The sequence below is a fragment of the Centruroides sculpturatus genome, unplaced genomic scaffold (genome assembly GCF_000671375.1).
Source record: "Centruroides sculpturatus isolate CEXI.00-Female unplaced genomic scaffold, Cexi_2.0 scaffold56, whole genome shotgun sequence".
NCBI lineage: Eukaryota > Metazoa > Arthropoda > Arachnida > Scorpiones > Buthidae > Centruroides > Centruroides sculpturatus.
In genome coordinates this window covers 923,657-1,067,835 of record NW_019384586.1, presented here as the reverse complement: position 1 = coordinate 1,067,835, position 144,179 = coordinate 923,657, and the positions used below count along the sequence as shown (strand labels likewise).

The window sequence follows — 144,179 nt, the reverse complement described above, 5'->3', positions numbered from 1 at the left end:
ACTGTACTTCAAAAATCTTGTTCTAACAACGACCTACGTATCAAATACGACAAATACACTTAGTTTATAGATTTTAAACGATTTTAAATAATTATCGTAATTTATCATTTTTAAGAAGTAATTTATTTGCTGTATTTACAAACAAATTTTGAAAATTTATTTGCTCACCATCCATCTTCGGATAATTTCAGTCTCAGAAAAATCTTATTTATATTCTAGTTATTCGTGATAAAAAAAAGAACAGATATTTATCAAGAATACATAATATATAAAACGTAATTTTACATAAAGAATAATTAACGCGTAAACACTAAATTTTTACCTCCACTTTAATGACCTATTATAATTCTTATTAATTAAAGAGTTCCGAATTTATAACACTAAAAAGTATGTATAATTTTTAAAATAATTTTTAAGGATTTCACTAAACATCTTCAAGAGACAGTGATAGGTTAATCTTATCATAAGAGAAGGATAACAAAAGTCCTTTTATATTGACTGAACGTAAAAAAGTAATATCAACTCTTGACTCACCCCTGCTATGACGTAAACGATTCTAACTAGTAACAGCAAACAGGAACACCATAAATAGAGTACTAACCCCAATTGCACTAAACGGAAAACTAAACTTGTGTTTAAAAATTAAAAATTTTGAACTAAAGGTAAGGAATTAAATATGTAATTAATATTTTTAAATTTCTAATAGAATTAAGTTACTTTCGTGATTAATTTGTCATTTAACGTACGATACATAAATTAAATAATGTATTATCAGTTATAATGAATGCAAAGTTTAGAATGTATTTTGAAGTTAAGTTGATATATAAGTTTTGTAGAATAATAAACAAAAGATAAAACAAATGCCACGTATAAAACAAATTTTATTTACCATTTTTATATTTTTTAAATATATAATATTTAATATTGGTTAATCTGAATAAATATTTTTAAAGTTATATAAAACCAAATATGTAATGTTAAATTTCTTCTTACGATTTAAAAATTTGTTGTGTTATATAATGTTTACGTAAACATTCAATTAATAGTTAAATAAAAGATAAATATTTTCTAGTAACATTCTTCCGTTTACGATAGTTTTTTCCGGCACATATAACTACTAATTGGATAAAACTTTATCATTTCAAACCATTTGCAATGACCTCAATATTATTATTATCCATGCTGNTAGCGAACATAACTGGCGCCCGGGGCACGACACTTTATTGGCGCCCCTCCCCTCCCCCTCCCCTCCCCCTCCCCTCGATGTCTCTACACACGATACTGAATATTTTTGATAATTATTTACTAATTTTTATGGACGATCTACGTACACAAAAATTCAACAACGAGTTGCGTAACTTTTCCAGCTGTTAAGAGATTTTATTTAAAAATAACTTTTATATTATTAACCATAATATTAATAAACTAGCAGATAAGCCCGGCGTTGCTCGGGCAAAAAGTAACGATAGCGAAGATTAAGATTATTACATTATAGCTAATCTTATCCGTTTTCACAGAATGCAAGAATTATGTCCCCCTGTTTCCAGACTAATTAGAAAATTTTTAGATAGGTCTAAAAATACAGTATGTTCAATTTCTCGCAAAAACGCAAAAAACCGCATCTGCGATTGTAAATCTTGCACGTCGCTTTCACTTAACACTTCCATTCTTAACACTTCCATTGTTAACAACCTTCCCCGCGGGGGAAGAATTTCGAAAAATTCCTTCTTAGTGTATATGCTCGTGACGTACTATATCCTAACCGTGTACCAAATTTCAACCTTCAACTCCTAACCGTTTGGGCTTTGCGTTTATTATTATTATCAACCCATCTCTATTATATATACCCGTGTTTCCGAACGTGGGGCCTACACCCCACAGGGGGGCAATTGGATTGTTAAGGGGCAATTCGAAAATGGACTCGTCCAGAGTTTAAGTTAACAGTATAGGGGGCATAAGAATTTCAGAAAGGCTTAGGTGGAGGCATAGCATAAAAAAGGTTGGAAAACACTGATATATACTGTATAAATTGTGTGTAGCGCTATCTATTACGAGATTTTATCATAAATAGTTATTAAGTATTTTTTTAAAAGTTATTAATTATTATAAAATGGCAAAATGCCTAATTTTGAAATTAGAAATGAGCTTTGTAGAAAAAGTGGACATGCTAACAAGTAAAATCTTCATTAATTAAGTCCGACCCCACCCGAGATATGACAAGTGACCGTCAACCTTCAAAATTTAATAGCATCGAAATCGAACATACTGTATTTTTAGACATATCTAAAAATTTTCTAATGCCCTTTATATAAAAGATGTCACACCAAATTTCGTTTTTTAATCTTTATCCCATCCTGAGATATTAAACTAAATAAATGCCAAAACACACAAACACACATATACACATATTCACAGAAATTTTTTTGCTTGTTTTTTACTTTTTGGATTCAGGACGTGTCAAAAAGTGGAAATTTGAAAAACGTGTAGGGTCAAATTTGATAGAACTCGAATCCTTTTCCTCGTTAGAATGGAAATGTTACAAACCTCAAAAAGAAAATTACCTCCTGCTCAAATTGGTGATACCGTACTAATACAAGTCTCTGATGTCGACTGTGGCCATACAGATGCCCAAAATGTGTTGACAGTTCTTGTTGGAATAGAAGACTCTGACTTTTATAAATTAACAAACAAAAATGGTACCCTCAAGCAGCTTTATACCCGCAAGCAGTTCGTAATTTGTAAAGAAAAGTTACTTTCCATAGATGAGATTTCTTCTCAAGAAATATCGCTGAGAGAAGCAGCTGCAGATAATTCGAAAAGTGGAGGGCAAGGCTATACATTATACATGCCTTCATTGCAAAATAAAGTGTTCCACGAATAAATGCAGTTGTAAAAGCAAGGAACTCTTGTGAAATTCAAAGTGTCATAACAGTTTAAGTTGTTGCAATAAATAAGATTTTATAACGTTAATCACATAATATATGTATAAGTTTACTATTGCATATTATTTTTCTTTTCTGATTAAGAATGTACTGTTTATTTTAGGTTCAACAGCTTATTTACATGCGCTGTTACTTAAGTTTTCTCCTATTTTCACATATTAAAATGTTTCGTTTTTGTCTTAACGTAATAAAAACATTTTTATTCAATATTCACCATCAGTGCATGCTGAATGTCGACATTTGCCGGTGTAAGTGAGAAATATTTAGCAAATATTTCGTACATACAGGAAACGAATGTGTGAATGCTAACATTCACCGGAGAATCTCGACATTTGCCAGATATCGGTCTTTCACAGTAACATATCCACCACACATTTTATTTCACCAAGTAAGTTTTTATAATTTTATTTTTAATTTTAGCCCTTATATAGTGGCTAGCGATTCAGAATGTAATTGCGATATTGAAAATTTATTTTAAAAAAGTTTTGGCTCAAGATCATATAATGAAAAAGAAAACATTATTAAAAGAGAAAAGCCAATGCCTAAGTTAAATATAAACACTTCAATAAAAAATTTGTTCGACATTTTCACGATAAAATGGTTCTGTAAATGCATAAAAATGCAAAAATTGTTTTGTTGGCTTGCCTACTATTTTCAAATGAAATTAGTATGTGGAATAAGAATGGCTTTGACAATTTAGCTAGCAAAAGACACGAAAAATCGTCGATTCTTTCGTATTTGATGCAATTTGGAAATCGAAACAGAATAGAATTTAACATTAGTAAATAATATAAAATAAATATTGAAAATTATAACGAGGTACTTACGGCTAATAGATATATTTTATCTAAATTAATAGATGTTATATGTTTTTATCAAAGCAAGAATTGGCATTTAGAGGGCATAGGAAATCTATTGTATCTAATAACAGAGGTAATTATATTGAACTTGTTTATTTATTAAGTATGTCAGATAAATAATCTATTAAAAATACATTTAGAGAAGTAACTGACCCCTGGAAGTCGGCTTCTTACAGAAATATAGCTTCCCTATCATAAAATGTCACGGCACGCCACTGACTTTAATCCATTACAAAGAATAGATTTCCAATAGATTCGATTTTTATTTCTTGTGCCTTAAATTTTTCCCGTTAACTGACATAAATTATGAAAAATCTACTTGTGTTTCTGATAAACTAAATTAAACAAATTAGGGATCGATGCTATTAAATTTTGGTGATAAAGGTAGAGGGGTGGAGAGATAAAGGAGTATTGTGTGTCTCCAGTTGGGTCTGACTTAATGACGATTTTACTCGTTATTAACATTTAAATTTTTTTTTTTTTTTTTTATAAAATCCATCCCTACCCTCAAAATTAAGCTTTTCGCCATTTTATGATACTTAAAAATATAAAAAGTTTTTAAATAAAATATGATAACAGATGGCATTACCAAAATGTATCCGAAAAACTTAAACAAATCGTTGCTGTATTTTTTATTTTTATTTTATTTATTTTTTTACTTTTTGGAAAAGAAGGGACGGACTGGTTTTTCAAACTGCTTCACCGAGATTTTATTTTGGTTCTAGCAATATTTTAATCCTACGGGCTATGCACCTGTCGCCGCGGTTGTGGATACAAAAACGGGATAATATATGCGTTATCGGTATTTAAATAGTATTTAAATGCGACGAAATAAGGAATTCGTTTACGTTAATCTAAACTGTTTTGTTATAATTATTTCAGAATTAAAATTTTCCTTTTCGACGCCATAGTTTTGAAATGAAATTTTTATTCCGTGTACTTATAATCGTCACCTCCGTCTTCCAATTAAGTAAGCAATTTTTTATTAAGCGTATATTTTTAACAAACTCATTATAAAACGTAAATTCTACGTCTTTCAGATCTGGCCAATTATCGATGCTACAAATGCCTGTGGACCAGTCACTTCAATATCGACCAAAATTGTATCCCCTCTTACTTCAATAATAGTATTATTGAAATCGTTTCGTGTGATTCCGGATGCTTAAATTCATACGTATATCTAAATGGTAATTCATCTTAATTCTATCCTAATATAATTTTATATAAAATCTAAATACTAACGATACGAGAATTTTTAAAATTCGACGAAATAGTAAAAAAAATCTTTTATTGGGTTTAATTATTAATTTCGTACAAATTATTGGGCTGCAATCGTGAAAAACTGTAAACCTATAAATTCTCACAGGCTCTGTCCTTCCTTAATCTCTAGAACGTTGTTAGATAGATGAAAGTCAGGACCAAATATGGAAACCTTAGGATGGGGTCCGGTTAAGACCGGAAGTAACTTGATTTCAATTCAAAAATTTTCTCCCGAACGGAGTTAGATATACGACCCGTTGTAAACAGGAAACGCATAATTTACAGGGGAAAGACATTACTAAACTTAAATGTATTGTGACGAAAAATTGCAGCCCGGCATTATGACGATGTCACAATAAATAATTGCTCGTTAGAGAATAGAAAATTCTAAGCTACAGTAAATATTATTACTTAGTCTGATGTTATCTATACTAATATTATAAAGAGGTAATGTTTGTATGTATGCAAGTTTGTATGCAGCAGGTAATCTCCGAAACTACTCATCCGATTTCAAAAATTCTTTCACCAATATTTAGAATGGAACTTCAGGGTGGACATAGGCTGTATATTATTCCGTTAAACATTCATATAAATTAAATTAAAAGATATAATCTAGGTTAAGGCTTTTATGTCCAACAGATGGCGCTACGAGTATGACGCCCTAAGTTTGCTTTTCTGTGAGGCATTATGCTTTTCTGTGAAAATGAACTAAAGCATATCATCATCTATCTATCTATAAATAAAAATGTAATGTTCGTTTGTTCCTACCGATTCCTTTGAAATTTTGACACAACGCTGCATTCGAATACGCACGTGTTTTTATATAATATACATGTCGAAATTCAACCCCACTGAAGGGAGATGGTTAGGTTTAAGGCTTACCGTGAAGAACTTGGCTTCTATGATACTATTTTAGATGCGGGTTTTTGCGCCTTTGATTGCGTTTTAATAGGGTACGTCAAGAGAATGTACACTAAGAAGAAATTTTTCGAAAAATTTCCTCCCCACGGGGGAAGTGTTATAAATTTGTTAATAAAAATAGATAAAAATAGTGTTAAAAATAGATACATTTTGAGCCACAACAACGCGTGACGGGGGGGTCTGCTAGTTTGTCATAAAATTGGTTCTTAAAAAAAATATCAAATTTATTATTTCTCGAGACGACTTTATTTTCATAAATAAATTTATTAAGCGAGAGGAAATAAGAATATTAAAATCCTAATAATGTCAGCCTGAAATTTTTCGTCCTAACGTCTTTCCTCCGGCGTTTCAGTAAACCGATTAAATAAAGTTTTCTTCGACGTCTACAAAATGTAAAGAAAATTACGTTTTGGTTTTAACCCGGTGTTACGCGCGGAGCGTTACTCACGCACGGTTAGGCGCGCGGGTGCTATAGCATTCCTGTTTCAAAATTCAATTTTTCAAAACTCATAGTTTTTTTCGCGATTTTTTCATTTTGGATGTTTGTGGGCATGTGTTTTTGATGTATTAGTGAAGAAAACTACTTCAAATACATCGTTTTTATTTATTCGTAACGAAAAACAGAAAGTCTCCAGTTTTTAGAAATTTTTCAAAAAAAATTGTCAACTTCAATAGTGTATTTTACAAACTGTAAACAAGTGTGATGCTATCTAAGCTGTCAATCGTCTTCCTGTATGTATTTTTTAACTGTCACAACAAATAAATTCTTTGTACCAAACCCCGGGCCAAAAATATCTCAATATTTCCAAAAATACACCATCTAAAATCATACAGCAAGTAGAGGTAAAAATGGAGATTATTGGCAGATAACATCGATAGTAAACTTCTTTTACACTGTAATTGGTTAATTTATATGTCTGTTATTAAATCGACCTATAAAAACAATTGCTGGAAATATTCCCGCGAAATGCCACGCCCCCGAAGGCTACCACATCGAAGTATGTAAGCAATCGCTATAAAATCGCGTGTTTTAATTTTTTTTTCCACTTCTAATTTGCTAATGATAAGTCGCTTGACAGTATTTAGACGAATAAACATGTTTTCAACACCACTTAGCAATAAATATCGCCAAAAAACACCACCTTTCAAACTTTCAATGTTAAGTCTATGGGAAACTTTTTTGCCTTTTATTGGCTTTAAAAATCCTGATTTTACGCCTTTTATGCTCTAATTGGTCATTTCTATCATGATTGACTCGATATTAACCAATAAGCGTTTTATCGAAACTGTAAGTCAGATCCGCCCACCTCGGTTAGTCGCGCTAATAAAACTTACTCCGTTAGGCGCGAGGGAGAATATAGTACCCCACTGATTTCCATTGTGGCTCTATGTAAAAAATTGTTTTCGTGCAATTTTGAACTTTTTTATGTGCGATCTTCACACCATCGAAGACGGTACTGAGGACATCATTTTTCGGCACTAAAAACATCAAAAAATACACGCGTTTAAACACACAGGGGGTTTTATATCACCCCGCGCGCCTAACCGTGTTAAAGATCTATAAACTACAACAACTTCAATCCTTCGTAATGCCTGTATTTATCCTAATTTTAGAGCCGTAGAGAATTTTGTTTACGCGTTTCGAAATAACAATGCCGTAGCCGGTAAAAATACATTTTCGTTTTTGTAAAACGAAACGAACGTTTGCAAAACGGACGAAAACATACTGCAACTTTGTTTTCGTCGACAATAAGAATCGATAACTTCTTACGTATAACGGTAAATAAACGGATTAATCATACTCGCTATTATTCGGTGATGTCCTTTACATAAAATTTAAATTTATATACCAGGTGACCGAAAAGTCCGTTAATCGAAAATTATTATAATCGTTCGTTGAATAATTTTAAAAAATTGCCTGGGTCAATCAACTTTCGGGTCAATTCGTACACGTAATATGCGTAAATGAAAAAAAATACAGGAATATTTGTTATTCACGCGCATTTTCTTTAAAATAGCTTTAATGGTAAATTAAAATATTAATATATTTTATAAAATAACGATTTCAGGTACGATGGTTTCTTACACTCGCGCTTGCGCCCTTCGCCAGGCAGAAGACGGAGTTTGTCAAGAAAAAATGGACGGCCACAGCAAATTAGTGAACTGTTTTTGCAAAAAGGACTTTTGTAACGGCTGCGGCCACTGGAAAAGTGGCGCCGGGTGGAACTTGGCCTATTTAATATTTATTCACATTTTATATAAGGTTATCCGAACGTCGTTGTAAGTGAGTCACGTTTTATAACGGTGTGTATTAATCCAGCGCTTGTTATTTCCCAGAGTATCCCACGTGGCAACGTTTACGCGTTTCTTTCAATTTGTGCTAATTTCCATTTTAGGTTAAAAATGACAGTATTCGAACGCGGCTTCAGCGTAAGCCGTAACGTGGAAGCTTTGGCCCCTCGGGCCGATAACAAATGTGATACGGCTCGGGCCCTAAGTCGTAGCCCGTTTAACTATTCCGTTCGTAAATGTGACCCCATTGCCCATATATAAGAAAAACCCAGACTTCATTAAGGATACTCCTCGATATTTTTCGTCGTAGAACGTAAGTTTTTCAATTTGGAATGTTTGCAACGTAGTCGAAATGTATTATTGGTCCAGCGTATTCGGTATTTTATTTTAAACCGTGTTAAAATCTCGACAAATACGCCATTCGCCCTACGGTCCCAAGACTTACTCATCTTATTACGCGCCTAGCACCCGGATACACGAAAAAAAAGTCGTGCTGTAACGTTTAAAAACTTTCCGAAATTGCTGATAAAATTTCAAATTATTACAGACAAAAAATTAAAGTTTTCTAATTAAAATATTCGATCGGCCGTAGATTTGCATTACAGTTATCCCTCGCTTAACGTTGGATTTGATTAATTGTGGCCATCCCTTTATATACCAACAGAAATTTTAATTAACTCGCGGCTTTACCGGCCTTCTTTACTTAACGTAGAAACCGTATTCGATTAACGCGATTTTGATGCTCGCGATAGCTCCGAGGGATTAGTTAACCGCGTTGATCAAGGGGTATCTGCATTTCTTTTTTGTAAAATATGCGTTGCGTAATAAAATGGTGTGCGTATTTTAAAAGTCTTTTAACATCTTTTCTAGAAGGATTTCTATTTATTTCCTATAAGGATCAACAGATGGCAGTAAAACGAAAATTAACACGCAGGAAGCAAAGATTTTTAAATGTATTATAAATTTTATGAAGATGTGAACCGTGCACAAAATATATTCTATATACTGTATTTACCACGAAAAACTTATAATTTTATTATTATTTATTATAGGCAAATTATGTAAGTTTAACAACAATTTATATTTTGCAATGTAAGGCTAATATAAACTTAAAATTTCAATTAAAGTAATAAAATTTTATAATTTCAATTTTTAACTACACGTATATAATTATAAAATTTCGTCTATGACTATTTATAATTGCCTTCCTTAGTCCTAAAACGGTACCGAAAGTTTTACCGGATATTTTATCGTTTCTGCCAATTCTGTTATTGTATTACTCATGGGTTTACGCGTTATTCCATAAAACGAAACGGCGGATAGAAGCCGGGAAGAAACAATTTTAAAAAATGACTGACGATTTTTACACATTAAAAAATATGTAGAAGAGACTAAAATGTCTTCGTTTTTTGCCGTAACCGGTCACCGGGAATCACGGTCTTTCACTGCAGAGACGACCTTTTATTAGGGGCTACGTCTCTGCAAAAATATGCAAAACGGTTTAAAAAGTTTACTGGTGAAAAGTCAATACTTAGAAATACATAGTTACTTTTAAAAATCGTCAGCCATTTTTAAAAATAAAGTATGTATTTTTATTTTCTCAGCTCTGTTACATACTCTATAACACAGAAAGTATGGCCATTGGTCAAAAATTTTTACATTTTTGGATTCGGGAGACCTTGAAACGTCGAAATGAAAAAAAATATTCGGGGTTTTTTCTATATGTATGGATGTTAGTATGCGTTGCTGACCAACGCGCACCGACCGAATGCGCTGCTAACCCAATGCGTTCGATATTTATTTCGGTCGGCACCCACCGACGCTCTCGATACGCCGTTTAGAAAATTCGTAATAAAAAGTTTTAATTGGCCTAAATTTGAGCTTTTGTAATTCCGAGTAACATTTTGAATAAAATTCGTTTGTTTTCATGCTATTTTATCTTTATGAACGTAAAATGAAGCCGTAAAAGTGAATTAGGAAGTGAATTAGCTCTATGGGAAACCCGTGATCTTTGACTTATCGATCCGGAAGTTTGGCCAGTACTTCACTGATAACCAGAAAGGCTTAAGTTTAAAATTTGAGCTTTCTAGACCCTGTAGTTTTTTCTTTACCAGCGTCTGCAATGTCAGATGAAGAAAAAAAATAGAGAAGGTGGTATTATGGAACCCCATTTTCATTACAGTGAATTGTAAACAAGGTATCATAATTACACCCACATTTTTGTGCGAAAAGTACTGGTAACTATTAAACTAAATGTTCCCAATTGAATTTTTCGCTACCATAACTATAAGTATGGTTTTTGAAAGCTTCTGTAAAAAAGTCAGAAAGTAGTTTTAGGGAAAACAGGATGGTAATAAGGAACCCCATTGTATGTTTTCAAAAAAATGTTTAATATATTCAAAAACAAATTGAAAAGTACAAAAAAGTTAATNCGCTACCATAACTATAAGTATGGTTTTTGAAAGCTTCTGTAAAAAAGTCAGAAAGTAGTTTTAGGGAAAACAGGATGGTAATAAGGAACCCCATTGTATGTTTTCAAAAAAATGTTTAATATATTCAAAAACAAATTGAAAAGTACAAAAAAGTTAATTAATTACAAAAGCATTTACTCCAATGTATTTTATATACAAAAAAAATACTTTAATAATAGAAAAATATGACCTCCATCAACAATATATATTCCACCAGCTCTTTTTCAATATTCTCAGGAAGAATTGGCTTTCTACCTAGTGTCTCTTTCACAAATTGCTCCGGACGAATATCTGCTTGAAAATGTCTGAATGTCTGTTCGCAAAGTAGTTTTTGGCACCTCATAAAATTTTGCAGTTTTCTTCAACCCCATTTTCTCGTTCCTTATAATACTCACTGCCTCTTCCATTTTTTCCTGGCTTCGTGTCTCTTTGGGTTTTTCTTTGGATTCTAGGCATCTGAAAATTAAAAAAGAAAAATCAATTTGAAAAAAATCAGTTTAAAGAACACTTATCTATCCAGAACATTTTTTTAAACCAAAATAACTTCAGAATTTAGCTAGATCTACTTATTTACTATATAGTTTTAGGTATCTATTTCTTATTTTTTCATTTTTTTCTATTTTTTTCATTCATCCACCACATACTTTTACAGAAATTATTCCATGGTTTGAGTTTGTAGGTAATACGGAAACCAGAGGAGTCGGGTTCCATATTAAAAGTACCAATGGGGTCCGTATTTCACGCGTTGCCAACTTGGGTTAACTTACTTTCTGTCGACACCAAACTTTAAAACTTTAAAAACGTGAACATTAGACATACAGTACTAACATGTACAGGTACTCCTAGGCCTCTAGAACGGGACACACTCACCAGTTAAGCTACAACTACGTGATTTATATTTTAGAAATAATTAAATTCACTTACCATTCAAAAATTTGGAATTGCGAAAAACAGAAACGTCTTGTTTCTGAGTGCAACCGCATAACTGAAGTGGGAGGCGTCTTCCCTTCGCTATGGATGTCTGTCAAGTGCAGTTCAGCCACAATTTGCTAGAGTTCGCCTCTATTATCAGTCTGAAATGGAGGTTCCATAATACCTGTATGTTCCATAATGCCACCTTCTCTACAGCTCATTTGGCGATTTTTTCACTTTTCAATCGCTTATATTTTGATAACCGCATTATAGTAAATCTTGAAATTTTGTACACTACCTAAGAAAATACTTTTCTTTCGAACGAGATATTCGGAGTTACTTCGGGTGATTAGGGGGCGGAGAAATCGTTCCCGAAAATCGTCAACTACGATTTTGGTATAAGTAGTCGGTCGGTGACTTTTTTTACTTGGAGGGGAGTCATTGCCATGACTTTCGATGGAGTATATGCTATTTAATTTGTAGAAACATTAGCTACTCTTCTCGAATTTCTTGAAAGCCGTACTCTTCTCAATTCTTCAATCTGTACTTTCTCATAGAATGTATCATTTCACACTTGGCGGGGAAATTTCTAGTTGTAAAAAATTGATGGCAACCGAAGCGTCAAGAACTGATGCCGTTGGGTGACACGAATGTTTCCGTTAGTCGATATTATTTTCCGAGACATCCGGTTAAATAAAGTTTTCTTAATTCAACAAAATAGGAATTAACATTGTACCTACAGTTTCTAAGAATCATTACCTGTCTCAATTAAGAATCGATGGCATTTTTTTTTGTTGAAAATTTAGAAAAATCCCCTTAATTTTGTCAATTTGGAAGGCGACGCCTCATAGATATTGGAAGTACTGTGACAAAATATTCACTCTTAAAAAAGATATTGGAAAAAAGTGTTTGAAAACGCGGCTACATCGATATAAACTTCGTCATTCGGTGACGTTCGACCTGGAGAAGAAACGCTAATACTGTATCGGTAAAACAGTACAGAACAGAAAACATAAAATAACCACTCGATTTCGACCAATAAATATTCTTTACAATAAAATTGTCAGCAAACAATTGCAAATTTAATAACAGTCGGAATGACATGTAACTGTGATAAAGCACACATACTGATTTTAAAAAGTAAGTCAATTTTTAGATGGAGCCTCTTATGGGCAATTTAAACGGACTGTAAAAATATTGAGCTGTGATTAGTTGGGTATATTTTTATTTTATTATTATTGTCTCTCTTTTCTCTGTTCTTTTTTTTGTTGATTGTATATATTATATATGTCTGTATCTTTAGTTTTTTTTTTACCCTTGAAAAAGGCAATGGTCATAGGGTCGTTTGGTTAAATAAATAAATAAATTAATTAATTAAATAAAAATAAATAGTATATTGCAATTAGTTTATAATATAGGCGATTATGGCGAATGGAAGTTTGGCATAGGAGCGGAGCGAGTGGGCCAATTTCCAAGAATACCATAATCGCTAATTATAAACGAATTGTCATACTGTATTTTGTGATTCGTCGCCTTGCGATCTATCTCCTGTCTCTTCTTCCTTTCGGAGTACAAGCGAATAGCAATACACTCCTCTGTACCCAGGAAAGGAAAGAAAGGAAAGTATTTTGTGATTAGATTACTCCTATAACACTATAGTTATGGAACTCAAAATCATGTATAAACAGTGTTTGTGGCATCCGTGCCATAAAAATTTTTTGAGCATGGCTTTATGGCACGGATGCTACAAATACTGTTTTTATACCTCGTACATGATTTTGAATTCCGTAAATATAGTGTTATAGGCGTAGTCTAACTACAAAAGATATTTAAACGACTTTAAAAATATTACTTTAAACTTTATATTTCGTTCTTTTATATTTTGGTACCGGTGGAATACTATATATCAGCAATGGTTTTATATTTTGCACATTTTGTATAAAGTTTTGCAATGGCTTGTTACGGATTCGCGGGACCGGAGTAAATTCGAACCAGGGGCCTATAGTGTCGACTTCGGGCGTTTTACTTCCGGGGAAAATATTTTCTTACAAGTGATAGTCAGGAGCCCCGGGCAATCGCCCTTTCTGCCTGTGGGATAACGCATCACCGAATTTTCCAAACACGCGATTAGCACTTAACTAAAATTAAACAAATTTTTAATTAAGTATTTAGTCGACCGATTATTTGTTGACCGTCCGCCAACTTTTATTTCGGCCGGCAGACTATTCAACTTTTTAAAAAGTAATCAAGCAAATAAATAGCACTCGATTTTCGATTAGGTTCGAAGTCGTTCCGCTAACTTTCGTCCGCCGCCGAAAAAAGGTGGCCGGAGGCCGAGAGCGTCAAAGCAAAGAGGGCGATTTTGTCGGCGACCAACCAGTGGCAGAAAAAGCGGTAGACGGCGGGAAAAAGAAATAAATACCGGTAGCGACGGTTATTTGCCGACCGATGGCTATTTTAGCGGGTTGGTCCGCTTTTTTGGGTCGAGGGAAAAGAATTGCAAGAAACGCAGCCGTCGTCCTCCACACAATATTCCGTTAACCGGGAAAAGACACTGGGTGGAACACGAAACGTGAAAGCACGGCCGGAAAATAAGTATGGAAAGAATGAAGAATGGGTTAAAATATTCTAGGATTTAAAGGATATTTTCCACTTAAAGCCGGAATCTTTGACGGAAATCGAGAAGAAATTAGAAAATCTTTCCTGGCTTCCGACGAGAACCTTTCTCACCATCCAGTCCGGTACCTCAGGCCCTGCTTCGTTTACACTTCGTAGCCGACAAGAAACGTTCGTCGGGTGTATTCAAAGTTGTCTGGGCGGACCCGAAGAATCGAGAGTGGTCGCCCTCGTCCTTTCCACGCTAAAACCAAACCGGTTCTTTCGGCCCGCCATCCTCAGACATTCCTTCTTCGTCTGGAGGCGGAAAAGACCAAAAGGGTAGAATGATCTCGACCGAAGTCTCGGACCGGAAGGACGGTTTGTACCACTTCCCCTTTTCTTCGTGCCACCGTTCTCAATGTCTAGTCCTGGCAACGGTGTACTCGGAGGAGACGAGGGGCCCGGCACCGCTAAAATAAAAGGAAAAGAAAGCGCAAACAAATTTCAGAACACGTGAAAGATATTTTTAAAAAAAAATTCCCATTATGTCGTTTTCCATGCTAAACATGCTAAACATGCTAAACATCGAGATGCTAATGCTACGCGGATGAGGGGATTACTGCTGGCGTCTTTCCGAAACTTTATAACTCGAGGGCGACGAACGTTGTCGTGTTCCGTCACCGAAGTTAATCGATCCTCTGACGCTTCTCACCTGCAATGTCGTTCTCTCGTTCTGTCTTTCCGGTTGGAAAATTTGCAACGCCTTCCCAATAAAGCACGCTATTTAAGCGTTCCTGTAACCAAACGCTCCGGCGAGCAATTGCTTAATTAACTTTCCCGGAAACGTTTAAAACTGGCCGTCTATGGCCGGATGGCCGGGCGGTTAAGACGACAGCCTACCGCTTTGGGGGATCCTGGAGCGAATCCAGACGGGTCGAAAAATTCCGGGTTTTTCGACCGGGTCATCACCCGGCCGCCCCATTGTGGGTCTGGCCGAACCCATAATGGGCTTGTTAAATGAAGCCCTCTTATGCCACAAGGTGGAAAGAGTTAATAAAAAAAAATTGTCCGTGTGGCGCCATCTGTTACGATATTTTATTATCAAAAACTTTTTATATTTTTAATGATTACAAAATGGCAAAAAGCTTAATTTTGAAGGTAAGGATGGGCTTTAAAAAAGTTATAAATGCTACTAACGAGTACTGAAAATCGTCGATAAGTCCGATTTTAACGGAATCGGTGCTGTCTTATCCGTTGGGCACTTTGGGCATGGTGCCTAGAGTCTACGAAATTAAAAATTGAGAAATACAAATTATGTGAATTAAAATAAAACATTACATTTTTTTTTTATTTTATGTAGACTTTTCTACACGTTTTTCCTGCAAATTCTTTAATAATTTCTTCCACTCGAAACTGTTTTAATAATAGACCGCGCCACGATACTACCGGTGACGCCACCGACGGTAAATTGCTAAAATTGTCGATACGGTAGAATCCCGATTATCCGACGCTGCATGGGATAAAAAGCAACTCCGGCAATTTAGGATTAAAAATTACGAGTACGAAAGATTTAGACTGTATCACTTTTCAGCCTCTTTTTTATACTTTAGTGAAGTTAACCATATACAAGAATAGTTTTTACATTATTTATACAACTAATAACCTACAATAATTTTAAGAATAAAAATGAAGGCTATAACCTTGTTGCTATTTTTTAATATTAGTGGTTTGTCTGGCTTCCAAGTAAAATAATAAAAGGTAATGAAAAAACTTATTTTGTAGTAAGTGATATCGTAGTTTATTATTTTAAATTAGTCGCTGACAAGGAAGGAACTAACACGAAATAAGAGAATACCGAAGAATCAAACGCGCGAGTTATCCGAATTATCCGACTTTTTTTATGAAAAAAGAAAACGAATATTAGTTAGGACACGAAGTATGCCTGGAGTAAAATTACTTACGAAACAAATATAAATTTTAAGAAATTTAATCGGCCATCGAAGGATTTGTAACGAAGAGAATTTTATTTACTGTTTCGCTGTTAGTCGTTTCTCTTCTCTGTTTCTTATTACACTTTTCATCATTTTTGACGAAAATTTTTCCGCCGTTTTCATTTGAACGATAAAAATCTCTCGCCAAATCCCGGGAGATGGAACAACCCGAGCTTTCTTTCGAAGCTAACCTTTTCACTATTTCGGGCTTTCGAAACTGAACCCTCTGTAGTTTATCAACACTAATACCCGGCGTCGACGAATCCTAATCCAAAATAATACTATATTGTGGCGTAATAAAACATTTTCGTACCGATACCACCATTGCGACACTAGGAGACGGGCTCACCACTTTCCACATTTCACCAGACGTAAACTCTAAATCTTAAATCGGAACAGATTTAAAATACAGTAAGACCCCGCTTAACGCGGGGTATGCGTTCTTAGACAACAAAGCGCTAAGCGAAACAGCGTTAAACGAGGTCATTTTAACATAGAGTAAATAGGGATAGGGGAACACGCGACCAAAAATAAACAAATTTTACTTTAATTTTAAGTTATTTTTATATTAATTTGTATAATAATATATGTTAAATAACACATAAACATAAGCACATAGAAAAGTAAAGTTTATGTTTTGTGACGAAGGTCCTGACTTTTCTGAAATTCTTTGTTCTTTTGCAATAAAGTCGTGAAGTTTTATTTGTCGCTTTTTTCTTTCCTTAAGCAAATGTCGGTAGCGGAAGAGCGCATCCAAAACGCCTCCCTTTGCTTTGCACTCCTTTCAAAATCTGGATCATTCGCTACAATTTGATCAACAATTTCGGTTATCTTACCAAACTTTCACTAAGGAAATCCGTAGAGAAAGTTTTGGGTTCTTCGTTTTCAGAATCTCTATTTTCCAGTTCCACGTGAATTCCATGTTCTGCCAGTTCTTGAAGGTCGTCGTTGGTGAGGATCTCACCAGAAACCTGCTGTAACTCCTCAATATCCTGCTCGTCTATATCTCCTAGTCCTGCTATATCGATTAGGTTGAGTTTGATCAACCTAACGATACAGAAATAGGCTCTTCTCGTTGAGAATTCTTGGATACCTTCAGCCATAACTTCTTCCACACTTCGTTCGTGCATTTATCAGTTAATTCTTGTCAAGCGAAGTCAATATTTCCTACGTCATCCATGATGTTATACAGTGGAACCTCGGTATACGTCTGCTTTAGAATACGTCCAATTCGGAATACGTCCTGTTTGGACGAAACAAATTTTGCTCGGTATACGACTTAATTCAATTATAAGCGCCATCTATGAACAAGTAGCACTATCGGTGTACTAGACCAGATTAGACGTTCGCGGTGCCACGGTTTATAACTTTGTTAAATTTCTTCTGATTTTAATTTGTAAGTAACATTTTATTATTTTTATTAATCATGAATTGCAAAAAGGCAACAGAAAAAAAAATTGCCATTGGACTTGAAAAAGGAATTTTTTGGGAATTTTGAGGTTGGACGCCTGTTCGAGATTTAACTGTTGCATTCCGTATTCCGAGAACGACGATATCGACAATCGTGAAAAAAAGACATTATTAAATCTGCTAACGTTGTGAAAGGGGTTAAATCAATTTCTAAACAGAGATCGAAGACATTAGATCGTGTCGAGAAATTGCTTTTGCTTTGGATAACTGAGAAACAGTGCGCTGGCGACAGCGTATCGGAAGAAATTATTTGCGAGAAAGCTAAAGGGATACATGCTGATCTGATGAAAACTCAAGCAGGAACTAGCGAGGAAAGCGAGGTGTTTAAAGCCATCCATTTTTTTTTTTTACATGAGAACGGATTAATCATTTTTACATTACTTCTTATGGAAAAGGTTGGTTTGGTATACGTCCTATTCGGTATAAGTCCAAACACCAGGAACGGATTAAGGTCGTATACCGAGGTTCCACTGTATTTTTTTTTTCAAAATTACACCAAACAAACATAGATTTAAAGAAAGTACACCTTTTTGCCACCTTTTGCTGATTGGTTCGTGTTCGTAAATAATCGTATTATATACGAATCAATGAAATGCCGCGATAATTTAAATCGGCGTAAATTTTGAGCTTTTTTTTTGGCTTCGAGCAGACCGCGTTATATCAAATCAGCGTTAAGCGGGGTCTTACTGTATATATATATTTTTTATAAGGTCGATACTTGGTTTTGCGCGTTTGCGTGAAAGTTGTAGAAAACGTCGCAATTTAGCGCCGTTGTAGTTATTAAACTCGGCCGGTGAGAATGGTATAACGTTTATTACGAAGGGGACGTGGCACCTTTCCTGTAATGCAGTCAAATCTCTCTTTAGCGATATTTAGCGGAATCGAGAAAAAATATCGCCATATAGAGATTTGTCGTTATAATGAGAGTTTTTTTTTGAAAGTATCTCCCTCTTTTAAAGTTGTCAGACTGCAAATGGCTTATTTCTACAAAGTTAGACGATGTTAGAACAGACAGCCGTAAAGTATTATTAGTCTCGAAGTGATTTTATTGCTTGTTATTTCTACGGTATATGTTAGACCTCGAAGTCTAAAATTAATCGAAACTCGAATCTTCGCGGAAAAAAATGAATTAAACTTAATTCTAAAACAATTTCTTAAAGTGAATGCTTTTTGTAATTATTGTAAATGTAATTGCCACACCAAAAGATTTCTGCGCGCTTTCTACGAGAATTATATTATGCTAAATAAAATTATAAGTAATTTTAGACGCTAAAACAACAAAAGCACAGCAAATCAGACAGCCGAGATCTAGCGGGTAACATTGGCGATAGGAATCAAGACAAATAGGGATTTAAGAGAGCGCAACATTTTGACCGAAGCAAAGCCATAAATTGAAATTAATTAAAATTTAATTTACGGCATTATTATTGTTGTAAAGAGAGGGAAATACTGCATATTTTACTAGTACGATAATAAAAATATACCGAGAGTTGACCGTACATCGAATGTAATAAAAATTTGTAATGTAACCACGACGTTACGCCGATGTTATTTGATGAAAAATTTAATATTTTTAAAGAGAAAAGTTTATTGGAAGACATCTTTAAATTCGGGTGAATTAAAGAAACTAGATGATAACTAAGGAGGCTAACGAGTGTCTGAAGTAAATTAGCGGAAACCCCGATTATGCAAATTATTTGCAAAATATAGGCTATATTTTTGCTATAAATTTTAAATTTAATTCTCCTTACAAAGTGGAAAAAATACAAAAATATAAATGTATGTACCGAATGGTGTATTTTTACCACCCGCTGCGAGAATCTAAACATAGTAGAAACGAGATAGATCATTCCGGTTACGTAATGTCAAATAAAAGACGGGATTATTGTGTAGATTAACTAGTGAGAACAAAAACCGGAAATTCTCGAAATCGATTAACCGGTTTTGTTTTTTTTTCCGGCTGTTATGAATACATAATAAGAGAAAGTATTGAAATCGTGTTAAATTTTACCTTTCGAGTTTGTTGTGAATCTCAACGTTTTAAGACATCTAAACCCAAAAAAAGTAAGATAAAAAAAAAAAACGAAAACCATGTGTGCGTGTTGGCGACTATTTCGATTAATATCTCGGGATGGAGTAAAGATTTATAAATTAATTTTGGCACAGTAGTTTCTATATAAGAAGTATTAATGCTATTAAATTTTGATGGTTAAAGCACAAGAGAATGTGGCGATAGAGGAGTATTGTGTCATATTTCGAAAGAGATTAGACTAATGAAGATTTTACTTATTATTAACATTTACATTAAAAAAAAAAACAAAACTCATCTCTACCTTCAAAATTAAGCGGTTTGCCATTTAATAATAATAGTTTTTTTAATAACCAAATCTCATAAGAGATGGCGCCACACCGTTAATTGTATGATTAATAATATAAAAGTTATTTTTATATAAAATCTCATAACAGCTGGAAAAATTACGCAACTCATTGCTGGATTTTCTATATATCAACCGGTTTCAAAACAGCTTGGAATTCAGTAGAATTCCAAGAAGTAGAATTCCAAAAAGTAGAATCTTGGCTTATATTTATCGTAGTACTTTATTATTAATAATAAAATATTAATATTTTATTATTAATAATAAAGTACTACGATAAATATAAGCCAAGATTCACGAATATGCCCGTTTCACGTATAAACCCTGCTAAAAAGAATTCTTCTACATTACAACAGACTGCCGAAATCTTCTACATACCAACAGACTGCAAGAAACACTGGCGAATTCTTCGCCAGTGTTTCTTGAATGTGGGTAAGAGCCGGAGTGTAAGTATTAACCAATTGAAGTCGAAGACTTTCTCGTTTTAAAATTAATTTTACGTTTTAAAAATAATCTCACGTTATATTGAAATATTGAAAGGACGATTTCTTTTGCAGGTTCGCTTGAATCGATTCAAAGTGAAGTTGACGGTGAGACAAGATCCGGATTTAAACGGGCACAACAGTCAAGACAACGAGAACATAACGGGAAAAATTCCACACGAAGAAGATCCGTTGATTTCGGTAGATTCCGCCCGCGTGGTGTATCACAGAACGACGATCACCAGCGAGGTGACTTTGCACGTGGGACGAAGAAAATCGAACGCTATGAGTTATCTTAAAGGAAAATTCAAGGACTGTAAAAACTGTGTACAAGTTGTAACGCTAAACCGAAACATGTTTAGTAGTGTATCCGTTACGCGTAGAATTATCATATATCCGAGTCTACTTTATTGCCAAATAAAAGTGAAAGAAGACCGGTAAACATTATGTCGCCTTTTTCCTTTTCAAATAGTTTTTAAATAGGGTTTTCTAAAACCGCTGTTTCACAAGAACCGGTTTTGTCGCCAGCCCTAGTAGATATTGCATTGACGTAAACCTACTCCTATAGCGACTACTACGTATAGAAAATCGACGGTTTTAATTATATAAAAAGACTAGCTGCAAGGACCCGCTTCGCTGGGTTTTACTTGGTTTTGCGCGTTTGCGTGAAAGTTGTAGAAAACGTCGCAATTTAGCGCCGTTGTAGTTATTAAACTCGGCCGGTGAGAATGGTATAACGTTTATTACGAAGGGGACGTGGCACCTTTCCTGTAATGCAGTCAAATCTCTCTTTAGCGATATTTAGCGGAATCGAGAAAAAATATCGCCATATAGAGATTTGTCGTTATAATGAGAGTTTTTTTTTGAAAGTATCTCCCTCTTTTAAAGTTGTCAGACTGCAAATGGCTTATTTCTACAAAGTTAGACGATGTTAGAACAGACAGCCGTAAAGTATTATTAGTCTCGAAGTGATTTTATTGCTTGTTATTTCTACGGTATATGTTAGACCTCGAAGTCTAAAATTAATCGAAACTCGAATCTTCGCGGAAAAAAATGAATTAAACTTAATTCTAAAACAATTTCTTAAAGTGAATGCTTTTTGTAATTATTGTAAATGTAATTGCCACACCAAAAGATTTCTGCGCGCTTTCTACGAGAATTATATTATGCTAAATAAAATTATAAGTAATTTTAGACGCTAAAACAACAAAAGCACAGCAAATCAGACAGCCGAGATCTAGCGGGTAACATTGGCGATAGGAATCAAGACAAATAGGGATTTAAGAGAGCGCAACATTTTAACCGAAGCAAAGCCATAAATTGAAATTAATTAAAATTTAATTTACGGCATTATTATTGTTGTAAAGAGAGGGAAATACTGCATATTTTACTAGTACGATAATAAAAATATACCGAGAGTTGACCGTACATCGAATGTAATAAAAATTTGTAATGTAACCACGACGTTACGCCGATGTTATTTGATGAAAAATTTAATATTTTTAAAGAGAAAAGTTTATTGGAAGACATCTTTAAATTCGGGTGAATTAAAGAAACTAGATGATAACTAAGGAGGCTAACGAGTGTCTGAAGTAAATTAGCGGAAACCCCGATTATGCAAATTATTTGCAAAATATAGGCTANTAGGTTAGGTTAGGTTTGAACGTGCGTCCCCACTGTTTCCTTTCTTCTCTTTGCTGGAATCAGAGACGAGCCGCCATTTTACTCACCATAGGTAACATTATCCAATTGTGCTTACTTATTAGTGCAGTCTAAAGATTGGTGACACTTTGAATTTCATAGCAATTGGTTTCTGCGACAAGTACACCTATTTGTGGTACATTTATTTGTGGCAAAGATCTTATTTTCACTTTACCGAGTGCCCAGTAGGTAATGTGCGGATTACCTAGATAATCTGTACATTACCTAGGTAATTTGAGAAATGGAACAATTTTAGCAACTTTAACGGATCACCCTAGTTAATCTGCAGATTAGCTAGGTAATTTGCATATTAACGGATTTCGAGCTTTAGCGGTAACATATATAATATAGATATAGATATATATATAGATAGATATAGATATAGATTAAAATTAAAATCGAATTACGTGGCAATTATCAAATTCTGAAGAAAAGGCAAGAAAAAATATCTCGCCGTGGACGTTTTGCGAAACGATTAAAAATGTGAAAAATAATCAGGGTGCGCTGTAAACTTTGTGGAAAAAGGACGGGGGGAAAAAAGTAATTGTCGGAGAACGGAATCTTATTACGAAAAATACAAACCACAGTTCTCTGTTCCCCTTAAAATGTTTGCAAAAGAAATGAATCAAATGGAGACAATTATTTTAATCCACGGCATGCCAACTTCTGACGGAGAATATCGCGGTACGCTATTGTTATTTCTTAAAAGTTGAAGAGTAAATACAAGTAAAAACTTTGACGTCGTCACTCGGCGTTGGCAATTAACACCAGCAGAATCGATATTTCCTCGGAGGCTCTTCCCTGTTTACGAATATGTAAATTGATTAAAAGTCCCTCCAGCGCCGGATTCTGATAAAAATATTACTCGAAAAATGTAAAAAAGTCCAGGACGAAGTGCGTTATTTTTCTACCAGTCTATTCCGACAATAAATATTGGCCCGCACCGCGTATCGATTACGCAAAATTATTTTCAATTAACCCCAAATGACGTTTATTTTATCTTTTCTCCAAGTCTTTGCAGTTTTGTGATCACGCTGTACTTCAGAGTCGGTGACGTGGCGGGAAAGTTTTCGCCGAAATTTGAAAACATTTCGTTAATAACTTTACGGCGGCCTTTAAATAAGCTGTTTCTCGATTTATCTTCGCTAATTACTTTCGGATATGACATTCCATCGATAGAAAAATTCGGCATTTCTCTGATACAAACGGCACGGTAAAAGACGCGTTAATTCTAATAAACGGGTAGAGAAATGCCACGAATGAACGCTTCTGGGTAAATGGCGGACAAAGCAAAGACCGACTAATAAGGCAATAAATGTCTCTCGTATTACCGACGGAGCCGTTAGCTTTTCGTTCCGTCCAAATAGCGAGGTGACAATTAAGGACCGACAAAATACGGGGGAAACCAAATGAGTTTGTGTAACTTACTGTACGTCGATGAATAAATTTAGCATTTAGCGAAAGAATTTTTTTTTTAATTGCCACTAACAGTAAGTCGGGAAAAAACTTTCTTAAAATCGATAAATATATTCTCGGATTTCAAAGTAATCTTTTTATAATTTATCGAAAAATAGATACGCCGAATATTTATTATAATTTACAGTAGAGCATCGTTTATCCGAAGGTCGGTTATCCGAAGGAATTCCAGTCGACAAGTTTAAATTTTCGCCAGTGCTGTAGCGCTGTAATCTTTGGCTATGTCTTCGGCTACTCAAATATTTTATGTTTTTGATACTAAATTAACTTCTGAAGTATAATTTTTTATTGTTTTTATATTTTTCAATATATTTATTTTGTTCGTACAAAATAAAAAAATAATTTTTAACGATACAATAGTCTTCGTTAGGCTTAACATCGACGAAAATTCAACGCGAAGCGACACGCAACGGAGAAAAATTTCAACACGGGATAAATTAATATATTTTTCCGTACATAATTGGTTATCCGAAAAATAAGTTATCCGAACAACCCCAGTCCCCAATTGATTCGGATAAACGACGCTCTACTGTATTGTAATTATATATCACCGGTTTGAAATATTATATACGCTTTCTATCTTACACCCGATTCAATATCATTTATTTTTGTATAATAAAAATACCGTAAGGACGAAATTTACGTAACGATAATTTTGCGCGTTAATAAACTGTCGGAGGCAAAATAAAATACCGAAATTTATATATTAAAGTCGCATTTTGGCACGAGATGGCATTAAGAGCGGGGATGACGTCACTAAGAAATCGGGTCATTGGACCGATGCCAAAGCGTCCGAGTTTTTCGTGACGCTCCGGGTGTTTTTGATGGGGTGGAAATGGCGTCGTCGTCGGCCAAAGCAATAAAGTGTAGCGAACGACCTAATAACCGACGACGATTGTTCTTCCGCCGGTCGTCAAAACAAAATTAGGAACAAATTAGTAGGGAAAGAAAGAAAAATCGACGAGCTTTCAATGAAATCGTAATTAAGGCTTCTGCTGGTATTTATAAAACGTCTGATTTTCCGGCAGAAGGAGGGAAAACTTTTCAAACGACGCGCTTATTTGGAAAATGTCGATTGTAACCGCGTTTTCTTTTGAAGAACGCGTCCTTTAAGCCAGATTAAAGTGCAGACGACCGGTGGAGGGTTCTGGGAAGGAATCGCCTACTTCTACTTCCTTTTCCACTGAGACGAGGCCAAATTTCGTTGACAACGAAAAGACAAGCTGTGAACACGAAAGGACGTTAAGAGTAACGCTACCCGCGGATCCGGCCGAGGTAGAAATTTAGCCATTAATTAAAAGACCAAAGAGGCTGGGTGGAGATGGGAGGAGTAAATAAACGTTTTTGGACGAAGGAAACAGACAGTCGATAATAAAACAATAATTTTATTTATTACATAATCGACGAAAACCACATTTTGGTGTACGTGTTTATTTCGTTGCCGGAGCAATTTTAAGCACGTGGCCTAAATAAAATTCTTTAAGTTAGGAGACCTCTTCGGTTCCGTGAGCACTTAACAATGTCTTCTTCTGTATTCCCATGAAATGCGAAGGAAGAACTCGTCATTTAACGCGTTTCGCTTTCGTTAAAAATCACATTTTAAAATATATTTGTATATAAAACTGTTTATAAATACATATACAAAATATTATCGTAATATACATGTTTAAAAACAAAGAAATAAAATTCTTTCGTTAAAATCTAACATAAACATTCGACGGAGACGGAAACCGTCCCGCCACGCCTATATATTAATTTTAAAATTTTATACACTCTTTAAAAAAGTTTAATATCTTATAAAATTTTTCGTTGTTATCTTCTGTTTAAAAATTTCTGCATTTTCAAATAAAATTTATTTTAAAAGTATAAAAATTAACACGAATAATAACTCTTTAAATTTTAAAATAATCATAATTTTAAAACAATATGTACACAGATAAAATACTACGAGAGATTGTCCGTAACCATTCGACCACTATTAGAAATTACGAAAAGCCGGGTCTCATCGCTCCGCGCAATGGATACGAGAACGCCTTCCGGTTCCCCGGAAAAGCCCGCCGAAATTATTTAGCACTTTCATCCGCGGAAAATTACACCCGGGATATTCCGACGGGGACCGGGCGAAGAAGAAAGAAGATTTAATTAGCGCCTGGCTTGGCGCCGTTTATTAAATCGAAAAATTGGTAAACAATGGGATTAAGCAGTAATGGACTTGGAAAGGACTTTGCTTTGACCTACGCCGAAGGGGAGAACAGAAACGCCTGGCGTCCTCTTTCTCGAATAAAAGTGTGCCGAAAGTTGAACGTCCTTTCTCGCTAAACTCCAGCCTCCGACAATGAGTTTGCCCCAAAATATGGATCTGCCCGGCGGCCCTAACCCGCGCCGTGGCAATATCAAACACCATCCCGGCCGTTACCGACCAAACCCTAATTTCCAATTCCATTTTCTAATTTTTCGCATTGGCCCAGTTCCGGACGAATCTTTCGGAAACGGCGAAAAAGCAACTTTTAAATTCTATCGGATTTGGTAAATTCTCAGGCATTTAAGTCGACGCGTCGACTCCCGGCCGGGAATTCGTCCGCTGCCTGACGTAGTCGGAACCAGTTTGGCATTTTTTTCTTAATCTCTTATAACCGCCGGACCTTGGACCGCGTGTTTCCGGGACGCGTGCGCATGTCCCGTTTCCGGCAAAACGAGAATCTAACGTCCTCGTTTCGACGTTGCTGCTTTCTCGTAATTTCTCTCTCCACCGTCCACTAAATCTTCAAACCCACCGTTTTTATAATTTTTCTCTCAAACTTTTACGCGGATTAAATCCTTGGAATTTTTTAAACCGAAACTTTTCTAAAAATTTATAACAATAATTACGGATAATTTACCTAAGTTTTACAAATTTAATTTACGTAAAAAACTTGAACCTCTAATTAAACTTTATATTTTGGCAGTTGATCTTTCTAATCCATATACCGCGGGTAAAAATACACTAGTTTCGGCCGGTTATACTTAAATAATATATTAAATTGGGCGGAATTAGAAATTATTAGAATTGACTGGCCAAATATCCCGGAAAATTATGGCGGATACGAGTGGCAGATCGAACGACTCCTGTGAATCTGGTAATCTCACCCAACTGCGCAGGGTTATTTTGAAAGGGCCGAATAGTATATAACGGTTATATGGATAAATAAAGATTTAAAAATGATATTTTCAATCTTTACCACGTCGAGGCTATAAATTTAGAAAAATAAAAAGCAACGTCGAAGACCCGTGTGGGGATATTTTCTTTAAACGGAAAACATACTTTAATCTTTCGCCGGTTTCTTATTTTGGAAAACAGTTGCGGTAGATTCCGCTTCCAGCGGCATTTTTATTTTATTTGTTTTATTAATTTTAAAAATCTGCGGCCAAAATAAAAATGTCGCCCCAACTCGATTCCTGCGCCACCACTTTCCTCAGCCGGAAATCGGTGGACGAAAACGAACAAACGGCCATCCAAGTCAGAGAATATACTCCATAACATTTTCGTTAAAACCCATCGAAGAATTAAAATTAAGGAAGAAATCGGAGAGACGTTTACACTCAATTCTTTCTCGATTTAAAAACAGTGCAGTTGTAATCGGCAATAAAATGTAATATTTCACTGCGAAATCTGCCTATTCCTTCGGGAGAAAACCTTTATCGCCTTCGATTACGGAGGAGATATAAAAAAAATAATAATCTTAAAAGTCGACCCGAAACAAACGATACGACATTTAACTGTCAGCTTACCGTAGGCGAGATTGATAACGTATTATTCACATTAAAAACGAGTACAGTTCCGGCCAAACCACGGGAAAAATCAGAAATATGGAACGGCGTATAATTCGGAAAGATCGACGTCATTTTGAATACGTTAATTAACATTTTGAAGTTATTTCCGGATAAAACAGTTATGAGGAGACTTCTCTTATCGTTTCTACGGCAATGGCTAAGATCGATAAGAATTATCGGTCTTCTCGAGTGCGTAAAAAATTGCTGCTTTTCTAATTCTCGACGACGATTAATTCTAGAATTTTGCAGTATAAAATAAATTCTCGTTATCCTATTTACGTGGGCGAGAACAAAAGATATCGCTCCGAAAGTTTGAAATTACGCGAACTGGAGTGGTAAGAAATGTTTATATGTATACAGTATATATTCTTATAACTTAAATTATTTCGTAGTTTGAAATCTGCATAAAAATCTTACTTTGGTTAATAACCATTTTCACGAAGCGTATTTATACGATTTGGACAAAGCGTTGGAATTATAGTGTGAAATGACGTGGTAAAAGTAATAAATTAAAAATATTACGTCATCGATACTTTGAATAGAGACCATGCGACGGACGTTATATATTAAAAGGGCGATAATGTTAACGGGAGAGAAACGACCGGTGTCTTCCTTCGCCACTTCACTAAACGACGATTGGATGTTCGGCAGTCGTCGGCACGGAAACAGAAGTGTATTGTGTATATCGCATGTGACGCATATCTGGACTTCGACGAAGTTTGGGCTTTCGTCCGAGCCTCGACGCTATACTTTTCCTGAGTTGGTGCTGAGTCTGGCTGGCCGGCGGACCTTCAGCCGAAGTACGGATAGGCGGCCGGCGGTGCCGTGGGTTGCAGGGGTACTTCCGTGGTGCTGGTGGTGGTGACTGTGGTCTCGTACACGCTGGAGCTGGTCACCGTGCGAAATTTGGTACTGAAAGCGTTGTAAGTCAGCGTGTATACTCTGGTGCTGTAACTGGTGGCTGTGGTCACCGTGGTGTAAGTGGAAGTCAGAGTGGTAAACTGTGGAGGAGGCGGCAGGGGAGGCGGCAGGTGGGTGGCGATCAGCTGTTGCAGCTGCTGTTGCTGTTGGATGGCTTGAGTGTTGAGGTACGGCCGCACCGTCGTGGTGTAGTTGGTCACCGTTCTTTCTGTGGTCGAAAGACTCTCCGACAGCGTCCTGGATCTGGTGTGCCTTCCGTCGTAAAAACTTACCACTTTAGTACTGTAAACCGTATCCGTCGTGACGTAAGTGGACGTTTTGGTGATGGTCGAATACAGCGTGACATGACGATTTAACTGCTGCAGTCCCAGGTAGACGGCGGCCAAGGGATTCTGCTGCAGGGCCACGCCCAGAGAAATCAGCGGATTGGCCAGCTGCAAGGGTATGGTACCGGAATTGGCGCCTAAAGGAAGATAGGAGTTATCGATTCCTGAACCCTGTAACATGGGAGACTGGGGAAGGGGAGTCTGCAACAGCTGTTGCTGCGGAGAAGGCGGCAGAGGCACGGCTCCGTTTAGAAGCCCGGTCTGGGCGTTGAATCCAGCGTCTAAAGTGGGTACCGCATTTATTTCTTCGGGGGGAATGGTCACTTCTCCCGGGGGCATGGTTTTGTAGGCGGTGATAATTTTGAGAATAAAGAAGCTTTCGGTCACCGTGTGAAACGAGGTGGAGTCCCCGTCTAAAATGGGTAGTAACGAAGTCCTCCAGGTTCTTTCGGTGGTAGTGTAGGTTCGGGACACCACCACGGGCGGTGTTTCGCCTTCCGCCACGCTGGTGGCCAAACCGTTCTGCGCCGGCGATATTTCTTGTATGCCGTTAGACACGTAAGCCGATTGGTGGACCGTTTTGGGCACGGTGGTGATTATGGTCAAAGTCCTGACCGATTTTCTTCGTCCCACGTGCAAAGTCACCTCGCTGGTGATCGTCGTTCTCTGATACACCACGCGGGCGGGATCTACCGAAATCAACGGATCTTCTTCGTATGGAATTTCTCCCGTTATGCTCTCGTCGTCTTGACTGTTGTGCTCGTTTAAATCCGGATCTTGTCTCACCGTCAACTTCACTTTGAATCGATTCAAGCGAACCTGCAAAAGAAATCGTCCTTTCAATATTTTCTCTCAATTTTTACTATTTAATTTATTGTAAATTATATTATTTTAGCGTTAATTGATACGCCTTCATTTATTCTATAAACACCGACTTAACTGAAACAATACGTTGCGCAATAATTATAATAAATTTACAATTTCTCTAAATATTACCAGGGTTGTTTTTCCATTCGAAAATTAAATGGATTACAATAAATTATTGGTGGATAATTTGTCGTCCTTGCAAATTTTGTTAGCGTGATACGAAGCTACGAACTCTGAATCTTTTATTACCAGCGCTTTGTCGCGTATTGTCGAAAATACTCGATTACTCGTCGATAAGGAAAAGAAAAGAAAGCATTTCTTCGAGTAATGGTTTGAACATTATTTCAGCATTTTTTCAGTTTTGTTATTTAGAATTACATTATTAAAAAAAATATTAATTGTTAACACATAAAATAAAATAAAATATACTTATTACATTTTAATAAAATAGAGTGTAAGTTAGGTAAACTTTTTCTTTCTGTTAAATTTAATGTAAATTATATTTTAAGTGTGTCTTTTTCGATATTTCGATGGTAATATTTAACTAAGATTGTCGACACTTTCTAACATCGTAGAAAGGGACGTCGGGACGAAAGGGTCAGCGATGCACTTTCTCGAGGCGTAACGCGCATGGGAAACGTTATACGATTATACGTGCGGGTTAAGAAAGAAAGAAAAACGTTACCTAGGGGAATTTTTTAAAACAATATAAATATGGCGATTTACATTTGAATCTAGACTAAGGATAATGTGTAATTTAAATCATTACAAACCTAGTGACCGGAGAACTTTACGAAAGTCAAAGTTCGACAATTATGTTCAATAGACGTAACTATCTACGCGGTTCGAAACTAGATTTTTGTCGTTTAATGTTATATTCATGAGATACCGGAACTCTATACGGGTCTTTTAGGAGTAAAATTCGCTCGACTTTCTTTTATGAATAACAATAATAATAAATACGAGAGCATATAGAGCACGTGCGAAGAATATCCTGAAAGTGAAAATACTGTAATGAAGGAGCGACCCGTCCACTCTGCCGATCTAAACTCGCTAGAGCGTTTGTGAAACGAGTCGGGAAGACACGTGGCAGTCCAGATAATCTATTCGAAATTATCCGGCATTTTTGTTCCTGACCGTTATGGAAAGTTAACAAATTAATGTTATATTCTGATCCCGATTTTCGTCATTAATTTCAATGTAGAAAATGAATGCTTATCGATTAATTTCTACTTTTCGCAGATTTGAATTTTGATGCGGGGACGAATTGTTGCATTTATAGAAGAGGAGGCCACGTCACTATCGTCGATCGACTTATTTTCTTAGGAATGAAAGGAATACATACAAACGATTTTTGCGTTTCGTTTGTATGTATTCATTTGTATGTATTCTCATTTGTATGTAATCGTTTGTATGTATTCCTTACATTCCTAAGAAAAGCACGCATTATTTTCTATATTGCTTGAATATAAATTATTGTTATTCTAGAGCAATTCTGCCATAATCATTTACATATTTTAAAATAATTTTATTTATTTATTTTTATTCTTTATGGTGTAGCTAACCTTCATTGAAAATTTGATTTAATCTAAAAATTCATATTGTTTGAAAAATTTAAAAATTTGGGTTGGTTTCTTAATTTTTGACCAGCGGAACATTCGTTATTTTTCGTAATAAATTGATTCGAATAATAAAATAATTTTACGATTTTATAGTAAATTACGATTGAAATAAATTCGTTTAACGAACACTGCATACAGTACTTTCATATTTCAATATAAAACACTTGCAGAAATCATTTCAGCTATTTCGTGTTGTAACTCGCTCTGATATAAAAAGATTTTCGAGAAATTGATGCGAGACTAATTGAAGCAACTCTTTCTCGTTTAAATGCTTGCGTTTCTCCATCCCATTCCTCCGTAAGAATAACAGTAACATTTCATAAACGTTTCGTGAAGTGGACGAACCAAATTTCGTAAAAGCAGAATCGGCCGATTACGGTTACGTTTTTCGTATTTAGTGCCTCCCATAGATCGGGATGGAGAAGACGGTTTCGTATTCTCGTTATGTCCTGTCTTATAGAACTTTCGTTTTGCCCGTACACAAAGTAAAGGTTTTATAAATGTATAGGTCTTATATATAATTTAATTAATTATACAACTTAGCGAGGATCGAATACTTCAAATGATATTTTTTCGACAGTGAAACGAAAATACTTCTCGAAAACCGACTAATTCCAATCGCCGATGTCCCCGTTACTTTACGGGAGTAGGAAACGAATATTCCAGAATATATTTATTAAGAGTCCATTTGATTTTCCTCTCGATTCTTTCTTCTACTGTACTTTTATAGTTAATTACATCGAGATTACATACGTAATCGGTTGTGGTGAATATTCTAAACTGTGTCGTAAACCATAAATAAAATCTTTTCAATTTTACATTGTTTACCGATTAAATGAGCGAACGCGTCAGAGATAGACGAGAATAGGGAGAAATGGTGTGACAGGCAAACGAGTAACTAAAATAACGAATGGTACGATAGCCATACATTCGACGACTAACGGACAATATACGTCTAACTTTAATTCCCGAAAAATTAAAAAGTAACCAAAAATCCAATCAATTTAATATAAAACACGATTGTTTTTAAAATCTTTCGTAAAAAACGTATTTAAATTTCTTTCTTAAAAATTTCTATGTCGATTTCGTCAACACCAAATTTACCATCGTCGCCTTTCGCCCATTTGACGAAATTACACTAAGCTCGAATGGAACATTCCAAAGTCGAGGTCACCACGCCAGAACGCGATTTGGAGTATTGTCCGAGTGCGAGACGTGAAACGAAATATTTTGTCAAGTTTCAATCGATGGAATAGTTAAATAATTTGATTTCTCAGTGCTAATCTGACAATCCATTGGTTTTATCGAAACAATTTTATCGTTATTAATTATACAATATAAAATAATATTTTAAACAATATATTATTTTGACCATATTTGGCCATATGCCAACTAAGTCCATATTTTATCCGTATAATTTCCAGGTACGAGAGAAAATGATATTAAAAAATACCAAGCAAAAATTAAACTGTGGATTCCACACTGGTGGCAAGAGCAAAGAGTTATGTCGCCGACAGATTTACAACGTAATCGAACGGCAATCGTTATCCATAATAGATTTACAAAGAAGTGGCAGAAACACAATTTGAAAATACCGGGTTGATTTTTTCCACACTTGTGATTATTTATCGAAATTTAATTAAATCTCGACATTATGAACAATATTTTTGTCAACATAAAACCTACAAAATTTACATGACCGAAAATCCTGAACGTTTCGGCATCGATAACGCCGAAACGTTCTTCTAACATTTTAAATATAGTCTACTTTTTAAAATTAAATTTAACGCTGTGCCCGCTTATAAATCAATTGGCGTTAACAAATGAATTATTGTAATCCTAACAAATGAATTCGGGTAATTCGCCACATTTTCACCACAAATCGGAACGGAATGCCAAGTAAATACCGACTCCAATCATCTACGAGAGATTGTCCGTAACCATTCGACCACTAGGCTGTCCTCTGTTTGGAATAATACAAAAATACTATTACTCTGAATTACAAAGCTAGAAATTTCTGTTTACTTCTTAAATTACAAATTTGATAAAATCGGGACTTATCATGCAGGAAAGTATTCAAAAGAGTGCAACGAAAATCAGACACTTAAAAAATAACGGAAGTTCTTATAGACGAAGGCGTGTTAATTACCACTACCTTATGCCAATTTAAGTCTACGGTCACCAGATTAGACATGAAAGATTACATTCGAATCCAATGTTGATTTTTGAACACTAACGACATTTCCTATCATCATCATCCATGGAAGTCGACACCATTTTGGCTTATCCATAATAAGCAAAACGGCAATGTAATCCCCATCCATTTTGCCTGGCATTGTGCGCCTGGCACAATGAAAATTCTGTGGAGACACATAAATATGCCCGTACGTTTGTCCGTCTTTATATCAAAGTTATAAAAGCAAGGTGGGCCGTTTTCATAGGTCTAGTGGAATAACTCGAAAAATATGCATCTTACAAAAAACTTAAATCAAAGACGTTAGACTACAAGGAAGCCGAAGACAGGGCTATGGGTTTCGTCATAAATGCTGAAAATCGGCGAAAATGGAATCTACTTCATTTTCTTAAATGGAAGTCTCCATTTTTATTGCATATTCTGATTCCACATCAAAAACAAACAAATTTTAGTCTAAAACGTTTCTTTGGAAAAATGCACTTATCGTAATTTCTGATAAGTGATTCTGATTCTGATAGTGATTCTGTTTTATATTGCTGCACTTCGTGCACTCATGAATCTGTGGATATTTGAATTTCACTGAAAAAAAGTGCTGAAAAAAAGGAAAGACAAATGCCGTAAAAAGTTGTTAGGAAGCTATTCTTATTGGTGAAATCATTCTTTTTGTTCAAATAACGAACTGATACAAAAACTAGTGCCGCAGCTATTAAAGCCTGTGATAAAAAAAAGACGTTGCTCTTGATCCGGACAAGTTGCTAAATACGAGGTGTGCGCAGCACAGGAAAAACGTTTGCATTCGACGATTATGTTTATTGGATGCACAACATTAAGAAGTTTTTCTATTTTTAATGGATTTTAAAATATTAAAAATATACGAAAATTTAGTAATTCAACCGAAAAGCAAATTGTTTTCAAAATAAAGTTTCAAAAATCGTTTTAATTCATAAGTTTAATTGTAATATAAGTTTTATTCGATAACGTTTTTCGTTATTTAATTAATATTTTTTGTTTCGCATATATTATATTTTACATTATTTATCTGGAATAATTAGAGTATTTAGAAATCAAATCCGAACACAATAGGAAAATTGCAAAATACAATATCGAAATTTTATTTAATTATTTCCGTTTCATCGTTTCTATAACTTGTACGCAATTTAAAACAAATTTCTGAATTTAAAAACTTTGATATTCAAATCGTTCGAGAATCGTGATGATGTATAACGCGCAGTGGCTATCAAGCAACGATTAAGGGCCCACATTTCTACAAAACAATATAAATATGAGAAAGTTTTTCATTATCCCATCAAAATATTAACATTTTTATATTTGTTCTGACTAGAAACGAATGATTTTAAATGAACGTATGCTATTTATTTTCGACATATTTTAATGCTTATTTCATCGATTACACTCCTTATTATGCGACGGTGCAAGACGGTAAGTGTAACTCTGTTTCAAAACTTTCCAATTTAGATTTGTAATTAGCCAATAAATTGACCAGAAAGAATACGTTGTCCAATGCCATCACTTATACCAGATATATTTAACAAAAATAATAAATTTGAAAGTTTAATTTGGTAGCCTTCCGACCTATATTTATCACATATTATGAGTAATACCGTAATGTGATTGCTGTGATTATTTTTGTATTTCCTTTCTAATTTTATAATTTTTTAATCTTTGTTACAATTATTAATTTTATTTTTAAAAAATTAAAAACTTCTGCTTAAATTCCTATAGCATGGTGAATGTGGAGGGGCTAAACTGTAAGCATTAGAGGGCCCTTTACCATAATTTGCTTAAAAGATTAAAATTTATTGTTACGCCATCGGTGACTATTAAAATTTAAGATAAAGTTAAAGTTTTAACCCAAATTATTCAAAAGGAAAAAGGAAATCAAATTTTTAATCAAGCAAGGTCTCAGATTTAGAAGACGATGGGAATCTTTTTCCAAAACTATATTTCCAGATCTTGCTAATTCGAGTTTTCTCTGCAGAAGAACGAAAACATCTGCGGAAAAAAAAAAAACAAATCTTCGTACATAGTACGAATCAATACGTAAAGTTGGATAGCAGAAAAATTCAAAGTTCATTCGTCTCTGTGATGCAAATGATAATTATTACAGATGAAAGTGAATTTCCCCGAAAGAAACCAGAAAACGTTATAATGAGATTAATTCTCTGATCTTTGAAGGAGACACGTTTTTTCCTTTTTCATATTTTTATTTGACAGTTTAAAAATTCCGTAAAAATTCCAGAAGAAACTAAAAATATTCATATTTGTGGAATCACTATTAATATATTTGACGTCCCGGAACGAGTCAATTGGAAATGTAAATAAACTGCCGTGCATTTTTCCCAATGAAACATCTCTTTTGTTTAAAATATGTAAATATTTCTTATAAAATTTTATTAAGCTTAAAACGGAAAATTCAATTCGAAGTAGCAATATAACTGATTTCTATTTCGAAGAAATGGTGTCTATTCGAGTATTAGAATAATTTAAAACACGTTTCAACTCGAGTAATAAATATGGGTTCGAATTGTTGGACCTTTCGTTTTCTCCGCCATCAGTAATTTTAAAAGACGTAATTTTCTGTAAAGTTATACTGTATTAAATAACCGGCAACGTCAAAAAGAAGAAATACTCGTTTCCGTTAGAAAAAAAAGGAGAAAAATATTGTAAATTCGGATCATTACGATAAGAATTGTCACGCGGACTTTGGACTTAAATTTATGTATCGACGATAATAAAATACGAGAAATGTTTAAGATTGTTTTCAACTTTGGGTTCGATTATCTTAAAGTACTTATAATAAAAACAATTTTCTGCCTTATCAACCAATTCATTAAGCATTAATTTCTTAGCATATATACACCATTCTGAAACACTCCAATAAAAGACAAATTTCTCATTCGAAACTTTTAGTGCCAAATCGAAGAGGATTCGGAATAAAATGCGAGATGAGAATAAATTGGAGAAAGCATCGCACACAATCCGAAAATTGCCGAATTGCGAATATTATCAGAGTTTTTCATTTATGTTACATACCGATACAGAAATTAGCGAAAATATTTCACGAAAGAAAATCTGCATTTAAAAAATTCGACGATATTTGCAATTAATTTTCCCACAGATTTCGCCATCGTCCTGTAAAAGTTTACGAATTCGCCAACAGCGCACAATAACAAAAAAAAAAAAGTTTTCGCGATTTATTCGAGACTTTTGACAAAACACGCGGCATTCTGCAGAAGAGAGGAGAATTTCACAAATGAAGAAAAACTTTTCAGTAAATCTAAGACAAAATATTATCGCGATTGCAATATTATTATATTTAATTATAGTTCGATTGTTTCGCTTTCCTATGAGGGAAATGCTACAAAAAGCATTGCTACCAAATGAGATTATTCATTTAATTTAGAAAAATAAGCAGAAACTTTGACGTAATTCGCAGTTTGATCTTTATATTGTATATAAAACATCTTTTGTTAACAATTTGCATTGCATACTTGTATACATGGTAGTATTAAAATGCATATTAATGGAAAGCTACGATGTGGCGGGAGACGAAACAATCGAATTTGTTCGTAGAAGCCGGAAGTAGAAAAAGGAACTTACGGTTTGGGTGTTTCTCTTGGGCAGAACGAATCTGAGTCGGCCGTTGGGAGGTCTTCGGGTGAAGACGGTATTGTCTTCGTCTGAGGGCGGGGTGGCCGAGGGTCTGGAGCCGGCGGCGGAGGAAGAGGATCCGGCGCGAAAGGCGTCCAGGGAGCGAGTAGGATGGGCCGACCGGTATCTGGAAGTGTCCGGCAACTTGAAGGAAGAGCGGAGAGAGGCGTGGGAGGAGAAGGCCTGCTCCTTCCTGACGTTCCCTCTGCGGTTCTGGGGCTTGGAGGTGGTCCGAGTGTACCTGGTAGTGGCCGAGTCGGTGGACTCGGACTTGGAGACCACGGGAGTGGGAGTGGGCTTTATTCTGGCCGAGAGTGAATCGGAGCGGGTGGAAGCCCCGCCCAGGATTCGCGAGGTGCTCTGCAGGATCTGGGCGTACTTGCCGTCGATGTAAGTGCCCACCACTTTGGTCTCGAAGACGGTGGTGGCTCCATTCTCGATGTGTGTCCCTCCCAGGACTGTGACCAGCCCGGTGGGGTACTGGGGCGAGGCGGGCGCCGGCCCGCGGGTGCTCTTAATGTCGTCGGCCCCGAACCGGCTGTGGCCGGCATCGGTCTGGGTTCGGACCGGAATGACGTTGTCTGCCGAGTGCAGGACGGCGTTGAGGTGTCCGAAAGATTCCCGGACGACCCCGTCCAACTGGCCGTTCTTAGACAAGGCCAGCGAGTCGGGGCTCTTGGTGTAGGCCATCTCCCCCGCCTCCTCCGAGCCTTCTCCCGAGTCCCCGATGGCGTTGGCCGACACCGAGGGTCCGGAGGTGGACGAGGGCCCGCCAGCCGAGGGTCGAGCCGCCTCCGAAGCCGGAGTGAAGACGATGACGGTTCCGTCCACCGTGGTGCGAAAGTTCAGAAATCCTCGGACGGTCACCGTGGGCAACGCCGTCTGCGATTCCGCCTTTTCCGCCCCCTCGGGCACGTAAACCGGCGCCGCATTTTCGGCCGAAAGACCTGCAAAAACAAAGAAAAGAGTTATTTTGTCACGTTTCGAGTTTACTGTTTCTTAGGAAAAAAGCTTTAACCGTCGGGCTTAAAAAACGAATATACGCGTGCCTAGTGCGTGTAAATTACCGCGGGTAAATAGGAAATGGCGCTAATTGGTAAGAGTGGAGAGTAAAGTAAAGTAATTAACGTAGCGGGAAGAATAAAATGGCCAACGGATTTAGATTCGGTTACTGGCCGACGTCCGAAAAACCGAAAAATTTAAATCCCGGTTTAACCACCTTCGACTAGAAACTATCGACAGGCGCGCTTTTTACTGAATTTTCTAACCCCGTCTTCGGTTTTATATTTATTCTTTACCAAAGTGCCATTTTCTAACTTTAATCTACTAACGAAAACTGGCTTTTTTAATCGAATAAACATTTTCCCCTTCTTAAACAAGTAAAATTAAAATGAAAGAAAAGGAAATTTTATTCTTTTATGCGTTTAATTTATTTATAAGATAATAAATGGAGTGCGGTTGAAGAAAGAAAGTACGATACGAACGTCAAACCGAAATCCGTGGCAAACTGGTTTTTTGTGGGTGAGATGCGGTCTGATTCTATAAAGTCTGTCCGAATACGTATCGAAATAATAGGAGAAAGCTCTAATTATGTCGTAACAAATAAATATTACGTGAATCTTTTTTTAACCGTGTACAGTACGTGACCGGTGTGAGCATCTGGTTTAAGATTAATCACAGTTTATTCTTTCCCGGAACGCCATGCCAAATAAATTCATTTAAATTCGTTTATTTTTTGTTAATTCTTTTTCCTTTTTAAAAAATAAATAACTCAGAGGAATTTTTCACACAAAATTAATATCGATTATTTGCACAATTAATACAAATAAATTAAAATTGCATTTACTCGAAATATTAAAACAATCCGTTAATTTATTTGTGTATTTATTTAAATACGTATAAATAAAGTACCGATTATTTAAATTTTCCTATAAAATGTGATTATAATTTATATTAGGGCCAATCTTCTTCGTAATTTTAGAAAATATTAATTTAATGGCCTTTTTTTATAGATATTATGAAAAATAACTAAAATACTTTAGATAAAAGTTAAAATAAGCATAAAATTAATTAAATTGAATATTTTTAAACGTAGCGTAAATAACATTATCAAGCTTTATATTATTTATTAATCGGATACTGTGTTCTAAATCTTTTGTTTATATAAAAACAAATAGCTTATACTTAATGGAAACGAAATATCTGATCATCCAATTCTGCGGTTTATCACTTTATTTAATTATATTTTATATCAAAATTTGTTTTTGTTAAATTTGAATTCATTTTTTAATAAGCATTATATTATAGTAGAAATTTTATTTTAATGGTGTCGACTGACGTAAGAGAATGCTTTAGTGAACAAAATGCAATTTTATAAAACACCAAAAAGTAAAATTAAATAAAACACTGCGTTAGAGAACTAATTTTTAACTAATTATTATAATTTTTTTAATAAAAGAATATATATATATATATATCCCTTCTGCCAACGGATCGTATCATAGAATAAAGCCTGTTTCTTCCTTCTCCGTGTAATTTATTTCTAACAACTTTATTCGACCCTTAAATACCATTTGCATACGTATAAAATAACATGCAAATAAAAATACTTTTTTGTGAATATAAAACATTATCTGAGTCAGTCATCAAAATTAAGTAGCTCTCATTTTTTATTTTATTTCGATAAAATGAAGCGATATATCTTGATTAACCGAGTAATATAACCTAAATTTTACAATCGTTCATTATATTCAAAAACCTCGAAATTACGTGTCAAAGAGTTTGAAGTCATCGCCTATATTATGCCGACGAACTATATACAAAATCAAAAATTTCATCGAATTCTGTTTAAAATTCTAGAATTTATACCAGTGCCTACAGCTAAACGTTCGCGGTTAAGAAAAACAAAGAAAGCAGAAGTAGAAAACAAAATTCTACAAGATGCTTAATCATAATAACTGGAACATATCCTAGAAGTACGAAGTTCCAGTTTTAATAAAATTAAAGAGAAAAGGACAGACACAGAAACGGGCAGATGGAGGGAAAAGACAAATAGCATTTCGTTTTGAAAAATCACTATGAAAATTTAATTCATTTTTTAATAATTGTAACTTTTATCAGCTTTCCCTTTCTTAGTTTATTTATACCGATATAAAATACAATTAAGAGTACAAAAGTAATTAAGAAAATAAAAAATTCATTAAAATGTTCATAGCATTAAAGTATATTTAATGTATTAATAAATCTAAAAAAAGTTTCTAAAATATGTTAAAATTTATTAATGCAGAAGGTAAAAGCTAAATTTAATATACAAAATTACCAATACGATAATTTCTTAAAGACAGAAGAAATTAATGTGGAAATAGCAATCTGACAGAAAAATAGTTGCTTTTTATCTGATTTACTTCCTCTTTCGATGGAAATTCTCGACTTAATCGTTTCGACTAAAGGTAGCCTTGTCAGCCAACGTCCTTGTACTCGGCATCCATCTCGAGGTAACAGGCAGAAACTAAAGACTTTTTCTAGTACTAGATGAATCTATTTTTCCGGAAACGCCACGCCTAAAGATAACAATGCCTCACCTCCGTTACTGGCATATTTCTACCTGACCACTACTTGTATATGCAACTATTTCCTTTCGTAGCGGCAATGGTCGCGGCACTCGACTACGAAAAGTCAACGTTCCTCTGGTCGACAAATTACGAGTAATTCTTCCACCACTTAGCTTTTTACAATTTCTCGTTGGGATACGCGGTCAAATCTTTCGGTTTAGAAAATATTTCGCGGCACTGACCTTTCTAACAGTAATTTGAATTTCAAAACCTCAAATACAGTAATCGTAATATATAAAGAGTAAATCGTAAATATTATTAAACTTTGCTCAAATTCCAAAGTTAATTAAGTCTTTTAAATTACAGTTCCATTATTTCCGTTTGGAACTTACAGTAAAATTGTTTATAATTATGGAAAGGTGTTTTTATGAAAGAATGCCCAATTAAATCGACGAATATATGAAACTTAATAAGAAAATCTGTAATTGTACTTTTTAAAGATTATCGATTATTACTTTGCCGTAGTAATTATTGATAATATTTATTATCCAGTTTCAAATCTGAAATGAATACTCCATTATGACTTGCGTGCCAATCACCGTCGATGACCATGATAATTATTTGCCGATCGCCAATGATTGTGGAATGTTTATCAAAGTTTTGTTACCCGATCAAAGCACAACGTGGTTCTAACCAATAAGGAATTTAAAATCATATTTTAAAAACATCACTCGAGTAATTTAAATTATATTTTTTCGGAGATTTTACAAAACAAAAAGAAAACGTTTTGTTCCTTATTCTTTTCTGATTAATAAACAATTATCGATTATCACAAGATAGAGTTTGAAGTCTAAAGATGTAACTTTCTAAGAATAATAGAAATTTCTAGAATAATTCTTAAATATTACGTATAAGCATAAAAATAATGGTAGAAAGAACAATCTAACCACAAAATTTTGTTAAATCGTAAAACGGCAGGTGTAAATTAATAATATTAAAAGGGAATTATTGTAAATTTAATATAAATTAACAAAACTAACCGAACTCCGTCCCTAAACAAGGACGACATCCGAGAATATAAAAGGAAAGAGAAATCAAATTTCGAAAATGTCTCTTCTCATTTAGATCATCAACCGGTTGGCATTAAACTCGTGACTACTTAAAATAGTCAAATGTTTCCGTCCAGAATTTTTATAACTTTAAAATCTGGGCTAAATAATAACGATTTACGCAACTCTTATTATCGTAATACGGTGATATATTACTGGCAAAATTGTACGAGAGATTCTTAATTCGGTTCGTCCCGCTCTACTTGTTTCGTTTCGAATTCGCTATAATATAAACATACCTCTATTCCTTTTTTCCATAATTGACGTTTATAAATATTTTAATCTATATAAAAAATTATTTTTTGTTTTATGAACATTAAATTTTTTTTAGTTTAACGTAACTAAATTTTAAAAATAAATTAAAATAAAATAATGTTATATTGTCAAATATAACATTACATTTTTTATAATGCATAATTTTTATTGCTTTTAAATCTTGGAGGTAATTAGATAATTAGTATTAGATAATTCTATTATTATTACTTTTTCAATATTAATATTACAAGATAAAGTTGTTTTAAAATAAGGTTAAGCAATACAAGTTTATTCTTATGCAATATAAAATCTACGCTTCTTATATTTCAACTTTGTTTACGCCATTAAATTATTTCAAATTATTTACGTTTTATATAAACGAAAGGAATTTTTTCCAATCGAATATCCGGTTATATTAAAGTTTCCTTAAATAAAAATCTTTAATAGAAAATGTCGATTGTAAATATTATCATCACCATCGTTCGAAAATTTCCGCTTTTCGACGGATTTCCTCGTTCTTGCCGGAGATTTCAGTCAAATCGACACTACTTTACCGTTTCTCTCTGCCCGTCGCATCCTCTTCTGCCAAATCGCATTCTTTTGCGCTTCTTTCCCTTCTCACGTTCCTCCAGGTCTTCCTCTCACTCTCTTTCTCTTTTCTAGCTCTATTACTGCTTGTGGCAGTCGTTCTTTGTCCATTACACGTCCGTACCATTCTTAATTTCTTGCATTATGTACTGTACCTATCTGCCTTCGTCTCCTATCTAATCACTTGATTCCGTACTCTTTCCTTTCTTGATTTTTTGTCGCTATTCTTCGGAAATCCGACTCTACCGCCAGTTGCCTAAGCTCCGTCTCTTGTTCGCCTTCTGCAGCCACACCACACACTATGCTTTGTAGGATATCCGTTTAGCTATTCTCATAAAGACGGTGGCAAGATAAATTTAAAATATTGTAGATGAATTTATAAATCTAATGTAATTATCGTATTTTAAATTGTCTTATCCTAATTTCTTTTAATACTTCGGGTTACGTTCTCGATTATTCCGTACGCGTTGACCCGACTTAAATAAATAAAAAGCTCTCCATTTTTATAAAATTTAAATATATAACGTTTCGACGTTAATCTTCCGAGTAGAAATTTTATAAGGAAATCCGATATAACTGTTTAGTAGATTAAAAAAATATTTTTAAAATGGTGTAAATCAAACACTAAACTAGACGTATACGAAACGTGTGTAATTTTCTTCCTATACTAGAACGACCGAAGGCCGAATAGCCGAGCTTTCAAAGTGACATTCTATCGCTCTGGGGGATCCGAGATCGAATCTGAACTATATCGAACAACCCCGGAAATTTTTCGCGAATGGTGTGGGCATGGCCGAACCCATAATAAGCTTGCTAAAAGAGTCCCTCTTAATGACCACAGGGCAGAAAGAGTGTTAAAAAACCGTATGTTTTTTTTTTTTTTTTTATAAAAGTCCAGTTGTAAATTAGATTCCTCTGTGCCACGATGTTACATCTGTCTCTTCCTATTGACTATAATATCAACGTTTCTCGGATCTTCGAATAGTTCTCACTTAATCTTAACTGCTCTGGCTCTCTTTCTCTGCTTCATTGCAACCACGTCCGAAGAAAGGAGAAACTCAGCTAAATTATATCATTTTAACAGAAAACATAAAACTTTCCATTTTTCTCAATTCTTTCTTGAGATTTTCAAGTAATATAACAATTTATAAAACAGCCACTCCCGGGATATAAAAGTTTTTCACGAAACACAAAGAAGCGCTTTATTTGATTTCACACGAAATACATTCCGTCGAATGCTGTCGTTTATAATTGGCTTTTGTTATAACAATTGCGTTTAACATTTGAGAACCACAGTTAATGGTTACTTTCGCTTTTTTGCTTCGATTGTTTAACCCTGTTTTGTGCACGACTAAATTACACAATAAGTACAATTAAGCCAATTAAATAACGAAAGTACAAATATATGAGAAAAATTTTCCAGAAAACATATAGCTGTTCCTCATTTTATTGATACGAACTAAATAGTGTCTAGATTATATCGTATTATATTTATTTTATGCTAGTTTTTACAAATAATTATAGTTTTTTTATATTGAAAAATAAATTTAAAATAAAATTACGGAATAAAGCTTATTTAACGATTAGAAGAATTGTTGAACTATTCCAAAATATTTCCATCAAATAATAATAATAATATACTGACTAGTTTAGCACGCGTAACACGAATGTGTTACGCGTGCTAAAGTATATGAGAAATATATATGTTTAGAATAATTTACATGTGAAATTTTTAGAGAATTAAAAAATTGCAATAATTTTGATTCGGGCATTAAAAATAGAAAATAAAACATGAAAATATCAGCCAATAAATAAATAAATAAATAAATAAACAAATAAATCTAGTTATTCTAGCACAAAATTATTTAAAATATTATAAAAGTATGTTTCTTTCAGAGTTTATTTCATTTATTAAAAATTTTTTTAAAAAGATAACGTCGAACGAGAAAAAACTACTTTCAACTACGAAAGAATCCAGATTTAAAACGATAAATAACAATTAAAATAGCTTTCGAACATTTCAAAAATATAAAAGGAATTTCCAAATACAATAAAAGTGAAATAAAACTTGGCATAGCAATAAAATTAATTAGACATTATATAAAAGCAATAACAATAGCGAGAAGAAAAATATGTTAAAATTAATATACTTTTTTAAAAGAAAGCAAATATTGATATACTTCAGATAAGAGAATTCAGAATTTTATTATTATCTCGTATATAGTACAGCTTCGTGGCTTCATATTCTGTATTAAAGTATTCACCGAACAGAAAAAAAATCAGCAAGAAGTAAAATCATTCAAAACATTAACCCACAGTTAATTGCGTTGTATTGTTTCAGAAATTCTAGAAATTTAAGTGGAATAATTTTACACAATATATTGTTTTTTCTTTCTTAAAAGAATGTGGTTTATGTTGTAAAAAGGCAATTGTAATAATCATAAAATTTGGTTTTTGGAATAATAATATATTTATTTTACGTCAAAAATAATGATATTTATTGTTATTTTAAAATTATGTTTAGTAATTTGAGATTTAATTAGTAAACATTTAATAATTTAAACTCAAATAATTCGTATTATTTTCTTATTTATTAATTAAGAAAATAATACGAATTATTATCTTTTCTCGGTGTAAAATGTATCGTTATTTGTATCCAGAATTTAAAACTGATGAATTCGTTAAGGTTATTTTAATTATTTAAAATTTTTATTTTAAATATAAAGATTTAAACTAAATGTTTATCTTTCACTTTAAAAATAAAGCTTTTGGTATTTTCAAAGTGCTAAAATTTTAATATTAAGTATTGATATTTTTATTTTTATTATAGAAGATTGAATTTTTATCATCTCTCTATTTAGTATTGAACTACATCACTTTTTACAATTGGATTCGATACAAATAATTATTGTTTTTGATTATTATTATTATTATTGGTGTGTGGGGCCTACCCAAAGATTTAGACCGAAATAGGATAAAGAGAAGGAGATGAAAAAGAGAAGAAAAGATCCCAGTACGGTGCTGAGTAGACAGGATGAATGAAAAAAAACTTGTGTACAAGAGATGATAACATCCAGCGTTTGCAAAGAAATAAGCTGGTTTGTGGAGACGTTAAAAAAGAGACAGAGAAATTAAAACTAAAATACGATATTTGAATAAAAATTAACTTAAGAGCTCGTAAAAATAAGTACATAATACTTGAAAAATAGAAAAAGAAACTATTTCACTACAAGATTGTAACGAAACAGTATAGTAAGTTAATAAGAGATATAATTCTTCGGTAATATTTACAAGTAAGATATGTGGAAGATAGAAAACAATAACGGCTACCGGTAACAAAATAAAAAAATCTCACAACGAGCTGGTTAACTTTCCCCGTCGACATTTCGTAGTGCCATCTGTTGTGATATTTTATTTTTTAAAATTTTTATATTTTTAACTATTATAAAATGGCATAAAGCTTAATTATGAGGGTAGGGACGAGTTTTGTAAAAAATTGTAAATTCCAATAACGAGGAAAATTGTCATTAAGTTCGACCATACTCGAGATACGACACACGACTCTCCTCTATCTTTCCACCCTTCGACAACCTTCAAAATATAATAGCATCGATTTCTGTAATATACAAACCTCCATGCAAAATTTCGGAAGTTTTCGACAAAAAGCACGGGAGTTATTAAGCATCAAACAGAATGAACAAAATTGTGCCCCCACACACTAACATCCATACACACAGAAAAAATCCCGATTTTTTTTTTTGCAATTCTCGATGTTTCAAGGTCTCCGAGTTGAAAAATGTAAAAATCTGAGGGGTTGTTTTTTGACCGATGGCCAGACTTTCCCGCTGTTATATATAGAGCCGGGAAAGAAAAAAATATATATAAAGAAAGATGGTGGCACCCACCGTTTTACAAAGAAAATAAAGCCCGTTTCCTTGGCATTTGAAAAAAAGGTAACAAAAATATAAAATAAAATACAACGTTTGAATAGAAAAGTTAAGTTACGAATCCGAAAAATAATATATAATAGTTTTAAATACAAAAAGTAGCAATTCCATTATAATGGTAAAATAGGACAGTATACAATCGAATAGTAAGTACCATATAAGACAAAAACTACGTAAGATAGCCAATAATAATGCGTCAACCACTACGATATCGCGGTTTTAGAATCTGTGCGGTGTTAACCAATGTTTTCAAATTACTAAATACGTTTTTCGTCAAAATTAGATCTTCAGTAGTAGCGGGCCAAAGAAAATCTTTTACGGTGTTTCATACGAGAGTATTCCTTTGGTTATCGAATAAAGTACTTTAAAAAGTAAATTGGTCGGTGTATCGGACGTCTACGTTATTACGGGAGTCCACGTCATCTTTGATTAAGAAAAAAGTGTAAATTTTTTATATTTATGTTTAAAACGTGCCAACTTTTTCTAGCACGGGACTAATATATTTAAGCAGTAAATTAGCCTATAAAAATTTAGAGTGAAAAGCGTATCGATATCCTATAACGACCTCCTCGAGAATTTCGCAACCATTCGGGCCCGGAACCGAGAGGAGCTCCTTCGGGTATCCTTCTCATTCACTTATTTTTATTTTTTTAAATTTTCTCGTCTAGTTACGATGAGAAGAAAAACCAAATTTTGAAGTAACCCGACCAAGGCCCATTTGTATCGATTTATTTTTGACGAAAAAATTTGTTGGCTAATGGAATCGATCAGTCAAGAGATGAGATATTTTCGCTTTTTATGGATTTAAAATTACGAAAATAACAATACCAACGTGTCGTATCGAATATCCGGGGTGCTTCCAGAAAACATAAACTAGATGGAAAAACTGCCGACAAACGTCAGTGGTTACGTCACCGAGTTTTAAAAACACAGCCCCTTAAGGCACTAAGATGTCTTTTAAACAAACAATTGGTCCGCAGCGTCGACTTTTATTCTAAGCACCTCCCAGAAGATGTACAGTACCGGACTAGACTAAAGACGCATTAACGGAGGAGAGAAAAACTCGAAATTACCACGCAAGATAACGACAATATTTAGAAAAATAATTTATAATTTAACCACGAATATAAAACATTTGATACGGTAACAAATGAGTCGAGTCGATACAATTTATTACTTAAGAAATAATAATAATTTACGGTAAATAGACGAAAAACATTAAATTCGAGACATTTTTTATTTCGCGCGCAGTTTACAAATTGCGAAAATCGACGTCATCGTATTTCGAGGTCACGTTCAAGAGTATCGATTTGATATTTATCGATATCGTCGGTTCCGCGAAAGTGGGTTAAGGAAGCCGTTCCCGAGTAAATTTCTACGTCTTTTCCTTCTTCGTCACAAATGTATTTAACAGCATTTTGATGTTTTTAATCAGAAAAATTTATTATTTAAAAACTCGTATGTCTATTATGGCCATGTCGCGTTCTAATGTAATTTACGTACGAGTTACGATTATTCGTATAAATTAGGTTTTTCGGTACAATAAAATTCTTTCTTACGTTTCGGTGGTCTAGAAGTTTGATCTTTACAAACTTTTATATTAAATAAAATATTTCCTTCGTCTGTCGATAATTTAGCATGGCAATTAAATTGCAACCTTTATTTCGTCGGGTCGATCCAATTATACCGACGATCTGTTAATTTTCGAAAATCTTCCGAAATTCGTTTAAGATTTATAACTTTCGTTTGATCTTTACGTCGGATTAAAAGCCAGGTTTTTCTACGTATCGTGTCGTATTCGGTCAGGAAATATTCGTAAATACCAGCATTTCGCTGTTTGTGTGGAGATAACTTCGTAATCGAAATGGAAATTAATAAATATGCCAAGAAAGAAATAATTTTCATTTATAAAATACGTCGATTTTTCTAAGATAATTTGAAAATTTACACGGCGTAAAAGGATGAGAGAGTTAAAGGGCGCCATGCCGAGAAGGTTTTTCTATCGGCACGACCTGGTTTTACCAGTTCCTAATTAATAAATATTCTTTATAATCACGTGCAAAACTATCCTCGTCAGAAGACTCCAACGTGAAAATATCCGGTAAACCATGGGAAGTGAGAAATTGTAACAAAAAACACGCGTCGACTTCTTTCCCGGAAGGAACGAAGCGGTTAAAATGATTTTATTTCGGATCTTTCAAATTTATTTAAAGTCAAATTTATGAAAAACATTTATAACAATCGTCTCGTTTCGTCGGACGAAATTCCGTAGATCGAGAACGACCGTAAAATATGTTGCGCTGAATGAAAAATTTGTAATGGCCCCGTTCTACTTGCTTCCTTACTTCCCGTTTAGCGGGTGTCAGGTGACCAGCGGTTGTTTCCACCGTCGCATTCGTTAAGTTTTAAACGTGATTTAACGCTTACGTTATATTTCCTGTTTTATTTCCAAGACCCGGATAACCAGAAGGAATCGAAACCTAAATCTACCTCGTCGAAAGTGAAACCTAAATTATTAAATGCCGGTTAGAAATTTGAAAATATTTCAAAAGTTTTGAATTCTTTTATCTTTCGATTTACATTAAATGGTATAACATACATTAATTTAATTATAATTAGCGTTTCATTACCTTTTAAAATTAAGTAATGAATTGTTTAAGAATTTGGAAATGAAAAAAGTTTAAAACTAAAACGAATATTTACTTACCTAAATTTTTAATTGCAACTTTAAAATTTGTTGTTATGCTTCAGAAGTTATTTGTCGGTTTTCGAGTACGATTAAAGTATACGAGAACGAGATAACTAATAAACGGCAAAAATAAATAATAAACGTACCGAAGATGGAGAGCGCCAAGCGAAATATGTCCGAGTCGGATACTATTGTTTGTAGCTTTTAAATTGTTATCGTTGCACTGTTTTAATAATAGGTAAAATAAGTATATTCGCAAAATATCTCTTCCCTGGTTTACAACTAGTTACTGTTATAATTTACTGAATATTTTCAATCGGTCTCTTTAAACTCAAAATACTACGTTTAAAAATATTTCTTGGTATCCATGCCAAACTTCGATTCTTCTTAGTTTTGCAACGAAGAAGAATCGAAGTTTTCATTGAGACCAACTTGTCTTTCCAACAGATAACAGCCATTCGGTTCTTATCTGGCGGTTCCGAACACATCTAAATCTTCGAATCGGTCAATTATCCCAACTTTTAATTAACAAAGAGTACCGGAAGTCATTGTCGATCTCCGATCTATGGTGTGTGGTCTCTATATACTTTTATACAATTTGAAGAATAAGCGCAGTCGCACGAATTTAGTATTATACACGTAAATTTTTTTTCAAAATAAAAACATTTTATCACAGCTTGAAATATTGGATAAAATATATTTTTTTTGTAGTCGAAGTGTGAAAAATCGAGCCAACGGAAACGAACAGCCTATTATTTATCACGTTATTGCTCTTTCGTGGCTTCGTCGTTTCCCTGGTCTGCTCGATGAAGATTTTCCGGTTCCGGAGATTTATCGTCCACGTTTTTGTGTAGTCGATTGTCGTCGTCTCTTCGGTTTCGTGCCACTTATAAGTTTACTGTCATCCGGATAAAATTATCTCTCGTCCTATCCTTAATACCTTCGAATATTTCCTGATACGGACAAAAATAGACGATCGAGTTTCCTAAAATACCGATTTTCATTTGCTATTTAATCATAAATGATAATAATACACCAGATGTTAGGCTGATTATACACTATTTGTAATCGTTAGATTTTCCAGGATATTTTTATAGGAAAAAACATGCAATGCGTAGCGCTGCCCCTAACCTTTCCGGAGGTTCGTCTACTGTTCATGATAATCTTCATTAATGATCTATCGTTAGACCTAATTACAAAAAATAAATCTCAGTAATATCGTCTAATGCCGAACACGGCGTTTGTAAGGTTACCTCAGATTTTCCTTAAAACTTTTACGTAAATCTTCTTTCTCTACCTCTAATTTTTAAATTATAATTACAAAACACGAGCCAAGGCAGCCTTTTTTCCCGGAAAAATTTATACCTTCTAATATACAGTAAACGTGCAGACGTATCTGTCGTCCGATGCCATTTTTTATAGGCGTTGGAAAAATCTTTTAATTATTTTCGTGTCCTTGACTATTTGCATAATTTCTCGCTCATTGGGTTCGGAATGCTAACGATTTTCTTTTCGTTACGTTTTTAACCACGAATTCTAATTCTATTTATAAATCTTGTCAAAATTGCGTTCTTTTTTTCGGGAAATAAGGAAAGGGGGAAAACGTATTAGGCTATTCGTTACGGAATTATTTACTTAGAAGAGATATCCAAGATAGGTTAAAAATTAAAATTTATCACATTTTCTTGTTAAAAGTTTTATTTACGTTCGATTTGTACAACTTGGTGGAAGAAAACACGGATAAATTCAAGTAAGTTATCTAAATTGCATTTGCGTAACGAAAATGTGAAAGTTTTTCCGCTTTCCGGATGAAAATATTTATTCAAATATTCAGAAAGCGAATAAACTTTATGGTGAAAATTTTCCAAATAAAAACCAATGAAAATCTTAAAAATTTCGATTTTGTTTATGTTTTCAAATATTGAAGGTAAGTACAATTTTACGTTGATTTTTGACTTAGAATCAAAGCTATTAATGTAGAGTTTGAACTTTCATTTTGTGAATTTATAATAATTAAAACTACAAAACGTTTCTAATGCATACAAATAAAAAAATAGTTCGTCCTTTTAAAAATATTCAACGAATGACATTGAACCAAGGCATGGCTTGTATAAAACATAATTTGAAACACGTCCTATTGGAAAAGTACACGACGTCGTTTTCAAAAAAAAAAAAAAAATCGGGATGGACGGGCGTATTTCGCCACAAACAAAACTCGGGCCATCCTCGGTTTGCATAATTTTGACATTTGCCAATATTACGTAAGTGGATAATTCCGATTTTTCTTAATTTAAAATAAAAAAAAAAGTGTTGTAAGAATAATTTTCGAATTTACAGAGTTATATTACAGAGTGAGATATTTAATTGGAGTGTAAACCGTATAATCACGCATATTTAAATACACGCAAGAATAAGAAGTAATTAATTTACTAGAAGTATTGGGAAAACAATTCTCGGTCGATTGTCAACGAATACATATAACAATAAAGAATTTAAATAAAGCAAATAGGTCTTATTAAAATTTTCCAATGGTTATTATTAAAGAGTAAATTAAATTAATTCGTAATGCGCATTATATTTTACCACGCGACCCACGCATTTACTTTACTAGAAACAATCGCCATTTTTTCCCTTCCTATTGGCAATACGTGGGAATTTTAATCGGATGATTCACCGAGACGCCGTCGTCGCTCCTCTAAGTACATAATAGGAAATTAAAATATTAAAATATTATTTCCAATAATTTAAAATACGATGTTTTTAAACGTTGGACATAAAATTTTCTGTCAGTTTTTAATTCGATAATTTATTATCGAGATGAAATGACTTAACCTTTAAACATATATTAATTTAGACGATAATTCATTTTTAATGACTTTTCTCGATTTACAAAAGCTTACTTTTGTTCGTCTGTCTGCCCGTGCGCTTTTGACTATTATTTTAAAATGGAAGAGTTTTCGTTATTCGACGGGCTTAATCGGGCGAAGAAATTCAACAGTTTCAAAAGAAAAGAAAAGGAAGAATTCGAGTTTTATTATTTTAGAAAATTTTTCTACGGATGTTCCATATTCACTTTTTAACTTGTATTTTGAATTTTTTTCCTCCCAATAATTAAATTATTTGGAAGCAATTAGTTGTGCTAACTCGTTCCGGTTAGTTTATAAAAGATCGAGTAGATATTAATGCGTTTTGTTATTCTCAGTCGTTAATTAAACTATTGTTATATTTTTATAAACGAGGACATAAAATCCTCGTAAATCAATAAAATAGAAAATAAAATACTAAATGAAGGACGCCGAAACTTCGTGACTTCTTAATACGTAAAATTTTCAATTTTATTATTTACTTAAAATAAATATTGCGTTAATTAACCAATATTTATTAAACTCTATGGAGAGTGGTAAATAAATAACTTTTTCTGCGATAAATTTGTAAAATTTTCTCTACGTTTCAAGTGGAATTATTAATCGAATAATAATACCGTTTATTTAATATATAAAGATGGAATAAAATTAAAGTTTTTTTGGCCGAAAATATTATCTCATACTCGATAACAGTGTCAAAAAGGTTCAAACGGTCGTATTAGATTTCTGCTATTGTTTTTAACAACGTAATGTTCTTTGTGAATTCGTCTGGCCTATTATTTTTCTCTAATAAGCTATTATATTAGAAAAGTTTGCACTTGGTAAATTTCGTCGATATTTCGAAACGAAGTAAGGTGAAAACCGTTTTGAAATTATCGCTACATCACAGACAATAATAAAGAAATTAAACAAAAGTTATAGAGGAAATTGCATTTTGTTTCTTTCTTATGTAAGAATAGTAATAGAAATAATGTCTTTGGAGTCGGTTCGTTATATTATTTTTATTCCACAATACGGAACCCGATTTAAGCCAGGCCGCATTCCTTACCATTTCGGTTTGTCCAAATTTCTAATGTGTAAATTACAAGATAGAAGCCAATATTTGAAATGAAACCGGTGTCTGTAAATATCTTATCGATTATATCGGTCTCATATCGTTTTTATATTTCGCAGTAGTTTCCATACCCCTACACTTATTGGGGATGTGAAACGATAAGAAATAAATTTACACTGAGAAAAATATCGTATCCATCATTCGTATACAAATTGCATTCGAACCAACTTTAGGATTGTATTAAAATATTGGGTTATTCGGAAAGTAATTTCGTTTTTTTTCCGTTGAAAAACACACAATATTTTTATAATAAATAAATATTTTGAAGAATTATTTATCGACGATTTTAGTCAAATATTTGTTTTCATCGTTTCTGATAGTAGCATGATTTCACATTCATAAAAGTTTTGCTCATTGCTTACAAAAAATTGGTCCAAGTGATTTTTGACATTGTCGTTTCAAGTAAATGTCTTACAGTTAAAAAAAGATTGTGTAGACCGGAACAAGTAATAATCTGAGTTTGCTCGATCTGGTGAATATGGTTGGTGAATACGGCACGTCCCATCTAAATTATAACAGTTTCTGACGAGTTACCAAACTTGTGTGAAATTTGATATTATCGTGGTAAAACACTACACCTGTTTTGTTGATCAATTCTAGCCGCCTTTTCTGTTTGATGATATTACTCTATTTGTTTACTCGATGGCAGTACACTTTTGAATCAATTGTTAAATTGTCTGGTAAAAGCTTCAAAAAAATTTTCCTTAAAATCCCACCAAAGAGAGCATCTCTCTTTAAGAACATGTGGAACTCATATATCAAGCTTTGAAATGAAATTAAGTTGTTTCAAGTAATCATAAACAGTTTAATTTGACAAATTTAATCTCTTAGTGATTTCACGTGTTTTTATTCAGCAGTTTGCTTCAATCAGTACCTTTTATTTTGTTTTCATTGGCTTCAACTGGCCATCCAGAACGTGGTGCATCTTCAAAATTGAAATTGCCAGAACGAAATTTTGTAAATCAGTTTTGGCACTGTCGTTTTGTCAATACATCTTCTCCATACAAGTCACACAATTTTTTTCTCGCTTGAACAGCATTCTTACCTTTTCGGTAATAAAAGAGCAAAATATGCCGAAAATGCTGCTTTCGATCTTCCATATTTGATGGGACACAAAAAGTAAACAATTTCACAAAATCAAACAAATTTTTTTACAAATAAGCCTTAAAATGTTAGTTGTCAAAATGTATAATGATAATACGGTTTAGAATAAAAATGACGGGAAAAATATGACTAATTCGTCTAGTGGTAAAAAAACGAAATTACTTTCCGAACAACCTAATATTTTAATATGGCTTATACGACAAATATAATTAGTAGGTAATATACAGGTGTTAACCTGCGAGTAAGAGTGGCGCAAAAATTGCCGCAATTAAAACGGCCATGATTAATGCGTATTTCAATTTTGTAACTGAAAAGTCAATTTTTTTTAAAAAAATGCATCATCTTTCTCCTGGTTTACCTAATGACCTGTTTATCTACGGTATATTATGTAAGAAACCGAATAGTCTTTCGTCGCGATTGGAGTAAGACGAGAATTTGATACTTTTCTTTTCTGCATCGTATTTGCGAAAATTATAGGAATCGAACTATAATGTAACATTTTGCTGTGTTTAAAGTCGAAATTATAATAATAAGTAAATTAATCAAAAATTGTAATTAGAATATTAAAATGATGTTACGCATATTGCTTACTACAGTTTATCTTTATCAAATAATATCTTAATTTTTGGAAGTGTGGCTATTCCAGATTCGAGCTTTAAGCCAGATTTTTATTCGTTTTTTCTGAAAACATTTCCAGAGAAATGAATTTCGGGCTATTGCCGGACCGAAGAGGAGTAATAAACAATAGATTAAAGGGCATTTATCTGAAATATTTTAAGCTAAACGAATAAATAAATTCTTGCTTAAAAGTCAAATCCGGAGTGGGAAACTATTCGAGATAAGAATCTGATGGTCGAAAGAATAAAGTAAAAAGATTATTACATTTATAAAATATCTCGGGTAAATTGTTGTCTTGTCCCATTTATCTTTATCTTCGTAACTTAACAAATATGTCAAATATTTTCATGTTTCTTTACGAACGAAGAATAGAATAAAACGGAAGTCTTGACGACAAATTACGTATAAAGGTAAATTATACTTTACATTCAATTTCTTAAATGTATATTTTTTAAATATCGCAATTTTTACCGTAATTAAAAATGAAATCTTATAACCTAACATTAACTAATTTTCATTTTTTCACCGCTTTTCTGTAAAATAATCGTAGTAAAAAACACCAATTTTTATCTAGGTTATAACCATTTTAATATTTTTTTATTTTTAAATATTTAAGTAATTCGAACGTTATAAAAATATATCAATATTACAAATTGCGGGTTTTTATATAATTTTTAAAATATTTTATTATTATTATTATTATTATTATTATTATTTCGGTTGATTTAAATAATAAAAAAGTTGGAGGGATGTATTTATAAAACTGCTCCACGGACAGTAACAAGGTTTTTATCTACTCTGCGAAGTAGGCCAGTGAACCAGGTATATAACTAGTTTCGGATTGCCAAGGATGTCTACATTGACCAAAAAAAGTCTCCACGCGAAAGTGACTTAAAACTACGTAATTATCCAACCATTATATATTAAATATAAGGGCAAAAACTAGAGAAAAAACTTATTAAGTCAGTGTTTTGTAACGGTACTACTCGGTTATAGTTTGACCTGATATTTAAATTGACAAAGGACAATAATGATGGGAAAAATATTTATAAATTATCCCTTTACTTTCCGAAGGTTACAGTAGGCCTATTTAAACGTGTAGAAACCTTGTCAAAAGTAAACTAAAAATTTCATAAATTATTCCGTTTGTAAATGGTACTTTAGATAAACTTAAGCCTAAAATTTGTCTGGATTAGAACTGAAATTTTTCGAATTAATAAAAACATAAGAATTTTTATTCTAAAATATTTAATTTGTTGAGCAAATAAAGTAACGAGACATCGTCGGTAGAAAAGTGATTTTTATTTTCAAATTATAGTAAATTACACGTAGTAACACGTAACAAGGGCTGTGGCTATTATTTTACAAAATTGGCAATTTTATTCCTCCCGTATGCTAATTCGAGACGAAAACCTTTTGTTTGACGAACGACGTCTCGTTATCTTATTTTCAGACGTACCAAATAATATTTTTGAGAAAGAAATTTATTATTAAAGTAAATATTAATTCGAGATAAACGTAAAATGAATTCGAAAGCGAATAAACGCAGTTTCAGATTTATGGTGTTACAACACCAATATGATTAAGAAATTATAATGCGAAGTTCTCTTAAACGACTTAACGATCATGTTTTTTAATGAAATTTCCAAATTCAAAATTTCAAATTCATGCGCAATTTTTCATAATCTTTATTTATTATTGCCGAATTAAGTTAATTGAATTAAAAGCAGTTGTATTGCGACACGATTTTCATTTCCTTGTATATTTTGAATCTCCGTTGCTTAACCGACTCGGTAACCTTCACTCCGTTAACCTATAAACGTTACTTACAAAACAATTTTGAAATATTTCAAGTGTAAAATACGACCCGATTGGATATTAAGAAGTGCCAATTAACACATCTCGCACATTATGTCCCAAATGTCAACACAACGTGGATTTTTTTTGCCGGTTGTACTAGTAAACAAAATAGTAAACTAACGCAAGATTTGTTGGTATTGCTTATAAACATGCATTACGTAAAAAGTACAAAATATAGAATTACGTAATTCAAAAGTCATTTTTCATAGTAAGATTTCTCAGCTCGGAATTTTTATTTAAACGGATGATTCTTATCTTACGAATTTATTTGTATTGATCTATAATTTACAAAGATAAAAATTTGTGAGACGTAATCAAATCTAAATAAAAAAGCCATAAATCTAATTGAATCGGAGCAAAATCAAAATTAATAGTTTTATTATACGAAATAAAACGATAGACTATAAAAATTCAAATAGATTATCGGGTCAGATTCTAAAAGAATCTAAACCGGGGTCAAAAGACTAATAGCTAGTAAATTATTTTTACCTTTAAACTATAATTTTCCTCCGGAGATATTTATTGTTTAGGCACAGTTAGAACAGGCGAAGGTCCTCGGAATGAAGAAATGTTTTCTTAATGTATTCCTATGTTTTTACATCGACGAAAGTTCGAAAATACGTGCAATTTTCTTTCTTAATCATCTTTTGTTTATCGGAATAGATTATAAATCTTATTCATTCATCTATTACTTTGAAATACAATTGTATTCTTTGGCCCAGTTTACGGAGTCAAGAACATTCTCTCACCGAACATCATTGACCTCACGTGCCTCGTACACAATTTGGAAGTATGTGACCCTCTTTCGTGATCCTTCGCCTTAAATCGTGACGTAACTTATTTTTAATGAAAAAACGAGTCAAAAACAGAAGTAGATTAAAAAGAATATCTTCGATATGATTTTTAATTTCATTTTCACTTAGTTCGACAGAAAACGGGGGAAAAATTGTTATTAAATTTTATTTTTTTTAATAATTTATCGTAATTGAGAAATCCGTAAGCTTCTGCAATAAACATTTTTCTACTTATTTGATTAAATTACGTGATTACGAAAATGTACGATGTTGAGATTATGTCGTATTATGCCACTAATCATAAGCAATACCAATCTTACGTAACGCTTTATTCTTAATTATATTTTATTTTATACCCAAGAAGGAATATTAAATTCATATTAATATTCAGAAGAGATTTTTATATTCAAATTTAAGTTCAAATTCTACTTCTTATATAAAATTCCACCCCAAAATTTACATTCGATTTCATTGTGCGATATTGTAGTCTTATTATCGTCTAGACCAGAGGTGTCCAACCTTTTTGTTTCTCTGGGCCGCATTGGAAGAAGTCAAGGAGTTTTGGGCCACAAGTATATATAATATATACTTGTGGCCCAATATACAAGTATATTTAAGGATTAACATGTCTAGATTATAATAATAAGTATTAAAACTTTATCACGAAACAGGATATTTTAAAAAATTACTTCTACAGACACTTTCAATTTTTACTTAGAAATAGATAAATTCATTTATTTGATAAAACGCAAATATTTGGTTTATTTGAGTCTCTGATTAATAAAAAGCGACGAAACACCATTTTAAAGTGCATTTTTATTCAACTAATATATTTATAAATGATATGTAGCCCCAAAAGTAGCCAAAGCGCCAAATGATATTTTTTTACGTTAAACTAAAAAAAGTAGCCACATTTGGCGCAATGTAGCCAAATCTTGCAACGCTGGAAGGAATACTAAATAAAGCTGGAGTTTTGACTCAAAGGATTATAGAGCCAAATTCGGAAAAAGAAGAGAAAGGACAAAAGATAAAGAAGTGAGAAAAGTTGGAAAATTAAGACTCAATATTTGCTTAACAGAAGAACTATTTAACCTTTCTGACAACTTTTTATCTTTTGTCCTTTCTCTCCTTTTTCGCCAAATTTGGGTCTATAATCCTTTGAGTCACAACTGCAGCTTTATTTAGTAATCCTTCCTCATTCACACATCTCCAAGTACATGAAAATATTTCATTTCCACTCAAAACTGAAATATAAATAAAGGTTTATGGCTTTGTGAAATTTCTTTTCTGAGTTTATGCTGTTAAAATAAATAAATAATAAAAAATTAAAACATTTGTCGGTTTTGTTTACACATTTATTGGGCCGCATTGGAACTTGCCTTGGGCCGCATGCGGCCCGCGGGCCGCGGGTTGGACACCCCTGGTCTAGACTTCTATTTCGAATTTCTTCATTAGCTATAAGTTACATATTGTTTTTGTTTTGAAACATATCATAGAGTGAAATGTTATATTATTATAATATTTATATCCTACAAGATAATCTTTCTGGTAGAGTGAATTCAATTTATAGAATGCAGTATTTTAAATTAATATAGCCTATCAATACAACATATATAATAAAATATTTTTTTGTAAACACGTAACGTGTAATCGAATTACAGGAAATTTTATTATATATAAATTATTTAAAATATTGCATTCTGTAAATTCAATTCGAGGTAACAGAAAGTCCAAAATTACCATAGTCTATATATAAATCATAAACTAATATATTAATATAATGAATTTTTTAAGATTTGTTATAAGAATATTTTTTAAATGTTGCTATTGAATTGATGTAGATTAACTGTTTATTTTTTAAAGAAATGTTTAATCTGTAATAATTTGAAAATAAAAATTGTTAATATTGAATTTTATAAAATTTTTCTCTTTAAATTATAGTATTACTGTTTACTACCATTTAAAGTCGAAAAAATGTCTATAATAATACGTAGGAGACAATATTTAAAAGAATGAAATTGTTAATAAGCTTCCGCTAAAAACATTTATTAAAATATTTGTAACTTATTTATTCTTTTATATAACACGCAGACATTAAAGGACATTTTAAATCATTTTTAAGTTATATTTATTATTTAATTTATGATTTAGGTATTACTTTATATTGGATAAAAATATTCATTTAAATTTTATTTTAATTACCGGTATTTGATTTTAAAATACAATTTTTTTTCTCCAAAATAACAGCTGAGATCATACGTATCATAAAATTGTAAAATACATAAAACTATTATTTTAAAAAAATTACATTATTCTTTAATTAGAGATTGAGTATTCATTGCTTAGATAATTAACGATAATTTTACACGCCTGACTATTCACTTAAAATTGTTTTAAATAATTCTAGCAAATGATATCATTAGAATAGTTTTGATGACTGTAAATTACTGAAATTTATCTCACTCTATTTAAATCTCGAAATGGAAACGTGAACATAGAGAATGTATACCTCGATCTAATTATTATATAGCGTAGCGTATTTAAATATACAACAATTTATTAGCCTACTTATACTGTACTGTACTTTGAAGTACTGTACTGTACAGTACTGTATATACGTTCGAAGGCAATTTTAGTTAAAGGAAACGACTTTCGCCTAGGGCCCGACGCTTTTAGGAGCCTCATCACTTAAATATATGTCGATAGTCTATTTCGATCCACAATTAAGAATCCGGTGCAGCTACGATTTAGATGGAGTACAATAATAAATATCGCACGATACTTAATATACATAATTTAATTATATAACGTACCGTAGGTAAAAGAGCCTGGCGCAATTTAAAACTCGAAACCTAGAATTTTTAATTTTTTTTCTCAACTTATAAATAGATGTTGAGGATTTCGAATCTTTACACAAATAGACTGCATTTAACCAGAGTAGAATAAGTGCGAAATTTTCTTCGTTGCCATAGAATTATTTCGTAGGAAAGAAAAATTACTGAGCACAAACCAAGTTATCTGATAAATAGACTGACAAATATATGTAAGCATTTGGCACGTTTTCATGCATACTTAATTTAATAGGACATATTTCTTCCTTCCTCATAATTTCACAATTAATTGTATTAGTTAATTTAAATTTGCTTTAAAATCTATACTAAAAATTTATCTTATTTTTACATGAATTATAGATACCGTATTCAAACTGAGTAATTTTTCCCGTTTACACTAAATTAATACACAGAAAATTATGACGTAAACTTAATTATTATTAAATTCGCATTAAATCAAAATCTAAACTTATTTTATTAAATTAATTCATCTTTTAGGTAGAATAAACAATAATTTCGAAAACACAAATACATTTTTAAATTAAAGATTATAGTCGAAGGTTGCGCTGAGTTTATCAATTTATCACGATTGGCATACATTCTGATAAAAGTTTAACGGTTTTTAATCCTAAAACTTTATGTTTAAACATTTATTATCTTTCTTAAAACTATTTTGAATTTATTATCGATAAAAAGTGGCATTTAGTATATTATATAGCCTATAATTTACGTAGGCATACTTTAAATAATTTCGAGTAACGTTGGTTATTAAAATGTCGGTATTGCACCCGCAATTAAAAGAACATAAAACTATTTGACCTAATAAATTTCATGAATCATGTTCTGGCTATCTATAGTCATAAATATACATTCTAATCAGAAGCATCGAACTTTTTATGAGGCCAAATTAATAGATACAGTAGAGCATGAAAATGGCTGTGACTTATGAGATATGAAGGACATTCGGCCAAGGTTGACGGCTAAGTAAAACTTGCTGGTCTATATCAGGTATAAAAAGAAAAAATTCTAAAGAAAAATTACAATCGATAGATATCCGTCTAAATTAACTAGTCTCATTATAAATGTGAGATAAATTATTATTAGTGAACAATTCTCGTTAAACCTGTTACAACAATCTAAAATCATTTTTAAATATTTATTTTAACGCATAAAAGAATTAAATGGCGTTTAGAGCCCGATAAACGTCCAAGTTTGAGAGAAAAATCACATTTAATCACCGGAATTTCAGTTAACGATTAACGGAGTAATTTAACTGTAAGAAGAAACTCCACAATAATTAATTTTATACGACTGAATTTTTGAAAGTTAAATTCAATTAAGAATCTAATAAGTTCGATTAGTTTAAGGTTTTAAAATAATAATCATCACAGATCTGTGCTCTACAGCGTTACGACTTGGGTTTTTTCGTGTAGGCCTAAGTCAATTTTAATTAATAATTTCAAGTGATATATTGTCACAGTTTGCCAATGGGAGATTCTCTATCGAAAGACATTAAAGCATCGAATTGGGTGGGAGAAAGAGGCGTAACCTTGCAAAAGTAGAGCAAGGCTATAAAAAGTAGTCAGCCGTACCTTTCCCCGCGGCCACTTACTTGAATTGCGGATGTAAAGTTTAGTTGAAAACGTTAATTCAAATGATCTGTATGTAAGACGTCGTTCTGTAACCTACGAATGCGAAGAACACTTATCTCATTAAGGCATTAAATATCGCTCGATAGCAACAATACATTTGAGTTTCAAATGAGACATCTGCCTTTAAATAAGAACTTAATTACAGTAACTTTTAATTCGTTTGATAAGGTTAATATCTTTGATAGAAGAATAAGGTTAATCTATTTAGCTGTTATTTTCCATTCACTTCCAGGTTTGAGGTTAATACGTGTTTAATTCGATTGCGATTGTTTATGTTGTACAGTACAATTGGTAACTTAGATTTGAAAATTATTGCTCGTTAGAGTTATATAATTGCCATTATTCTTAATTTACGTAATTATTTGATCGTTCGTTCATGAAACAATTTCTAATCGTTTTATAACAAGATTAGAATTTACTTTAAAAGAAGAAAATAGGAATAGGAAAATGCAAATGAAGACGAGAATGAGAAAAATGAAAAACTAATTTATGTTATAAATAATATACATAAGTAAATAATAAGATTTATTGAAGAAATATAATGATCTTAAATTATTAATTTATTTTTATTGCCCAACAACATGATTAATATTTTCATTTGACGGCATTGAAACTTTTTGATAAAGTAGAAATTAATGATATTTAATTCACGAATGACGAAAGATATATTAAAGTCCTTGTGTGAATATAGTACAGTACAGTACATAAGCTATTTCTTATTTGGCATTAAAGGGTCGACGAATAAACGTTTAAAACCACGATCTAAAATTTTAAACAATGCAATTACTTTAGTAGTAAATATGCCAATTGTTAAACAGATGTGTGCGAACAATCGGTTCAGAAATTCGGGACATGTAAAGTAATTGAAATGTGTAGAGAAAAACAAGTTTTATTTTTAAATTAATAATTTCCATACGCACAATTTATAAACAACAATAAATAAAAATAATTGCTTTAAAATTTCGAAAATTAAACATGATTTTAACATTAAAAACATAAGGAAAGAAACAATTGCCCTTATCGTCTCTAAGGATATTGACTAAATAAACAATAAAACAATAAACAAAAATAGTAATAATAATTTTTATACATTTCTGTAAAATAATATAAAATATTTCTTTACATATTTACTTTAAAAGTTAATTTATTATGAAATTACTTTAAATAAATAAATAAATAAATAATAAAAAAAAAGTATATATACCTTATAAAACTACTCTTTACTTAATTTAGATCTGTATATTAATTTTAATAGTGCAATGAAAAATATTCTTTTTTAATAAAACGTTTAAATTTTAAGTAAAGTAAAATATATTATACATAATTTAAAACGATTTAAATGGCGAAGTCAACTAGCTTCGTATACAGTAGGCCACATAGAGAAAAGAGGATCATTTCAATAATTGCAGAATAATTCTAATTATATAATGAAATAATTTAAATTTATAAAATATAATTAAAAATATTATTCTTGTTATTAATTTATCAATTTAATTACCATCCCATCGAAACTGCTATTTATTAAATTTTAATAAATAAAAATTTCATCGGTTTCTACAAATCTGTAAATTTGTGACTTAGATCTAAACTTTTGAATTTCGAAAAGTACTTTTTTATTTCGTAAACGTTTTTCAAAAAATGAAAATTTATAATTTTATAATAGACCTAATAATATATTATTGCAATAATTACAAAAATTTTGAGCAGAATAATATCTTTCAGACATCGACGTCGATCTCTGCATATAGCCTATATGAGGACCATTTACGACGTAACCAGTAAGAAAAATTTTTCATTGTCGGTTTTCGAGCGGATGTAAAGAACTAAGGCGTACCTTTTGTGTTCGGTGTACACAAAAGTTTCTACTCCTAATTCTTGTAGCATGGCATAATACAAAAATACGTTGGGAGGGAGACAATTTTCCGGCATAAAAATATCGAGGAATACGACCCTTCCGACCCTTACGACGCCCACTTCTGGCCGCATTTATAAGCAGGTAACAAAAAAATAAAAAATAAAAAAAAATAGCCAATATCTGTTTGAACGAATTCGATAACGACGAATGGCCTATTTTTATGGAATTACGTAGAAACGTTATTGTTTTTATCTGCAAATTCGTGTTTATGCGAATAGTTACGAAAGGTCAAAGCCAAAGATGCCACCGTCAACAAGCCAGTGCATATTTATGTTACGCCAATACTCGTTTTGCAGCAGTCGGTTTTTAATGGGAAATTCCAATTTTATTGATTTTTTTAAATCGGTGGATAAACAGAATTTATAAGAAGGATGATCCGTATACAAATAAATATACTCGATGAAAACGTCGAATGGTTAAAATATTTGATTAATATTCTTTCGTAATTAAACAAATAGTTCATACATTTAAAATATCGTAACATTATAAATATCTTTGATCTTCCATACCCTATTTTAAATTCTCGCTGCGTAACTTAAATTAGGTCTATACATATCCAAAGCTTTAAAGGTCGTAAAATAGATTTTTGTGCCAAAAAACTATGGAAAGGAAATTAGAAATAGTCAATTTGTCTTCAATTTTTAATTTATATAAATGATTAAAAAATAAGGAAGAAGTAATTTGCGTGATACAAAGCACTGTACTGAACATTAGGAAATAAGATTTTATTTTACTAGAATCCGTAGGCTATAAATTGAGATAGGCATATATTTAAAGTCGAGTTTGCCAGGTCGAAAACGCTTTTGGAGTGTCTGGTTATTTGAATAGGGAAAATCGCTTCAAATAATTAAGGAAAAGATACAAAGAATTATTATAAAAAAATAAGTATCTGTGTGTATTACCTAAGAGTTTTTATCGGTAAATAGACTAATAAAACATATTAATTTATTTATTATTTAATCTTCAAATAATATAACACGGCAATGAGAATGTTCTTTTAGTTGTAGAGTTTTTCTTAATTATTTTCAAATAATAAATATATATTTATTATTTGAATTTATGAATATCTGAAATAGCATCGATATGAAAACTACATCAAAATCTTAAAAGTATTTGTAACTCTTCGGAGTCGCATTTAAATCGATGTCAGTCCCCTCTCGAGACATCTTTTTGGGCTATAATTTGAAAAAAATTATCGATCTATAAATTTCCACTGTCGTTCGTCTGCCTGTCCGTCCGTCTGCCTTTTCTTAATCTCGTGAATGGAGTTAGGTAGATGAAATCCGAGACCAGATATGGAAACCTTACGGGCGAGAGGCCACGATTAACTATATAAGATCTTTCGATGCAAACCAGAAAGAAGTCACGTGGTTTTAATTCGAAATTTTTCCGCGAAAGATGTTATTCAATTTATCTTTTTGCTAATATTTATTTTATTAATTTAAAAAAGTAATAATTTAAAATTTTCCTTACAAATTTTAGTCAACGTATCTGAATATCCAAATTTCATAGGCAAAATTAACGTAACGACGTAAAATTAAAAGCTATTTTTAAATAGAATAAAAATAAATAATACTTTTAAAAATTTTTAGTAATTATCTCACCTAATCTTGCCTTTTAATACTAATCGTGCCGGAGTCGAGAATAAAAAGAAATTCCAAAAATCTTTGGTTGCAATTCTCCCGAAATAAAATAAATCTCCGTAAATGACCATATTTCAAGTGTCAGTTATCTCTATCGAAATAGTTTTATTTCGAAGGCAAAAAGGTATTTTTATATATAATATTAATAGACATAAATAAAAATCACAGCGAGGAAAAGGTGGCAGTCTCTGGCCGAGAGACGTAAAAATCAATTATTAATTATACTTTGTCTGCTAAAAGTAAACTATCGGGTTGGAGAATTCGGAGCATTTCTTAATTAGAAATTTAAATAGGCGCATTCTTCGTCTATTGGGCTTTACGTAACTTCCGTAATTTACCATGGAATTTTTCAAACGCTTGACCTTCTCGCCATACCATTTGACGTCTGTTCAGTTTAGAGTTAAATTATCGAACATCCCGAAATCGGTTGGGCCCCGTAAATGATCAAATATCTCAATTTTTAACACGACTATTTAGATTTATTACTTTATAATCGAGTCGTTAATTTATTTAAAACGTATCTAAATATCTCTATATTTAGAAAACGTTGTAAGAAAAACACATGTAATTTATACGCGTATTAAAGTTACACATGACGCTTGTGTATTATATTTTAAACTCGTTAAAATATAATGCACAAGCATCGTTCGTTTTTTTTTTCTAAAAAGTGGCTTTGACCGAAGTCGATTTCTAGAAAAGACGACATTATTAACGATATTGTTTATTGTTGTTAATGCCTTAAGTGTTATTAAAGTTACGTATATATTGTCTGTTAATGTTAATACATTTACAATAAAATTCAAAATAACCGACCGAATTCCATACATAAATCGTTATCGACGATTGAATTTAATCGTTCGAATTAATGTCGATTACGTTTGACCTTTGTACGCCACGTTTAAAAAAATTTATAAGTACGGTAAAATTATATTATTTTACCGTACTTATAAATTTTTTTGTACCATACTTGGCGAAATTTCTGTTATTATAAATGCGTATTATTTTAAATGTGATTGTTATTTCGATGTTTTTTCGTCGGAAATCTTTAAATCTAAACTAACCTATTCGTAAAAGATTGCTGGCAATCGATTTATTACACTTACGTATCTCATTTTATGGTAAAATTACTCCTTAATAAAAAAGCATTTCTTTTTCGTTAATGTTAGATTTATTACTATAGAAATGCGCCTTATGCCCATAAAATCACATCCCCTAGCATGAATAAATGTAAGCGGTGTTCTCGTACCAAGGATAAATATCTGGTACGCAAGAAATTCTTATTAATTTACGAGTTCTCCGGAACATAATTTTGTTTCTTGTAACCCATAATATTATTTTTTAAAACTCCGGAAATTATTTTATGATTTGGAACAATTTCGAGAGAGAAAAACCAATGAATTATCCTATACTAATAAAAAAAATAATAGGACCAATATCGCTTGGCTGCTTTTCCCTTCTTTATTTTATTTCTATTTCTATTGGCTAATTTTACTTCTATATTTTCATTTCGACGTTTCACTTTATAGTAATAAATAAGAAAAATTCCGAAATAAATAAAAAAAATCTTAAATGTAATCCGGCTAATTCAATTAAATACATGTATAATTTTTTCTTTATTAAAATCAATTAGCCTATATTTATTTTACGAAGTTTTAAACTTTTCCGAACGAATCTCTTTATAACAGCGTAAAATCTTCAAAGGACAATTATTCGTAAACAGAAAGTTCAATTTCGGAACGGGTAAATCGAATTACGTGACAATAATTACACCTTTGAATGCGGCCGATCTGTTAAAAAGAGCAAAATGGTTTTACGCCACGTCGAACATTTTTCTTTCGCATTTTTCCCAAAAAAAATAGGATTTTTTCGGCCGATGGAGAGTGAAAGAAGGTCGTAGTGACCGTACGGCTGTCACCCCGGGCGTTCGATTCTGGCAGTTCATTGTCTCCTATGTATGTAGGTCGCTTTCGGATCAACCGTGACCTTCATAAAGGGTACGACGTTTACTTCAATTTCCTCCTATGGCTTTATTAACGGACTCGAAGGCAAAACTGACCGCTTTATCTTTAAAGGAAAATCGCCCGATTCGCGGGCGCCACGTTGTTAAACCCGTTTACCGTAATTGGCAAAATATTGCCCGGATGTTACTTTTACCATTAATTCTTATACGGACCATGAAATAGACGGAAACCGTGCCGCTTGTACAAATTTAAAACGAATTAATGTCAAGTAGTTTTTGTTTTATTTTAAAATTTAAAATTCTTGCATCGGTTTATCTTAATTTGCTTATCTACCTTGTTTTTTTTTTTTTTGGAGGGGAATTTAAATTCGGTGCGAACGGGAAATGACGCGGTAATACGTTTCAAGGACAAATATGGAAATTTCGAAATTTGTTGTTCCTTTTCCTGGTAACTAGTCCTACTTATTGTGATGTTTTAAAAAGTGGACTACGCGTTTTTAGAAAATGACTATCTTTATTTTAAAAAACAATAATATAGATTTTATTTTAAAATAACGAGTTTCGATAATCATAGACTACAGTAAATTAAACCGTACAAATAGAAAAGGACCGGATAACCAAATAAAACTTAGATTTAACAGGTTTGGGCTCCAAATTATTTAATTCTGTTTATTTTAATCGTAGAAAACTTTCGATAGAAAGAAAATAATCGATTTTCATTATGTTTTCCTGCGTAAAAAATTAAAGAAATCGGATATTTCCATTCAATTAAACGATAAAGAATTTTTTTCTTGTCTTTTTTACTTCGAGGTGGAGTTTTCCTTCTGTTTTGTCCCAGAAACAATTAGAAATAGGTTAATATTGTCATAATTGGTATATCGACACTAATTGGAGAAAAGTAATCGAAAAATATTTTTTCATAAATTTAAAATTATTTTATATAAAAACTTGTTTTGAAAAACGACAGGAAAAAACAAAGTCAAACCATCGATAATATTACCATTTTATTCGAAAAAATCGAATAAAATGGTAAACTAAACTAAATTATTACGTTAAAATGTATGCTTATTCGGGTTAATAAAATTAAAAAAAAAATTATTATTCAGAAGAGATAGTTCTATTTAAAATATATTCTTAAATATAAGATTTGATCAATTATTCCTTTAAAATAAATAAATAAATAATCGAATTTAAGTAATTAAATTATTTTATATTTACAATAAATAATTTATAAATAATTATAAATATTAATAATCAAATTATTTCGTCGTTACTTAAATTATATTAATTTATGTAATATATAAAGAGATACAGTATATAGGTCTTTTGGGGTTATTAATTTATACAATTCTACTTGTGTTTGTAATATAATCCACGTGGAATTAGAACGTGGAATGACGTTAGCAATAATAATAACTTAAAATTTCTTTGTTTCGATAAAAATAAACTAAAAAATTACTGTATTAAATTTACTAAAATGTAAATAATTGTAGATTTATAAAATTATTACGCATTGGTTATTTCGGCTATATTAATAATAACGTGTAAGCGAATATGTCGAAGTATAGATTATATTGTAAACTTTGTAAATAAAATATTCTTTTTACAGCTTTATTTACGGAAAAATTACAAGGAATACAAACTTATTTTTCAGAAATGTTTCTTTTACGAGTGATTTATATAAACGTGGCCATTAAAAATTCTTGTAGTGGACACGTTTCTTTTTTCTCTTAATAATGAATGACCTACAAACGAGTTGATTTTTATTTTTCAAATTATAAATACTTAACGTATTTCTATAACTTATAATTTGGATTTTTTTAAACGATAAAACCTCGTGTATCGTAAATTAATTACTAATTAAAGTAACTAACAAAACTAGTTAGAAATGTTTATAAATTTTACTAAATGACGTACGAAATATTTTTCGTGTTACTTTTTTATACTTTTTAAGAAGAAAAAGTTAAGATTTTTCAACGAATAACTCTTTAAAATTCCTTTACTTCAATTCAAAAAATTTTGAAACTAGTCAGTGTCCTTGTTACGTCAACAAATGTGGCGACCCACGCATTAAAACTTGTCTTGGAGTGGTTTAAAGGCATCTTTCTGACTAACCAAACTTTCTTCGTCTGAGTGTTTGTTTTATAGTCTAAAATCAAATTACGGTACTTTATTTATTCTTAAATATACTTTCGTGCTCTTCTTCGTTTAAAATAACAATTATTTAACTAATCGTTGACTCATAAACCACTTGTTAAAGACACAAGTAGGATTTTGATTTGAATAAAGAAGTTTTAAAGAATATTTAGCCTAAAAAAACTATTACAGAGAATCGATAATGATACAGAAAGTAATGTACAGTACCTGGATCGATAAAAAAAATGTTTGTAAATATAATTATACTAATTAATGTGAAATTATTATTTAAAATTTTTGTTTTAGTTTTATTGTTATTCCGAATTAAAATAATTTTATGATAATTAAACGAATACTTGTTTCTTTGTATGCTAACATTGACATTTGCCGGCACATTTTCCGAATTATCTTTATTACGATTACGATTTCGATTGTAATTTAACTACTACAAAGACTATCTTACAAATTTGATCGGATTGAAATTTAAATTCTTTTAATAATATTGATCGGATGCTTTTAAATGGAATGAAGGACAAAATAAAAGTAGCTGATGTTACAGGTTTAACAGGATATACTTGAAAAAACCAGGTAGAAACTATCTTCTGTACGCTCAAAGTTTAGTAAATCGCTGATATTTTGGATAAAATTGACTCCACGAATAAAAAGAATGGTCGTCACACTCTTTCGAAAGAGCTTAAGATTGTTAATGACAAGATACTAATTGTTTTGTTTCGTTAAATTCAGCGGTTATCGTCAATGATGCAATATTGCTAACTCTTGGGAAGTTATTCTTCTTCGCATTCTTCCCGTACAATTTTTGCAGTTGTAAACAGAAAAGAGATTTAGATCTAGCGCGTTTCTTTTATATACTCTCAATAACAGGTCATAACCTAAACGTTCCAGTTGCTCGGAGGTACAACTAGTTCCACTACGTTCTCGCTCCAATGATTTTTCACCTATCAACAATGTCAATCTCTAAAAAACCAATAAGCAATTTCGTTTCGTGCTTTTTTTTCTATAATTTCATAAACGTAACAAAACTCTAATTCTTCTAGAAAATGTAATGTTCTAAATTATTAATTATATAATTATTCGCCGATGTAATAAATTAAGATTATCATTCTAGAAATCAACCGGGACACGCAATATCCAGGACAAATTTAATAAGGCTCAAACAGTGACAGTTCACTTCAGAAGTAAAAGCGCTCCAACGATATATAATTTTCCTTATAAACATTTTATCCGAGTAAAACACCGCATTAATCGACAATAAGTAAAGTTTGACTCTTACAGAATACTTTTAAAGTGCCGCGGTTGAATACGACGAAAAAGTTTTTTAATTATTATTATTATAAAAAAAATATTCCTAAAATGGGCATTGGGAACTTCCACCGAGAGGCAGATTTAGTTAATTAATTCTATTTTCTAATCCAAGTATTTAAGAAAAGTGTACATTTGAAGAAGAAAGATCAAAATAGACTCCAGCGAAAAAGCGTATTTCCAGTACAGTAAAGCATTTTATATACAGTATATTGTGGAATGTGCGAGATATTGTAATTATAAGAAGTAAGAAAATATTTACTCACCCGTCCTGCAAATAGATAAGAGGAATAAAAGAAAACTTATTTTCCGACAGCTTGTCTTCATATCTGTGAAGATCGCGCTCTTTGTAAGGACTCACAGAATATCACAAGCACTCCACAGGAGCCATACAAATCCGGGTAAATACCTGAAGCACTTCATACACAATTCTTTAAAAGTGACTATTTAGAAACTTAGGATTAGAAAAATCTGACTGAGTTTGTCGACGGAGATAAAGTATTGTACGGACTAATGCAGCGCTTTGAATACGGACAGGTGAAATAACTTGTTCGATTGGCCACAGGCAGCTGGGAGGTACAGAAAGCCTGTTTTCTTCGTCCCACTGAGAGTAATGGGGAGATGGGGCGGATCGAGGACACAAAACCGGCACCAGACCGTATTCCTAGTTCCACAAACTTCCACCAGAGGAATTCGCGTACGGTCTTTCTTTTCATTTGCTTTTGTTTCACGAGTTTCGTAATTAATTACTGTATTTACCCGGAAATTCTGTTCTGTTTCTCCGAAAAATTTTTATACAATTGCTTATTTGCTTTTTTTAAATAATTAAATAAAATTAATCGAGAATTTCAGTTGGATTTTATTATTTAATTTTTTAAATTTAACTAAAGTCGTAATTAAGTGTAATTATTAAGTGATTAGGTATATTTATACTTATTTAATATAGAAATATCATAGAATTTTTTTGTCTTACAGTAACATATGTATAGAACATATGAAATAGAACTATAATTTAAAGTTCAAATCTATTTTTAAAATATATTAAACTATGTAAAAGCTATATAAAAATATGTTATAAAAATTAAATTAATTTTTAAAATAAAAATTATCCGAACTTATTTTAAAATTATATTTATTAAGAATCAAATTATATTTTTTACGGGTCAATAATTATTATAATAATAAAAATTACGAAGAGACATTTTATTTGTCTCCCTGATAATAAAAAAAAATAATATTGAATGTTAATAAAAATAAGAAAATTGCCAACAAAATGAATAAAAAAAGAAATTTTGGCAATTTACTGTATTTATTCTAATTCAAAATGTTTGTTATTAAAATAATAATAATATTTAATTAACATCAATTTTATTTTATTTTAAACGAATTTTTCCAATTTATTAAAATATTTGATAACAAACAAAATAAAATATGTATTTTGAAAGTACAGTAAAAATAGATTGTTACACGTAAGCTAGAAAGTATCAACAAAAATATTCTTAAATCATTCCAAAGTTAAATATAAATTTAATAAGCATATAATTGAACTAGTTGTAACAGTCTGTTGATTTTTTATAAGTTCTTATTATATATTCTTCTCCAAATCCGAAAAATCAAGTAAGAATTTTCAATTTATACATTTGTATAATAAAACAAATCAAGTACAAAATAAAGTTGTTTTATATTATAGTTAAAAACAATAAAAATATAACAGCTAAAGTGCAAATATCACACAAAATTTTTTATTAATAAAACTCATAAATTATAAATTTTTATTGTAGTTGACTTTAAATGAATTTTATTCTGGCCGTGAAATAAAGAAAATCGCCGAATTTTTATTATTTTTTATAATAACATTTTAAATCTTTTAATAAACTCAGTTATTTTAATTATTTTTATAAAAAATATTAATTATAGATAAATCTCCAAAATATAGTTATTAACCTTTATAAAGGTTAATAACTACTTAAGAAGTTATTACTATTATTATATTATAACTATCTTAATTAAGAAGCATTAGAACTGAATTAAAATTCGTATTTTATTCTTTTTTTTTACGTATTAAAATTAATTTTTTATTATTTGGCTATGAAACAATTCATTTTTAAAAGGATAATTAAGTTCATTAACCGATAACGAGAAAAGCCAAAACATTATTTTTTTCGAATTTTCATTTTATATTTTAAAAGTATTAAATTGAAAACCAAACAAACTTGTTGCCACACGCTGTTTAATCGGAAAATATTCGATGAAAAACGAGATAAGTATAAATAGATTAAAACAACCTTTGTCTATTAATTAATTTTACAAAATTGGGTCTCATTAAAATTAAAATTACTTATTTATTTTTTAATAAATTTATTGTTTGTATACAATTGCTGATACTGTATAAATTACAACTAATCTATCGTATTTATCGATAAAGAAAAATTTTCAATGATATTTGCTTTAATCGGTATGGTAAAAGCGCTAAAGATAATTGAAATTTATTTAGTTTATTATTCGGACAAAATAAAACTGCGGAAGCTTATATAACGTAAACGGCTTAATTCGCTATAAAAATGGTGAAATGGAAGATATTAATTGAAATAATCCATTCATAAATTAAGAAATTTGGAATCCGTTTACAAAAACCCAAATTATTCGATTCTTAGTGTCTTACCGCCGTAGTGTACAGTACAATTAATCCGAGGTGACTATCGAACGACATGGTTGCATTTTAACATAAATATGTCGTAATTTGGCGACAGAACTTCATATATTGTCGGCCATTCACATCGAATCTTTCAGGAAATAATATTATAAAGATTCTATATTAGGCTCTATTGTTGTGAATTGTCTATTGTATTTTATAGCATAATGATGTTCTTTAACACAAGCTACAATGCTTTTTATATCTACAAATTACTCGCCGATTCTTATTATAGAAAACGTCACTTTGCGAATAATAACTACTTTCAATTTTTTTTCCTTTTCGCTTAAAATTCGAAAGTTTTGTTTCTATTGTATTTCACTTTCTCTCTTAAATGCCGATACAAACACGACACGATTTAAATTTTATAGCTTTAAAAATTCCAGGATGTCGACAAGGAAAAGACACGAGAATGTAAGAAAATACTCGTATATTCAAATGCTCGAAAGTGATTTTTCACTCGTCTACAAGTAACGATACTCTCTCTCTTTCCAAACTGTTACGAATACGAGATTTTGTTATTATTCTTATTCTAAATTTTAGATTATTAATAGTATAATAAATTTCAAAATATTACACGATGCTACAAAATGTCTAAGCTTATTTTACCATAAGGCTACTGTATATAAGATATGCTAAAACACTCGCAGATGCGTTTATACTTTAAGGATATTACTGATTTGTCAGTTCATTTTATTCAATTAATTTTAAATAATAAGCCAATACAAATATAAAGCATCGTTACATATATATTTGTGTATAACTAAGATACAGCGGTGCTACTCAAAGTTGTGATCCACGTCTCGTCGGCTGCCCGTCCGCGGGAAAGAAAATACGGCATTATTTAAGGCCACCTCTCGAAAAGAACGCAATTAGTATTGATAATGGTGTCGCGCCGTTAGAGTAGATTCGCACCTAAATGCGAATAGATGTTCGCGGAACATCCGGGCATTCAAATGCCACAATAATATGGCAAAAACGGAATATCCAAGCACGAGACATGAAAAGACACATTGCAGTTCACGGAACCGCCATATCGATGAGTTGGAGGAGCGCAGTGGGCACAATTCGATTAAATTTCTCAATCTTCTTTACTTGCAGCCAGAAGAAAAATGGCGGAAGAAGATTTGATTCTCTTACCACTTACTGTTTTCGGTGAATCGAATTTATCGTATTTTCTTTATATTTTCGACAAGGAAATTTTTTTGTATATTATTTCCTAGACGTTGACAAATTCGATTCTAGAAACTTACAGCCAGAGACGAATACGTTGGGCCCCGTCCCTCACTACCCGGTCGCCCCATCGTGGGACTGGCCGAATTCATAATGGCCTGGCTAAAAGTATTATAATTAATAACGTCTTGTGCTATAGGTGGTTATTAATTGTTTGAAAGGTAAATTAAGAACTAGATACGCATTCGGCGATAAAAGGCGATTAAATTCGAGAACTGAATATTACAATCATAAAATATGTAAGTAGAATTAATAAATAAATTCTTTCGAGATATGAAAAAAAAAAAAATAAAACGTTTCAATATCGTAAATAAGTTTAAAGCATGTCGTAAAACTGCGAGTTTTCTAAAATACGAGCCTGTTACCATCGAAAGTACCAGGCTATACACTTGAAGTTTCTCAAACAATTCGTAGAATACACAAATGACTTATTTTTTAGGTTATGACAAGGTTACGTCAAAATTTCTATGCATGTTTTTTGTTCCTGCTCGAAATAATATGGCACGGACAAAATGTCGATGTGCGGGAGTCTATGAAATAACTACACTTATTCCAATAAATTATCCGCGTAATTTCGCGGCCGATACCGTGAAATTATCATTTTTTTAAGCATGAAACGCCAAGTTCGAACTTATTTCTTTTGCAAGCAGCATTAAATGTCGACATATTCCTTTTTTTACAAAATATGCTCACTGATAATAATAATTAAGCGTGACCTACTTAAATTTTTGTGTAAAGACGAAAAATACGGTAGCCGCAAACATTTGCACGAAGACAAAATAAATAATTGTTTTTTTATTCTTTAAAAGAGGACGAGGGACAATTCGTTATCTCCGTAAGGTTTACAACAATGCAATCCCTTCGTCCGATAACATCTTTTGCCATTATTTTTCTTTGTCTACTTCCGGTGTTCATTGATATTTCGAAGTATAAAAAACGCTCGACTCGCTTCCTATGCAAAGTAGCTCGTGCTTCTGCAGAATTTCAATAACACTCGTTAATTTATTTCGTAGGAAAAAAATCCGCTTCCTGATATTTAAAACGACGTTTTCTCATGCAACGAATAAAGAACGGCAATCGACATACTTGTAAAATGTCTCCTTTTCCTGTAATTAAACGATACAAAAGGCTGTAAAATGTACGTCGTTTTCAAATTTGGTTTTTTGGTAAACGTTTTTAGTCAAATTACTTTACTTCCTGGCCGACGACCTTATATCGTCTTTTCGTTGATTTCTGATAGCCCGAGGTGACGATGACGGTTCTACTTTCGATCACTTCCTTTCTTATAAAACTGCTTCCTGAAGGCGTGATCTCCTGTGAAAAAAATAACTAAATATTGGAATTTACGTAACTGTAATGATTTCCTACACGTTTCTATTAACCTTGAATGGTCCATCCCGGGTTACTGGGTTGTTTGAGGTGGATGAAATTTCCCAGAATTTATTCGTGTTACACCTTTTCTTCTGTTAAAGGTTGTTTTCGGGTCGCGTGTGTACGCATCTTTAAGACCCGGTTTCGACGCAGTAGGTTATCGGTCGTAAAATATTATCTGGGAAATCTGCTCGCCTTTATTTTATAAAAAAAAACAAGGAACATATGATGGAGGAAATAAATGCTTTTGCAAAGACATAAAATATTCAATAATTCTTTTATAAAACTTTTGTTTAACAGAATGATATAGGCCAAAGGACTATCCGGTTACTTAAGGCTAAATCTTTTTAATATTATTGTAAATAAATCTAGACTGGAGATTTCGTTGATTTTTATGTAATAAGAAATAACTTATATTCTCCTAAGCTCTTTTTTTAAGTGAAAAGTATCGAATTTTATTGTGACGATCTATATATAACGAGCAATTATTTATTGTGACATCGTCACAATACCGGGCTACAATTTTGAATCACATTTTTAATTAATTTATTTGGTTTAAAATATATGCTCTCCACCTCAAATTAGTAGTGTCTTGCTCCTGTACATCAAACTTTACCGTTAGCAACGGAGTCGTGCCGGTCATCTATCTAACTCCTTTGGGGAGAAAATTTTGAATTGAAATACATGACTTCCGGTTTGCATCGAAAGTTCGTATATAATTAATCGGGCATCCTGCTCCTGAACTCTCCATATCTGGTGTCGGATTTCATCTATCTAACTCCGTTCTCGAGTTAACGTAGAACAGACGGACGGACGGACGACAGTGAGTGTGTATGGGTCTGCAATATGAAAATTGCAGCCCAATACGTTTTCTTATATAATCAGAAATAAATTGCGGTTTGACATGTGTTTTCTATAAACTTTATAATTTTATTTTTATCAACTTAATAAATCAAAAAATATCAAAGTTAATGAGACTTTTTTCTTATTATAAACTTTTGCGTGAAAACTTCGAACGAGAAGGATAATATATCATCGATAGAAAGCGACACGCGAAATTATAGGGCGTAGCGAAGAAGTAAATTTACATCCCGCTTACAGAGTTCGTTGAAACTATCACACCTCGAGATAGTTATAAATCACTACCCCCGCGTTAATTCTAATTTCATACTTTCTCGAGCAAGAGTGTCGTCCAATCCTACTCGCAAATACTAAAAGTCTCAAGAATTTTCTCAAAAAAAAAAAAAAAAAAATTAAAACGATAAATCTGTTTAAATAACGTCAAAAATCCAATTATTCGGAACTTATTTTACTCGGGATTAATATAAAGATATTAGAAAATAAATGGCGAATTTTAAGTTGGAAAATATCTAGAACGACTTTAAGACGATGACAAATAAAGCAAATATATTTATAATAAAAAATAGAAGAAAGGTTTTTCATAAACTAAGGATATGCGGATCTATCACCGTAAAGACTGTTTAGCGAACAATGCGATGGTTTTAACCACACGCGAATAACGTAATTCGCTTAAACGATAATGTCGATCAGAAAATGTGTCAATAAACTAAGAAATGTTTTGTTGATTTTTTCAAATTGTTCATCGGTGCGCATGTAAAGGTGCATAAATTTATTATATCCTCATTCAAAGACGATAACGGCGAAAGCAAAAATTTTACGTAAACAAAAATAATTCTATGCAAATAATTCATCTTTTCTTATCGTCTGACGTATTTTGCCTAAGAATCGACGACTTTATTTATAGACTTCTTACGCATCCTCTGCCAATCCCGTCCTCTTTAATATAGGCATTTTTTAATTTTTGCAAGTTTTCTTTAAATTTATTTTTACGTTTCGAAAGTCATTTGTTTATATTTTATATGCCAACGTTTCTTAATTAATTTAAAGATAATGGAAAAATTTCTCTACCCTTTTGCAATTTTGTACGCCACCTTCCAGTCTTTCTCTTCGTTGATTTCTAAGTTACTTCCTAATGAAAAAGATAAATAAATACTGTATATTAATTCTTAACGTTTTCTAGCTTATTACTTTTGTAAAATTTTAGTAATTATATTTATACTGTATATTTTGAACATTGTCTATTTTAATTATTAGAATCATTTAATACAGCAATACTCCGTTGTAAATTAAACGTTCGTTGACGTCGTCGTCCGATCAGGCGTACTAAGTACAGTACAGTACTTTACATAAATTTAGTTACGTCTTACTTCTACGCAATTTGCCATATTATCTTAACATAAAGTGCGGAAGAACTCTTTTAAGTCCGTTGCCTTTACGCTCCGACCCCCTTATAAAATCTACGATTACGACATCACCCAACTTAATTATACGTTAATATTTGTTATCGAGTAATCTAATATGATTTTATTTATTAATTACGCTAATTGCGTTCGTTATTTGACTACGGTCTTTGTATTTTTGCAATTTTTTATATTCGTTATCGAAGATGGCGAAATAAAACCGCGACGGCTTTTGTTGCTGGAGTCGGCCCGTTCCAATCTAATTCGATCGCCTTCATTACGGAAAGCCCTATTTGGATATAAAGTCCGTAATATTGTTTACCACTTTTGTAACGTATTTATAAATTATTAGAAGCGTGTATAAAAAACACGGAATTAATTGTTTGTACGGAACTACGTAGTGTGTAGGTCTATGGACAACGTGTTATAATTAATACCATATTTTCTTTTTATATTACATACACGATAGGAATTAATTAATTCCTATTCTGCGCGTAATTTAAAAAGAATATATTAGTTACGATACACGTTTTCTACACACGTTACGTAAACGATTTGAAATTAACGTACGAGTACTAATTGACTTTATAAATTTACACGTTTGGAATATTCTTGGCACATTTTATTAACGGATACAAATAAAAATTTCAAAATAAGTTATTAACTATTTAACTGATAAAATCAACGTTTTGTAATTTGATTTATTACTGTATAGAATTTTCTCGGCTTTTATCATTAATATTTTCTTTATCTCTTCTTAATTAAAACATTTACTTACGTAACATTTATTATTAATTGGTCGACGGACATTTTAATTGTATTTTATTCTTTATGGCGACAACGTCTAACGCGGTGTCCATTTCGGGCACGAACAAAAAAGACGTTCATCCGGTCCTCCGAAAGGCACAAATGCATTTACGGGTAATGGCTGGGTAACCGGAACCACGTAAGATTCGACAGCTTCTGTAATATTGGCGCGAGAAGAATTTTACATTAAATCGACTTACCGGTATATGTAAGAAACTGTATAAATTGAAATTTGCTTAAGGACAGGCAGGAATGCAGGCCGGTCGACCCTAGCTAGGACCGAGCCCCGGTATAATAGACGAGTGCGGAGCAAGACCAATCTTTGCATGTATAAACTTATGTATGAGCAGTGTGTTGGGCACGCCAGTGGTCGATAACATTGTGGGCCATCCTACCGCCAACATAAAAAAAGAAATGTAAAAACTTGCGTGTCGAGGTGTCGTCACCTGGGACGCCATCACTTCCACCGCAGCACGTTCGGAAAACGAAATGGCCAATACCCGTTTTTATTCCTTGTCCTCTATTGCGTAAAATAACTAAGTTTAACGGAAATGGACACGTCGAATTCCCAGGACCAACTCGATGGTGTAAGCCAGGTACCAGAGGCTGGGTAAACGCGGTTCGACCGGGCTGGATTTAGAACTTGGAAAGACTTACGCTCCGCCGCCGCATTTAGCCGGGAATTTGCCAAATCCTGTAAACGTAGGCGTCGAAAAAAATAGAAAAAATCTTTTTAAATTTTCGTCGGAAGAGGACGTAAATGCGACCGCGGATTTGGCGAAGTAACGAAACTCTTGGCGAAACGAGCCACGTATGGTCAATAGAGACGACGGATTTCGCGAATTTAACCATCACGATAAATTTAAAACAATATATCGACTTTGCTCTAAAAATACTCATAAGTTCTAATTTTTTCGGGTTTCGTTTTTTCTTGTTTTGTCTGGCGTATTATTTATACTGCAGCGGACATTACAAATGACACAGGGAAAGGCGTAAGGGGAAGAGCCGGGATGACGTCGACGGTGCCGATGCTTTGTAACGAATTTATGACAGCGAGATTACCGAGAAACTGTTTCGCGCCAGCCAAAGGCGAAAGGTACGAGATTATAATTTTGTTAATCATTTACCGATTTTCTCGAGTGTCAGTAGAAATGCCGTTTATGAATACGTTCAAAGATAGGATAAATCCGGAAAACGTCCGAGAATTTTTAAAAGCGCGCGGCAAGAAGAAGACGTACGAAAAGATTTACCGAAAATTCGGAGCAAAGTGGTGAACGGCAGACGGCACGAAAGCAAAATCGGAGATCGATGACGTCAGAAAAAGTAAAACTGCCATTTTGGGATTTGAGGAAAAAGCCACCGGACCTTGACCTAACTCGGTTTATTCGTTTTGGAAACTACTCGTCGATTTCGCATACAATTCCAAAATAGATGGGTTCTTTCGTAAATTTTCTTTTTTTATTCGCCTTATTATACAAACAATCCGCATCAAACTCGCACTGTTTATACACCAAAGGCGATAACATTTTCTTTTCGACTTACCGAAATACCGAAATTGGACAAATCCCGCCGTTCTTCGTCTTGGTTGACCAAATCCGGGCATCGATGGACGCTACTTTTCGGCAAACGAAACGCCGTCTTCCGTATTTTTCCGTGTCCGTCCCGATTATCGGTGAAATGTCTACGTTAAGAGAGTAAAAACGCGGTTACATATAATCCCGCGAATCATATAATAAATTATTTCTAATCAAATAGATCTAAAATTAAATCGACCGATTCGTTAATTTTCTGTTTAGAAAGGACGAAAACCTTCGTTCGTCCTCATATCCAGACTGGGGAAAGGCGAAAATCGCAAAATTAAATTTTCTAATTGAAGCCATTTTCCAAAAAATAACGTATGTCAAAATTGACCAAAAATGGGGTTTTCGTCGTATCTGGAAATTCCAATGCTGGGTGATTTTCCGGTGAAATAATGTGTAACGGTGGCAAATGCCAACAGAGAAATTCAGGTGAAAGATTTTCGGTTTTACAAAAACAGCACGTATCGGCAGGTAATGTCGAGATTTGTTCACAAAAACAGTAATTATCGGTGAATCTGCGGTTTTGTAAGAAAGATTTACTTGCGTAAGGTATTCTGGATGGCGGTAACCTTGATGACGTTTGAAGACGTCCGATATTGGAGAGTGTTTTCCGCCAAGAAAAAAAAAAGGAAAATAGTTATTTGAGAAGCCAAAGTTGGTAGAATTAGCCACAAATCACAAAAGAAGAAGAAAAAAAAAAAAAGGAATAGGAAAGTGTGTAGTGGCTCTCGATTGCAGGTATGTAAGCATCACCCGTTTATTGAATAAAAGTCGAATCTCAAACGGGCAAGGATTACAAAAGTCACAAAAGACGAAGAGACTGTTCAAATTCGTGACACGCCTTCTGAGCCATACGAAAATATTCCGATAAAAAGTAGCGAGAAGTGGATGAACGAATCGACACTGCCGCAGCAAGTCCACAAGGATCCAATACTTATACGAGACAAGAAATTTGTGGACTGTTCGAAGTTGTCGGCTTTTATAAAGAAGACGGAGAATAAGAAGTTCTACGAAAGTCTGTCGAGTGTTGCGAGTGATAAACAATATGTGAACATCGAAGACGAAAACAACAGCGGTGGCCGAGAGAATTGAGGAACGAAATGTGCAAATTTTTTTGTGCCAAAAGAACTGTGGAAATAAAGTGTTTTGGGAAAGAACAGCACATGTCAATTATGAAAAATTTAATTTTTCTCGGGTCCCGTTAAAGGCAATATTTCAGCAACACACCAAAACTTTCAGAATAGCTAACCATTTAGGAAAATGGGAGCAAAAGTTGGCCGCGTGCAACTCAATTTAATACAAATTGTCTTTTCAATTTTTTCAATAGTGCGTATTTTGACATACGCTGTTTTTGCCGAAAAGGCTTCAATTGTGAAAATGCGTTCTAAAAATATTTCCTCTTCCGCTACAAAAATAACCCGATTTTAAATATTATTTTTAAAGGGTAAACGATCTTAGTAAGTGATGCAACGACGGTGACGTCGTTCTGCCAGATAGACTACGTCGACCCCGGATTCGAATGGCCCGTGGGACCGGAGGCCGGGTTAATAAACCGAGCGCCGCGTGCGCTTCTCTGGTCCGTTAATAGAAAGTTTCCCGCCACCTTTTTTACTCGACTGGCGGAAAAACGGCGCTAGACGTGACGCGACTAATCGAATTAACGAAATAAGAAAGTGACGATGCTCCGGATCGTCTTTCCTCTTCCAAATTACAAATTTAGATACTCGGTCGTTGACGCTGTTTGACCTTAACCCCTTCGTTTCTAATCCTTTGTAATATTTTTAATTGTAATTATTTGGGAATTTAAACCGGTCGATTGGTTTTTTTACCTGTAAAATGAAAAAGGTGGCATTTAAAGCCCGTAAAACGTTCAACCACCGACGGTCGATTTAGTCCGGGACGAAACGTAACCGTTTTATTTCTTATAATAAATATAACGTAAGTAATAAGTAACAAGTTCCGCGTTGTTTCCGGAAAGGAAATTAAAGTTCTTATTAAATTTAAATACGATTTAATCGTATTTCGTGTAACGGAAGGTTTATTTAAAGAATTGTTTCTCTTTAGAAGCTAGTGTATAAACGAGTAATCGGGAAAATTATCTTTATAATTATCTTTCGGTTTTCTCTCCCAGTAAATCTTTTAAAAAACGGAAACTTTTTTAAATTCAGGTTTCTTTTTTGTCAGTCTTCAAACTTTTTATAATATTTCGTGTCAATTACTGTTTATTTTAAATAGGTTGAAAGAATTTCCTAGCGTAAAAATGTCGATTAACTGTATTTACTAGGAATTCTTCGATTTTATTTGGGAAGTTCCTTTTTAAATGTGGAGCGCGTATCGAAGTGGAAGTCGGATGACTGGGATTTTATTTAATCAACTTTTTCTGCCGCGTTAAAGCACTTCATCGATATTTACAGTTAATAAAAATGCATTTTCGAATAAAACGTTCGTTTCGGGAAAGGAAAAATCGAAAGGAAATTCTGGTAAAAAAACGCGTCGGAGAGATTATTGCTCCCGCTTTTTTTATTTTTTATTTTTTAATTAAGTAATAGAAAAATGGATTGGAATTTTTATATAAAAATCGATAAACAATGAATAAAAGAACTTTAAAATTAGGTCGTATACGGGAAAACGGAAAAGTTTCGAGATTTTCGGGTAACGTTTTCCACCGCCGATTTTGTCGGCAGTAAAATTCCAAAGCGAAAATAAAACGCGCTGCAAATGATTGTTTTTTAAGCAAAAAAATCCAAAAAAATTTAATATTTAAACTAAAATCGAAGGTTTGGATTACTTTTAACGGCGTCGGCGTTTAAAATTAGAATATTTAACGGGTAAGAGTGCCATTTTCTCCGTCCGGGATTTTTCTTAATATTCTGAGCATTTTACGAAGGCGGAGGTTGAGGCGACGAAGCGGATGCCACATTATCGTATAACACGCGATAATTATTTCTATTTTAGAAACGATAACGAATGTCCTAATTAATAAACGACGGCATTCGAATTCCGGCGACGTCTCCCACCCGGGATACGGCCGGGGCATTTGACACTCGGCCAACCGTTAACGATTTTTTATCAATTAATTCAGATAACATTGTCTAGACAAAAATTCCTCATTTATTGGTCTGTTAGACCGAGGTCGATTTTATTAATATTATTTAAAGGAAGTCGAGCGAAGTTTTTTCCGTCGGCCGGGACTGCCTTTTTACACAAAAGACTTTCTCTCCGGATTGTCTTAAACAAATAAACTCGGAATTTAAAATATTCCGCAGAATTTCAAACGAATTTTTCGTACGAATTACGGGGACGTCCACTCTTCTACTCCCATTTATATTATTTTTCCGTGGCGCCGTACGGAAGGTAGGGTCGAGCCTGTATTTAATCCGTTTATATTATTAAGAATTAAAAATAAATAAATTTGTCGGCGGTCTTTATCCGGACTGAAACGGCGGAAAGGGAGTTTTTCGGCCCGTGGCGGCGGGATATTCCGGAAATTAAGCCATAATCGGATCCCTCCCAGGCTGCACCGGCCGTTTAAGGGACAAAACTGTGTCTCGAGTGGTCGAAACCGGCCGTCCAACCCGGAGTCGTAAGAGGCGACGAAAAGGAATACCGTTTTTACACAGTTATTATTATTAAATGTACCCGCATTTCTCTCCCCACCTTAATAACGTACGGATGATAATTAAAAGTATTATGCGAGAAATAGTAATTAAACCGTATTATACTATTTATCGTAGTGGGAAAACCTTTAAATGGTAAGGAAGCGATGGACTGCGCGGCGTTAGTTAATTAATATTAAGAACGAACGACGAAATTTTACGTTCGGGTCGAGCCGTGAAAAACGTCTACTCGAACAAAGCCACGCCCCGCGCGATAGGTAAACATCGGCCGTTACCGTATTCGGCCGGCAGACAGGGGGTAAGAAGAAGGAAGGTTTGGCACTTTCGGGCAGAAGGAACGGTCCATTGGGAACTTCCACTTTGGCCGAATCCTTGACCTCCGGAGTCAGGGACGCGCGCGCCCGTTTCTCCGTCGGCGCCCGGTGACGTAACCATCCTTTCTCGCGAGGGTTACGTCGAAAGCGCCATTTTCGGCCCGTTCGATTAACCGGGCGCGGATACGACGGTAAGCACGGCGCTTATCTAAACGTGTAATTAGGCCGGAGGCCGGGATAAAGCGCGATAATCGACGGATAAGAGAAGTTAATAATACCTTTTGTGGACTAATCGGAGTTTAATTTTAATTTAATCTGTCGGAGAGTCGATAAATAGACGAGTAAATAAATAAAAAAGTTCCGGTCCAATGAATTAGACACCGTTAATTAGATTAAAGATTACGGAGATCGGAAGGGGGTGTTTAACCGGTTATTGGCCCTGTCGACGACGATTGGTTTTCGCAGGCTTAAAATTGCTTCCATACTTTAAATTTCTCTTCTTTTTACGATAAAGAAATTATTGTTATTACCCTTTACCTTCGATTACTCCGAGAAAAACTCGATGGGGTTTAAGTCCCGCGCTGACTTATCTGGCGGAATGTTTTATCGGTGGGTTTTGTCTCGTTTCCATTATGGAAAAAGACATGGAACCGAACTCGGTCTGGCCTTTTTGCCACTTCCGCCGTCCTCCAGACGGTCGTACTCCGGTCCTCGGCGGACTTTTGTTTAAAACGTGCGACTTTAACCGGTGAGGAAGGAATTAATTCGGGCGCCGAAACCGTAGAGAAATAAGCATTTTGTATTTTCCGAAGGTGTTTGGGAAAGGTTAGGCCCGAGCGGATGGCCGCCGGTAAATCCACGTATTTTAGGGAAACCAATGACGTAAATAACTTGGAACGGTACGAATGGCCGCGACCTTCTCTGGCGGCCGTCTCAGAGATTCGACCGAGGAAATTTTCCATTAAAAATATCTGCCGCTACGAAGATTTCGTTTTCCCCTTTGTATTATTGCTCGACCGATACAAAAACTGAAATTCGTTAAAGCGTAGGAATTTTTATGTAGGTCTACGGTTGAATGTATTATGATTAATTATCGCGCCCGACGATAGATAACCGCGTTAAATTACTACAATTTTTTTTCCAATTTAACCAATCGCCGCTTTAAATATAGAAGAAATTGTATATTTTGACCCGAATCGGTGAAAATTCTGACATGGCTTGCATTTGTTCGAATTATTGAAGTATGAGGTAGAGTAACCTATTTATTAACCGACTTATTAACGAATCTCGTTCTCGGGGTCGACGACCTCAAACTGTATATCAAACCGACTTAAAAGACAGATGCGCCAAACATCTGCAATTCATTCCAGAAACTTTTCTTCTCTTTTTTATTTTGCTTCATTGTTCGCTTTTAGGTCAATTCTAAAATCTTTCGTTTTTTAAATTCCCAAAGTGGAAGACCCATCCAAGGCTAAAATCAATCTTTTAACTTTTATTTTCAACTGATATGGTTGGGTCGAATTAAACAACTTGCAGGAAAATTGACGACTTATCGATATTTACCACGGACGAAAAGATCCGGCGGAAATTTATAAGTTATGTATAAATAATTGAAGTCCGTTTTAATATGTATTTAGATCTATTATAATTACTAGTAAATAAGTTTTCCTTAATTAGGAAAGAACTAATTTATTATGGGAAGATTGCCGCAATCTAATTATTAATCTATAATAGAAAATAAATAATTCCTTACGTAATAATAGTTAATTGGCAATTAATTTTATTAATTAAAAATCTATTTGCTATTATTTTTCCTATTTATTTTTAAAGTTTTATTGGAGCTTTCAGTTATTTTCCAGATTAAATTACTATTATTTTCTAAGAGAAAACGAAGAATTAGAAACACCTTAAGCCCAAATTCCTTAATAAAGCGTTTTTATTCGATAAAAATTTATTTTTCTCCTTCAAAAAATAATCAAAATTTCACAAACTTTTTCCAAGTTAGTAAATTTTCATTTAGGCCTAATAATAATAAAATTAAGTGAACGTTTTGTGTCGTTTTTAAATATAATGTCACACCTTTTTTCTCATTTTGATTTAACATTAAAATTTTCCTCCAATTTTGAATAGGCTAGAAACTTTCCTTTCGAGGTATTCTTAACTAAATTATTGTTTACTCGTATTTTATACATTACATTTAGTTAAAAACAGTTTTTTTTTATTTTTTTCCGGTGTATTTATACAGTACGTACTGTAAGTGTGCATAGCAGTGTCTAGAGGCAACAAAATATCAGAAAAGGAACGACGGAGAAAGAGGTGGGCCGAACTCTACTTTTCAAACGTCGATCGACGTTTCTTTTTTATCGCTTAACGACATTTATTGTGGCGGTAAACTGATATTAAAAGAAAAAACTGGCGTAACTCCATTCAAAAAATATTCGTTCGTATTTTTGTTTGTTTTTTTTTATTAAGAATCGTTTAAACGACGAAATAAATCGGGCGACGGGCAATCGAGCGGATAATGTTATTCCGAAAATAGTTGGAATGCTATTCTTATCTTTATTTAACGAGAACAATAAATGGGAATCAAACACCAAAAATAACGAGTAACCTACTTTCACCTCGCCGCTCTCCTCGTGTCATCCGACCGACCGACAGATTCTTCTTTTGTTACGGAACACTACTCATACCCGGGGTTACGGATCTTCCACAGAGATCAATCTCTCCTTATTATTACCGATAGACGTAAAATATGCTCGTTCCTACTTGATTATTTTTAACTGCGGCTCTCACCCTCGTTCTTCGTCCACCCCTTTCCAAAACTACATTTAATTGGCCCACCCGCACAAAATAAGAGTAAATTGCAAATAGAACGAAATAAGCATTCAAATTAGGAATATTGAGCCCATTATCCTATGGGCAAAGAACCATTGCCGGGGACCTCACCGATGTTTTACTAGAAAATATTTAGTCTCAGAAGTGATCCAAATTGTTTAAGCTTTTTTTATATATCGCCATTTAAAGCTGGTAGAACATAAGCGCTAAAATATAATTAGTCATCATTATTGTTTTTTAAATCGGTTAGACTTTACGCGGTTAAATCGTAACGTTTAGGGCGGATTTTAATGGTCTGAAGGTCAATAACTGGGTATTTATGCGGTATCGGAATTTAAAAATATATAATGAGAGGAAAAAATTATATAAAATTCATTAGTGGATTGGGACGAAACGTGGGTAGTTAAATAACCTTGTCTATCCCGTCAAAAACAATGGAGTCGACTAACGAAAACTCGTTTGTCAAAGGTTTCCATATAAGAAACTATTAATTTACTACGTTAAAATTTGTTACCACTCCGACATAAAAAGAATATAACGCTTATTTCTTAGAGATATATTCTATTGGATAACTCGGGCCCGACGGGAGGAGGATGCCACCACTCGGGTGACGTCATCGGTATTGGTTCATTAATTTATCTGACTAATTTGTTATTCGATGGGCCGAAAACGTGTCTAGATTATATTTACGCAGATTTATCTGCCGGGCACCGTAATATTGTTTGAATATTAAAGCATAATTCAGATGTCCTTCGATAAAATATCAGCCAATTTTTTCTATTTCTTTTCTTTAGGGAACGAATTAATGAGAAGGCTTTCTGACCACGTATCTACAACCTTGTAATTACAATTATCTTTCCCGAAATAAGCCAAGTTAACGGTAAAAAATGATTTTTTCTAATTAAAAATGTGTCTTTCGAAATATTTTGCAATTTTTTTTCAACGTAAAACGAAGAAATATTTAATTATAACGTATCTAAATGTTGGGGCAGATATGAAACACTTTTTATTCTTGTGATAAATTAATTAGTTTGTCGCCATTTTAATGGTTAAAAAATCAAAATTGGGGGAAAAGATAATTTACATAGATTTAAAGTCGATCACCGACGTCTCTTTTTAAAGATCTTCCTTAATTCCGTTTCGTACGCGTAATCGATGGATTAATTCAATTTTAGAAAAAGAACTTGGCATTTTGGCCAGATTCGATGTGTTTTGGCAGAAGAATTTTCAATTTGTTTCTAAATATTTAAATGTAAAAGTGTAATCGAGCCCCGGAGCATTAAATACGCGTGTAAGATGGTCGGGTGACATTGCCCGATGCCAAAGTTTCGGTCGTTGAAAAAGCATAAAAACTAGTTTTGGTTTCTAGAACATAAAATATATTTATTTGCCATCAAAAATAAAAGTAAATTCCGTCAAAATGGTAATCGTAATTTATAAAATTGTTTATAAATTTTGAGAGCGGAACAAACAATGTTCGCGCTCCTTCTTCGGCAATTTATCCCACTTTTTACATAATTTCCGGTCCATTTCCCGATTTTTCTAGGAAATATTCTCCCCGATTTCCTTCTCCCAGACGACACTTTAACTATTCTTTTACGCGCGCCCGTATAATAAATGAAGAGAGAATGATTTATATTTTAATATTTGTCCGAATTCTTGATATATAAATAATGAAATAAGAATTATATTAGTAATTAGGGACGACTTTAGTAAAGTTACTCATTAAAATTTTTAATTTGTGTTTATATACAAATTGTCTCATTTGTCAGTAACTCGGACGTGTTTATATTTCATTAAAATTAGCCGCTGTACGAATACGTCAACCGCCGGCGATTAACTTTCCCGCCAGTAAAATTATAATAATTAAAGAAAAATTTGGAAGGGACAAAGCGGCTCTGCCGTTGCAGTTGTTCTTTCTGCAGAAACACACTTCCTTTTGCCATCCGTTGCCCATATTTTCTCTGTAACAGCCCGATTTTGCCGTGGTGACGGCGCACATACGCGTCACGTTTTTAATAGGACTCTCCGAACCTGCCGTCAACGAAAAATAAACCCGTTAGTTATTTCTTTTCCTATCAGATGGCAGTGTCGCATCCCACAGGTTGCTGCCATCTGGCGTAGGAAATCACTACTAAATTTTATTTATATAATATTTCCAATTCTTACCCATCAGACGGAAATTCCACGTAATACAGGCGTCTCCGTCGGTACAGTTTTTACATTTTTTCCATAGAATATTTTTATCTGCGGGTTCTTCCCAACTTTCTTTTCCCAAAAACGGTTCTACCGAAGGATTGTTTATTTCGTCCTCCACTTTTTCCGTCGGTTTCGCATCGGGAATTCTCGAAACATCCTCTTTATAATCTCTGTCCCAAGTACATTGCCAACATTTTAATTTCTCGTCGCCATCTGTCGACGGAAAATATCAAAAATTAAATTTTATAATAAATACTTCGACCTTTAGAGAGGCGAGGATCGCGCCTTTCCCATGCCCCGATCTGTCGAAAATCAAAATAATATGCAAAAAGTCCCACCGAAATACTTTTAAATAATGACACGCGAAAAAGCCGTACGACATAAATGCGACAACGATTTTCCGAGCCCAGCCGAAAAGCCTGGTAGGTCCCGGTATAGCTGTATATTTAGGCCCTAGTTGCCGGCCGGATCAAATACCCTGGCCCGTCCCTTCACCGTACCTTACGTATTTAAATGGCATAGGAGGCCAGCGGAGCGATTTTCGCTCGGCTGCCTCCCTCTGTGATAAAGTCTAAATATCTAACAGAAGAAACACAATTAATTAACGAATTAGAAGTCGAATGATTAAGTATGGAAGTACTTACTTGACGTTACTGGCAGAGAAAATGTTAAAATGAAGAGAAAATAAATATAAAACTTCATGATATCATTAACACTAAGTCATATTTTAGTTGCAATATTGAAACGTTTGTTAAAGCGCTTTGATAATTGCCTTATCACTCCGATAAGATATTAATATTGTGAATATTTTTGTAACAAATAGCAAATTGAATATAATCGTCGTATTTAATAATTAATACTCTAAACCAATAAAATATAAAATAAAGATTAATATTTTAAAATTCATTTTTTAAAGTAATAAATTCTTGTCAATTTTGTAATTATTTTAAAGTTTATAAAACAAATAAATTTAAAGGGGGAAATTCTTAAAACCCAAAACTAAAAAAGATTTTAATTTTAAAATAATTTAGTAAACTTATTAGTCGCCAGATGGCGGCAAAAATTATTTTAGCTCCATTTTTGTTTTTGAAATTAATTCTAGAAATTTGTACAGAATTAATCTTATTTATTTGTACTTTATGATTAATTCGAGTAATTTTAATTGCGGCATAAATTAATTTAAATATTTACTTTAAGTCTTTTCTAATATATTTGTAGAATTTATTATTAATTCGTAACAGTTTAAGAACCTATATCATTCATTCAAATTAAATTATATTTTTCCCACAAATTTTATTTAAAATTCTAAAATCAATTATTTTTATAAATTTAAAATTTAAATGTCGTCAAATGTAATAATCTTAGATCAATTCTCTTTTTAACGATCTTTAAAACTTGTCCTTGGCGAATATTGCTTCCGTAATGTTTTTATGGTTTTAGATAATATTTTAAATAGATTTCTTGGAGAAAATTTGTTAAATTTTTTAAAAAACTAATATTAAAAAAATTTTAAATTTAAAATGATTAATTGCATTTTTACCAATGCCGATAGATGGCAGCAAAAACTTAAAATAAAGCTATTGAATATGGGCGTGGTTAATAAGAATCGCGGGTCCTCTATTGGCTATTGTTTTACGTCATAAAATAGGAACCAATGGAACGATTAGATATTTTTTCCGTTCCATCCGTCTGTCGTTCCGTTCGCTGTATAAACTGTAAATAATTGTTTGTTATAATGTTTGACATGTCCAAAACTTAACCTAAACGCGTTGAATAACGAAAATTTTTGCAAAAAACTTTAGGGAAATGCGCTGTTATAGCGAAATAATTCATTCTGATAGATTATTAATCACGACGTATTTGTCCCATGTGCGAAACTTACCAATCATCCAGAAGCTAACGGGTTTCCATTCATCTCTAGCCAAATCCATCATGATACGGTAGGTACGAGAGAAAGATAAAATGACAACAAACCGATAAAAACATCAATGCGATGAATGGGTGGCCGCATTGGTCACAGTACAGAAATAATGCCACCATACCAACACGCAATGTTAATAGAAATATTGTTTCCGAGCTCGGAAAGGGAGGCATATCAATGCCAATGGGTATACTCCCCGGAGCACGCGCCTTTCGACATGGGAACCACTATTGTGAGTTTCTTCTATACTAATACCCTGTGTGAATCTGTAAACCGTGACATCTTGATTTCCGCGAGGGAAGTTTGGCGACAAGGTCGAAAGATTTAAACAGTAATTTGTCAAATGCGGACTAACCATGAAATTTCTAACCCCCTGTTTCTCTTTTCGATTTTTTTCGTTGTTGGAACCCATCTTTGGCCCGTTACCTACCTACCAATTGAATAATACATTCGCGTGTGAGAATATGTTTCCAGCCGTTCTGTATAGAAAGAATTGGTCACGCAGGATTTTCAAATGGGGTCGGGGATTGGTGGCTGATTAAGATGTGTGTGTATGTACGCTTCTGTTATAACTACACAGATGCCACAGATTGTTGGCTATTATTATGATTTTGGATTAACGTTATATTCCATCTGCTTTTTTTAAATTTATTTGAATAGACTCATACCCACTAATCGATGATAAATGTCAATTCCCGTCCTTTCTTTTCTTTATATTGATTATCATAAGATAAATAAAATAGTCTCGAGTTATTCAAACAAGACCCTTTTATTAACTTAATAAAGAATAATTGTTCACGAAATTAAACAAACGATTGAAGTAAACAGAATTTGTCAAAGAATTAAACGAAAAGCAAACGGACCACCGTTAAACAATTGATGTCGAGAATACAGAAATTATAAAATTATCGGCGCAATTTTATAATTTCAAATTCTTCTACCGACGAAATAACAAAGGCTATTTTATAGCACGAAGGCATTACGGTATTTGTATTTAAATTATAAAAATCGACTGCTTTTGAATTCGGAAATGCCCGGGGACGACGAGCATCCCCCGAATTTCTATTTATTACAAGTTTTAAACAATGGGAGTAAATAAAAATTACAAGACGAAGTTAACAATCGCAGTGTCGTGTTGTTCGATCGTGCGTGGACCCGTCCACAGCGGTTTAACAAAAACGAGAAAAAAAGAAGAATTTATTTTCCCGTATTTAGGCGGAAGGCATCGATTTGTACATCTCTAACAATTTATAAAAGGCGATCAATCTATCTTAAACGGTGAGATAAAATTACTTTGGAGTTTAAGTCGTTTGGCCAGAGTTTAATTTCCAGAGAATGCTCAATTGGCACGGGGAGATCGAGGAACATTGCAAATATGTCAGATACCTCGGAATATTAATTTTGTGTCAAACTGAAAACTAGATTATAATATAATAGGCCCACACCTATAATATTAAGCATTAGACGATACAATCAATCATATTAACCGCTTCAAAGATCACTTCATTTTCATCCCCAGGTATTTGATTAAATTATGCAAACCGGCGGGAATGGTGGAAGACAAAAATAATTTTACTTGTAAAATATCTAAATTTTTCTACTAAAAATCAGTTAATAATGTTGCGAATGTTAATTAATCAACTAAAACGAATTTCTAGAATTTAAAAAAAATATATCAAAAAACGATCTTAACGAGAAATATTACAAAAAGCGTGGTAAAATAAGTTTTTTAATTTCCCTCGATGTGATAAAGTGATGTGCAACACTTCATGAATCATTCATTTTGCAAAAGAAAGTAATTGCGGACGACGACGTTGCGAGACGAGAAAATTACTTGGCTGAAAACACGATTTCCATAAGGTTTCTTTTTTCCTTTTTAATCACACAGAAATTCTAAAGACATTACACGAGAATCTCCACGTCGGACGATCATTCCTCGCCAAATGCTAAAATTGCTTTCGACTTTGTTTCGTCTGCCGCAGAAGTAAATTCCCGGCCACTTTCGTTTAATATAATCTCCAATTCGAACGTTTTCTCCTCAGAAGAGATCCACCCGAAAGTCTTTTCTACAGAAATTCCCCTCCATCGACCGGAAAAAATGAAACTTTCGTATCTCCCATGGGCTTCGGTGTTAATAGACTTTTCTCCTTTCGCCTCGCAACTTAAGAAGAAACGAACTGGCGTCCTTATTCTTAAAGAATATTAACGGAACTTTAATCATTATTGCCGTAAAGCGGTCGTAACTCCCGTTGATTTTCGTCAAAATATTCTCTAATTATTCCTCGATGGTTCCGATTTCACGAAGATCTCTTCCTAAGTTACTCGGGAAGAGGATTTTCTAGAACGGTCCGAGTCAAATCCAATAAAAGGTGTGGTCCGCACTTTCCGAAATCAAACTTTTGCTTCGACTTCCATTTTTTGCAACTTCTTTGCAAATACAGTACTCTTATTTCCAGCCGTAAAGCAAATCGTTGGTACTCGCTTAATTACCACCGTTAACGGTTGGATTTGGCGTCGACCCCCCCGGACAGACAATCATAGTTCGTATCGGTGCGGTTGTTTCTCCTTCCGGGAAATAAAGTTCGTTTACAGTTCTTATTACGACTCGGACAGACTATAATAGGAACCGTATCTATCCAATTATATTATTACACAATAAATTAATTACCGTCGATTTAATTTAGGTATCGGAGGATTCAATGGTAAAACAACGGGCCGACGGACTAATTTTAATATTCTATTATTTTTATATAAAATAACGAAATATTTTATAAAAAGTCAGAGTCGGTTTTTCTTTATTTTATTTTGTTTTTTTAAATGCCAGTTTCATTTATTTTAAGAAAAGGAGTCCGTTTTCTTTTCAATTCTCGAGAAATAAATGCTTATTTTAACGGTAATTTACTATAATTATGCTCGGGCCTAAAAGAGAGATGGCTTCCAAATGGGGCCCGACCTACGCTTTATCGAAAATGCTTTATTTTTGACAACTTCCATCGCATAGTAGAACCTCGATTTTTCCTGGGAGCATTAATAACTGTTCTAACGAACGAACGGGGAATTTGTTTTTCGTCAATTCGGTTTGTAAGAAAAAACTGTATAAGCTCGGTCGGGCCGTAAAGGGAGCGCGTGCCTTAATCACGGGGTCGAGTTTACCAAATAATGTATTTATCCGCCGTTCGAATAGTTTACATATTTATTTATGCGACAATAATATTATTCCACGCGGCGATAAACTACTTTTAGATTTTTCCACGCAATTATTAACTTTTAAAATTAAAAATTATTTTAAGCCTTTTGTTTGTTTATTTATCGAGTCTATTTTATTTCGTTTATTCGAACACTTTAGTGTGGTAAATATAGAATACAACTGTAACTGTGTCTTAAAATGGATATGGAAAATGTTGTGGTATATTTAATTAAGAGATGGTCGGAGGAGACGAGACGAAAATATAAACCTTTAAAGTATGTGATTATTACCTAAAGATTACTATTATTAAAAGGTTCTGCAAAGGCTTCCGTTTAACTCGAGGCAAACAACCCAGTGAGGTCTCAGAGAAACTTTACCTTTCGTTAATCATTTAAATGAATATTCGCGAAATAAAAGTCTGTTTAAGGATTTGTTTCCATTTATAATTATAAATTATAAACTGAAATTCTGAAAAATTATTTTTTATAACGGTTTATTTTATATAAATCTTCTGTTTTAAGGAACGATTCCTTCGTCAATTTATTTATCATTTAAGTTAACCAACCCGAATTTATTGACCCGAACGATCCTTTTCGTTGTTTAATTAAGTAATATATTTTGGCGTATTTATTTATTATGGCTACTTCCCAATTTTCATATTTTTGGTGGTCTTTTTTCATAACTAGAAATTGCTGCGCGATGTTGTAAATATCAATTCTTGTATTTATAATACCAGCTAGCCTAAAAGTAGGCCTAGATGATTTAATTCCTCCGATAGACCAAATCTGTAGGCTTTCATCGATAGATTTTTAGAAATTACGTTTGTAAGAAATTTAAAAAAAAATAAAACTGGGAAATTCGACTTATTGGCTTTAAATTATTAGCAGAAACTTAACTTACGTTTATCCGGCTCTTAATAAATGGAAATTTTACTCACAATAAATAAGAAATCTTTATTTAGTAAATTGTTTTATAAGTGGATAAAAACAATTTTACACGGGGTAAGGATTTATTTTGAAATCGTTACTAAACGACGGTATAAAAACCGTGATTATAAATATATTGTTTGACAGATATGAGTCTGTCTAATGAAGGATGTGATTTATGTCGGCTGTCGGCCAAACGGACAAAATAATATAAATTCATAATTATATCCGTGCGCAAATTCTCATGATACAGATGACGATCTTCCGTCACCTCTTCCCATACAGACCCGTCGCGGGTCACACGTCATAAAAGCGCATGAAAAGATTCACGTTGTAGATATCGAGGGTCTCGAACCCGAAAGCTCGGTGGGAGGAGCGCAGAGACGTCTTCATCCATCTTTCCGGTCCGGTCTTAATTGCTGGGCTGGCGAATTGCTCTGGCAAAGGTCCCGTCCGGGTTTTAATGCAGCTTTTTTCTTAACCCATGCTGACGGTTGGGATGACGGATTAGTCTCGTGCCTCTCTACGCGATATCTGTGTGCACTTACGTTCGTGTTTACTCGTTGCCGAGATTTTATGTGAAACGAATGCGATCGAGGGTAATAGATGCCACTGGGTTGGTGTTAAGGGCACGTACCTGCATTTCGTGCAGGTGTGTTGGCTATTACATTCCCGGACCGGGTTTCTTTTTATAAAAGAAATATTTATCGAGTTAATTAAAATAATTTACGACTGTTTAAGCCTTAGGAAAATATTTTACCGGCCGATAAACTGGCGAGTAATCGGTAAATCCATTCGGCTCGTTTCTCTAGGATTGAGAATATCCTGCTCGGAATCGAAATTTTTCTAATATCTGAATACTAAAACGATTGCATCATTTACAACGAAATCTTAATTTTTGGTTTCCGGATAGAAATATGGTTTAAAGGGAGACTGGAGTCGACAACGGTCGAGAATATAAAAGCGACAGCAGATAAAATAACCAGTAATACGCTCGTAATACCCGTTTGTACCGTTAAATCTCATACGGATAGCTTTTAATTAGGAGTTAAATGGAAAAAAAAAATGGAACTAGTTGCGGTGGAAAAGGGCACCTTCGTGTTGACCGAGCCGTCGACGTGGTAAATGTTGCAATTTAGCCAATGAATTGTCGATTAATAGAACGAACGTGTGATTTTCCAAACCGACAAGATAAGCACGTGCTCTTTCGACATGTACTGTACATTTGCGACGTCGGCGTGCACGCGCCTTTTTGGCCCTATTGCTCACGTGTCATTGTTGTCGAACCGACCGGTTTACTTACCGAGCCGAGGGGTAGAAAAAAGGTAGGCCCATAGGGAACCTTTTAAGGAGACGTCTGATATACGACACCATAAATCTCGCCGCTATATTAGGTACATTATAGGTTCCTCGACCACTGGTTGCCAGCCGTCGGGTCACAGCCAGAACTGAGGCGGCATAAATTAGTGGAAAGTCAGATCTTTTGTTTGGATTTTGTCGTTATTCATATCGCGAGTCTCCCCTTGGCTTAGTTATCCTCTCCCCTTCCGTGAAACTTCGCACGAAAAGAGACGAGGCCAGTTTTAAAATCGTCTCTTTAGAAATGGCAGTAAATCAAATATGAAAGTAGCTTGATAGAAAAATTTATGCACTTTGACTTCGTTAATAAAATTGCAGTAAATTCTAAAATTTTAGGGGGGTTACAAAATAAAAGAAGGAAAAAAAATAGCAATTTCTCTATGTCTGTCGCCAGATGTCACCGGATTTTTACCCACGGCTCATAAAATTCTAATGAATGGAGTTTTATACAAATAGAAAAACTATGAACTAAACTTTACTTAGTTCGTATCTTAATTGTTTTCTTAAATTATATTTAAATTAAGAAATCAAAAAATTCTTAATATAATATATTTAAATATTTAGATAAAATTTCAATTGTAAAATACATCCAACTAACCTTAAAAAACGATATTTAAACAATATTTAAAGCGCATAGAATCGACAACTTCTATACTTAAAATTCTGCGCTTATTCCGAGCTATTCGCTTTCAAGAGGCATAAAAACTCAATAAAAGAACACCACCGGTCGCAAAAAGACTTTTTTGAACACCAAGAACTGCTAAAAATTTGCATAAATTTCAAAAAATATAAATATTAATAAAATTATTTGTAATTAAAAACAAATTTTATTGGAACAAATAAATTTTTACAGTCAAATTAATCATTGGTCATTCTATATCCCGATAACATTATTGACTATCGTTACCTAATTACACTGTTTATATCATGCTCTAAAGGTCTATCTATTACAAATTATATCCATATAATATGTAAGGAACAATGCCGAATGTTCACAATTAATCAATTATGGATGGTAGATATTAATCAAATCCATAAAAGAATTGTAAATGAGACCATCATTTTCAATGTAGCCTACATAATCGATTAGATACTAGCTTATATAAGCTTCATATACACTAATAATAATACGATTATTGTATACAATGCTTAAAACTTCTATCTTACATTCATTAGTTGGCATACACGTGCAAAATTCCCATATAATCGTCGAGGAAATAATAAATCTCCGCTTAATTCCGATAGGTTTAAATAATTAGCCACAATTAATTCTATAGTAAAACAAATGTTAACAATCGTCATTAAAAGTGCGCTCCGTCCAGCATTAATTACGCTATATTAATAATTGTTTTCTAATTTAATAATTATAAGTGTCTTAAAAATAGAAAAGAAGATTTATTTTCGATCTGTTACTAACCTTTTTCGATCGATTTATTGATTTACTTCGTACAGCGAGACTTATAATTCTTATCCTATACTTTTTTACATTCAAAATTGTTTTTTCTTTCCCCTACTTACGAACTACATTAAATTTTTAATTAAAAATTTTCCAAAATTGACTCCAATTATTATTATTTTTTAATGTCGAATTTCTTATAACCTCAATGTAGGCTACTTATTAAAAATAATTAATAATTATTTTTAATCCGACGACTTAGCTAAATTGTGGTAATAAGAAATAACTTAGCAGAGAAGTTGTAAAGTAAGAGTTAATACGCTTTCCCTTTTATTGTTGCAAGTGCGATTGGACGAGATTCATAAATTAGTTTGTAAGTTCGCTCAAAACAGTGTTTAACTAGAATTCTCTACAAACTGTACAGAGAAGGAAACCGTAGGAAACCTCGCTCCTAGGCCCGCGCCCGAGGTATAATATATAGCGTAGTAAATCTAAGATCCGAAGGTGTTGTAACTAGGCCATAGATTATTCTTTGAAGATATCCAGCCAGTAGCTTAATCCTATTATCAACTATTGCCGGATAGTTGAGTGAAGATAACCAAATCAAAATATCTTCTTAAAACCTACTTTTTATCGCCACGGATCCGTCCTTTGGTGGAGTAAAACGATCCACTTAAACCAAACATTGTCAAGTGCAACATGATTCATGTCAGAACAGACAAACACAGACAGTAGCATTTAGCTTCCTTCCGTGCGAGGATATGCACCTGGAACACATTCTAGCTTAGATACGGTAGTTGGGGATTGAATATCACTACAGAACAATATAAAGAAGCCTTTAAAAGGGTGAATAAACGACAGTTTAAAGTTACAAATAGCTCTTTTTTGCTTATAGATAGGGCTATTTCAATTGAAAGCTTAATGGAAAATTTATATCCTTAACCGAGTGCGGCTCTGACGCTTTCCTCTGGCCTTTAATAAGTTTGTTTTCATTTTTAAAATGTTCATCGATATCTTAATTACAGTTTTATTAATTTATTTACAATAGTAGATAATAGAAAATCAACTTTAACCATTAAAAATTAATTTCCAGCGTATCATTTTAATCTAATTAGAACTTTTTCGGATGACAAATAAAAATGATAGAAACGGAGTAATATAGTCCCGAATTTTCGTTAATGCATTTAATAAAATTATTAAAGATTTTCAACGCGATAAAAGCAATTAAACTGCCAAAACGCTTGTTCTACAATAAAATACAGATAAAATAAACCTCGTGTTTTAAAGATAATACGACAAAAGCATCGATATACACACCATAAGTGCTATATAACGCCAAACTCATCAATTATAAATTATCTTCGCTTTTAATTCGGTCAGTCATTAATGAAAGGAAAAAACCCCAAAGGATGTTAAATTAAAATTTGAAAGTAGAAAATTTTACTTAGAATCAAAACGATTACATCTTTCCAGCTCTTAAGAGGATTAAAATAAGACGATTTCACAATAACAAATCATAAAAATGAAGCTATCAACAAAGTACAATGTTCGAACTGACGTTTCTAACAGGATTATATAAACTCGAAGTCGGAAAAAAACGGAAAACAAAAAATTTAGTAAAAGTAGAACCCAGGTGACAGTCCAACATATAAATGACAGAATACTTTCTATTGGATTATCCGTACAGCCCCGTAAATCCTCAGATACGCCCACATCTATTCATTTCCACTTCCGCCAAGTTTGAACGAAATCCCGGAAAATCCCCCTTCAAAGTTTGATTTACGGTGTCACGTATGATGTAGGTGACAAAGTACAGATGCTCGCTTGTGGTTTCTTATTCTTCGCTTGGAGGCGAGATAATCCGTCCGACTTACGTTGGTCACAGCCTATTGTATATTGCTGTGTGCTATCCGCACGATACATCAACCGCAGCCATTGTCAACATCAATTCTTCGGTTGTTTGCTTCAATATTTTTCAGGCTCTTTTGCGGAACATCTCGGTAAACGTTTGTTGCTCTTTCTGGTTTGTTTAACCACGTTCTTGTCTTAATGTTTGCTCAGTTGCCTTGACCGCAACCCGAATTTCTCACGAGTGGGATGGCACCTCACAAATCTACAGGTTCCTTCCCTAAAGACGGTCGTATATTTATTATAATGGAAAAGTCACTCGTTCCTTTATCAGTATTTAATTTCAACGTTTATTTAAATCCACTGTCGAATATTAATATCGTCTAGAAGTAGCCGTGTTCACTTTCACTTTGCGAAAGTGGAAATCAATAAGTTCTTACTCGGAGAAGCGGGAAAGTGAAGATGATCCATCAAGATGAGAAGACAGTAGAAATAGATACCATCTGGAGGTTAGCTTAACATCCCTCCAATACATGTCAATACATGAACTAACTCCTTTGCCTCGTCTGTCTTCGAAGCTTAACAATCAATATAAACAGCAACTTATTCGATCTGGCTATTTGAGTCTGCGAAACGGTTCTACAAAAGATCATATAAATAATTTTATTTCTCGATATCCAGTGCATTATCTTCGTTTTATGACTTATTCCTTTTTAAATATTTATTTTAATCGAATTGTTAATAACAGTTAATTAACAGCCGTAATTAATTTCGTTTCAGTCGGAGTACATTTGTTTTAGTGTTACTGCAAAACAAATATATGCCAATACGTCTATTTATATTATTGCACTTGGACACACGTATATATATGTATAAGGAGTATAAATAGGAGGCGATATAATTTAGTTTGGCCAGTAGGTAACGTTTTGCAACAAAAGAACTGGGATATAAAATAGTGTAATCAGGAGCGGAGTGCCTCTTCTACATAGGAAACTAATACCATCGAGTCTATTGGGCAGACCGCAAACGACGTTAGAGTAATGATCCAACAGTGTTGTATCGAGACAAGAATAAAATAGACTGGTGCTAACAACCAGAAAACGGTAAAAAGAGAGCGTTTTACAGTAGCGGTTTTAGTGCTCATCGCAGTCCGACTAACCACAGATACTCTCAAGGAGGTAACAATCGTTAAGGCAAACGCCATTGACGGTAAACGGCACATAAACACAGCAGGCAGTAAAAATCCACATCGGGTTGCAGTTAAGGTAAGAACACAACACTGACTTGGAAGCAGATGGCGAGCCAGAATCTTTTTTCCACTCTCCGACATTCGGATATGCGACTTCTATGTTTGTACGTGAGGGGAATAGCCACTTCTTGTTACAAACGTTTTATTCGCATATATATAGAGTGCAGCCGAGGCTTTGTTATCGGAATATCCCTTTCTCTTTTCCTTACTTTATATATCGAAGAATTCTTCAAAATGCTTTCCTCTTACCTTTGGCTCGCTCACATAGTCGGGCCTTTCACTCTTTTTTGTTTATTGTTTCGCTCTCAAAAAAAGCATTTCTGGTTTCTTGTAAAGTTTTTATGGAAAACTCGACTCGGTACTAAAGCTCTATAGCGGAGTCGTTTCTTCCTTGATAGCTCTGGTCGAAAACATAAACTCCAATAAGCAACACCTCGGCCGGCGTCTACACCTAAATATTGTATGCAAATATATTAAAACCAGTTAAAATATTAATAATAAATACCATTGGCGCGTACAACGAATCATTTGAGAAAATATTTTTTGCTAATTTTACTCGCATAAATAGCCAATATTTTTTAAATTTAAATTCAGAACTCTCTAACCAATCTAAGCATAATCGTAATAAACAATACGATTTCTTGCCTACAAACTTTAATTTAAAACTGTAAAATTTAATAAAATTTTTTCTGGACCAAAACAGTTTCGTTATTAAATTACGACGTAATAAAAAATATGGGTTTATTTTTTGTAATAATTGTTCTTTTTTAATAGAAATTAATAATCGAATGGAAAGAGATGGGAGCGTTTAGTTGTGTTTAACTGTTATTCACAAATAATAAGAGGAAGAGGCGTCGGTGGCGGAACAGAGAGAAACTCATATCTTTATGGAAGGGGACATAATGCGAAAAGTCGAGATTTCGCATCTCTTTCAGCGATTTCCTTAATTGAATTATTGGCTAGCTAATTCCCTACAAATCACAGGATAGAAAATGTATTATGGGGAGAAAAGCGGGAAATGAAGCGAGGGGAAGGACTTCTACTGTGGGATCGGGGTTCTCATTCAACTGCATCCAAAAGCTCTATCGTTGTAGTGTCAAATACATCTGCTTCACTTGGCGAAAAGATTCGAAGGTATTTTTTTCTTCTTTATTAATTTCTTTTCGTTTCACTTCTGGATTGAAAGTCATTCTTTGAGAGAAGATATTCTTTATTTTTAATCGTTCCTCTTCAATCTGACTCGATTTCAATAATCTCTTATAAAGTAGGAAATTTTCTGTTTCTTCGGACCATTGAAGCTAATATGGCGTAATTATTACAATTATAATAACTCTGGCCCGTAGCCTAGTCGACGGCGTAATAGGCCTTATGCTTGTTTATTTAATAAAGCCAATCTTTAAAAATTCTTTTATTTCGTTTATGTAAAACGAATTCGGTTATTTGATATAAGCCATATAAATTACGAAAAGTGGAAAATATTAACTACGTAAGAGCGAACGTCGATGTTTATTCTCTGTATAAATGCTTTATTATTAATCAAAAGAGAGATAAAATGAAGGAATAATACAATTGCCTCTTAGTTAAAATTGTTTAAATTGCAAGAAATTAAATGTTAACTAAGAATTTAGTACAACTAATTTAATTTTAATACAGGTTTTACGACTTAACAATGAGAGAGATACTCTCAACAGTCATTCACTATAACAAACGCTGCAGTTAACAATGCTAAACTCCAATCCCAAATGATATACAGTTTACAACGTTAATTGCACTTTAGTAACAAGCGATGCGTAAACCTCACCTCCGTGATTAAAAGGCTAGTAGATGATGTACCTGCAAGAGGCAGCATACATCAACCCATACAGACTGTACATAATATGGCAATGATTTATCTTTATTACGTAGCTCCTGTACCTATTAGTTTCTCCATATTGCGTAGTCGACTGCTATACACTGATTGGTCAGTGTGAAGCTTCGAGAGATTCCGGACTAGAAACGGATGTGCGCTTGCGTTTCGTTCCATTCATCAGCGTTTCCTGTCAACACAAGCTGACGTAGAACCCGGGTGTCCGAACTCTGGCTGCAATTGATGGTCTTTTATTGGTGCGCCAAAGGTGACTGTATCCTAGCTCCTCTGAGTGTAATTACGGCTGACGTGGCTTGCCTTGTCCTGTAACCGGACAGTTACGCTTAACACTGTAACGGACCGGAAGAAATGTTCCTCTCTCTCTCTAAATACCCGTAGATAACGGCAAAACTTGATGCCCAGTCGATTCCTAACGGGTTTAGTGTTTTACGGATTACTTTTATACATACTTGAAATTTTATTAAGTAGAAATTTTTAAAATCAAATCTATTTTTTAAAATTTATAGCTAAAATTTTATAAATTTTTAGTTAAAACTTAATCATTTTGTTTGGCTTTCGCCAATAAAGCGCCTGTGCGTCGGCTTTCCTGTACGTTTAGTTGCTATGCGGGAAAACATACTTTACAGTTAAGACCCTTCAAAATTACGTAATCATTCTTAATTTTAATTAATTAATTTAATTAATTATTCTCTTATTTCTATCTCTAAACGTCGGGTTATTATTAAGAACTTTTTAAAATGCTTTTTGAATTATTTATTTAGGCAGAATTATTCTTAAAATCATAATACAAAACTCTCAATTTAATTATGCAAATTGAAACGTATTTTAATTATATTAATATAAATAGTTTAAGCATAAAAAACTTGAATTATAAATAAATTATATAAAAGGAATGAATTATCATAAAAAATTATGATAATTATTTAAAGAAAAATGATTATTTGTATAGTTAGAGAGGAATGGCTTGATTACCCCTTTTGGCATTTTCGTCCCTCCAATAAGGCTTCATGACATCTAACGACAGTTTGATAGTGTCATGACGTTAGACTATGCGGATAGGAATAAGTGTACAATCTGTTACCCTAATCTTTGTAACATCAGACATTGGAGGACAGACGACCTCTGATGGTAGCTAATGGAGAATTGATGGCCCAAACGGAAGACAAGGATCAAAGATTTGAAAAACGTAAAATGTCATCTTTTCTTTTCAACCTCGGACATTCCTGTACGCGTTAAACCCTAAGATAAGTGCTGTTATGCTCAAAATGATGAATTTTTTCTTCTTATTTAGTAATTCCCTAAACTTTGTGGAATATGAAATGCAAATTTTTAAAACTGTCGGAAAAGTGTCAAAATCTCCAAGGAAAAATGCTTAAATAATATTCCTTTTTTATCATTAATCGAAATGATTATGTAATCAACGAGAATAAAGTGAAATTAATACAAAATAATCGATTCCTTCGTCATCACCCTCATTTTAAAATTTAAAAATATTATGTAAAAATCAAGAAATAAAGAGAAATAATTATTTAGAACGCACACTCAATAGAGATCAGGGAGTCTTTGGGTAGGAAAATCAATAGATTTAAGCTGTTTATATGAGTAAAATTTCAAAATACTCCTTACTTAAGCAATAGAAAAATTCCATGGCTTAATCCCCTGGACAAAGAAGAAATATTTAGACATATCAACTTGTATTGGAACTTCTATATTATTCCAATTGACTGAAAGAGAAAACTTTAGATGTTTAACTAAGTGTAAAATCGGAGCTTCTGACTCCAGTCCCCCGCGTAGTCCTTTGTGACTCTGTAGTCCAATGTAGACAAGGGTGGCCGGAATATGTTTGGAACGCTTGGCTTGCACCTGCATCCAACCATTCCGCTCAGGTGAGGCTGCCCTATGAGAACTGCTATATTAGTGAACTGTTGCTGTATTATTTTGTGAGGTGAGATCTACGGGTCACTCGTTTCCCATATAAGATCTCGTGCCGTCGCCAGAACATTCTGGGTCATTCGTCTTTATTTAAAGCTCAATAAATGATCTGAAGGATTTATAAACTTCTCATATTCCATTTATATCCTTCTTTAATAACATTTTATGTCCCGGTAATATCTTTTTAGCAAGATAAATCGAAACCGTTATTTCATATCGAGGTAATCATTTGTATAATCGGTAGCACACTACAAAATACTTAAGGTTACATCCACGTCTATTACTATAATTCTTTTATAACTATCTTCAAAATTAAAATTAAAATCCGTTTATCAATTTTAACAATTAATTTTATTTTAAATTAATAATAATAAATAGGCCCATGCAATTTTTTAATGTTTTAAATTAAAATTATTATATTTAATAAAGCGTCAAAATATAAATATTAATAAATAATTTTTATTTTTTCTAAGTAAGTAAAAAGAAGATAAAATTAAATACGATATTTAGAGTAAACAGGGGAAAAAATAGAAATTAAATCGAAAATAAATTATTAAAAATTTATAATTTAGACAAAATGATAGTTTTAAAATAAATTTTCTACATTTAATATATAAAATGTAGTAGGCCTGCCATTTTAATATAATAGAAATTTTATAAATGAATTTATATAAGCCTATATCTGACAGGCTAGAAACAAAAGCGAAAAGGTAAAGATGATTTTCTAACGGAAATTCGCAGTAGCTTCTACGGTCTGTAACAAGCCTTGTTCTCGTATTCAACGACTGCAATGCTTAAGGTCAACAAACATCACCTCACCCAGATTTGTTCACAATTGACCATAATCCGCGGTTCTTTTTTGGATAGATGGGTCTTTGAAACTGCAGTAAAACCACATCGACAATAGAGTCGGTTGACAAGTCCGAGGTTGTAAATTAAACAGCCGAGCAACGATGCTTGGGAAGTCCCCGTAATCCTTGGAAAAAATCCTTAGGTAAACTTTCATTTAAAATAACAATTGATATTTTAAAGTGGAAAGAATTTTATATTCATTCCTGGCCTTTTCGTTAACAATTAAAAACCTCATTAATTATCTCACCGGAGCAAACTGATTGTAAAGATTCCGACTCGATGTCGTTCTACCTCCTTTAATTGGCGACGTGTTGGGGATTTTATTACGTTGTCTCCGCGTCATGTTACAGACTATACTATTGGTTAATTGTCTCTCTTGTCACTTAAAGCGACGGGAGTGGGAATCTTAAGAAAAGAAGCTTATCAACTTTAAAAACGATAAAGTCGGATTTTGGAAATTCGTCGTTCCCATTGTTCTTTTCTCGAAGTAAATAGTAGGCCGAGCTGCCTGAATATAACTTATTTTAAATCTTTTATTCCCGGATGGAAAAAATGCGGTGCGTACCCTAGAAGAAAAATTTATAGAATGCCACCAATAATTTATAGTTTGTATTCCAAATTAATAATAAACATTAGTAGAGTAAATAAAAGTGCGCGGTGGACGAATTATTATCCTTTAGGAAAATGTGGAACAGAATTCGACATCCAGTCAGGCATTTATTTATACAACACTATATGCATCCGTGCGTTCATACCTTTCGGACATAAAGCCATTCAGCAACACCAAATCCACATTCTACCTCCGACTATGACGTCACACAGAGATCAGACAACCCTCCTATCGCAATCTGAGCGTCCGTCGCCGCTCGTCTCATTGCTCCAGTATCCGGCGAGCCAGCCGCACCCCCCAGCCAATGAACGACAGGCTCCGCTTCTCTCCATACATTCATGCGACGGAGGACCTATTATCACAACCAACTGGTTTATTGGACCTACACAAGACGCAGTGCGCGCATTACAAAATCATATCTTCACGAGGTAGAGTCTTGACCCCCCGGGGACAAATATCCCAATGGTGGACGCGTCTTAACAGGTAGTGGGTATGTATCCGAACATACTGACGCAGACGACGGTGTATCCAACGCTGCTGAGATGCCCCAATGCTGTCAACACTCCTACTTCGTTGTCTCCCGCTTCCAGTCCACCTGCCAGTGCGTCGTTTCTGGTCGAGAATCTGTTGAGGGACAGATCCGCCGTCAACGGACAAGGTTACCAATTAGCGCGACCCGTGGCACTGTCCGCCTGCGGAGTGGACGCCGCGGCTTGCACCACGTGTTCCGGCTGTTGCAACGGTCCCGCCGAAAGTCCCACCAAATCTGCCAGAGGTGATACCAATGGCGCAACACCTTCGTCGCCCTTTCTCAAGTTTGGCGTCAGCGCCATTCTGGCCGAATCCAAAAATAAGTTATTGACTGCGCAAAACGTCATCAGCTCCGTGGGTGAGTACTCGTATTCCTCTTAATTAATCCCTCTCTTCCTTTTCTTTCTTTCGTTTCTACAACTCCAAACAATCGATCCAAAAACTACGTTAACGCTCCTCCCGTCTTCTTAATCGGTGAAACAGTAAGATTTCCGGATAAAAGAATGTTTTTAATAAAATCCTTTTAAAAAAATACCCGAGTTCGTAACTCCCTTGCTTAAAAAGTCAACAATAAATAAACCCTAAAAATGGCCGCTTTCTTTCGTTCAGTTATATCCGTATTAATGCATTTAATGCGATTTTCTTAAAAGTATATCGTTTTTAATACGTTAATTCGCTTAGTTTGCCATCGTTTTTCGTAAAAACAACTTTTTCTTATTAATTGCCGTAAACATTTTATTTAAAACAGATTTCTATTAATTAAACACCATTCATTTATGTTTTGGTTTTATTTATTTATGATTAAACGCATAAATCGTGATTGGTACAAGATAAAGTAGCATTAAGGTCGTTATATTACAGTTTTTGTAAAACTTATCTTTATATTTTAAAAATAATATTTTTAATAAAATAAAAAATTAATTATAATAATTTCTAAAAACTTTATATTTATAAAACTAACTAAAAATATGACTTTAAATTATTTACATACCATTTTATTTGTTTTAAGCTTTAAAATTCGGCATTTTTATTATTTTTTTAATTATATAAACATCAAATCTGGTAAATATAAAAAACAAAAAACAATTATTATGTTTATGAATAGTCCGTACTAAACTATATTAAATTTAAATCTTTCAAACTTTATTTATTAAAACTTAAAATATATAATGGACTACAATTTAAGTTAATTTTATGTATAATTTTCGTTAGAATAGGGACCGATAAAGTTTAAAAAATCTAAATATTTTAAAATTTTGTTTTATATGCTAATTAAACTATATCTTATTTATAAAGAGCTCACAGATCTTTCCATTTACGGATATCTTCATTTACTTTTACAATGTTAATATTTATTTTTTTATTTGTGAAAAAAGATGTCTTAAAGCCGGTCTTTATTCGGGAATAAAAACCAGTAATTAAGGAGGGTTTTTTTTTTATCTAAAATAAACTTGTTCGACCTGTTGTAACATAATTCATCTAACGATAAAGTTATATTGGTTGATTAACTACATTTATAAAAGAGTTGCTTAATAATCATAACAGATCGCAATTAATGATGGATTATTTGCAATCATTATAAAATATTCTAATCAAAATTTGAGTATTTATAATGAATAAATCATAACTTTAACCAACAGCGAGATAAGTTCTGGGGAAAGATGGATTTCTGCGGCAAAGTTTCTTAGGATAAACGAAGGAGAAAAGGGAAATTCGTTGTAAATTTATCAATTTATTGCTCGGATATAAGACGAATTCCACGTAATTCCTTCCTTTTGCCGTTTTTATTATCTTCTAAAGAGTTTCCGAAGTCGAAAGTTAATAAATTTAAAAGAGCCATTGGATATAATCCAAGCGCAATAATAGGCATAGAAAAATTATACTGTTTACGTTTGTTGCAAAAGATAAACTTCCATTAACTTAAGAAATCATTATTATATAAAGTAGAAGAAAAAATAAATATGCCTAATGCAGTGTTCAATATATATTTTTTTAAGTTTTAAGGACATTGATGAACCGGAGCGGATGCAGGCTCGCATGATCATTGCTATATCGTTCATTTAGATGACAAAACCACTTTAGTTAAACAACTTCTTGGAACAAGTCGACTGTGAAATTAACCTTATGGCTGTTCAGGCTCAGGTTTAGTGAGTTGATTATCTTGAAGAGAACAATTCTTCCAGAGATTTTCTCTTTAACTCGTTAAGAATATTGAATGTATGTGTGTGTGTTCGTATGCGCGTGGATCGACGAGCAATTTTTTCCCCTTCTTTATGGAACTAACAAGTGCTACGAAAACTAAATAAAATTTATTTACTAATTCATTTCCCCCTCTTCAAATTCTTACGTAGATTTTCCTCCTTTCCCGTGTTTTATTCGCTATTTTCTACCTTTTTCCGAGGCAATTTTCATTGAAAGTTTGATGTTTATTATACATATAAATAATAATAACAAAATTTATTAAATTACAATTATTTTCTAATAAAAATACAAAATATGTAAAAAAATTAGTGTGTTTATTATTAATTTTCGTAATTAAATCTATATAATTCAAAATAAAGCTATTTTCTCACATTATAATTGAATTAGATTTACCTTATTTATGAAGGAATTAATTAAAATTGATTAAATTAGATGTTATCGAAATAAAAATTATAATTAGCTTATAATATTAAATAAAAAATAAAAAATTCGGGGCAAATTAGTAAAAACTTGAAGTTGTACGCATTTGAATTACACGATTAGAAATCAAGAAAATTAATATTAAAAATTCTCTCCAGACGTTGTATTTTATTTTTTACTATTTTTTGTCTAGAATTAACAAATATTTTTATATAAATGTTCGCAATTAAGCATTTAATATGTTAATAATAATTAAGGAAACAAAAAATTACATTTGTTAAGTTATCATTTTATTAAAATTTCTTAATCCATAATTATAAAAAAATACTTATTAATTATAAGTTACAATAAACTAATATAAATAATAGAGTAATTCCCTTAATTTAATTGTTTAATAAATATTTTAATTTGAAATTTTTAAAGAATTATAGTAAATAAAATAAAATACCCGAAGTTAGGAAGCATATTTTTATTATTAATGACTCACCGAAGTATAAGTATATGAAAATTGTAATTATTGCGGCATTTTAAAATGAAAACTTGGTTATTTCTGATGGAGAAAGTACTGTGCAGTACGTTTGATTCGTAAGCATTTCAGAATGACTGAAAAATCGGTTAAAAACGTATTGTTTTAATATAAATTTATGCAAAAACGTGTCAAAGAGCCTTCTTATAAACGGATAGTTTTCTATTTCATTTTCATATATATAAAATTAATGATTAAATGATAATTTTAGCCGTATATTTATAAATATCTGTATATAAATTTTGCAATTATTCTGAAATATACCTATAGATAAAGTGGCCCAAAAGTCGGTTAACCATTATGAAACTAAATTTTCGTCGTATTGAAATACTTTATTACAAACTTTACATCAATTGTTCTTGTTCGATTCACAGATCCTCAATGATTTTTGGCAACGACGCAACGAGGTAGCGAAACAAAACGCGGTTAACCGACTTTTGAGCCATCCTGCGTTTTAGTTTAAATACATCCGATAATATAACACACGTTTTCTTATTTACCGATTACTTTTATAATTAATTCGGGAGCAGGAAATTGTTTACTGCTATAACTCTAACCGGAATTTAAACCAATAAAAATAATTTTAATTATTTTATATTTAAATTTTCGTTAAACTGGATAACGATCTTCGTTTTATATCATAATTTTAAAATAATTTATTTTGTTATAACTTTTTTAATTTGCTAAGCTTGTATAGACATTATTATAAATATTTATGTTAAAATATTCATTTCTTGTCGTTTATTTAAGCCGATAAGAAAATATTTATATAAAATGGAATAACATTGTAAAATATTTCTATATCCCTTTATTATTTTCCAATAGTAAAGGAAAGAATCAAATTATTCTCTGCAGTTGTCATAAAAGTCTGATATATTTGATCACCAATATATGATTTTTGTATATCATGACATTTTATCCACATCTTTTCTATCGATACTTGCTTCAAATATGACTACCGGCCGCATAACTCTATAGAATTTAATAAGCCCTAGATTTTGAAGAAAATTTGTTGTATTATTTAAAATCCTTTCTAGAGATTTTATACAAAATTTATGACTCTGTTCAGTTAGTTTTCGGTTAGCAATTAGTGTCAATTTAGTTAAGGCGGAGTCATAAATATATATTATTTTAGGACGAGTCGAGACGGTTAATACAAGACACGACCGTAAAAAAGATTTACAAGAGTCTAAAAAATTACCTGCTTAATTGGTATGCGTATTATGATCGGGGCTTATCGTCAAATCATAAAACCAGAACGTTCCGCATGACTAAACACTAAATAATCAGATAGAACCAGTGTTAAAGATTACATTAAAAAGACATTAAATAAAAATTCTCTTATCTCGTTTTAAATGTGTTTAAGATATCAAAATATTTGTCTAATCGATAGATTCTATTCAAAATATTTTAATTTTTTTCTTTTTCAAATTAATTTGCATTTACATGTAAATAATATTAAGTTGTTCCTTCTTTCGAGCTATTTTATTACAGAGCATACACCAGCTAAAATATAAATTAAAAATAAAAATTCCTTCTCTTCTTTATATAAGCTGAAAGTAAAATAATTTATCTAAAATATAAATCGAATTTAATTATAAATAAAGATTTTTTCGTAATTTTAATTCAAAAAATTGTTTAAATTTACATTGTTTTAAATGAATTTATACATCTTATTAACGTATTTCATTATTTTTAACCAAATTTTCATGAATAAAAAATCGAATTATCTATTTTTTATTATCATTTAAATTATATCAAATACTTTAGTAGAGATAACAGAGACTTATCACACTGCTACTGGTAACATCACAATGACACTTCCATCATCAGAATACAACTTTATTCCTGGTATGCATTTCGGTACACAAGACCCTCATCGGCCATACATAAAAATATACAGAAATCTGTTGTACAGTACAACAAATCCGCAGACAAATTGGCATTAATTACAATCTACAATTTAAAACACACCTGTTCAAGATTAATGTCCACCCATACTACACAGTACTATGAAAATTATATTATAAATAGGCCTACAGAATGTAAAAAACAACTATTAGTTTCGACAATTTTCGAGACAAGAAGATCTTTTATAATTTAAATGATAGTTTTAATGATATTTACATTTTACAGAATGCGGTATTAAAATGTCATTGAAATTTATATAATAATGTAAATATTGAAGCCTTCTGTTGCAAAAGTACTGTACCTATCTAATAAATTAACGTTTGGAAAGTGAAGAAAATTTTTCAGAAGTAGAAGAAAAATATTCTGGAAATAAATCAAATATAAAAATATCAGCTTATAAACTGCTGCGAGTTGGTTTAAATAAATTCCGTTTCACGGAGTAAAAAACATCTCGACTTTTGAAAATTCAAACCCGTTTCATATTATTCGATTCTATATCATTTAGCTTACATTTTATAACCTCACTTTTCAATAAAAATATATTTATTTATTTACGTGTGCAGTAAGAATATAAATAAGTATTGATACAAGGCCTTGCGCGTACAATGATACTGTACAGTACGAGGCGCGGGGAAAATTTCTCCACGGGAGGCCCCGCGCGACATTTATGGTGGCATAGGGCCCGGGACGGAGCAGTTTTGTCATCGCGGCCAGGGGCAAATTCCTCCGTGCAAAACTAGACAAATAAAATACACAAATTACTATTGAATTGGAGGACGTAAGAAGATAAAATTGGACTGTAAGATGAACGAAAAGAGAAAATCCGCGTATAAAAACAGAATTACAAATTAAAACAAAGGCATATAGAATCGGTGTAATTTCGGAGCCTTTTGTTGGAAAAGACTTCTTATTAAACTTTTATCAAAGACATTCGGAAACAATTGCATTATAGAAATATTGACGCCGGTGAATGGTCTTTGGCTTTTTCAATATCTGCAGATATTCTTTCAATTCTCTTTCTTTAATCCTTTTCAATTATCGCCTCCAAATGAAATATTTTAATTTTCTCACGGTTTTACTTGACCCGCAGAAAATCGTCCTCCCACCCTTCAAATCTAACAATTATTTTACTTATTTAGAAGCCTTATAACGTTTCACCCAATCCATTTTTAAAGATAAAATATATTCCGTTTAACCGTTTTATATAATAACTTTAATGCAGATTTACTCTTATTAATAATATTTTTTAATTTGCGCTTTATATCCTATCGTTTGTAACGCGAAACGAAAAAAAAAGTAGAAGAAAAAAGTTTTTTTTGATCTGTAACCGAGGTTTTAGAATTATAATTTATATGGAAGGAAATAATTTAAAATATTAAAATAGTAAACTTACATATTTTTGTGTAAAATTAAATTATTTAGTTTTATTTTGTAATGGGGATAATTAGAACCGATGTAATTTCTCTAGTTAAAAACTGCGAATAGATACTGAAATTTGAGATAAAAAATTGATTTCTCCAAATTCTCGTAGCTGTTTTATGCTTAAAATTATCGAACGTTTTAAATAATATTGTTTATAACGTCTCGTCTGTCCATAACGCTCCAATAACGTTTAATAAGACACTCGGATTTTTGCTTACTAAAGTTACGAATAAATATATTCTTTTCGTCAAATTTTATAATTGGCGCAATTCGTTTTAAATAGAAAAAAATAAAAATATAAAGTCTCCTTTTATTTACGAATGGGGCCGTATAAAAATATCGTATTTTCGACAATTTTAAAATTACGACATTCGATATTTTATGTTAAATGCTATTGAAGTTATTCCAAAATGTTCTAGTCTGGTACATTTTGAAAGAAACAAGATATATGGGGCTATAAATATTACCAGAAATAAGTCAGTAGATTCTGGAAAGAGTGTTTGGTCTTTTGTAATTTAATTTATTTAAAATATATCTCGAATTCCGTGCGGTGTATGGTGGCAATTATTTAGAATCCGTTTGTTAAAACATTGGCTTCTGTCGACGATATAAAGTTTAAAATTCACATTTAGTGCCATAGAATATCTCGTTCTTTCCTTTTCTGTCTGTTTTGCGGCCGTAGAAAGCCGACGTAATAATAAGATTTACCGGCCAAAAATCTTAAGAAAAATTAAATAATTATATAAATTATGTTCAAAGAAAATTCGGATATAATTGCATTAATTTATTATTAGCAAATAAATATAAAATATGGCTTTAAAAGGAGGCGGGTATGGCGGTTTTCTTTCGGAAGAGTGCTTTACGGCAAAATAAAATATTTTAAGTAATAACGAAACGATTAAAAATTCGGAAATCGAATTTAAAAATATATTAAAATCTTTAGAAATAACCAACGTATTCATTACTTATATTATAGCTATTTTTTCCTAAAAGCCAAGTTTCTATTAGTTAACGTGAATTTAAATAAAGGAATTGATTAATTGTATCAAGAATAGTTTTAAGATTTCTTAACCTATATATAATCTGTCTTGATAAATTATAAAATAGCTATCAGAAGTAGTTTTAGTAACTCAATATTACTTAAAGTATTTTTCAATATTTAACAACTTTAGGCATAAAACGAATGAAAAAATTCGGAATAATCGAAATTTAGCCAAGAAGTTGGTGTTTATTTTTTAAAACTTAACGGAATTTTTTCTTAATAAAGTAAGTTTATGTATGAATTTAGAAATAAAAATAAGTTAATCCTGATATTTTTCGTTAATGTTTTCGAAAGGCGAATATTGCCTTACATAATCATTCCTTAGACAGTATTCGTGGCCAAACTTATAGCCTAAGTCTGCTTTATTTTTTTCTTCGATGATCCCCTATAATATCTTTATACTAAAACATTTCATAAATTGTTACATATAATGTTTTACGATAAACATTATAATTATACAAATTTTCTAAAATAAATTTCAAAAAATAGGCCTACAAATCTCTAACGTAGAAGGGTGGCTTTAAAATAATATAATATTATGGTGTAGAATTAATTTTAACTATCTCTCAATTTCTTTTCGACTTAAATAACGAACATAAGCTTTATACTACTTAAAACTGAAAATTTAATTTTCTTAAAATTTATATTCGATGCTAGATTTATTTTAATGCTAAGGAAATTGTATTTAAAAAGTGTATTACAAGTCATTCTTTAAGATATAATTTGGAAAATGCAGCAGATAAACTCTTCGACCAAAAATCTAGATAGGAAATTGCTAGGAATTAAAAACATTAGAAAGAAAGATTAATGTTGGTCGAGTGTAAAGTAAAATATTTTAATTTATTTGACACAAACTCGAAACGAGAGTCCCAAAACGAGATCGTGGTTAGCTTTATCAGATAAGCATCTCCACCCCTAACGTTGTTATCATCCAGTCGAGAATAAATCAGTTTACAACCAACAAGAATTATATTTCTTTAAGGTGTTTCCTTCTACATTCGTACGCGTATTTAATAACAATAAGAATTATGATAATACAGGCCTTATATCACACCCTAAAACAGTCGATGTGTAAGGCCTATAAATATACAGTAGACCTATATCCAATGGGTAATGTATTAAATTTTCGGTCTGTATTAGAAAATTGTTTACAAATACAAACTTTTTATTTCGGATTATTTTATCATAGAGGCCCGAGATAATGAAAGTCGGTGTGAACGTGGTTAAAAATAAAGAGAAATTAAGAAACAAATGATTAAAACTCGCGTAGAGAGATTCTCTTTCTCTTTCGATGCTGTATTTTTCGACTCGTCGTCCACCAAACATTATTAAATATAGTCAATATTAATTTAGTGGAGTTTGCTTTACTTCGAAATAGGAATGACAATATTATACGAAATCGCAATTGGCAATTATTAGATTATTTACTTCTTTGAAATCTACCCGGATGTCAATTCCAAGAGTTAAGTTGTTTTACTGTCTTGGAAAATTTTCTATTTACTTAAATTGTTGGAGAATTTTGTGATGTAAGGAGGGTGCGTGGAAAAGGTGAAATTCCGGATGTTTGAACAGGTGAAATCTTCGATTTGAAAGTTTTCGATCAATCTTTTCTATCGAATTCTGCTTCGGGATGTTTGAAAAACTTTATTGTCGTTTCCAAGTCCATCCGTTAACATTACCCGGGCCTATTTTATTCTATTACTTTATCTTCCGTTTATCGAACGAGTAACTTCTTTGGTGGCTTTATTATATACACAATAGCTTTTATAATTAAACATTTAAACTCCTTTCAAATTGTTTAAAGAAGTGTCGGATCGTGCGGCGATGCTCACACTAAATCCTCTATAAAAAAAAAACAACTAAATCAGCGGTTAGCATTTAAAAATTAAAATTAAAATTTTTGAAATTTAAATTAAATAAATGATTAAAAAGAAACTTTAAAATTTTTCGTTTGCCTTTTATTAGAGAAATCTTCGTTTATTACTGATTTAAAATCGAAATTAAAGAGATAAAAAAAAGTTTTGAAATTTTTAATCGACAAAATCCGTTCGATGCTCCGAAATAATTTTTTGTATTAGTTGGTCTAATAATATACAACAAAGAGCTTGTCCTTTAAGCTCCAATTACGGCCTAGGCTATTTTTTAGGCCATATAAAATCTATGAAAGATTATTAAAAGAGCTGTAAAGAGAAACTAATTTCAATTTCTCCTTAAAATAATTGTATGAAATTTGCAATTTTCCATTAAAATGCGTATAAAAGAAGTTTATAAATAAAGTTAAACTTTTACGAAGTTTACACTTTTATATGAATAAATAGAAATATTTAAATCGTTATCGAAATAATAGTGGTTATTTTTCTTGAAATGAAATTTAAAAAGGCTAACTTTTATTCTAGATGTATACTAGCAATTTTATTGCCAATTTTGCTAAATTTTATCATTTTAATTTACAATTAGATGAACTTATTTTACAGTTTCGTTCCGAAGAAAATAACAATTTTTGACTTTAATTTTATCGAGAAAATAAAGTTTACACAATGCGTCGGAATTCTACCGTAGGCTAAAGATAAAAAATATACTTTATAACTATCAATAGAATATAAACGTATCCGTATAATCTTCGATCGACTCATATAAGTACGAAATGAATAAGAAAGGTATAAATATAAATGTTTAAAAAATATTTTTGCTTCTTGTAGGTTGTTTGTGGTCGTCGTGTGCTCGACGTGTAAAGTTTTAGGTCCATTTATAACAGATAATAGAATATTTATTTTTGAAAAGCCGTATTAAAAATATTTTTCATATAAAGCGAATATTTTCCACCTTATAAAGCTTCTTATAATCTTGTGTTAAGAAAAGAATTTATCACGATAATCCCGAGAAGCGGTATAAGGGCTATCTATACTTTCCCGGCTCAATCACCCGTAAATATCATATATAAATTAAATTATAAATCGGTAAATAATTTTTATTATTCTTTAAAAAATAATTTTTTTTTTCTGGTGATTCTCAAAAGAATGAAAATTCAATAAGCTCATACTCAAAAATAAATTTTGATGCAATTTTAAATTCTATTAAAACGGTTTTAAAGCATTCATATTTTTCCGGAACGTCAAATCCATTCCTTTATCGTACAAGCATTTCCGTGAGCCTGGAGATTCCGAATTTCCTAACCCACGTCACGTGATAAAAGCGTCACTCAAATCTTGACAACTCACACAGATCGAGAAATATGTGTGCTCGAGGTAGTGAAGTGAACCGATCGTTGTCGGTTGCGATGTTCAAAAAGAAAACAGACATCTGTATTCTCTCCGTTGGACAGGAAACTTTTCTAAAAGGTTAAAATCGAGTGACTTGATTTTCTAATGTCGCTAAACTCCACCGACTTCTCCGAATCCTCCCCGAAAGCATCTCCGAATATTCTCACCCCGGCGCCGTAATTGTGCTAAACGGTGGAAAAACACCGACGTCTAATAATTAAAATTTATCAATAATTTTATAATTTTCTTCTTAAAAATTATTAAATGCCAGCACCTTTTAGAGTCGCACCTAATTTGCTTTACCTAAGCCTAGGGGTCGACGCTTAATAAATTTCGTACCCATCACTTTTTATAATGTCCATTAAGTGTTGCCAAATAGTTGGCCGACTTTGCCGGCAGATAAATTGATATTCTCTCGGTAACAAAAGAGAAGTGCCGAGCCGTTACATACCGGCGACGAACCCGTAATGAATTAACATAACCCCGATTAATTTACACCCCGGCTTCTGCGTTTTTATTCTTTGCTTCCACGTCCTCTAAACTTTATTTAAAAATTCTTATTTACTTCCACAAACATCTTTAAACATTTTTCCAACCGGAATGGAATTTCCGCGAATTTCTTCTATTTTAACAATTTATCTTGGAGCTTTCGAGTCTACGTTTAAACATTTATCGGCCCCATCCAGGAAATTTCGGCGTTTTTAATACGTCCAAGCTTTCGTTTTTCTACAAATGTTTGACGGTATTCTCGTGTAGGCTATATACAGTATTACGTAATAATAATAATAATAATAATACGGCGTACAGTACGTAAAACTCAATTATATGATTTTTGCTTATTTGAAAGAAAATTTTAAATAATTTATCATTTTAAAATAAGAAAAATAAAATAGGTTTATAGAAAGTAAAAATTGGAAATATTCAGTATAAAAATAATATAAAGGAAAAACGTCAATATCAATTAATCGGGATAACAATCTCCGAGGGATTAAATTAAGATAATTAGGTTTAAACGACATTTTTACGGTTAAATCGCTTTTAAAAAATTAACATTAAATTTAAAAGACAAGAAATTATTTACGGGGCCCCACGTGTCGCTTAAAGGGTAATTAAAGCGGGGGTGTTTTTGTCAATCGGAGAGGCAGGGAGCTTTTATTTCTCGGCCAGAGAGAGAGAAAGGGCAACATTTAACCGCCGAGCGGGGGTTTAGCGGCCGCCGGGCTTTTATCCGGCGCCTTACTTAACACGTCGGGTTCGGCCGGGATCTTTCCGACGGCAGAGGAGGAGAAGCGCGGGTTACGGGAGTAAAAGTCCGGCGGAGAACGGCAGATAAAATCCGTTCATCTATTCATGGAAAGTGGGACGACTTCCGGGGGAGGGAAAATTTTCCTTTCCGGTAGACGATTGGCGGAAAGAGAACCAATGCCCAAAGTAAAGACGGGATCGAATTTCGGGCGCAAAAACCAACCAAAAACCCTAGCCGAAAAGAAATATAGAAAAATTTGTCGACCTTCGACTAAGAAAAAAATTACATATAGATATAGATATATATATATATAGATATACCTTAAACCGGAAACATTTTACCGGAGTAATCTATCATTCCGTTCCGCATTCGAAAAGATGGGAAAAGTCGGAAACACGCCCGACTTTTCCATTACGTCCCCCATCGCTCTATCGGGCATGTTATTCCGGCAAGTTCACTTAGTGTCGGTCTCCCCCGGTTTAGTAAAATGAATAGTGGCCCCCCCGCGCTCTCCGCCTTCAGACGCCGGCCGGATATAAAGCGCCGGGCTCATACATAGACTGCTTTTCTAATAGCCCGGGTCGGCGGCCGCCATCGCTGCTTGCAGAAAATTGAATTCTAGCCGCAAACCGAAAACTTATATCTCTATATATTTATTTTTACCGTCAAATGAGGTTTGGGTCAGCAGCTATCGACTGCGTCGTCGGCCCGGGAGCATAAGTTAAGAGATCCCGGACCGGATCGAGTGAAAAGTTAAGTCGGCGGATTGATTGATTCCGCTTTTCTCCGCTCAATTTTGAATTTTAGATGAGTTTTTCCCTTTTAATTTTTAAACTTTTCCAAACTCTTTCCTTCTAAACTTTGATAAAATCCGGTTTTTAAATTAATTCCTCCGCTTTTATTTACTCTCCGTCGAATTTTCCGCTTTGCAAATCGTTTCGAGTGTTTCGGCCGCGCGGAAATTACCGTCTTCCTCCCGCCTTTCTTCCCTTACCCCCACTTTTCCAAATCTTTCTTAAGCTCATCGGCGGATTACCCGGCAAAGCTTCCTTAAACGGATCCCCGGCCTTGGACCCTCCGACCTGTCCGGGAAGGATTCCTCGTCTTTCCGCCCGTCTTACAATAAAGCCGGTTATATTTACCTAACTTGGCGCCGCGCCGGCGGGCGGCGCGGCGCGGGGACGGATCGAAAGCCGAACGGGACTAAACGGTAAAGGTCGATCCCCAGCCCCGCTACTATTTGTAATTGGATATAAATTTCGGGCCGAGGTGGCCCGCGGGCGCAAAGACGGTCACGGCGCTCGCGCCGCTTCGGCGGGGCCGATAAATAACCGCCCGGAACGCCCCCCCTGTAACCGCTAATTAAATGAAAATGAGGAGCGGAACCGACGGCGAAAACCGGGAGAAAAAAAGCCGAGTGGGGAACTTTGACGTCTTGGTCGGCGTGACGTCTTAATTGTGTAGTGACCGCGGCGGCCGGGGCCCGGCCGACTTGATGGATGGCGGTCCGGTGCCGACGGGGGCGACGACTGGCTGCCGACAGCTGTCGGAAATCCTTTTGTTTTCTATTAAAGTGGCTCCTTCCGACTTTTTTGCCTCCGGACAAAAGCTTCTTTTTAAATAATAAAAGTCCCGTCTTCCGAATCCTTCTTGCGCCTCGGCGCGACATTTTTCCCACTCCGCCGGCCTTCGGCCGTTATGGAAATTAACATCGCCGTGGAATTTCCGTCCCGTTTTACTCTAAGCTACCGATAATTCAGTTTTGCTTAAAATTAGTCGCGCGCAGTTTTAATATTGTTTAAATTCGTCAAGATATCGGCCGAAGATTCTTACCGGAGATCCTCTTCTCGGTGATGAAACCGATTAAACCTTTGTTAATTAGAAGTTAAGTTATCGTCTCTTATTCGGACCGAGGGACTCGGCTAGAAATGGGGTGGGAGATGTGGGTTGAAGTTTAATTGCGCCCGGCCACCGGGTGGAAATAAAGTCGACGAATTTCCCTGGGCCTGGCCATTTTGCGGGTAGTTTTTTGAAGACGGACGGACGGACGACGAAGGTGCCTTCTTCGGCGCTGGTGTACGGCCGCCTACTCCGTCTATGAATTACGACGGGTATCGAGCCGAGAGGCGGTGCCGCTAACGCCGGTTTGCTTCGAATGCTTCATCAGATATCGAGGTTAATGGTTTCTCACGATCGTCGCCTCTATCTATCTGCGAAGTGGATTGGACGAATAAGATTACGTGTGACGTAGACACCGGATAGGCTTTTAGAGTGTGTATTATATCCGTCGATAACGAGGCGGTGGAAAGCGACCGGGCGACTATCTGGTTTTTCGTTTAGACCCGACCAGATCGGCCCCCGGTGCCGATAGACTTTTTGATTTATAGGGACGATCGGCATTTATTCGGCGTCGGAATTTTCGGGTGGATTTACGCCGTGTAGTTACGGACCGCCGGCTTGTTAATCGCGGCCGGAATGATTTATTGTATAGTTATATTAAATTTTATTAAGAGTGCGCGTAGGCCCGTCGATATTTTAACGTGTAGAGTGTCCGTTAAATATATAAGCGTTAAATTATAAATAAACACGTATTAAATGTTGCTCCCGCGATTAGCATTTAATAACTGAGGGCAGTTTCAGTTCATATAAGTGTAGAATTGGCGTCGTCTCGCGCGTTATTCTATCTGCGGCATAAAATACAATGCTCCGTAATTGCGCCTAATAAATCTGTTTTGTGTAAATTATCGCATTATTGCCCGTTTAATCCTCCCGATCGATTCGTTTTCTTAAATGATACTTTCGATAATCGTTAATCGTTCTTATTCTATGGAATACCGATAAAGTAACTGACTTCCGTTAGTTCTTTTACCACGCGTCTAAAGGTAAATACGTGGGGCCTTTGACCTCTAAACCTTTGCCCCAATATAAATTCTAGGTAGGGCCTACGTCTTCTACCGGAATTTATCATTTATTTTAATTTTTCCTCGTCGGTGCCATCGACCGGTAACTGCGGCATCTGTACTATACTTTCCGTACGTAAAACAGACAAAACTTCTACTTAAATCACACGAAAAATAATTTTAAATTATTGAATTTTTCACTTAAAGTAGACTAATTCTTTTTCGATGTTTCAACAATTAAATAGTAAAATATTTTTTTCTCGGTCATACAAAATACTAAATTATTTTATTAAATTATATTAAAATTCTACATTGTAAGATCGAGAATTTAAAGCTTGATTTATTCTAATTTTTCTGTATTTCGAGTAAATATAAGATTATTACTCTATACAGACTTACGAGACGACAATAAATTTAAAAAGTCGTTTTTTAACTCTTAATTTTGTATATTAACATTAGTATTAATCGGCGAATATAATTTTGTTAAACTGTATTTCCTCCTTGAAATATTTTAACCGAATCAAATAATAAACATTCCGTTCTACTCCGTTCGATGTTGTGTTACGCGTATTACGCTAGATCGTATAACTTATATACACGACACCAAGCTAATTTAAAAACCAATATAACTTTTTATATTTTCGTAAACTCGGCACAGAATAAGTTTGACAAATTGCGAACGTAAAACGGCCGAAAGTTTCGACCGCTTCTTTTGTTCGCAGATTCGTAAATGTGACACCGGACTTATCAATGTAAAGAGCCGAGAAAGATCGCAATTCATAAAAATGAATAATTTGTGTAGAAAAAAAAATGGAAATTGGATAAACAGCCTTCACCGCGCGGCTTATAACTAAAGAGAATATAGTTCTGTAGAAATCTATCGAAAGCCAATTGGCCGAAAATTCTTGTCAATTCATTTCGGCAAACGACATGATTTACGTCATAACGGAGAGACTAGCGAATTCTATGTTTGGAAATAAACTTAGATTATCACTGGAAGGAGAGGAATTCCTTCTATTTTGATTGTAAAGAATGGTCCAAAAATACTCTTTTGCCGAAATAAATAGGAATTCCCCTTGCAGCTTTACTCCACGACGGCGATTGCGGTGGGAGAAGGAGCCGCGAAAAAGCCCATAAATTTAAAAATAAAAAATATAAAAAATGTAATTGTAAAATATTTTATCAAAATTTATTAGGTATTCGAGTAATATAGAGGATGTCTAGTGGAAGATTATCGCCAGATTGGGCTAACAAGATAGGCGTGACCGGTGGGTCCTGCCAACGATTCGTAGCCCGGGAGAATGCTCGGGGGTAATACTCGGGTACAGACTTATCTGGTGGCTTCCATCTAAAATTTGCCGTTAATAGAGATTTCAACGAAATTTAATCTGTGTTTTGGAAATTGGACGCGAACGAATTATCGTCTTCGAATGGGAGGACGTGCCAGAAGAATCAGGGAAATTTATCAATATCTACAAAGACTATCGTCGCCATATACTTATTATATTACTGGAAACATAAAAAATGATGTAATAGATAAAATTTCCAGCGAAAACAGCTGGTATTTCGCAGATTAAATTGGTGATGCGAGAACTTTCTCATAACATTAAGATCTGGAATAATTCCAAATTATTATTCAGTCGTTTTTTTGAAAGTCCTTACGCCCTTGTAAATTCAATAATAAAAATTTTTGAATTTTGAATTTTAATATGCCGATCAATTATTCATTCATATATATCCTATATATATTATTTTCTTCCCAGTCGAAAGTCACGATATTCATCATTTTCGGTGTATCTTCTACGTTCCTAAGTGATATGCGGCCAACGTGGCGGGTTTTTCCACGTTGGAGAATTTTTTATTTGGCATTCCCTGTCCAGGGCCTAAAATAACGCGTTTATCGGGTGAAAGTGCGCGGAAGGAGAAATTTTTGTATATTTTATAAGAGTTAAAATAGGAAAGAGTGGAAAGTAATCAATTATTTTCATTGTAGTGACGGGTGTGACTTCGCCACTTCCCGCTTATACGTATTCGGCAGTGGCCAAACCCATACCGAGAACGTATCTGGATTCGCCTCTGCAATCCCTGGTGGCTTGCAGGCCTCCCTACCTGACAGGTAAGTTAATCGTCTTCCGTAATTAATTCTCTTGGTTTATATTTACTTATTAGAAATAATATAAATAATTTTCTTTCCGCCAAAGTTATTTATTAACGAGCGAGTGTTTGCGTGACAATATTAACGTAAAGACAGAGAGAGAGAGAAGGAGTAATTTTTTCATTCCGACGATCGACTAAAGGATTGCAAAACGATTTTTATATTTCGATTGGGAGAAAAATAAACGCTGATTGATAATATATGCGGAGGTAATCGAAAGGGGAGAGAGGTAAAATCATTTAAATTGGAGTCGGAGGTACTTAAAGAAATGTTAACGGCTATCAACAGATCAAACTGTTTCCTTAAACGCTTAATGGTAGATTTGGTCGAATCGTCTGTCTTCAGTTTGCTTGTCATTTATCGCCAGTTCCTTAAACGTCGAGCCGACTGCGTAATGATCGGGCCGAGTCGCTAAAGAATTACGCGTAATTACATTCAATCATCTGTCGTGTAAGACCTTCTGCTGTGATGACCGAAAATGAGTTGCCTTCCGCCCCTCTTCGTCTTCCTCCCCTTTACGACAGTCAATTTCCAGTAGTCAGTTTTACCGTTCCGTTTATTGAAAAGTCATAAGTCCATTTTCCGTGCAGTTGCCGACAAATTACATGATCTGTTACCTCAGACGGAAGTAATCGTCAAACGAGACCTCCTCCTCTTTCTCATTCGTCCAATCTACGCCAACGGACGAGGTAGATGCTCCGTTTGGCGCGCATTCCTTTCCGCCGACATTTCCGCTGCTTACAATTGGAATTGTTGGACCGTCGCCTTTCCTTTGCACATTAATATGTCGCAAAGGACAAAAAATAATAAATAACCACTGCCGCTAATTACGTGCAAGCGGAAATTCGGTCTTTTCTTATTTATCGTCGGGCGCCGCATTCGAATGGTTGTTTTCGATTGAAGGAGAGGCGCGTGTAAGAGAAGTAGATGATAGGAGGGAGCGAAGAAAGGAACGTACGGCCCGGCCGTATTCAATTTGACTTTCACACACCGATTGGTCTTCGTCGACCGGGTGCAATATTGATACAGTTTCGGGGAGGGCCGGGGGCGCCATTCCGTTAGAAAAACATTAGTATGAAGCGGTGCATGTTTGAGTCGCGCAGGGAAACTCTCTCGGACATATCTTATCCGGATCCCTCCCGAGTTAGAGAACTATTCGTCGCCTTCCCGGAATTGTTTTCCGCTTTTCTGAACTCGATTCCACGCCGCCGGAAATTCCCTTACAATCGGAATAAGTAATTGGCTCCCACCATAGCACATAGAATATGAAAATCGTCACGAGCGCGTAAAACATCCGTCAATATGCGATTTTACTATTGGTAAAAATATAATCGGTTGAGTGTGTCAAAAACAGATTTGATGTCGGAAAAAATTGCATATTTCTTCAGTGATTTTCCTCCTTTCTCTGATATTTCGTACTGAAAATATTAAGATCAACCGGTGAATAAGAAAAAAATAAAATAAAATAAAAAGTCGCCTGCAACGGAAGATGGGCGGAAGAGTCGACGTTTATACGAAAATAAACACAAGTCAGTAATGTTAATCGATTACTCCCGGCTTTCACTTATTAAATTTTTGTCCCGTCTTCGGCCGGCTTCTCCTGACCAATTTTAAGGGGAAAGCGGAATTATTTATTAATTGCGCTTTGTATTCAAAAGATCACATTTGGCAACATTATTAGCAATTATCCTAATTATTATCTATTTGTATTTGCCGACTGAGACTGCAATCTGTTCAACTATTTAAAATGGAAGTGTCTCTTAACAGAAATGGATGTCTATTAATTAAAATGTGATTAACGATAACTTGTCTCGGTGGGAATTCTAAATACAAAGTTGGCGGGCGTTTGGTACTCGCCGGGTCATTAATTCGCCGAGGCAGATAATGATTCACTCCAAAGATAAAATGGTTTGTTTCTACGCTTTGGTCAAAGTTTATAACAAACTTTGCGCGAATATATCATTTCTACTTAGAATAGTAAAGTCCATTCTCACCAGTTGATTACGGTAAATGCAGAAAATTGGCACGGGTCGCCAGATTTATAGCTCCTCCTTTGTGATCGCGTGACGTAACCAGTAACAATAGTTGCGTATCTCGGTAACTTCTTTCCTTTAGGCCACAATTTATCAAAAAACTGTCTTCGTCTATTCCGTAAAAACATTTCTTTTAATTAATGCTTTCAACCAGTAACAATTTTCAATTATTTGCTTTTTCATTTATCTTCTAACCTATTTTCTCTTTTTATATACAGTCTTGTTGCTTAAATAACACCACCATTACCACGTCTTATCTGCTTTCGTTTAATTTATTTTGATATAAGAAAAGTATTTCCAGCGCGATCAGATGTTTTTTTTTATTAAAAAATGAATAAATTATTCTCTAACTCATGGCAAAAATCGCAAGAAATTATTATTATCTTTAATGAATAATTAAAATCGCTCACAAACAATTGTGTACAGAAGCGCGAGAGTTACATGATGAAAAGTATCTAATTTTTTATTAATGTAAAATTATATAATTTTAAATAGCCTATATGCTGAAAAAGATTCCAAAATTAGACTTAACAGATATTATGTATAATATTTATATAAGTTATATTAAATAATTAATAGTAGTGATGTATAAAGAAGCTTAAATAGAATTGCGGTAACCACCTATGTTCTTAAATAGACTAAAGCAGACATTTTTAGAACATAAACTAATTTAAATCGTTGATACACTTAAATTAGAAATGATAAAAAAATTCAATTTTAATATTTTTATTGAAATTATTCTTTCTTTTTATAGGGTTGCAGCCCCTTTAATCTCTTGAAAATCTAATCCGTCAATAAGAGCGTAACAGTGCTACCGACGGATTAGATTTCCTGTTTTTATTTAAATATAATTATTTAGGCAACTTTATAACACGCGCATTATATTTTATATGTATATAAGTGTATAACTATAATACGTCGGCTACATTTTAAATCCCTAGACTTTTCGTATAGAATTGCTTAATGTTCCAAGTTTTTGTATAAATTTGTTCCTTGCATTTTATCAAAGAATCGCCTCTTTCCGGTTTGCATTACGAATTAGGGGCCATTTTATGTAGTTGTAGACATATTTTCTAGTACAATCTATCAAAAATATTCAAATTTCACTCGATAATGATGTACGGAGGGTGCATATAAAACCGCGACAAAGGTTTTCATCAAGTTTTCTTGAAGAAAAGAATTTATGAGTACGAAATTTTATTTAATAATCTTTCGAAATTCAATATTTTAAAAAATATATTCTTTGCTCGAAAGTAAGAATTTAAGACTGAGTAGTTTTATACTTTAATCTATTTTAGATTAAGTGAAATAATACGGAAAAAATTTACATATCCAGAAAAATTATCAATCACTAAATTCACAATATTACTAAATTTCTGAGTTTTCATCAATTAAATACGTCAAATTTACACATTTATTTTTATTTTTATAAAATATAAGAAAGAAAAGAAATTCTCGATAATAAATAAATGCCTGTAGCATTAAAATTATTTTATCTCGATCGAAAATATGAAGATTTTAATGAATTTCCTTCGAGAGTAATTCTGTTTCTTGCTTAAATTGAAAGAATTGGCGAATGAGTAATTTAATTTCGAATGAAGTAAATAAATACAATAAATATCAGTTTAGCGAAAAATTTTAAATCCCAGAAAAATTAATCAATTTTTACAAAGATCTTTACGGCTGTTTTCCAGGTTTATTAAATTGGCTTCATCAAAAGTCGATATTTTTTTTCTAAATAGCGCAATTATCTTAAACATTTGCAAGCGTTTTGTCCGTCTAGAAAAAAGAAAAAGAAAAAATATGGGCAAATGTCCACATGCCCCTTGTAACTGTGGGATCGTTCCATCTTTTCAGCATCATAAACTTTCTATTGGCTCATTTCCAGCACGTATTCTAGCATTAATTTACTGCCTAGTTTGGGAGTCGTTGACAGGGGGTAGAATGCATCGCACGAGCGAAACTTTGAAGCAAGGATAGAAAAAAACTACTCCATTGTCAAAAGTAGGAGGCGCGAGAGAGTAAAAAAGCACAATGGAAGTTTCGGTTCAGACCGTTTAGCAAAGGTTTGCTCGCTTTCTAGAAGTGGACTCGGCGTAAACAAAGGCACAGGTGTTGGTCTGGCGATGAGGTTTGTCGGAGCGTGCGAGGGATATGATCGCACTTTGACCACAAGCCATTGAACACGGATGGATGTGAGGATCGTTTCTACCCTTCGGCTTATGAAAGAAGCATTAGTCTTGGGCCGTTCCGTAACAAAGTTGTAAATCACCAAAACTATAACGCATGTTAACCGCATACGACGTTCGCAACTTACGCACGTTTCTGAGTTATGTAAGCACGAACTTACGCCTTGTGGCTTTTTCTAAGCGCGGAGATTTTCAAATAAATCATCGATTCGTAACTACGTATAACGGCATTATTTAAAAAATACAAAGCAAGAAAATTTCGCTTTCCGCTCTTTCTTAAATATTTAATAAATATCTGCAGAGAAAAACAAGCTTGTGTTTGTTTATCATATTTGTAGAAGACTTTTTAATGACAAATTAACATTCTTCAATAAATTATTCGGAAATCGGCAGGTTTTTTCAACAGAATAGAAGAAGAAAGAGAAAAAACAGAAGAAAAGAAAAAATTCCACCGTGTGATAATCTATCATATTAATTTACCACACTAGATTATTAGTTTTTCCAAAGAATTATAGTAATTAATCAACGATTATGATTAATAGCCGTGTTTTAATTAGAGTCAATATAGCCTAATAGGTTGCTTGTATAATTTGATTTTTACAATTCGCAATTTTTTAACGCCGAAATTTTAATTTTTTTCGAAAAATAATCTTAAAATTTAATAATTTAAACAGCTTTTAAGCAAAACGAATTTGATTTTTTTCTGTTTATTATATACTTTATCGAACATTTTATTTATTATTAATGGGAATATCGAGAAAGTAGCTGGTTTGGCCACGGTTGCGATGGTTAAAATCGATTTTCACAATGTTGATAATCGAAAACCGTCCAGAACGGTGTAATTTTCGAAGCCTTAATCATATCCGCTAAATCGACCGCGTAACTAGAGTATCTCCCAGATAATCTTCCAGATTGCAGGGGAGCTGAACTAACTTCATCAAAAACAATCAATGGGTATTCATCTCCGGTTTGAAAATCCCAATTTCCAGGATTCTACACTTCAATAGATTTGTAAAGAAAAAAGAGATGATATGGTTGGTTAACTTTAACGAGATAATGTTTTTCCTTGGCTTCTTTTTCAAGAGTCCCCGTGTTGATCATTTCGGGATGCTTCTTGTTTCCTATACACTATTTCCGTCTTTTGCAGAGACAATTACGACCATTGATGCCAAGAATCCGTAAAACTCTTTCGAAAAGACAGATTCGTTTTATTGGATACAATGCCCGAATCGGAAATGCTTTTTCAATTACAATTGTCAGATACTTGGAAAATCCTTATTGCTTCCAAGACCACTTCCGATTCCAGCTTTGTTGATTACGCTTTAAAGTTTTATTAAAATGTTACAAAATAATTAAATTTATACTCGATTGTAAATTAGATTTAGCATTATATAAAATGCAAAAGAGTATAGCGTACAGAGGAATTCCACAACGAGGAATTGTGTCTCGACGAAGTATCGAAATTAAATCAATAGGCAAATAATTTATTTAACAGTAGTTAAAATGTAAATTATTGTCGAATATCGAGAATATATATTTCATAATTGAATTAACTACTAAAAGAAGAAATAAGTAAATTTGATACGGCGGCATTCCGCGTAGGGATACGCTATTTACAAAACTTCATATAGAGATTGTTTATTCGTGCTAATTATTTTATAAATTAAAATTATACGAATAAATATTTTTGTAATTAAATTGAATGAAAGTTAAAGAAATTCTGTAAAATAACCAGTCGAATGAATTTGTAATTTTTAACAATTACTTTTTATGATGTTACAAATGACGACATTTAAAAAAAAAAAATAATAATCTACGCCCTATTTGCAAAATCTAAATTTTTTTAACTTGGATACATTTTATCGTAAGAACTGGAAAAATTAATTTTCGAATCTTTCTAAAATCTAAAAATTGCAGCCAAGAGCTAAAAAAACGATATTTAATTATTCTACAATTCTATATTTTATATTAATACTTTGTAAATTATTGTTTTGCATTCCAATTAAAGACTTACAAAAATTAGGCATAAATGTAACAAAAAGCTGCAGGAGTTAAAATTTTATATCTAAGACAATTTCAATTAAAAAATTTTAAGCTCGACGATCAATCGATAGATACACGTAAAAATTTCTTATAGTTAAACTTGAAATATTTAATTTTTTCTGTAAATAACAAACAAGAATTGTTAGTTTGCCGCTATTAAAGATTTAGTCAATTCCGTTACAGCATTTAGCAAAAAGATTTCACTAAAGAAAATCTACATTTCAAAAATAAGATCTTTGCAATTAATTCTCGTGAAGATTTCGCCATCGATACGCAATAACAAAAGAAAGTTTTCGCAATTTATTTCAGACTTTTGACGAAACACTCGACATTCTGCAGAAGAGAGGAAAATTTCACAAATGAAAAAAACTTTTCGATAAATCTAAGACAAAATATTATCGCTGTTTCAATATTATTATATTTAATTATAGTTCTATTGTTTCGTCTCCCGCCACATCGTAGCTTTTCTTTGATATGCATTTTAATACTACCATGTATAAAAGTATACAATACAAATTTTTAATAAACTATGTTTTATATACAATATAAAGAACGGGCTACGAATTACATGACAAAGTTTCTGCTTATTTTTCTGAAGTAAATGAATAATTTTATTTGGTAGCAGATGCAAAGGGGCAAACCATGCTTTTTGTATCATTTCCCTCATGGGGAAGCGAAACAATCGAACTATAATTAGATATAATATATTGAAATCGCGATAATATTTTGTCTTAGATTTACTGAAAAGTTTTCTTTCATTTGTGAAATTCTTCTCTTCTCTTCTGTCTCGTGTTTCGTCAAAAGTCTCGAATAAATCGCAAAAAGTTTTTTCTTATGGCTGTCCTTGGCGAATTCGTGAATTTTCAATTGTCGATGGCGAAATATTTGCGAGAATTAATTGCAAATATCTTCATATTTTTGAGCTGCAGAATTTCTTTGGTGAAATCTTTTCGCTAAATGCTGCAACGGAGTGCAAAAAGAAAATTATTGATAAGAAATAACTTATTATCTATCATTGGATAGAATATTTTTTGCCCTTAATTCTAAACATTTTGAGATCTTAACATAAAGATGCATTATTTATAATGGTTAAGACGGGTCTACTTTTAAATTTTCTATTTTAAATCTAATTTAAAAAGAGGTAACTACCATGTGTGATGCAGAATCGAGCATAACGTAAACTATTTTATTATTAAAATTTTTGTTTCGTAAACGTATTTTAAAATTTTTAATTAAATCGAAGTGGTGACTTTAGATTACAATTAAAAATATATATTAATAGAAAAAATTACATTTCCATCGTTTGCTTATCGGACAATAGCAGTTTCCTTAATTGATCGCCGTCACGTTTTATAAAGTGTAAAATCAACAATTAATTGAAAATATATAATTATTTCTTCTGCGCGAACTGTACAAAACCTCTCTTCTAAATACCATTTCATTTAATATTATTCTTTCTAAAAAACTAAATTTCATTGCAGATAGTCCCGTTGATAAGTTAATTTATAAACAAAATGTCGGCTCCTATTCAAAAACGAATAATTGCCAGCTAAAGGCGAAAATCGTAATATAAGTATTAGGTTTTAAAATAAAAAATTGGTCGAATTTTTTATTTATTAAATAAAAACGATATTAAATTAATGTTTTTAATAAAATTATTAAAAACTGTAATTTCTCTAAAAATCTCTCGTTGTTAAACGCTAAGAGCTTGTATACAGGTTTATAAAGCCCGTTAATCGGTTTATAAAGTAAACCATTATATACTTTAAAACTTACGTAGTTTATTATACGGATTAACATTTATATAACTAATAACCCATAATATCGTCGGGCCGAATCGAGAGATTTTCGTGGACCCCCCAATAATAGGTACTTATTTTTCTAGTATTTTAAAGTCTGGTAAAGAACGAAGAAGAGAAAAGTAGTTATTTTGAAGACGAAGGAAAAAGTCGGGTTCTTACGTTCTTAACTTAGTGCCTCTACTAGTGGCGTACTTTGCCTTATGGTTAATCTAGTCCGGATCGTAAATAAAGTTATTCGGTATTTCCGTAAAGGAAACGTTAGTTTTTTCTTAATTTTAAACTTTAACCGAATAAAAGTGAAATTTTTATTTGTGAAAGACACTTTGGCAGTGCGACGACAATTACTTTTGACGGAGATCATTTTCATTAGGTGCTTACTTCCGTCGACTCAAACGACGTTTAATGCGAATCGGATTAATTTTTAAGAAAACGACTGCCGTTTATACATTTGAACAAGATTCTAAATGGGATATTTAATCGATAGTCGGACTAATTATTCGAACTTATAAAGCTATTTAGATTTTGATTATGATATATAAGATTATATTTCTTAAAAATCGAAAAGTAAGTGACGAAATGACTTTCTAAATGTCATTATAAAAGATAATTTAGTCTAATTTCAATTTCTTAAATTTAAAACTTAGTGTAAAGACGGCCTGGATTTTTCTCTTTTTCTAATGAATTCAAACTGGAATATAAGCAATTCGACTAAAAATTTTATTAACTAATATTCTAAATTCCGACTGGCGTTTAATTAAACATTTTATATAATACAGTTGTATCGATCACGTATTATTTATATGCACCGCCGCTTTTACAACAGGGTTTATTTCGTAATTTACACACTTTTTACACGCGGGATGCTTCTTAAATTCGGTATTCTTGCCGATCTCGAAAAGAGCACTCGACGTTTTGCTGCAGTAAGTAAAGTCCTGTGTGGCTCCGGCGCTAGCCAACTCAAAACCAATCAAACCCATCAAATTACAAACGTAATGGAAACTTTTAGGATACTTCCTGTTTAATTTATATTTTTTAATATTAATTATATTCTACTTTAAGTACATTCCTTAGCGTTTTTATTCTTTCCTAAATTCTTTTTAACTATATTTAATTTATAATTGTCATTACTCTTGAAAAATCGTCTTAAATTCGAAGCCAGGTGGCATGTAGATTCTACGTTTTTCGTCGTACTTAAAATAATTATAATTAAAAATAATAATAATAACTTACTACTTAAGATAATTTTTCTAAATTATATTTTCCGAATAAAACTGTAATTGAAAGAATTTAAAAGAAACGAATAAGTTTTAAACGGGTTTCGAACTGTTATCGATTTTTGCATTGATCTATATCATGTAGTATTTTCTAATTAAGTTAATATTAAAATTAATTTGAATACGTCGATAAGAAATTTAATGTCATTTGTAAATTTATTATTATTCTTATGTTTAAAACTAAGTTTTTTGTATGTCAAAACTATGAAACTCGAAATGTAAAAGCATAAAATTAAACAATACATAACCTATACGTTTAAAAATATTTAAAAGTAATTGGTTATTATTTTAAATATTTAAAAATAAGTAAAAATTTAAATTAATTTATTTAAATATTTATTTCGATCTAGAATTTTTAGTTCAAAATAAATTTATTATAATACGAAGCGTGTTATAATTCATTAAATTACGCTGTAGATCCCGTAGGCTGAAGAAAGAAAATATTGATATTATAATAAAGTACTGTACAATAACTTTTTAGGAAGGAAGATTTCATTATCTGTTCTCTTCTAAATTCGTCAATCTCGTCATTTCATGTATATCAATAGTTAAAGTAAGATTTATTCGATTTCCTAGGAAACGGTCGAAATAAATTTAAATCGAATTTAAATAATTTAAATAGGTAAGATTTATTCGATTTCCTAGGAAACGGTCGAAATAAATTTAAATCGAATTTAAATAATTTAAATAGATTCAATTAAATTGAATCTATAGAAAACGAATAGAAGACGAGGAACAGAAACGTATCCTTGGTGTCTTCGTTTTGGTCTCTTTTCTGCGCGAAACGACAGTGTCACTGGTCGAAATCGTGTAGCTTTGTCGTGTTCGAAGTGAATTTTTCGTCCTGGTTTTTAGCGGTTTGTGATTATTTTAAAAATAATTCTCTCGAAGCTCGAGGTTCTCGAACAATTACGTAGGAAAAGTTCTTGAAGATTATATCTCGGATACCGTAGACGTTTAGTCATTTACATTTTGTAAATTTTATTTTGAATAAAGTCGACAATACAATTTATTAAAGGATTTCCGTCGCCGTCTTTTGTACGGAAGTGCATACAAACAGAAAATATCCGAAATAATTCAATATAATTTCGTCGAGTTTAAATAAATTATATTATAAATTGATATCGATTATTATGCTATTTGACGAGTTTTAGAGATTTCAGATATTTATTTGATTAAGATTTTATATTATTTTAGCTATCGATACGTCCAACATACAAGTGTCATCGTCGAAAGACAAACGAGTTCACGGAATTAAATAAGCCAAGAAAACATGGGAAATAATTTTTTAAATTCAATTCTACGTGGCCATTTAACGAAGATAGACAGTGTTACGAATAATAAGTTCAAGAACACAATTTTCTTTTGATTTTGAAAAATATAAATAGGTTTTTATATTCTTCCGATCAAAATAAGCCTAAGATTTTAAGTTCGATTTCAGTTTAGGTTCAATAGGACGATATCTTATCGAACCTAAATGCTTTCTCCTCCAAATTTTGTCGCAATTATACCTAATTGACTAATTACTTATTCCAATAATCAGCGGAAGAAATCTGAAACGAAGGTTTCTTTCAGAAAGTTTTTTCACAGATTTACTAAACGATTCGTAACCGGAAATTCTTACCTTAATTCGGTAGTAATTTTAATTGAAAATATTAAATTTATTTAACGTAATTTTCACGAAGTAAATATCTCGACTTATTAAAAAAATAATATTTAAATATAATTTATAACCGTTGCATATTTACGTAAGATTACGTATCAAAAACTGAAGCAAGATTCGAAAACTAAGGTAACAATCCCACGGAATATTACCTGACCAACGGGAAAAGTTCAAATATTTTAGAATTAATTTACAAATATTTTCGAACTCCGGGTCCGGGTAAAAGTCGAAATGTAGCCAAGCCAGTGGCTTCGTTTCAAATTAAATATCCTTTTTCTAACAAATTAGGATGGTGGACGGAAGCTAAAGCCGATATTGTGACCAAGGTCGAAACTAAACACGGCCGTGGAAAAGACGAGAAAATACCGTGTTAAGACTTAGTCTATCGGCGGTTACCCAGTTCTTCGGTACTGGGCAGACTTACGGCCAGCAACTCCTCAAGGGATAGTATACGAGGCCCGCATCCGGAAAAAATCGCCGATGGGCGAATTAGACTTTGTTTCTAGCGTAAAGACGACGATAAATACTTTATAGCAAGTATATTATCGGAAAGCGCATCGTGCGGCTTATGTAAATAAACACAAGTTTAAACACCGCACGGACGGAAATTGCCTATAAGTGACAAATGCCAAACTAGCGTATTTATTTATTTAAGCTGTTTTGTTAGATCTTCCTCGGGTGTCTCTGCTGGAAAAAAGACCAGAGCTGGAGAAGAATGGACATTTTCTCCGTTAAAAATCGCCAAGAGAATTTCACCTGAAATTTCGCTTATCAATTGAATTTGTAAATTATCGACACTATTCGGAATCTATAATTTATATATTTTTTATAAGCGTAAATTATTATCATTTCTGGATAAATTTACAAAATAAATAAAACTTTCACAAATTTCTTTTATAACCGTAGATTATAATTAAAAATCGTACCGAATCATTCTGCCGATTAATTTTTTTTATTAATTTAATTTCCAAGCGATTTTTTTTCTTAGTTAAAAAGCGAAAAATTCCCTTAGAATTTCCATTAGGCCTCCGGCTATTAAGAATCATTTTTTTAAATGTACGGTACCAAAGCTACTGTTATTGTTAATATAACAAATAATTATTATAAATTATTGCAGTTAATCTGTCTGTATTTATTACAAAAATAAATATATTAACTTTAAGATGAGACTCGGTAATAACCGTAGCAATTTAAAAAAAATTAAATGTAACAAAATATTAAAAATAGAAAAAATTTATTTAAACAAAAAATAGAAGGCGCATTCGTTTTGTCGGCACAATATGACTGCATACGTCGGTCGGATTTCGTTTTGTTGCCAAGTAGTGTGTACTAGTGTATTGTACTGTACTGTGCTATGCAGTACTGTACTGTACGTTATCCTAATAAAATTAAAGCGCTTAAAGTGTGTTCCGAGGTCGAAATTAATAAATATCCTCGATAATACTTTTTATATTAGACGTTCGGAAAGATAACGTAGGAAATCTATCGGACGATTTGTAGAATCATATGGAAATTCCAATAAACTGTATGAAATTTCCATATGATTCGGTTAAATTTCGATAATAAAACAGCGTGTCGAAATTTAATTTTTACGACAAAAGGAATTGCAAAATAAAAATTCGGAAGCATCATCATTATTCAATGAAATCGAAACCTATGTTTACTTATTAAGCCTGCTATTAATTTATAGATTTGCGCTTATTAATATAAGCGGGAATAAGCTTTCAGATTCCGTGAATATTCAGATTCAGTTTTAATCTTCTCGGTGAATTTCTAACAGAATTCTGCTCAATTGTCTTTGGGAAAATTTAGTAGAATATCGAGAAAAGAATTTAGTAATAAATAAAGAATTATTTTAAGAAATACAATCGAGAATTTGCTCAATAAATTTGCAAATTTTGAAAGTTTTTTATTTCGTTTGGCTAGAGACACAATTACTGCCAACGGTTTCGTTTAATTCCGGACTTGGATTCGTCCAAATAATTTAAAGAAAATAAATTATTTTAAACTTTTAAAATCACTTTTCTTGGCTATTTTGTAAAACCGAAGCCGGAAAACGCGCGATTCCAAATTTCAAATTTTTATCCAATCGATTTGGAATCTTAAACAATTAAACACTCGGTCTTTGCAAATGACGTGACAACGGTATATAAATTAAGACTTAAAGTTTCTATTAGTGAGACAGTAATTTAAAGCAACGCATCATTTTAATGACAATTATGATAATCGATAGCGTCGAAGCAAAATGTAATTCGGTGTCTAACATCCTATAAGCTTTCTATTTACAACCAATCGCAAAACTGTTTTTCTTTCCTGCTCGAGTTCCTTTATTTACTTTCATCGAAGCTACACTTATTAAATATAGGCAATAAATGAAATTTTTAAAAAGAGATTGCAATGATAATGTCCCCTATCGATTGTGATTTAATGCTGACGCAATACCTGTGGAGCTCGTACAGTACGTACGCTGGGGGAGGGGGTTCGACCGGAGGAAGGGAAAAATTTTGCGTAATAAAGTTTTAATTACTACGTCTAAAATATTGGTTTATGTCGTTTTAAGCGGGTAAAGGAAGATAAACAATGCGATAAAAGCAGAGAATGGAGTAAGAAGAAGGCACAGAAGGGCCCTCCAGGGACTTTAACTTTTTAATCGTTAGAATACCTCTTGGTAGCGGGCCTACATATTGAATATTAATTAATAGACTTAGAATAAATTTTTATTATTGTTTTATTATATTCAAAGACAGAATCAATTTCGAGTCTTAGAAGCGTGTCGTATATTATTTAATCTGGGCGTTAATCAGTATTCGATATTGTCTAATGATTTTAAAAAGCAATTCTCGATCAATAAAAAGAAACAAAATCTCAAAAAATAAATAAACGCGATGATTAAGCGCGAAGCGTCGAACTTTACTTACAGAAAAAAAATTTAATCACGTTTTCCCCATTAAATAATTTTAATTGAGTTTTATATTAATAACTTTGAATCGATTTATTTAATATTTTATTAATAAAAAACAACGCATTTTCGTCGTTCTGACGTCATTTGGATAACAATATAATTAGATTAAAATTAGAAACATATTTACGTAAGATTACGTATCAAAAACTGAAGCAAGATTCGAAAACTAAGGTAACAATCCCACGGAATATTACCTGACCAACGGGAAAAGTTCANGAAACAAAATCTCAAAAAATAAATAAACGCGATGATTAAGCGCGAAGCGTCGAACTTTACTTACAGAAAAAAAATTTAATCACGTTTTCCCCATTAAATAATTTTAATTGAGTTTTATATTAATAACTTTGAATCGATTTATTTAATATTTTATTAATTAAAAACAACGCATTTTCGTCGTTCTGACGTCATTTGGATAACAATATAATTAGATTAAAATTAGAAACGTAAGAAATACATTTATAGGTAAAAAAGGTTGTCAAACATCGGGACCCAGTCGCGTGAAAATGGCAATAAAATACCAACGCCATTTTAAATTTTTTCACACGATTTGCGTAATAAGTTATAATTTTAAAGCATTTAAAATTTTATTTACAATTTCAAGTTATTAATAATATTAAAATCGCCATAAAAAATTTCGAACGTTGCGTGAACGGACGTGTATCTTAAATTGGAATTAATTCGAATTTAAGACAAACGTTCTTCACGCACTTCTCAACTAAAAAGTGAAATTTATTTATAATTATTGTCCAATTTTTTCTCACAAAAATCTTCAGAAAAGAAAGAAATCTTAAATTCGAAAATGGCAAGAAGAAAAAGGCAATCGTCAATTAGCAGAAGATTCGAACGGAGACTTTATACGAAAGTACGGGGATCGATGCAAATCTCCGAATTTAAACTTCTTCCGATAAAACATTTAAGGGAGAATTAAAACAGATTTATTTGCCACTTCAAAAAATTCGAGTGGGGATTACTTTATTAAGGCCACTAACTACCGTATAAAATGGCATTCTTAAGGAGGAGTTAATAAATAATTGCGACGATAATATATAAACTTTTTAATTTTATACGTTAGAAGTAAAAACACGACGAAACTAATTAAAAAGGAAAAAAATTCTTTGTAAGAAAAAATTAACTAAAATTGGTCTATAAACAAAATAAAACGTTTAATTTTTATTTATTAGCTAATTTTATCCGACAAAGTTTATTGTCTTTATATTTTTACGTGAGAACGAGATTATTAATTAAATTTGAAAATTTTAATTATTAAATTCCTAATGTAAAAATGTCCAATAAAATTACCGCGAAAGACGAAAAGCCGTCTTTACCACAAAACGGCTTAAAATATTAATTGCCGCTAAGAACCACGAGGATCCGCCAGGTAAGGAAATTAACGTAAAGGCCAGAGATCGTCCCACAAAAAATCCTAGTTTTTGTCGGGAACGGCGGCCAACTTTCGTATTGGCCAATAGCTACAATCCACACTTGTATTTTTCTGTAAACTTTTCCGGAAATCATCTCACGGTTCAGAAAATTTCCGCTAAATTTTCTAACCTAAAAAGTATATCCCCTCGCCTCTGAATATATAATGTACTGTACAACTTAGTAAAATTATTAGATTCATCGAAAAATTATTAAATGAAATACGCTGGCCGCAAAAGAGCCTTTAAAGAAAAAACCCACCCTCTTTTTCTTTGTCGTTCTCGAAATTTGAATTCTTCCGAATTGTAATTCGTATGAAATTGGCCCGAGAATTGCCATCTAATTCGTTTTTATTATAAATATGAAATAATTTTTATTTGCTAAAAGTTTTCCAGAGATTTTCTTAGTAAATACAAAATTATACTTTCGTCGTTTTTATCGTTATTTTTTAAAATATTATTTTCTATTTCTTAAGATATTTTACGTAATTATTGACGAGAAAATATAAATTTCTATTTTTTCCTTGCAACTTGGTTAAATTTTTACAAATTTAATACCAATGTAGATGTGCATTGGTATTAAATACACAGCTTAAATTAAAGCTTTTCAATAAATGAATTTAGATTATTTTCAAAAGGGACCAAAGTAAAATAAACCTTTGGATTTAGCTCTAGCTCGACGCTAGTTAAGCCACAGCTAAATCCGAGACATTTTGATTTAATGTTGGAAAAGTGTTGGATTTTTTCGTCTTTAGCTTGTTAAATTTCACTATAAATCTGTAATCGACTCGGATATCGATCCAAGTTCGTGGACGGCAATATTAATCAATGGCCATTGGCGTTAATTTAGTTTAATTCCACACCGGTATTTTACACTAAATTACGGCAATTTTCGGAAACAAACGGATCAGTTTGCAGGGATAAACTGAAAATGTGGTTAATAAGAATTTTTACCAATGAAAAAAATGCTTTTCGTTTCAGGTTCTAATTCGGGCCTAACGGTGACGGGAATAGCGGGATATGCCACCATGGCGGGAATGAACGGAGTTAACGGAATCGCTGGCGTGACCTCGACTTCCGGGGTGACGTTTCCTCTTCCGGCAACTTTTCCCTGGGCTGCGGCGGCCAGAGGTAAGCCCAGGAGGGGAATGATGAGAAGGGCCGTTTTTTCGGACGCTCAAAGACAAGGATTGGAGAAAAGGTTTCAAATACAGAAATATATCAGCAAACCGGACAGAAAAAAATTAGCGGAAAAATTAGGACTGAAAGATTCGCAGGTAAATATCCTTCATCGTCCGCGTAAATTGATACGAGTAAGTTTCCGCGCCCCATCGAACTGCGTTAAGCGAAATTAATATAAACGGAAACGTGTCCAAACGAGTGAAATAAATAGAAAGAGCAGTAGAAAAATTTTTTCTTCGGCGTAATTAAACTCTTTTCTTTCTCTTGTATTTGTATGAGCCATTGTCTGACGCCAGATACAAAACGTAAGGCGACAGTTCTCTTTGCTAAACTTTCGACCATTGATATTTAGATATTAATTGAGTTATGTCGAGGGAAAGAGGCTCTTAATTGACAAGCCATTATGATGCAATGAAGCCAAAAGGAGAGACGTACAACCCCCTGGGGTCCCGTGACACCACTAAGCGTACCTAGGGGTAGTAACGGGGGATGATTTTCCAGTCCTCTTAACCCACCGGATAGCCGCTACGGCGCATGCTCCGTGGCGGATACTAAAACGTTATTGGTCGCAGCTGTGGTATCATCTGTATTCACAATATTCTGTGGGGAAGTTGCAAAGGCGTTAAACGGAGTTTTGCATGCATGACGCAATCGAGTCGGATCTTTTGTCCGCTTACGGATTCCTGGGTGGGTTTAGCCGAGGAGACGAAGCTGGACTCTGTCGTTTCGACAATGGTCGGTGAGGTGCGGAAGAGACTTTGATGCACCAGCTGCCACAACTCTATTGTTGTTTGTTAGCAAAACGTTTGGCAGCTGGCGATGAGATTGTGACCGTATCGGGGATATATCGGACTGACTCGGGGTGGAGGTCTCATTTAATGTGATGACAGCCTCATAAAACTTTGTCGCCGGACGGGATTCGATGCTGGCTCGTTAATATAGGGCCGTGATAACTTTTTGTCGGCAATCGGATGGTCGGTGAAATAGCAGTACGCGTAACGACCCTTTGTGGATCCGTAGAAATGTCTAGTTTCGATACCAACGCCTTGCTTTAAAGGCCCGTTTCGTGTAAATGTAGTCGGTATTGAAATTGCCATTTTGAACCGATAAATTTAATGCTACGCGTATTTGCGTAAAATTAGAAATAAGCTAAATTACGTAGTTTTTACGATATTTTTCGGATTAGTGAATTAGTGAATAAAAAGTATATTTGGAAAGTAATTGGAATTGTGAATTTAATTGCAGGTGAAGATTTGGTTTCAGAATCGCAGAATGAAATGGAGGAACTCGAAAGAAAGAGAATTGCTATCTTCCGGTGGTTCCAGGGAACAAACTTTGCCTAATAAACACAATCCAAATCCCGACTTGAGTGACGTTACTTTAGATAACAAGTCTTCGGATCAAGATATTAGGGATCAGTCTCTGTGTTCCGATAGCGTTAGCCTGATGCAAGACGCCGCTAGTAATCAAGAGTGTGACACGACAGACGAGGAAGGAGAGATTAAAGTCCTGTAGACTATTTAGATGGAATAGGTTTTGATTTGTTACAGTCAAATCTTATAATACTTGTATATAGACATACAGAAGTACAGAATTTTGATTTTTTATTTAAAAAAGTCAGAATCTGCTTGTAATTTTAACAACAGTTGTTTATTGTGGATACTTCAAACTGTGTTACAATGAAGCTGTTTACAAATAAATGATCTCAGCTACTCTGTAATTTATAACGAAAAAGAAAGATTTCGAACACTTCTTAACGGAAGCCATCACAAGTTTTTTAAATTCGTTCTTATTCGATAACGAAGAAAACGCAGAAAGTAGCATCCATCGACGTCGGGCATCGACCAAACGTCTAACTCTGCATATCTAGCGACAATCTCTGCCCAAACAATAATGTATTTAACGCTTCCACAATACTTAAAATCTCGATTTACAGAGATTCCATTTTACTTCCAAATATTTAAATAATGTCAAAATGATATTCTCAAATTAAGATTATTATAATTCGGACAAACCGATTTTAAATACTGTAAAACAATTACCGTTTAAAGGAAGATAGTTACAAAGATTCATTCCGAACAAACGTTTAACCACTTTAGAAAACGAGTGATTTTAAATAAGTCATTCGTCAACGAGTATGAACGTAAATTAGAATTTATATAAACTATTCTATTAGAAATAGGAAGAAAATGAATGGGAAATTTTATAGATTGTTCATACAAAAAAAAACTCTAAATCTTACGCAAGAGTCAAATAATCACATTCCAAAATGCGACTTTTCGTTAGAGGAATGTCTTCTTTTAAATCTATTTCTTCTATTCGAAAAGAAATATTAATTTCCGCGAAAGTGAAGAACTCCTTGTCATATACAAATATATATAAATATATGCGGTACGGTATATAAACTATATTTAGGCCTTCTGCAGTGTACAGTCTGTAACGTTTATTCGAATTAGTAAAAAATGTTGTAGAAGTTGGTATTTAAAAGTTTATTAAGTTAGATACCTTTTTAAAAATTAAATGGAATATTCAAAAGTTTTCTAAGGTTAAGTTTTATAAATTTATGAATTTTAAAATCTTTTACAAAATCAAAAAATATAAGTCGAACGACAGAAAATTTAAGAACTTTGCTCGGAATTCATCCACCATTTTCGATAATTCCACAATACAAAGCGAGATTGGATAGATTTATAAATAGCGATATCTAATTTTAGAAACATTCCAAAATTTAATGAAAATTAATTATACATTAATTTACAACGTTTAAAACCAAGTATTTAACTAATAGATTTCTTAAATTATGTTATTTTTTTAATTCCATTATAGGCC

General features: G+C 32.9%; 4 protein-coding genes and 1 long non-coding RNA gene across 5 annotated transcripts; 3 read left to right on the top strand and 2 right to left on the bottom strand.

Annotated features, from left to right (window-relative positions):
- Window positions 1-440: 440 nt before the first annotated feature.
- Window positions 441-9,127, top strand: LOC111624641. The gene is made up of 4 exons (XR_002756611.1): window positions 441-662; window positions 4,685-4,772; window positions 4,843-4,989; window positions 8,053-9,127. It is a non-coding gene; the product is annotated as an uncharacterized LOC111624641 (long non-coding RNA).
- Window positions 9,128-20,191: 11,064 nt separating this feature from the next.
- LOC111624642 lies at window positions 20,192-21,140 on the top strand. Its single transcript, XM_023367549.1, has 2 exons — window positions 20,192-20,538; window positions 20,650-21,140. The coding sequence occupies exons 1-2, from the start codon at window positions 20,395-20,397 to the stop codon at window positions 21,013-21,015; spliced, it is 510 nt and encodes a 169-aa protein (XP_023223317.1). The 5' UTR covers window positions 20,192-20,394; the 3' UTR covers window positions 21,016-21,140.
- A 5,917-nt stretch (window positions 21,141-27,057) lies between these two features.
- On the bottom strand, window positions 27,058-71,706 carry LOC111624622. Its single transcript, XM_023367527.1, has 3 exons — window positions 71,380-71,706; window positions 37,113-38,110; window positions 27,058-29,627 (listed from the first exon to the last, which is right to left on the bottom strand). Exons 1-3 carry the CDS (start codon window positions 71,438-71,440, stop codon window positions 28,353-28,355), a joined length of 2,334 nt encoding a protein of 777 aa, XP_023223295.1. The 5' UTR covers window positions 71,441-71,706; the 3' UTR covers window positions 27,058-28,352.
- A 17,515-nt stretch (window positions 71,707-89,221) lies between these two features.
- On the bottom strand, window positions 89,222-90,772 carry LOC111624639. The gene is made up of 3 exons (XM_023367548.1): window positions 90,667-90,772; window positions 89,993-90,235; window positions 89,222-89,857 (listed from the first exon to the last, which is right to left on the bottom strand). The coding sequence occupies exons 1-3, from the start codon at window positions 90,722-90,724 to the stop codon at window positions 89,646-89,648; spliced, it is 513 nt and encodes a 170-aa protein (XP_023223316.1). The 5' UTR covers window positions 90,725-90,772; the 3' UTR covers window positions 89,222-89,645.
- Window positions 90,773-107,583: 16,811 nt separating this feature from the next.
- Window positions 107,584-143,780, top strand: LOC111624638 (homeobox protein DBX1-like). Its single transcript, XM_023367547.1, has 4 exons — window positions 107,584-108,058; window positions 124,623-124,745; window positions 141,150-141,445; window positions 142,596-143,780. The coding sequence occupies exons 1-4, from the start codon at window positions 107,662-107,664 to the stop codon at window positions 142,863-142,865; spliced, it is 1,086 nt and encodes a 361-aa protein (XP_023223315.1). The 5' UTR covers window positions 107,584-107,661; the 3' UTR covers window positions 142,866-143,780.
- The last annotated feature ends 399 nt before the right edge of the window (window positions 143,781-144,179 follow it).

What these genes read in the sequence shown, in the direction of transcription:
- LOC111624622 (XM_023367527.1), bottom strand. Translation starts at nt 71,440, where the DNA reads ATGAAGACAAGCTGTCGGAAAATAAGTTTTCTTTTATTCCTCTTATCT. An exon ending in CTTATCTATTTGCAGGACGG is followed by an intron (nt 38,111 to 71,379) that starts GTGAGTAAATAT and finishes TTGTTTTTGCAG; the next exon opens with GTCTTTCGGCCGAAAATGCG. An exon ending in CCAAGAGAAACACCCAAACC is followed by an intron (nt 29,628 to 37,112) that starts GTAAGTTCCTTT and finishes TTTCTTTTGCAG; the next exon opens with GTTCGCTTGAATCGATTCAA.
- LOC111624638 (XM_023367547.1), top strand. Translation starts at nt 107,662, where the DNA reads ATGTATCCGAACATACTGACGCAGACGACGGTGTATCCAACGCTGCTG. An exon ending in AAACGTCATCAGCTCCGTGG is followed by an intron (nt 108,059 to 124,622) that starts GTGAGTACTCGT and finishes TTTTCATTGTAG; the next exon opens with TGACGGGTGTGACTTCGCCA. An exon ending in CAGGCCTCCCTACCTGACAG is followed by an intron (nt 124,746 to 141,149) that starts GTAAGTTAATCG and finishes TTTTCGTTTCAG; the next exon opens with GTTCTAATTCGGGCCTAACG.
- LOC111624639 (XM_023367548.1), bottom strand. Translation starts at nt 90,724, where the DNA reads ATGAAGTTTTATATTTATTTTCTCTTCATTTTAACATTTTCTCTGCCA. An exon ending in TTCTCTGCCAGTAACGTCAA is followed by an intron (nt 90,236 to 90,666) that starts GTAAGTACTTCC and finishes TTCCGTCGACAG; the next exon opens with ATGGCGACGAGAAATTAAAA. An exon ending in GTGGAATTTCCGTCTGATGG is followed by an intron (nt 89,858 to 89,992) that starts GTAAGAATTGGA and finishes CGTTGACGGCAG; the next exon opens with GTTCGGAGAGTCCTATTAAA.
- LOC111624642 (XM_023367549.1), top strand. Translation starts at nt 20,395, where the DNA reads ATGCCCGTTTCACGTATAAACCCTGCTAAAAAGAATTCTTCTACATTA. An exon ending in ATGTGGGTAAGAGCCGGAGT is followed by an intron (nt 20,539 to 20,649) that starts GTAAGTATTAAC and finishes TTTCTTTTGCAG; the next exon opens with GTTCGCTTGAATCGATTCAA.